The sequence below is a fragment of the Brachypodium distachyon genome, chromosome 1 (genome assembly GCF_000005505.3).
Source record: "Brachypodium distachyon strain Bd21 chromosome 1, Brachypodium_distachyon_v3.0, whole genome shotgun sequence".
In the NCBI taxonomy this organism is placed as follows: Eukaryota; Viridiplantae; Streptophyta; class Magnoliopsida; order Poales; family Poaceae; genus Brachypodium; species Brachypodium distachyon.
Window position 1 is genome coordinate 38,792,474 of NC_016131.3, and position 128,054 is coordinate 38,920,527.

A 128,054-nucleotide genomic window follows, 5' to 3' on the forward strand; every position below is an offset into this window, starting at 1 on the left:
TGAGGCAAATGCACCGCTGGTATATTAACTTGGTACGGATGTGCAGATTAGTTACCATACATGCAAAATGACAAATTATGGTGTTCGAACTTGGCACGGATGAGCGCACGTGGTCAAAAATACGAATCGCCGCTACCTGAGCCGACATGGCATGCCAGCTTGGACAGTGTGGGCTCTTTTCTTGGGAAAAATGTTTGGCGGAGGGTAAATTGCAAAATCGTATGTTATAAATACTGAATCCCCACCCAAATCCCTAAATCCTCACCAAAATCCCCCTAAATCCACACCCAAATTCTTCCCATGGCTCTCATGGCGGCTCGACGATTCTTCCCGAAGGAGATTTTCCAGCGCGGCGAGCCTGACCTGCGGCCAGCTCATGGGCATGTCCTGATGTCTTGGACCCCGGGCATGGCTAGGTCGGAGGCCAGCTTCTACGGCCGCGCGTGTACTGAACCTGGCCAGCTCCTACAGCCAGCTTCTACCTTTTGAATGTTCTATGTGACAAGAAATGACTGAAATGTTGACAGATTGCATAAATCAGCCAGATGTAGAGATGAGAGATGACAGTAGCATGGAACCATGTTGACAGATTGCATAAACATCCCATAGAGCATATATAGTTTTGCATCACATCCCAATGGCATATATAGTTTTTTGCCAGCAAAATAAACATCCCACAAAGCATCTACGTTGTTTAGTTTAACAACACCAAAACAAACATGATAGCAGCATAGTAGACATTACAGCATACATAAATCAGTCAATGGAGAGATCATCAAGACTGAGATCATGCAGAGGTGCCCCTTGGGTGTTGTTCACTTCGTCAGCTTCAGCTTCTGCTCCCTCTTGCTGTACACCTAGATTACACGGGCCTGCAGCGCCATTTTCACTAAACAGAAGCCACTCTGCTCTTCCTATTTGTCTTGGTGCCCCATTCTGAATGTCTCCAGCTCTTCCTCTGCCTCTGCTTCTGCCTCTGGTTCCTCTACCTGTAGATGTTGCTCTTCCTCTGCCCCTGGTCCCTGTCCCCCCTCTCCCTGCAGCTGTCCCTCTAGGTCTACCCCTAGATCTTGTTCTCCCTCTTAGTGCATCCATGCCTTCAGTGGTTGCAGTGGTTACTCTTGCAGGTGGGATTGAATCTCTATACTCTCCAACAAATGAAGACTCTTCTGGTATTGGTTCAAACTGTTGAGGCATTCTTCGTGGTACCTTGTATGATGAAATTTGTGTCACCTAATGACAGAGAACATTAAAAAAGAAATTTGGCATATATAATTAGGAGACACTAACCTCATTAATCAAATCTGATACAACAGTTCCTTGCACATTAATTGGGTCCAGTGTCAGGTCAATCACTGTTGGATTGATATGCTGTAACAATAAAACAAATGAATTACTGACACAATCATGGATAGTAAAAATGAAAATGAACTCCAGGCCTTACATCAAGTATTGATGGCTCATCTTCATCACCATGCTCATCTATAATGAACTCTCTTGTCACCCTTGGCACATCTTGCATGATTACTTCCTTTGTCGGGAGGATGACCCCGGGTAGTCAAGACGACACATATTAGCCGGGATAGCAAAAGCAAAGCCGGTGTAAGCAAGTACGCCGGCATCTTTGAGCCGACTTAACGACCAGCCAGCCTACCAAAAGTGTGCCGGCATATCTATCGTGTCTTATGTGATTGCAGGACAAGCACAAGCTATCTGATCTCGGCTAAGACCAGGATGCGCCAACGGTCCTATCCTGATCACATGGCGCAAAGTAAAGCAGCGCCCCCTTTATGACGGAAAAGCTGTTGTTGCTCACATCGTTGTGCCAGGCGACTACACAGTGACGCGCCGTAGAAGGACAGATGACGAAGGCCGGGGCATGGCTACGGTGCGTGCTGCCTGGCGGTACGAAAAGCACAAAGCGGCATCGTCCCCTCCCAGACAATCCGGAGGGGACCATGGGGCGTTCCCGATGGGCCTGATTGTAGCTAGGGTTTGCTTTTGGTCCACATGTCAGTGTGACACCATTGGCCTATAAATAGGAGCACCACCCCTCCTGTGAGAGGGGTTCCTCACTTAGCGATCTAGGGCTTTTCCTTCTTCTTCCTCCTCAAGAAACAGCTCAAGGAGCACCATTGTAGCCCTCGATATCTCGGGTAATACAACAAAGCAGGAGCAGGAGCTTTACCTCATCAACTTTGGTACGCACGAGGTCTACGTCGCCACTAACACTGCATGCAGGTATCCCGAGCGGGTGGTGGTGGCCGAAGATCCCCTCGCTGTCTGCACGGTTCGCGGCCGGCATGTCGACTGTCCCGCTGACTGTGCGGAAGTCAAGGTGACCGCTCATGGCGGCGATGCTGGCAAGGGCGCGGCAGAGAGCGCCGGACTCGCAAGCAAGTCCGGCAGAACGGCGAAGTTTCCGATGGAGAAGCCGGAGAACATCGCTGCTCAAGCCGGCACGTCCGCTGTGCCGGCAAAGCCGACTCCGCTCCAGGCCACCATCGAAAGGCAAACCTTGCCGGTAGCACCAAACGCCAATTCGGCCCAGCTACAGGCTGAGCTGGAGTTGGAACGCCAGAAACTGTTGCAGGAAGCTGTCGACGTGGCTCGCGCTCGGCAAGAGCGCGAGATTTCGCTCCGTGAGTATAACAAAGCTCATGGCCTCAATTCTACTGCAATGCATAACCCTAGCCGAGTTGCGGAAGTGCATAATCGTGGCAGAAACCTGAACGCCGAGATAGCTAGGGATGGCGGGGCAATACTCGTTGTGTCGGCAAGTTTTGCATCGGCACTGAAGCCGAAATATAGCATCCCTGTTAAGAACCTCAGGGCAGCCGAGGCTGCAGCAGAAGAGTTGCCGAATCTCACGGGAGAGGCGCTCCGCCTGCAGCAGCTGCGTGTGAAGGAGTTGCTTCGCACGGCTAATGAGCAGAACGAGGCATACATGAGGTTGCACGGCAAGCCCGATGCATCTCAGATCATTCACTCGGTCGCGGGCGCTGACGGCCGGGCCGACAAGCAAGCGTCTTCACCTGGAGGCAGACGGGACAAGAGTATCAATTCAGGGCGAGACAAGCGGCTAGAGCGTTATAATCCGGCATTGGCTGAGAAGCAAATGGTTAGGAGAGTCGATGACGGCCAAAGTGGTCTGCATCTCGGCAACAATCGCCGAGACCCACAAGAGTGTCACTCGGCTGGTCATGGTCTCATGGACGCCAACCTCGGGGTCCGGCACCCAATACTGCTGCGGGTCAGCAGGGTGCCGGGCGCAACCCCCTGTATCGAGGTGAAGATCGCCGGCAAGACCGTTACGATGACGGATACTCGTCCATGGGAGATGAAGGCTATCGCAGGCGAGAACGTGACAATGTCGGCCCACTTGGAGCCCGAGTGGGAAACAGGCAAGTGTCGCCGCTAGATGCCTGACATCGGCTCGACAGAATCTATCTATCGGAACTTCTGGAAGAGCAAGGCCCTCCGGGACCTCGTTGTTTCGCTCACCAGATCATGAGAGAGACACCAACCTAGGGTTTCCAGCTACCCAGAGGTACGAGAACATATGACGGCAGCACAAAGCCGGAAGATTGGTTGGAAGATTATGTCACTGCAGTGCATGTGGCAGGCGGCAATCACATATGGGCTGTATGTTATGTACCCCAGATGCTGGTACGGCCAGCCAGGATCTGGCTAAGTAACCTATTGGAAGGCAGCATAATTTGCTGGATAGACTTTGAAGAAGATTTTCTCAGCAATTTCACCAGCACTACAAGAGGCCTAACCTCCCTCAGCAGCTGTCCATGTGCAAGCAAAGGGACAATGAGACCAACCGAGATTACCTCACAAGATGGAACAATCTTCGCAATTCTTGTGAAGGGATAGTGGAGTCGCAGGCAATAGCATTGTTTGCCCAAGGGTGCCGACATGACAGCATGTTGTGGCAAAAGCTGCAAAGGAAAATGTTAGCCACTTTGTCCGAGATGATCAAGATTGCCGACATGTATGCGTTGGGTGATTCGACTCAGCCATCGCTGATGCCAGCAGAGCCACAAAGAGAGCAGCCAACATACAATCGTGCCGGGGCATTCCGCAGAAATGATCATCAAGATCATCGGAACAAGAGAAGGGATGACAGGCCGGATTATCGGTATGGACCGGCCCATGTCGCGGCTATCCAAGATCAACCTGATGCCGGTCCTAGCCAGCGTCAGAAGACTGGAAATCAGCAGTGGGCCAAGAAAGGAGAGCAGAAGAAGCCCTGGCAAGATAAGCAGAAGTATACGTTCGAGATGATGTTGGATCAACCTTGTCGTTTCCACACGACCAATCCGAGCAAACCAGCGAATCACAAAACCCGGCAATGCAGCTGGATGCAGCGGGCCGAGAAGGGTGAAGCAAGTCGGCTGCCACCTCCTTCGCCACTCACAGGCGCCAATGCACAGATTCAGGGACCCCCTCCGGCGAACAATGCTGTCAATCAGGTGGAAGACCAAGGCATCCCGGAGTATGCCGGAAGAAACGAGTACAGGGAACATCACCAGAGCTACATGATTTTTTTCATGGAGCCGACCGACAAGCAGAGCCAGCGCATGCGTGATATGGAAGTCAACGCTGTCATGCCTGCAGTGTTGAAATTCATGTACTGGTCGAAACAGGAGCTCTATTGGAACCGGGCAGATCATCCTAAGGTGATGCCGAATCCTGGTGGTTATGCTCTGGTGGTCGACCCGACACTTATTGGGCCTGACATCAATGTCAAGTTTACTCGGTTTCTCGTTGATAATGGGAGCAGCATAAACATAATGTACCGAGACACGATGCTCAAGCTCGGCATTACTGATAACATGCTTGAGACTAGCCGGACTACCTTTCATGGTATTGTGCCGGACAAGTTGGCTAACCCGGTCATGGTCAAGAAGAAGAAAGATGACCCAACTGCTGCCAAGGTGTGGCGCATGTGTATCAACTACACAAGCCTGAATAAGGCATGCCCTAAGGATCCTTTTCCGTTACCTCGGATCGATCAAGTGATCGACTCCACTGCTGAGTGCGAGATGTTGTCTTTTGTAGACGCGTACTCTGGTTTTCACCAGATACCGATGAACCCTAATGATCAAATAAAGACATCATTTATCACCCCATTCGGAGCTTATTGCTATCGCACTATGCCGTTTGGTTTGAGAAATGCAGGGGCTATTTATCAAAGGTGCATGCAAAAATGCTTGCACGATCAACTCGGCAAAAACGTGCACGTCTTAAAAACCAAAGAAAGCGTCACGCTGCTGGATGATATCCGGGAGACATTTGCAAACTTAAGGAGATTCCGAATGAAGCTAAACCCGGCCAAGTGCACATTCGGTGTGCCGGCAGGAAAGCTACTCGGATTCCTGGTGTCAAGCCGAGGTATAGAAACGAATCATGTGAAAATTGTCGCCATAGAAAGAATGAAACCGCCACAATGTCTCAAAGACGTGCAGAAATTCACTGGGTGAAAAGGCTATGCCCTTATACCAGCTGATGAAGAAAATTGACAAGTTTGTGTGGACACAACAAGCAGAGGTAGCTTTTCAAGAACTAAAGAAGATGATCGCTACGACGGCGATATTAGCCTCGTCAATGGTGCAAGAACCGATGTTGTTATATATAGCAGCAACAAACTGAGTCGTCAGCGCCGTCATAGTGGTGGAGAGAGATGAAGACGGCAAGTTGGTACAGATGCCTGTATATTACCTGAGTGAGGTGTTATCGTCATCGAAACAGAATTATCCTCACTGCCAGAAGATGGCATACGGCGTTTATATGGCGGCAAAGAAGCTGAAGCATTATTTTGATGCACACCAGATCCGGGTCATATGTGAAGCACCCATCTCGGAAATCATGAGCAATAAAGATGCAAGCGGCCGGATAGCTAAGTGGGCTATTGAGTTAGCACCCTACACGCTGCAGTATGACAAACAAGATGCTGTGAAGTCTCAGGCCTGGCGGATTTCTTGGTGGATTGGGCCGAAATGGAATATGAACCACCACCACCTGAAACGAGCTACTGGAAGATGCATTTTGACGGCTCCAAAATGAAAAGTGGGCTTGGTGCCGGCATAGTTCTCACCTCGCCCAAGCGCGATCAATTAAAGTATGTATTGCAAACTCATTTTGCAGTGTCCAACAACGTCGCTGAGTATGAGGCACTTGTTCACGGACTGAAGATGGCAAAAGAGATCGGTGTTCACCGGATCCAGTGCTTCGCGATTCCGATTTGGTGGTCCAGCAAGCCTCTGGCAATTGGGATGCATTGGATGCCAATATGGCGCTATATCGCTTTCATGTGCAGAAGATTAGTGGCCACTTTGAAGGGTGCGAGTTTCACCATATACCGCGGGCGGAGAATGAGGCATCCGACACTCTGTCGAAGCTCAGATCAACGCGACAGGCCATCCCGGCCGGTGTTGCATTGGAACATCTATGCAAACCACCAATCAAGCCGTCACCAGAATCGGAATCAATATTTATTCCGGCAAGCTCAGAAGTTGATGTCACTCCAATGGACACTGACAGTGGCAGCGGTTCCGGTAACCCGGGGACTGAGCGCCCTAACTCGGCTGAGGCAATGGCGGTTGAACCAATGGAGATAGACGCACCAGCTTTTGTAACTCGTCCTGTGCCGGCTTGGGCACAACCAATATTGTCCTACCTCAAGGATGGAAATCTACCGGAAGAGGAAGTGTCGGCAAGACAAATTTAGAGAAGAGCAAAGGCATATACCATTATCAATGGCGAGGTATACAAGAGAAGTGTCACTAACGTATTGCAACGCTGCTTGAGCCGGAAGAAGGACAAGAAATACTCCGGGATATTCACCAGGGGGAGTGTGGTCATCATGCATCCTCAAGAACATTGGTGGCCAAGGCATTCCGGCACGGTTTCTACTGGCCGAGTGCGCTACAAGAGGCGGAAGACATGGTCAGGAAATGCAACGGTTGCCAGAGGTATGCTAGCAAGATTCATATGCCGGCATCTCAGCTCAAGACCATCCCAATCACTTGGCCGTTTGCCGTTTGGTGTTTGGATATGGTGGGACCCTTCAAGCAGGCGCGAGGAGGCATGACGCATATCTTGGTCATGGTTGACAAGTTCACCAAATGGATTGAAGTGAAGCCGATATGGAAGTGTGACGGCAAGACCGCGGTGTCATTTTTGAAAGATGTTATCTTGAGATACGGTTACCCGCACAACATCATCACGGATAATGGAACAAACTTCGTAGAGGGGCCTTTTGCACGATTTTGTGCGGAAAAGAAAATCCGGCTGGATATCGCCTCAGTGGCACATCCTCAGTCCAACGAACAAGTTGAGAGAGCAAACGGCATGGTTTTAGCCGGCATAAAACCTCGGCTAATTAAGCCACTGGAACGCACTCCAGGATGCTGGCTAGATGAGCTCCCAGCCGTGCTATGGAGTCTCGGGACTACTCCAAATCGTTCCACGAGCTATACGCCATTTTTCCTCGTATACGGGGCGGAAGCAGTCTTACCAGCCGACATTGAATATGACTCTCCGCAAGTGACCATGTATACGAAGGCCGAGGTAAAAGAAGCCCGAGAAAATGATGTCGATCTGCTCGAAAAAGCACGGGAAATGGCTTTATCTCGGTCAGCCATCTATCAACAACACCTTAGACGTTATCACAGCCGGAAGGTAAACCCGTGGGTGTTCCGGGAAGGAGATCTCGTGCTCCGGCTTGTGCAGCGCACAGCCGGCATGCATATATTGTCGCCCCCATGGGAAGGACCCTTCATTGTGAGCAAAGCGCTGCACAATGATTCCTACTATCTTATAGATGTGTAGGATCCCAACGCGACAGGATGGACCGGTCTGGCGAGGAAACCAAGAGGCCATGGGATGTAGCTTTGCTTCGTCCGTTCTATACTTGAGAGATGAGTATTTGTATCATTTTTTCCTTATGTTGAATATTTTGAGACAATGAATTATCCGTCGGGTTCTTAAAAGGAACTCGGGGACTTCCATGCTATATGAGTGTTGTATTATATTTATCTATTTGTATGTCGGCATGGCTTGATTGTGTAATCTTATGTCGGTTTAGTAGTGTGTCGGTACTGAAAACTCCCTCTATGGCTTAGCTGTTGTCCGCAACCCGGCTTCATGGCAAGCTAGAGTACGGGTGCGAAATTACTGAACACATGAAAAACGATTGCGGAAACAAACAAACGAGCGAGCTGAGATACGCGTTATTTTACCTAACCCAGCATTCCTTTCCTATATCGGGCATTTCCAGGCGAGTTTGTTGAGTTTAAGATTTTTTGAAAAGTCTATTCTATGACTTCATGATTCATACGTCGAACGCCGACAAAGTAGACAAAGAACCGAGGTCATATAATTTTACCAACAGAAAGAATAAACTCGGAGACTCGGTTGGGAACTCGATAACTTGCAGCATAAGCCAATTAAAAAATATTGTGTATCACAACTAAAAGTACTTTAAAGTATTTACATTTGCACCCGGCATCCCGGGGATCTAACATTCTTAAAAAGCTTTTGCTGACATCACTAGGCATGACTTCATGCAGCAGGATCATTGGTGCCGGCACTCGGAGCATCTGTTGCGGCGGGAGGCGACTCGGCCATGATTTCTTCATCCATCTCCTCTTCTTCTTCCTCGGCCGCCTCCTCGTCTGCGTCCGATCTCGGACCTTCCACAAAAGTGTGCACGTCGGCATACTGGATGAAGGAGTAGGCCCGTTCTTGGCGTTTCGCGATCAGCTCTGGGTCCGAGAGGAAGGGAGAGCCGACGCGCATGGACTGCAGCACATCGAGGTTAATGCCGTCATACCAGGAAAGTACGAATGACAATGCCTCGTCGGCGCCGACACGAGCGGCCGACTCCCGCCACTCGCTTAGCCAGTCCTCCACCTCCAGGAGACGCTTGGCTAACTCCAGGATGCCACTCGACGCTTCCTCTCCCGACCAAAGAGCTCGGAAGGCGTGGATGCCGGCATTGAGCATGTCAACCCCGAAGGCCTTCGAAGGCTTGACGCGGGTCCAGATGCTGATTAGATAATCATCCACATAGTACTCCGAGGGCAATGCCTTGGACGAATCCCTCTTCCCGCGAGCTTTGATCATGGCGGCCTGAGCAGCTTCGGTAGAATGCGGGAAGATTTCTGACGAGGATAGAGAAGAGGTAATAACTCCCGGCACACTATTCTCGTCGGCCAAATGATAAAAGGAAAAGATTCGGGTTAGGGCAACTTACTGGCCAGCAGTCCATCTATCTTGCCGAGATCCCGTGTGCACACGCTGAGCATAGGGGCGCTCTCGGTCTTCTCCTCTTCAGAAGCAGTGGCTTGGGTCTCGGCCTTGGCGAGAAGATCCTTGTGTTTTTGGACTTCGCCTTCCAGGCGGATCTTCTCGTCGGCTTGCGCAGAAAGCACCGAGGCAAGTTGGACTACCTCGGCCTGCGCTTCGAGTTGCGCCCTCAGCCAGGCCACCTCATCTCGGTGCTGCTCTACAAGCTGAGTCTTCTCCCCTATTTGGAAGACATGGATTACAAGAGTTCGAGACAAAAAATGAATGCAATCTGAGATAAAGAATAAGTCATACCTTGCACTTCCGCGACGAGCTTCATAAGCTCCGACACTTGTGCATCATTCCCGGATGTGTAGGAACGCATATATCAGTTTTCACAGTACATAGATAGCTCGACATAGCTTTTATGTCGGTGGAAGTATAGTCACTCTTGTTCTGCTGTTCGGCCACCAAAGCCTTGTGCTTCGCTGCCAACTTCCGATGCGATGCGAGCAAAAGTTTGAAGGTTGTGTTGCGCTTGTTCATACAGCTCTGCAAGAAGGTGATCCACAATTAATTCTATAGCAGTGGCAAGTCAGCAACTGTCAGCTTCAAGCCGACTATTCTAAACCCGGCCTGAATCTCAGGGAATAATGTTTGAAGTTTTTAAACTTCAGGCCGACTATTCTAACCCGGCCTGAATCTCGGGGAATAGTGTTTGAAGTTTTTAAGCTTCAGGACGACTATTCTAAACCAGGCCTGAATCTCGGGGAATAGTGTGAAGTTTCAAAGCTTCAGGCCGACTATTCTAAACGCGACCTGAATCTCGGGGAATAGTGTTTGAAGTTTTTAAGCTTCAGGCCGACTATTCTAAACCCGGACTAAATCTGGAGGAATAGTGTTTGAAGTTTTTAAGCTTCAGGCCGACTATTCTAAACCCGGCCTGAATCTCGAGCAATAGTGTTTGAAGTTTTTAAGCTTCAGGCCGACTATTCTAAACTCGGCCTGAATCTTGGGGAATAGTGTTTGAAGTTTTTAAGCTTCAGGCCGACTGTTCTAAACTCGACCTGAATCTGGGGAATAGTGTTTGAAGTTTTGTGAGGTAAGCTTCAGGCCGACTAATTCTTACTCGCCCTAAACCTCGGGGACTAGGAGTATATATACTAAAGATAGAATAAAAAACTTCAAAGGATTTTTGTACCTCGGCAGCTCGGCTGGACTCGAAAAGCGCAACCCTCGCCTGGAACATCCGGGCCACCACCGACTCTGGAGTTGCCGCCATAGGTGCTGGCCCCACCAGAGCGTTCTACTGCGCTTTCTAGATTGTGCCGGAGTTGACCTCATAGCTGCCGGCGCTGTTCCAATCCATGACATATTGGCCGAGAGACCCCCAGATGTGCCCGCTAGTTGTCCTGAGAGGAACTCCCTGAGTATCCCGGATGGATGGCAAGCCGGAAGAACTTAGAGGCTGTTGTCCCGTCGGGATGCAAGCTCCGAATCATGTGCCGTTTGATTTGTTGGAAAGTAGACTTGATAGGCTTCACTTTGAATCTCCCTTTGCAGGCTATAACACTTCATCTTCACTTTGGACTTGTAAAGTTCAATAAGATGCCTACATAATAAGATTACACAAGATAGTAGCTCCGCCTCTTTGCAAGTAACATATTGAAAACATTTTGTAATTGAATTCACCTGATTATAATTATTAGAGACACCAACAATTAGGGTTCTAATGGTCGTATCCATGGTTAGCATGTCCATATCAGCGGCAGCGTCATGGGAAGAAGAAGCCATGGCGAAGGAATAGATCTGGGTCGGCTCTGGTAAGAAGGTGGCAGCGCGAGGCGCGGGTGAGCAGAGGAAGAGCGGCGGAAGCGCAAATGGGTGCGCGCAAGAACGCAGGGGCGAGCTTGGCTGCAGGAGGTAAGAAAGCGCGGCGGCAAAGGGGTCCAAGCTTGCGACAATGGCGAATGCACAAGAGAAGTGAGAAAGCTAGGGTTTCGGGGGGGAAGTAAAAGACTTTCACCCCGTCCCCCTATTTATAGCCGGGGCGCAATCATGGGGCGCGGATCTTTCACGCCCACGGTCCCCGTGGCCAACGGTAAAACCGCGCATGATCATGGGGGCGATTAACCCCATCAACGGCGCACGCCCGCGGTTACTGCGCAACGTGGCGCAGTAAATCCCACCGAATCCGGCGGAGATAAGGCGATGGGTGGAAACCGAAATACCCCCTCTTAATGGTCTGACGGTTTTTATGTCCGATGGGACGACACATTCGCCTCAAAAGACACGCGGGCAGTACTTCTGGTCTTATCTTCCCGTTGTTAAAGCAAAGCGTAGAATACACGCGACAGGTGGCATTAATGTCGGCAGAAAAAGGTTTTCTATTGCCGGCTGCGGCAAAAAGAGGAATCTCGGCTCAAAGCTGGAAATGCCACGCCGATTAAAAAATGTCGGTGTTGTCAGATCCCGGCTAAGAAAGTTTGGGATTGTTTCGGCATTTTCCTGGGTCTAGTCCTCCTAAGCTCTGAGTTGTTAAAGTTTTGGAAAACTGTCGTGGCCCGACATAGTTTCCTGTCGGACCGCAACAGCTTCGGGGACTAGTGTCGGGAGGATGACCCCGGGTAGGGTCAAGACGACACATATTAGCCGGGATAGCAAGAGCAAAGCCGGTGTAAGCAAGTACGCCGGCATCTTTGAGCCGACTTAACGACCAACCGGCATACCAAAAGTGTGCCGGCATATCTATCGTGTCTTATGTGATTGCAGGACAAGCACAAGCTATCTGATCTCGGCTAAGGCTGGGATGCGCCAACGGTCCTATCCTGATCACATGGCGCAAAGTAAAGCAGCGCCCCCTTTATGACGGAAAAGCAGTCCTTGCTCACGTCGCTGTGCCGGGCGACTGCACAGTGACGCGCCGTAGAAGGACAGATGACGAAAGGCCGGGGCATGGTTACAGTGCACGCCGTCTGGCAGTACGAAAAGCACAAAGCTGCATTGTCCCCTCCCAGACAATCCGGAGGGGACCATGGGGCGTACCCGGCGGGCCTGGTGGTAGTTAGGGTTTGCTTTTGGTCCACATGTTAGTGTGACATCATTGGCCTATAAATAGGAGCACCACCCTTCCTGTGAGAGGGGTTCCTCACTTAGCCATCTAGGGCTTTTCCTTCTTCTTCCTCCTCAAGAAACAGCTCAAGGAGCACCATTGTAGCCCTCGATATCTCGGGTAATACAACAAAGCAGGAGTAGGAGCTTTACCTCATCAAGAGGGCTCCGAACCTGGGTAAACACCGTGTGTTCTAGTACTATGCGTGGTTCACATCACGCCCTCCCTCCTCCGATTCCTCCTTCGTCCATCGGCCCCATCTTAAGCCATCCTATGGCATCTGCCGTGACACCTCCACGACATCCTCATTACATCTTCTCCTCCTCCTCTTGGGTGTAGGTTCAACAGGATCTAGCACCCTTCCTTCTTGGGCAGCCTTTGACTCTTCTTCTCTTCTCACATCCTCTTTGAAAGCAGCACAACCCTTGTTGTTGTGACCAGTTTTCCTGCAATAGCTGCACCTCGTCTGCACACCATGCTTGCTAAGTCTAGTCCCTTCTTCTAATTCTTCAGGCTGTTTTCTTCTGTTCCTTCTCGGTCTGCCAATCTGTTTTGCATAGTAGGGAGGGTTCACATCCACACCATTTGTCCTTGTCCACTCTTCTCTATCTCTCACTGGAAATATGTGGCATCCATATGCCTGCATGTATGTCTTGAGTGTGTAGCAACTAGCAACCATCTCATCAGGTCTTATTCTTTCATGCCTAAAGCAAGCTATGGCATGGTGACATGGGATGCCTATGAGCTGCCATCTTCTGCATGTGCATGACCTATGAGTCAGCTCAACAATGTATCTGTTATCCCTATGGGTCACCTCAAACACACCCATACCAGCAGGACTCACAAAACAATTAGCTGCCCAATCAGAAAACTTCCTAAGCTTCTCTCTGACCTTGGGACAAAGAGTCCCTTTCCATTCTTCTAAACACTCTTTCTGCTTGGTGTACATCCCGTTCATAAGCTGACATCTAATTTTCTCCAGCATTGACAGAATGGGAAGCTCTCTAGCTTCTAAGATGTATCTGTTGAAGACCTCAGAATGGTTGTTAAGCAGTACATCACACTTAGGAAACTCTGAGAAATAGGCCCTAACCCAAGTGTTTGGAGCATGTTGTTGAAGCCAATCATGTGCACCAGGGCACTCTAACTGCATATTTGTCATATTTTTCTCAAATAATGGAATGTTGCTAGATTTGGCACATGTAAATACATGATGCTTCACTGTCTCCCCCTTGTGGACCATGTTAAGATTTTGCCATAGATGTCTAACACAGAATCTATGCTCAGAATGGGGCCAGACTTCCTTCATAGCATTAATTAGTCCCTTTTCCCTATCACTCATGATTGTGTAAGGAGATGTGTTGGTCACATGTAGATCATTTTTTAGAGTGTTGAGGAACCAAACCCAGCTACTGGTACACTCAATCTCCACTACACCCATTGCAATTGGGAATATACATTCATTAGGGTCAATGCCCACTGCACTCAATAATACACCCCCAAACTTTGTTTTGATATGTGTACCATCAAGAAAGATAAGTGGCCTGCACCCTTTGATGAAGCCTCTCTTGCATGCATCCAAACAGAAGTACAAAGTGCTAAATGTGTTGAGCTTTAGCTAAAGATAGAAGGTGTTGCATGGGTTGGTTGTCCTCAACTCTTGACCATAATCCCATAAAAGCTTATACTGTTTAAGTTCATCACCATATATCTCTTTCAGGGCTGCTCTTCTTGCCCTTCCTAGCTTGAACCTGTTTGGTACCATGTTATACTCCCTCTGAACTTTGCTTGCAAATGCTTTTAGCATCATCTTTTCATCATCCCTGAATGCATCAATGTACTTCCTAGTTAGGAATGGTGTTGTCATTTCCTTCACCTGCGAGACCCTTTCACATGTATGCAGGGACACAATTTTTTTTACTTGGAAACAGTTAGATCTGCTGTCCTTAGATGCACTAAGCTCCCATGAGCAACATCTGCACATTGCACATCAACCCTTGTCTTATTGTTTCTTGTCTTCCTCAAAGGGACCCTATTCTTAACAGCATAAGAGCCAGTTGCTTTTCTCAGCTCCTCCACAGATGAGAAAACCATGCCCAGCTTGAACCTTGGATTTGCCATGTCTGTCATAGCATTGAATGTACTAAAATTGAATACTGGTTCATCATTTTCTGCCTTAGGTAAATCTATGTCTTCATCATTCACTTCATCATCCCTTTGTGGCCCTTCTTCTTGGTTCTCCACTTCCAATTCATCCACCACCTCCATGTCACATTATCAGCAAACAAGTCATCATCTCCTTCCCTAGCATCATACTCACTGTCCACAAAATCAGGATCAGTTTTAGAATCTGAACCATGCATTTCTTCTTCTTCTTCTTCTTCTTCTTCTTCTTCTTCTTCTTCTTCTTCTTCTTCTTCTTCTTCTTCTACAACCACATCTTCTTTTACCATTCCAACATTGTTGCTTCTCTTCTTCTTAACAGGTAGCCTTTTCTTCTCTTTGCATGGGCTTATGGAAAGGTCCTCATAAAAGCTAGGTAATTTGTTCATATCATTTGCTACAGGCTGGTGCTTCGTGGGACTAAATACTTTAGGGAGCTCTGCTGTTACTTCAATAAGGACATCGTCCCACTTCTGGTTCTCTAACAGATTCACATGGTCAACATAGATAACCAAATTCTTGCATTTTGCTGCAGCAGCTACCATCAAGCTAGCATCCTTGTCAGCCTTCAAACTGACTAAAGCATCACTCAAACGTGCACTAGGTTGTAACCAATAGGATCTAATAGACTTACTTGTCAGATCATACCCTAGCTCGGCAAGAAAACCCTCTACCCACAAGACCATATATCTACATCGCAGTAATCAAACCAATCTACTTTAGCATCTAGATATGTTCTGTTCAATCCAACTCCACAAAAGAAACCATCATGTCGCATCTCCACACTAAATTTTTCATCGCAATCACCTGTATTGCAGTGCAAGCAAGTCAAATTTCAAGGGGAAAACCCTAATTTTGAAAACCCCAAATTCCCCCAAATCGGAACCCTAGAACCTCGAACTCCAGAGCGACCGCGCAAATCAGCTTCTACATTGCGTCTACTACACAAATCGTCGCAAAACACACACAAATCATTACCTACATATGTCCGATCAAGAACTATGCCATCGTCCCCAAAACAACCCCCAATTTTGCGACGGGAACAAAAGATTCTCACCGTAATCTGGAGCCACACCGCGGGGTTCATGACGACGAGGCTCCATGGCCGCCTCGGCCCGCCGGACGGCAGCTCAAGCTCCGATGGACCCCGCACAGCTCCTCCGATGCCGACGTCGCCTCCCCTATCACCACTTCGTTTCTTCGGGATTTGGTGGTCGATTGTGAAGAGCGTCTGAGAAGCAGGGGGTTTCTGCAAATATACAATGCCCTTCCTGCGCCGCACTGTCCACGCTGGCATGCCACGTCGGCTCAGGTAGCGGCGATTCGTATTTTTGACCGCGCGCCCTCATCCGTGCTAAGTTGTAACACCATAATTTGGCATTTTGCATGTATGGTGACTAATCTGCACATCCGTGCCAAATTGATATACCAGCGGTGCATTTACCTCTCTAAACATTAATCGTAAGATAAGATACTAAGAGATAAATTTTCATACAATATGTTTTGTTGTCTTTTCTAAATGACATGGATCACATAAGAGAATGTTTATGACCTTATATTATAAAAATAAAATGGAAGAAGTGTTCTTATAAGAAAAAGGCACAAAATGTTATCAGGTTTTTTTGAAGCCCATGTTGGAGGCAGTGGAGCAGACCCCCCCCTCCCCACGTTGTAGGCAGTGGAGAACCCCCCCCCCCCTACTTGGGTTTAGATATTTTCATGTATGACCAAATCTATAATCTTATAAAGTTAATCCACATTAAAAGTTATTTAATGTTTGCAAGCTCAACATGCAAAGTGTCCATATCATCAAGTTGATCCCCACTAAGCACACAAGCAAAGTTTCCACATCAGGTTGTTTCTCACTAATCCACATCATGTGCATGCAAAGTGTCAACATCACCATCCATGGTGCAGACTACTAACAATTTATTTTGGTGGCCCCTTGAATAATTCAACATTTTAGCTCTTGGAATTTTTCACATTCACGTTGTATATGAATATTTCACCAAATGCTATATTTTTCATGGTATGTATGCCGATCTTTCTAAGGACTGCGAATATTCAGAATCTTTATAAGCACGAAACACATATGAGAGAAAACATTTTTTTCCTACTTTGCATGCACTAAGGGCATGCACAATTGGATTATGTTAGAATTATCTTAAAAGTGCCATATAGAATAATTGTTGATGTGTAAAAAAGAGAAGTGAAAATGCATTAGATTTAATATTGGCAACGTATCCAGTCAAACCTTCATTGGATGCAAACTATTCTCGTAGATCATTGGATAAAAAAAGGGACGGTTCAAATCAAAGGTGGAAATCACACGAGCCACTTAAGTAAACTTTTGCACATAATCCCCTATAGTTGAGTTTAAGGCTCGTTTTGGCATTGCTATGGATTTCATAATCTCACACGAGCCACTTAAGTAAACTTTTGCACATAATCCCCTATAGTTGAGTTTAAGGCTCGTTTTGGCATTGCTATGGATTTCATAATCCCGTTTTTTCCACCAAGTTTTCACTATTTTCGTGTTTGGCTAACCAACTTTTTTCTACTACTCCGTGTGTATTTTTTTGTAGCAGATTATAAAATATGTTCAGCGCAACACAATTCAACAATGCAAAACTAAACCTAAGTGGTTGGTGGATTTCCATCTTCAACATGAGCCGTGTGGTTTTGTTCTAATGGGCCACGATGATAGTTTGCACTAATGAGAGCTTTCATTGGATACGCCACATTTAACTTTTATTCACATTTATTTAATTAGTTTTATTTATTTATTTGACTATTAATTGCAAGATATGACCCTGGAGATAACAACATATTTGCTTCTCTAGATGACGTGTCACGTGTAAAAAGATAAAGTCTTTGTACCGTTGTAAATGTCCCAAGCCCTAAACGAGTCGGCCCGTTAGGCCGTTACGGCGTGGTTCTGCAATCTGGTCCTGAATAACTGTTCGCCAGATGCAATTTACGCCCAACTCAAAACACCCCTCTCTGCCTCACCTCCGTCTTCCCCTATTCCCCCAGGCGCCGCCGACCAGGAGGACCGAACTGGCCGGCGCATCCCGTGCGGGCTCGTCTCGCCACGGCGGCACGGCGGCCTCGGATAGCAGACATCCACTGCCCGTTTCCTCGCCCTCAAACCTTCGGGAAAGCTAGGGTTTTAGCTCCCTGCTTTCGATTTCGATAGCGCAGGCGAACCGGATTCGAGGTAAAAGGTCCCGCGGCGATGGGTCGCCCCGAGCCGGTCGTGCTGTTCGCCCAAACTATCCTCCACTCCCAGCTGGACGAGTACGTCGACGAGGTGCGCTTTCCGTTCTTTTTTCTGTTACTCCCCTCTGCAATCTGTGCTCAAATCTTGCTACTGGCTGGCGAGCAGACGTTAAAATTGTGGTCTTCGACGGCTTTTCTTATTCCATGAGTTCAGTTGATGCACCAAACTGACACATGATTAGATTGGGGGAGTGAGGATTAGGGCTAATTGGTGCATATTTATCTGATGGTCGATTTCTTTTTCCATGAGATAAGTAATATGACCTACCGCCTGAATTTTGGTACATAGTTTCAGGGTTCATAAATCACAGGGCTTTCAAGCATATTTGGGAGAATCCCTGCTCTATATCAGAAGTCTATGTCTATGCTCCCTAAAATCCCTAACAATTCCGCCTCACTTGTCTGGACCATGTAGTGAAGTTGCTCTGCATCGTGAAGCATATTGTTAGCATACTGTAGACAGTACAAGGAACAGACAGATTCTATGAATTTTAGACCACCAAGATAGGATATACCTTTTTCTTGTGTTCTTTTGAATCCAGTTTAATAAAAAAAATTGTAACTGTCTCATTTGGGACAACAAAGCATGTCCAAACAAAGGTAACAAAGTGTCTGGTAAACTAGCAGTAAATTTTTGCTAATATGCTGCTAAACACTTATCTCAGCCTTTTATACTATAAAAAACTCTCTTAGAGTCATAATATAGGCCGTGTTAGAATCTGTGTTAGTCAAACCATATTTAAGCCTTATGAACATCGACACCACCAATCGATATTGCTAGATCCATGGTTGTCAAGGCGTCGCCTAGTCGACGCTTAGGCGTCGAAGCGCCCAGCGACGTCAAGGCGTTGATCTCGCCTTAGATTTCGAACTAAAGCGTCCAGGGGCGTCGCCTAGGCGCTGAAATCGCCGCTTCGCTCATTTCTGGACGCTCTCAATAGAAGGTCAAGCGGGAAACAGAAATCGGCGGGAGAAACAGAGAAATTGGGGAGAAATTGGGGGGAAAACAGAGTGGGGAGAGAGAGGGGAACACAGCAGTGGTATAAATCGAGGGAAAAGAGAGAGAGGAGCTCCCGCCAGATCCCATCCTCCTCCGCCGCCAGGAAGCTTCCTGCCAGATCCCATCCTCCTCCGCCGGCCTCTCCCTCTCCGGCCAAGCTCCTCCTCCGCCGGCCCTTCCCCTCTCCGGCCAACATCTTCCTCCGCCGGCCCTCCCTAGGGCTGAGTGCTCATGGATTTGGTGGTCTGTGGTGTGGTGGCTGCAGTTCGTGGGGAGCACGGGAGAGGGTGAAGGAAGAAAACCCTTCGTTCAGTCCACTTAATGGGCATTGGGTCAGCATGGGCCAACTATATTCAACAGTTCCCCTAGTGCTTTGCAAAAATGACTAAGGCGTCGCCTTGCTTCGCGCTTTGAGCGCCTAGGCGTTGAGGCGCCCCCCCAACGCCTTAGAGCGCCTGGACGCTTTAAAAACCATGGCTAGATCCATTATGAAATGTACCTTTATAACATGTTTTTATTTTATTTCAAGTAACATGTTTTCATTTAATCTGATGGTTAAAGTCTGACTTTGAAGCCCTTGTCGGTGTCCTATCCTAGATGACCTATATTATGACTCAGAGGTAGTATTAATAAAACTTTTTTAATACGTGGTATGATGCAGATCTAGTACTCAAACATCCAAATGTATATCCTTGTACACTTTAGTACTACTCAAGATAAGTGCCAGGTGTGTGCTAATGAGTACAGGTCATAACTGTCTGGAGAAAGGGCATGTTGGAAACTCATTTATCTAATGAAATTCATGTTTTATTTCTTCTCCTTGAGTTCACTTTGTTCTGTTCCATCACACAGGTGTTATTTTCTGAACCTGTTGTGATTACTGCCTGCGAGTTTCTTGAGCAAAATGCCTCTCCTTCTACACCAAACATATCACTTGTCGGGTAAGAAAATTTCATCTGAGTAATTTTTGAGCTTCCTCTATAATCCGAAGAACATGCTTTTTTCCATGTACATACCTTGTAAACGTGAGTTCTGATAGTGATGCTGTTCCTACTAAAGAGTATCACTGAACTTGTATGCTGTTGTAGTTTACTAGTTTATGAAAAAAAACTGAGCTTATGCCAGGTATTCAAGGTAAAATTGTTAGTTTGTTACAGGATAGTTTGTCCATGGTCGTTCTCCTCCCTTTTTGCGATTTAAGCTTTGCCTTTTCTTTTTCTTTGCCTCTTGCGAAATAATTAGCTTTTTAGCAGGGGTTCATGGTCAGAGTGATAATTTTGTCACAAGGGACATGAGAGGAGATATACATTTCCTTGTGCAAGCCTTAATATAGACAGCTTGAACTGTCAGTATCATGAGACTAAGGTCATCTCCTTCCCTTTGAAGGCTAGAAATTCCTACATTACTCCTTAGAATCAAAACTTTAAATTCTCTCTTTAATCTTGAGAAAAGAAAAAAAATAGCGTATATTTGGTTTGTCCTGAATGTACCTTGCCAATTATGAACATTTGGCCCTCTTTTGGATGCACATGCTGTTTTGGCATCGCCGTGCTCATTTGGCACATTTTTGTGCCCATTGGCAAAATCATAGGCAAGTGAATAAATTTGGTTGGGTAGTCTTGTGCTCAAATCAGACACCCCCAGTCTATTTATTTTTCTAGGGCCATATTCTGACTTTGTGGATTGATCAAGAGTTAAGGAATCTTTATGATATGTATTTATCTAATGTACATATTATATAAAGTAAAACCATATTTACTTAGGGATTGAAAAAAGTTTATGTTTTACTATAATTTCCTAACAAATACTCCATTGTTTGTAAATAGATGATAATATACACATTTGCATGGTCTCCAACATGTATCTTTGATCGTTACTCTTTATATGCATATGTTACTGAAAATTATATGATATTTTATTGTATGGAAATATTTTTCACCTAACCAATCTAAATACTTTTTTTAATTAGCGATCAAAGTTTGAGAAGTGTAATCGCACACTTTCTCAGAAGTCACTTATTTACTTCAATTTTCATCTGACGACTCTTCCCCAGCTATGGACTCAGACCTCTCACAACAAAAAAGAAAAGAAAATAAAAATCAAACGAATCCGAATATAACCAATCTATCGCCTTTGATGACTCGTTGACAGCCATCGGCGCTTGTAACGGAGGGAGTATCATACAGTTGGTAGGAAATTCTAGCTGCGTTCTTTTCGGCATCTATCCCTGGCTTATCCGAGAAGCTGCCCTCCCCCAGTTTCCGGGAGAAGCCGCATCCCAAATTCTGCTAGGCTTTCAAAGTAGTTTAGGCGAAACTAGTTTGGAAGCCTAATCAAATTTAGGTGGTGGCTTCTCCAAGAAGCTGGGGGAGAGCAACTTCTCTGAGAAACCGGTCCAGGAAGCCGAAAAGAACCGGGCAACTATATCACATGATAGTTAAATAATGTAATGCGGATCTTAAAGTAACAAAGTATAGGAGGATAAGGTAAACAAATCTGCTTGCTGAGCTTACAACCCTGAAAATCTGAAGACATGACAACGGCTCCTGAGATAGACCCTAGAAGACCAAGATGAACTAAAGATGACAGACGGGTCATACCAGATGAGCAAGACGATGATGCCATTGCTAGAAGGAGCCAGTAGATGAGGTGGTTGAAGTGGAGAGGCAGGCAGCGCTGGCACCGGAAGGAAGGTGAAGCAATTGAGCTTCCAAAGAGTCTGTGAGTCATGCTGCCATGGCCAGAACGGCCACAGCTTTCGTATGGCGATCCTGAACACAACACGAGTTGAGGTCGTGAATGACCTGGCAACCAAGGTCAGTAAGTTGATCAGCTGAAATGAGCTGTTTGGTCAGGCAAGGAAGGTGAGCAACATCAGGAACGTGAAAAGATAAAGTAGTAATAGTTCCTCGACTCGGGAATCATGTGAAAAGAAGCTCCAGAGTCAAGAATCCACGGGGGAGGTACCTGACGGTGTTGATCTCTCAGTGTCAGAAGAGTCAGTAGCATAACCTGTCGATGGAGGACAGGTAGGAGCAAGCAGATTGTGAACGCGCGAAATCTCCTTCTCAGTCAGGGACACGGTTGAAGAAGTCGATGAAAAAGCACTGATGCCCAGAGGAGCGGTGTGCAAGATGGTGCTTCTTCTTGAAGCCATGAACTCAAAGTGACCATCCTTGTCGTGGTAGGTGTAATGAGGATGACCACCAGGGGAAGGGCAGCTAACCTCACCTATGGGAGCCGCCAGAGGAGGCGATGCAATTAGGCGGGGAGCTGTGAGCACAGAGGGAAGCGCTATAGACCAAAATCATGCTGACAAGTCTCCTCTGCGCTTATCTCCATAAGTGCTTCCAGAAGAGTGACCTGTAGATGACGAAGGTGAGTCCACATCTCATATCTCGGAAGAAAACTGGGGCAGAACATGTGGGACGAGAACATCAACAACATGTGCATGATCATCAAACTACCGAGTGTAGACAGATAGCAGATCCCGGCACGAGTCTAGAGCCTCCTGGTAGTCGGCGACAACCTGATCATGAGCAGCACAAACAGTATGAACAGCAGCCTTATTAACAGTAGCCGGAGCAGTTGAGGGCGGTGGAGGCTCCACTGGGGCATCAGGGGAGGATGAACAAGAGGCCTCAATGGAGAGAGGACACTCCAAAGTCAAAGGCTGCACGTGTGAGAGATGAAGTCTGTGTAGCTGACACCATTTAACAACACCAGGCAGTGAGGGTAACAGTGCCCGGCGACGATGACATTGTACCTGTTGTCACGAGGGGTCAGCTGGGCGAAAGACCAGCAAGGCCAAGCAGCAGAGGTTCCTGATCAATAATCAACACCTGCAGCAAGGACGTGAAGCATGTCCTGATGCAATCACAAGCAATAATCAACACGTGCAAAAAGGACATGCAAGACATAGGGCTTGGACAGCAAACATCTAACCCCGTGTGGGGAATTGAATCAGATAGTGGGGAGGGGATCGATCTTTTGAACAGCAGGCAGCAAGCCAGTGGTTGACAGCGGGCAGAAGCAGCCGGCAGCAGCAGCTGCATGCTGAGTGACCGAGCGTTCGGTGGAGACCGATTCTTTGAAGGTATCAACCGTGAGAATCAATTGTTCAGGATGGAATCGACAAGTTACAGTGTCGATTTTTTTTTGCTAGGGACAGACGAAACCCTAAGCTCTTATACCATGTGAGGAAATATGCAACTTGTATTTCCATGAGGCCACATACACTAACAGTTATATTAAATACGCGGAAAGCCCCTCATGCAACAAGGATATTACACAGGAAACACATATGACCATACACCTCCAACAGATCTCAGCTTGTGATGCTTCTGATAAAATTAATTCTAGATGAGGGGCAACTTGGGCTCATAGATTGCAAGTTAATTCATTATGTTGAAACTTCAGCATTATCAATGTGACTTGTGAAAAAGGTTCTTTTTTTGTTTTGACATAGGAACATGCCCAGTGAATGTAGTTTGTTGGTCTCCATTCTACTTCTAAAAATGTCCCTTCTATTCATCCTAGATTCCAGTTCCCTTTAATCTGACAGCCCTGAGTTAAGTTAGTTACATTAATCAGCAGTTATGTAAAAAGCATGCACTCACATTATTCAATGTATTAACATTGTTGAATAAATCTGATAAGTTATTTTCCTTGAATAATTTTGTTTATGTTATATCAGTGCTACATCCCCACCATCATTTGCTTTGGAAGTCTTTGTTCACTGCGATGGGGAGTCCCGTTTTAGGCGCCTTTGTGTACCGTTCTTGTATTCACATTCTTCATCCAATGTGCTAGAAGTTGAGGTATGATACTACCTGATTCCAAGTTTGACCAATATTCTTATCTTTTACCTATATGCGTTCTTTCTTTTTCTGTGTGCATGTCGTATCTGTTTTTTCCAACTCTACTGCCAAATGTGTGAATGTTAAGCTTGCTCTGGGTACATCCATACATGTCGATTTGTCAACTTGGTGGACTTGACAATTTACAGATATTAGTTTAACGGATCCTGCTCCATTTCTGAAGCAAGGGGTCTCCGTGGTAGCTGCTAGGTTTGGACTATTTTATTAAGTGCACCGTAGATTGGCTAATTCCGAGTTGAGCTCAGACTCTTACAATCCTGGGTAAAAAGCATTTTCAGATTTAGAAAATGTGGAAAAAACAAATATGTGCGTTGCATAAAGGTGTGTATAAAAAATCATGTTTCTGTGACCTGGAGGGTTGTAGTGTTTTTTGGGCAATGGTGGTACATGAGCTCACTAAATCTAAAAAGTTGCTTTATAATAGTTATGTATACCATCAATATTTTAGCTTAAATAGGTTGTAATGTCTAATCATCAGTCATCACCAGTTGCTTACGTGATACAATTCATGCTTAATGACCTATGCTGCAGTTCACTCTATTTAACCTTTCTTCCTTTTTCCGGTATCTGTACACTGTGCGGTAGTCTTTTAATTGATAATATTGGCCACATGTCGGTCTTGTTCTTCCATGCCTGATATAGATGAGTTTGTTATGCTGCTTCAGATGTTTTTCTTTGCCTTTTTCTATAATTTTCAGGCTATTGTTACAAATCATTTAGTGCTGCGGGGTACTTATCGCAGCCTCACTCTTGTAATTTATGGGAATACCGCTGAAGACCTTGGCCAATTCAACATAGAACTAGATCTGGATCATTCTCTTGCCAATGTGGTTAGCTCTCCATCAGAGGGAAAATTTGAAGACCTTCCACCAGCACTACATTCATCCAAATTTAAATTTGAAGAATCATTATCTTCACTCAAACCATTGAGTTTTCAGTCCACAGATTTGGACCTATCACTTGAAGCGAAGAAAATTCTACATTTAGCTCTTAAAATGTGCCAAATACCCATTGTGGAAAAGCTGATTCCTGATCTAGGAAGTGCAGTTATCTCAGCTGTATCAAAATATGTAACTACCACCAACAGAATGCCACATAGTTGTAATCAAGAGATGGCACATGGCTCCAGCAAGATTAATCTTGATCTTCAGGAAACTAACAATATTCACACTGAAGCTAGTGACATGCTCCTCCAAATTTTGAAAAATGTCCATTCTGCTGCTGCTGATCATACTCATGTTGATGATAATGGCTTTGACTTTGAACTGGAGGAGTTGCCCACGACAAAAATCCTATTTGAGTTGTTTAACAAAATTTTCCCATATTACAGAGACTCTGTAATTCTTGATCTACAGTGCCCTTCCCAGGTAATTGATCGGATGCCATTTGTTGTTATCAATATGGATTGTAAGGTGTCAGACGATTTATTTGTCTTGTGCCATTTTATTTCAGAATAGCTGGTTGATGATGTCTTTGAGTTTGGTTCTCCTGATATGCTCCTCAAAGGAGAGTTGCTTTTCTTTTGTTAACGCTGGCGGGATGGAGCAAATCAATAACCTGCTTTGTTCAAAGACCCCCAAAACTGCTGCTACTACATTGCTTCTCTTAAGTATTGTTGAGAATGCTACTCGACATGTTGTTGGATGTGAAGCTTTCTTGGGATGGTGGCCACGATGTGATCATAGCAGTATACCCACTGGCAGCAGTAGTGGCTACTGTTCTTTATTGAAGCTTCTAATGGAAAAAGAAAGACATGATATCGCCTCTCTTGCTACATATATCTTGCAACGTTTGCGTTTTTATGAGATACTATCTAGATATGAGGTTTGAATTTTCATACCTGCCTAACCTTGCACTATGTCTATTTTTAGTATACTCTCCAGATTGTTTGAAGCTTATGATTCATTTGCAGTCTGCGGTGGTCAAGGTGGTTTCTGATCTACCTTCCGATGAACTTTCCACTGATGGAGTTTCACTTCTTATTTATGCAAGTAGTGAACTTGCTGAAATGTTGGTAAGCTTCTTCTGGAATTGCCCTTTCATAGGGAAACACAAATTCCATACAGCTGAATGCACACTTTGTTATCCTCCTTGCCTCCTTGGAAGTGAAGCAGGTTATCTGTTATTTTACGATTATATTTCGTGATGCAGAAATTGATAAATATGTGTGGCCCTATTGAAGATCCTTTGCCAGTCACTGCGGCTAGGAAAATATCCAAGTCTGCTCACATGGAAGATTCACTGTCATTCAAAGCGACAATTGAACTTATAACTTCTTCAAAATACAGTTTCTTGCAGTTTCATACTGATTCATATTTGTTATCCCTTATCCAGGTAAACGGAACATGCACTTTTGTATCTCTCTATGTATCCTATCCCACTATGGATATAGGAATTGACAAAACTTGAATTAATGCTTGTTCACAATGCGCAATCTTTGCTTTAGTCGAAAGTTTATTCTGTTTCCCTTGTAATCTTTGCTCCTAATGTACATTTGATATTGGTTACAAAAGCATGGTAACATTGAGAAGGGCATATTGAATATGAAATAAGTGAAGTGCCTCACAATGGTTTTTCATATACAAATGGTCAACTTTTCGCTTTATTTATCACACCAGTATTACGTCCTCAACTTGGAAATTCTCATTGTGGAATGTCATGGCTTCATGGGGGAGTGGGGCTGGGTTTATGACCACTGTAACAAGGGTAAAGACAGGCAACTGGTGGCAGCTTTATTTTCCTGTCAGCCAAGGATTTTCCATAACGATCTGTTTGGTTAGTTTCCAAGTTTGTTAAGTACTTGTTTTATCTCTTAGATTGGTTTAGTCTTTCCTTTTATGTCCATATAAAGAGATCTAGCATTGTAACATGATCAACTATCAATATAGAATGAAAATGACATTAGACTCCTACCCTTAGATTGGATACGGACATGACGATACGAATACGGGTACAAGGGATACAGCATTTTCCAAAAACAGTCATACGGGGGACATGGTGAATATACATTAAATTTTTAAAATGCCATATATGTAAGAATAAATTTAAGACACGACAAAAAAAAAGCAAATTACAAAAAAACAGCACCTAGCTAGCAGCAACACATAGCAGTAAAACATAAAAAGTAGCAACTGCAGCCATACCCGCTAACGCTTGCCTAATCGATACAACAAAAAAGAACAGCGCCGCCTGCAGGTCACAACTCGCAACAGAAAAGAAAAACAGAGGGAGAAGGTATTCGGTGACGACAGTGAGGGAGAATGGGAGAGAGCAGTAGCTGACTAGTTGGAGAGGTGAGGGCAAAGCTCGTCCAGGATTATCTGCTGGAGGCCGAAAGTCGGAGGATATTGGTGGCGCGGACGAAGAGGCGACGCGGCAAAGAGCTGGGAGTGGAGTCCAGCGCTGGCGGCTGGCGAGTCCGCTGGCCGGCGAGTCCAGGGGTGGCGGCTGGTGGCGCCTCGAAGCAGCACGTGTGAGGATGCCTGCAGATCGACCGAACTGCCCTATTCCGTGCGTGCAGGTTAGTGTTTTGGACCGCTCGTTGGGCCATCCCAGATGTTTCCGTATGGCCTGTATTCACCACGTGTCAACCCTTCTCTCCTTTTTCTTTAATTTGAAATTAGTGGGATATACTGTGGGACGCACATATCCCGGCGCATCGGGGCGTATCCCTGTATCCCAGCATGTCAGCACGCGGATATGGAGGTCCTCGACGCATCGGTGCTTTGGAGGTGCTGTAGCACTCTAGCCATCGACAATACCTGGAAGGCTGGAAGAATAGCACACTCCAAAAGACCTATAAAGTCTGGAAAAATCAATAAGTTTTGGCAAAGTCTCCTTATTTTTATGGACATCCAGGCAGTTCATAACTTATAACACAAGATATATCTGCAAAGTATTCCCTCCGTTTCAGATTAGTTGTACATGCAGCTGTTTAGAGACAAAATAAGCCAAAGGCACAAATTACCACTTGGTCTTGCTTTTCATATTCCTATGCACTTAATTGCACAACATATTTAAGCTTTATCCAATCTCCGCTTAGACCCACCTCCCTTCATCCAATAAGACGATAGCATTAAAATTGTTTGTCTGGATAAAGTAAGAGCACAATGGTATTTTGAGAAAACTCGCAAGATCTACATGTACTACTAAGAAAAAATGGAGGGAGTTCATCAAGTCAATGGCTCCATGATGATATGTTCTGCAGACTGAAGTGATCAATGGCTCATACTAAGGAAAAGAAATCTTAACTGAGAAATATGGAATAAACAACCAATAGTGTATGTCTAGCAAGTATTTGAGGGAAGTCTTTCGGTATTGATTCTGCGAGGCCAGGTGGAGAGAAGTCCGATGTGGGTGGATTATCTTTTTGAGACTTGCCAGTGTATCTTAAGTCTGTGTAACTCTTCCGTAGCCTAAGTAGCTTACCCACTGTCGTAATAACTGTCTGTCAATCTGGCAGCTTTGCCTATTGACACTGCTGTTGCTGACTAAGTATTATGTGAAAGGTATGTCAAGTGTTAGTATGATGTAGACGTGGTTTAGATTGAGATACTATTGCTTGTTTGACACTCTGCTGGTTATCACTTTTGGCACCTCGCATGACATTATATAGAACAGAAGTCACGCCTTTTAAGGTTTTGGAGATGTAACTTTGTTTTGTTTTCTTTGTAGAACAGGAAAGAGGTTTTTTCCCTCTGTCAGCAGCCTTATTGTCATCACCAATAATGCATTTGGCAAGTGCTGCTGAAATTTCGATGGAGATGGCATCATCAATTGAATTAATTGTCCTATCCCTTCTCTTTTGCCGTTCAGGTTTGTTTGGCACATTTTAAAACTGACATATTTTGAACTCATTCTTTTATGTTTTCATTATGACATGAACTCATTCTTTTCTGTTTTCAGGGCTATCCTTCTTGCTCAGTCAACCTGAAGCAACCGAGCTTATAGTTCTCTCTCTTCAAGATGATAAAGATATGAATAAAACGGAATGCATAACTCTGCGACATGCATTTGTTCTATTGTCGAAAGGATTCTTTTGTCGTCCACAGGAAGTTGGAATGATCACAGAGCTACATCTGAAAGTGGTTTGTGCAAGCTCAATTCATGATAATTATTCACTTTTTATTGTTTAGAATCTTTTTAACATGTGGATATGAATATTCCATCACTAGGATGGGAACTTGGAACATAGATTAATTGGGAATGAGGCATTGTGCTTTACTGAAGGAAGTCTCCTGTCATTTTGCTTGAACAATGAACCATATTTAAGTTCGCCCACATAATGTACACCACCATTTCTAAACATGTTGTACTACATAAATCATTCCTTTCATTATGCTATTCGTCATTCCATCCACATCATTCGTGCTGTTATTACTCCTTGTAGTAATAGTTTCGAACTTGGCAGTATTTGTCTAATTGCATTTATTGGTTTCTTTTTAGAGAAATTTGTATAACTTCTGTTAATAAAAAAACATAATTCATTTTTAGCTAACTTACATAATTTAACTCTGTAATTTCTTGTGTTTGTTAATGATTGAATTGATGTGCCATGTAGGGAAGTGCCGCCAATAGGCTACTTGCTGTTCCTCCAAATTCTGATGAGCTTTTGTGGGTTCTTTGGGAACTTTGTGCTATTTCGAGGTCAGTATTGAAGTCAGTCTTTGGTGGATACTCGTTGTGATGTGAAGTTAAGTTGTGTAAAATTATGACGAATTGATGGAGGGCTGCCAACTATTTAGATTTTCTCAATACAAATGGTCTTGCTCTGTAATTTTTCTTGTTTCCTTTGCAATTCTGTCGTCCTTCAGTGCTCTGCTAAAATATCCATGTCTTTATATCCTAAGTCACACTTCTATGAATTCTGAAATGCTAAAGACAAGTTATGAGCGTACACAAACGGTGCATAAGCTATTTTTTGTACTAGCACAACACCTCTGTGTTGCACCAATTCTCCTTGCTGCAATACGTGTTTAGAAAAAATGTTTTACTATCATTAGCTGTTGCACCAATTCTCCTTGTTGCAATACCTGCTCACATTTTAATGTTTGTGTCTAATCAAATGGTGGTACGGTCCAAAGATGATGGACCGCCACCAATGATTGAGATCTTTCTAGGAGCAAAGATGTCTTGTTTTATATATTTCTCTGGATGAACTTCAGTGCATACGTTTACGGATTCTGAGTATGTGATGCAGGTCTGATTCAGGTCGCCAAGCATTATTAGCTCTCTGTTACTTTCCTGAGGTGCGCGTTGTTATATCAACTGTAATTATTTATGCAACTTGATCTCTGAGTGATGTCAATATTTCTGTTGTAGGCAATTTCAGTTCTATTGAGTTCCCTCTCTTCGTACACGGATCTTGATTCAACCGTGACTAAAACTGGTGAGCAGAATAATTACGTCTGGGTATTTCATTTCTGAGGTTTTCATATAAGCTTTACATTTCTTTGTAATTGTCTGCGTCTCAGGAGGGTCTCCATTGGGTCTTGCAATCTTCCATTCGGCTGCAGAAATCCTTGAAGTATTGGTTGCAGATTCGACTGGTTCATCGCTCAAATCATGGATTGGATTTGCTGTGGATCTGCACAAGGCTTTGCATTCTTCTTCTCCAGGTTCAAACAGGAAAGATGCTCCAACAAGGTTGCTTGAATGGATTGATGCTGGTGTTGTATATCAGAGAAATGGGGCTGTTGGGCTTCTTCGTTATTCTGCTATTTTAGCTTCTGGTGAAGATGCTCATCTTTCTTCTGGAAATGTGCTCGTGTCAGAATCAATGGATGTTGAGAATGTTGTTGCAGATTCGAATAATACTTCAGATGGTCAAGTCATTGATAATCTTCTTGGTAAGCTTGTTGCGAACAAGTACTTCGATGGAGTTGCTTTGTGCAGCACTTCTGTAGTTCAGTTAACGACAGCTTTCCGCATTTTAGCATTTATTTCTGAAGATACGGTAAGTTCCTTTTCATATCGATATTATTGAAGACCTCGATTTTTCAATGAGATCCATGTCATCATTTTTGCTGTCTATGTAGGCCGCAGCTTCGTCCCTTTTTGAAGAAGGTGCAATTGCTGTTATATACATAGTCCTGATGAACTGCAAGTCTATGCTTGAACGCTTGTCCAATAGTTATGGTGAGAACCTCGTGCTTATATTTTTGGATTATTATTCAAAATATGATATCAGTATGTCATTAGTTCAAGAACTATTTTGAACTTATATGCTATTTTTGGGCTAAACCTCCTTGCTCTGTTATTCCACCTTCAGATTACCTTGTTGATGAAGGGGCTGAACTAAGTTCCACAACGGAATTACTTTTAGACCGAACTCATGAACAAGCCCTTGTTGATCTCATGACTCCCTCTCTTGTCTTGCTGATAAACCTCCTCCATATAATACATGTAATATGCTCTGCTCTATTCTTTGTGTTGTCAATTCTAGTATGGCATCAATGTAAGCATGTAGTTGCCTCAAATTGATTATATGTGTAATCTTCGATTCGTCCACCTTTCCAGGGAACAAAGGAACAATATCGCAACAAAAAACTTCTTACTGCTCTTCTGCGGTTGCACCGAGAAGTCAGGTATTCCGATAGCCCTCTGTGCATAGCAATAATGATCCCTCTCCCCCTCTGACACAATATCTGCGATTGTATTATTTCAGCCCAAGACTAGCAGCTTGTGCCTCTGATCTGTCTTTCATGTTTCCTAGTTTCGCTGTCAGCTTTGGTGTTGTTTGCCAGCTTATTACTTCAGCACTTGCTTGTTGGCCATTGTATAATTGGACACCTGGTCTGTTTCATTGCCTTCTTGAAAATGTTGAGCCTACTAATGCATCAGTACCATTAGGTCCGAAGGATGCCTGTAGTCTGCTTTGTCTTCTGGTAAGTCTTTTAGTTACAGTTATATCCTTTGAATTATTAAGATGTCTACTTGATTCCCTAATATGCACAGATGCCAGACTTGTAAATGTAGTATTTCTTATTCTTATATGATTTCTCTGTGCTGGAAGGGTGACCTTTTCCCAGATGAAGGTGTATGGCTGTGGACTGTTGAAGTTCCTTCGCTGAGTGCTATTAGATTGTTGAGTATCGGAACGGTTCTTGGGCCTCAAGTTGAGAAACAAGTGAACTGGTACCTGCATCCTGAACATGTGGCCTTATTACTTGTAAGGTTGATGCCACAGCTTGATAGACTCTCGCGTGTTATTGACAACTTTGCTACATCGGTATGTCCTGGCTTTGTTTGCTTCTGCTGCTTTTTCACTTCGAAGCATATGACTTTTTTCAAATACTTATAAAGATAACTGTATCAGGCCTTGATGGTGATACAAGACATGCTTCGGATCTTCATTGTTCGTGTTGCCTCTGAAAAGATTGAGTGTGCGGTGGTTCTTTTGCGGCCAATTTTTACTTGGTTGAATAGTAAAGTTGATGAAACTTCCCTGTCAGAGAGAGAGGTCTTTAAGGTATGATAATGCAAAGTGACTATGGCTGCATAATTGGTGTCTTTTAAGTTTATCCATTTGTTGTGTGCATGGAACTGTTCAAATTTCTGGTGACAACTAGGAAGTTTCGTTATGAGAAACGCCATCCCATAATGACCAGTTTCTAGTAACTGGATATCCTCTCTTTTTGTCAGCATTTTAGAACCATATTGTTTGGTAAACAGCAAGTCAATATTTGGTCCAAAATTCTTTATCTGCTGATCCTAGCAGGGTTTTTTGTGTGCCAAAAAACTGTGGAAATACTGTATGTAAATATTGAAATGTACAAAGCTTTGTGAGTTTCCACTTCGCACCATCAGAAACTGGTTGGTTAGTGTGCAGGTTCCTGGAACCGTAGTTACTCCCAGATCTGGTTTACTATGGAAGACCAGTATGTTTTATGTTTTTTCCATTTATTTCTTCTCAAGGTTTGTATGTGTCAAACATATTAAGTATTGAACTCCTTCCGAGTAGCAACACAAAGCGACCTCAGCATTGTTCACATGCAAACCAGAGACTGGTTTGCTTCTCAAAAACTTGCTAGTTTCTTGCAGGACCTGGTTCGTTGCTGGTTCCTGCCTATGTTTGTCTTGGGTGATTTCTTTCGTTGCTTGTGGTGCCCCCCTTTTCTACTATTGTTGTTGACTAACAGTAATCAATCTTTACTCCTATAAAAGAGGCAATTGGTGGCTGTGCTCCGTCATCTCCCCATCTCCTTTTTGTAAGAAAGAAAAAAAACTTATCACCACCTTCCAATACAAACAATTAAAACCATTAAATGTTTGAGATAGTAATGATGTTTGCTACCAAATTTGAGATAAAGTTACTAGCAACTGCTACTAATATACTCCCTTTGATCCTAAATTCTTGACTCAAATTTTGTCCAAATATGGATGTATCTATTCTTAAAAAGCGTCTAGATACATGTAATATTTCGACAACAATTTAGGATCGGAGGGAGTATAATATTGTTTTTTATTTAATTTATTTTCATTGAGCAGTCTAAAAAGTATTAACCGTAGTATCGCATGGGTATTTAGCTAGTCAAATAAAAAGTTTAGAACAGTGATCCTACTTGTGTGCTAGTTGTCATAACGAACTCATAACATTTAGCAATTGGGTACTATGTTTGATTGAAGGAGGTCCTCTTTTCCCCCAATTCAGTTATGTACTATCTTAATTTATATGAGCCCTCAGCAGCACCAATCTGAAGTTGTTTGATGCATTGTTTCCAGGTGCATCAGTTACTTAAGTTCATTGCAAAATTGGCAGAACATCCAAATGGCAAGGTTAGAGGTTATTTGTAATTCATAACTCATGTAAATTGTTTTTCTCTTGCTCCTATCTTATTTTTTTCTTTACTCAGGAATTGCTATGGAAGATGGGAGTTGTGAGTGTTCTTAGGAAGTTATTACAGAACTGCAGCAACGCGTCTTATTTGGAGGATAAGATGATCTCTGATAGAGGAGCCTACAGAAATGACCTACTTGTGCTCAAGTGGAGGATTCCCTTATTCAGATGTCTTGCATCTATCTTTAGTTCCCAGGCATCTAATGAAAGGCAGACTGCCGTTGAAGAGTAAACACCCAACCATTAAATTATTTACTTTATTATAAATACTTCATTATTTACATATAAACTATATATTTTAACTCATAGTAGGTCCCCAAATGGGAACACCACCGCTGAGGAGTGCTCTTCTATCATGCATCAACTCTTGGTGTTATGCCAGGTACAATTTCACTTGTGCTGTTTATGATATGATTTGCAAATATTTTTACTTCAAAAGTAGTCATAGAAAAACCTTTTGCTAAATGTTAGTTCCATCTGTTATTGACCAAAATTTTACAATGGAAGTTAATAATGTCGGGTTCAAATGGTGGTAATGAAATTCCGTGAGTATTACATGCAAGATCTGTGGATCTGTACAGCGCATCCACTAGATGTGGAAAACCAAGAGGAATATCTGAAGTTATCAAATGATTCCCATATATATGAGAGGGCAAAGCTGAGGATGTGGACTTGGAATGGGGATAATATTTCTTTTCTATTGCTTTTCTGTTCTTCTTTTAGACAGAATCGTGTTGTTGCATTTTAATATTTAATGTATGTGCAACTATTTTAAAGTGCCCCAATGCCCCCCAAGGATACAAGATATATACTTTAGTAGCACACACTATGGCAATTTCTGAATTTGATATTCTCTTGCTGCGGTGCATGCTGCTCTTAGTGCTGAAGTTACATTTTATTCATAATTGAGTACTAGGTGTCTTTTGGTTGGCTAGTGGCAGACGTGCTCGCCAAGCCACCTGGGTTCAAGGCTTGGTCTCCCTAGTGCTCATTGTAGCTTCTTCTTGATATAAAAAAGAAATACAGGAGGTGCTAGGGCTGTTGGTCGAGTTTTTCTTTCTGTTATATTTTTATTAATTTTTTACATGTTTTCCTATGGTTCAATGCTAGACTTATCATGCTATAAGATTTTATGTCAGGTTTTGCCAGTTGGACGGGAAATGTTAGCTTGTTCTATGGCTTTCAAGGAAGTGGCTTCTTCCTCTATATGTAGAAGTGCAGTACCTTTGATATTCTCACAAATCAAAACTGCTAATCAAGATGACAAGGAGATTAATGAGAGTGACACTTATCATGGCTCATCAAATACGGATGACTGGCGTTGTTTTTCCCCTTTGTTGAAGTGCTTGAAGAGACTCTTAAAATGTATTGGTGCTAATGATCCAATGGATTATTATGTAGAAACTGTTTATTCATTGATGCTTGGGGCTATTGCCCTCAGCCAGTATGGTGACAGGTTAACATCACTTCCTGTTCCTTCTTTTCAATATCTCGATAATACACGTGAAAATTCCTTTGCAGTTTCCTCGTTCCCATGCAAATTTGTCAGATGTTCACATATTTCTGTTTGCATGAATAAGCAGTTAGCACCAGGTTTCGTACACTTACATTCGATTAAGTTTTCTCATTGGCACTGATGTTTGCTTGTGGTCTATGTTTTTCAAGAAAGGAAGAAGTGATAAAAGGAAGCTATTTGATTGTTGCTCTTCTGAGATCTTTAAATTTCTTGACTCCATCAAATTCACAGTTGATCATAAAACATGCTTGGCGGTTAAGTTGATCATCTACATAAGTGATTCGGATTATCTCCCATGTTGGAAAGCTAACTAACATCAATGTAATTCTATATTTGTCCAGGGCTTCAGGCTAATCTGGTTAATTGGTTGGCTGCTGACTTTGTTATTCGTTTGTTTGTTTAGTTTTTGTATCTGAGCTGATCGTTATTGACTAGCAATTAGTTTGTCATGTTTTGTATTGTGCTCAGGAGCATATATCTGAATGTTGATATCAGTTAAGGTTGCATTTATTTCAAACAGACCAATATCTGCAATTATAGATGCATTTATTAACTTAAGCATTCTTGCGTTTTTAGTGCAGCTTTTTTTTTGTGTTTCGATAAAATAGTGAGATACTTATATTGTTTCTTTGGTTACAGTCTTGAGGGTATCATCGTATTGAGGTGTCTATTTGGATACCGCTTTGATGGCGGTACATTGGAATCCTCTGGCGATAACTTGAATGAGATTACAGTTTTATTGAAGACATTTGAAGAGAAGATACACCAGGGCCACGAGAATTTCTTGAGTTCTGTTGGAAAGTCTCTTCTAAATCAGGTATATCATTATCGTCAAGATTTTGCTACTCTCCTGTTTCTTATATTGACCGCAATTAACAGGTGCAGAGTTACATCACATTGCTGTGCTCTATTCTCAAGAATTCTGTCCTATCAGAAGATTCAGTGCAGATGGTTCTTGAAGGCACTTACATGCCATTTGGAGTTGTTCGCTCTGTTGTCATGACCTCTTGTCTGATGCCATCCCTAGCCTCTGAGTCTGTAAATCATGAATCTATTCTCTTCTTTTCCAATGCCTGGAAGGTTATTGCTGATTCAGAAGAACCTACTGAATGCCTCGAGGATGAATTTTCAAAGAGGTTGGTATGGGAGTTGCCTGATTCTTCTCTTGAAAGACGAATGATTCCTGGTCAATCTGCTAGTAGGAAACTGTCATTAGGAGATAACACAACTAGACGTATAAAAGAAAATCAAGCACCTGAACCCACTGGACAGTTTACTCGAGGCTTAAGTACAACCAATGCATCTACAGGTCACACACGTAGAGACACTTTCCGCCATCGGAAACCAAACACAAGTAGACCACCTTCAATGCATGTCGATGATTATGTTGCAAGAGAGAGGAACATAGATGGTGCAAGTAGTGCATCAAATATTGTAAATTCTATTCCACGTGGAACACTGAGTGGAAGGCCTCCATCCATTCATGTAGATGAATTTATGGCAAGGCAGAAGGAGCGCCAAAACCCTGTGCCAGCCCCATCCGGGGATGCACCTCAATTAAAAAGTCAGACAAGTTTGGATGACAATGTCCATGCTAAGTCAGAGAAACCGCGACAACCCAAGGCTGAACTTGATGATGATCAAGAAATTGATATAATATTTGACGAGGAATCAGAGTCAGATGACAAACTTCCTTTTCCTCAACCAGATGATAGTCTGCAATCACCACCTGTCATTGTTGGGGAAAATTCTCCTGGTCCAGTTGTTGAGGAGACAGAGAATCAACAGAATGAAGAAAGTCCCTTTTCTCATAGGGGCACGCCTGTCTCAAAGGACAATGGGAGTCTTGGTGCTGGCATGTCTTCTCGCACTGTAATGCTCCCAGAAGCTATTGTTCCTTCGGAGCGGAAACTTCCACTCTCTAGCCCAGAGAAGACTGTGTTCAATGATCAACCTGATGAACCTGCATATGTTTCTTCTGGTAGCAAACGTTCCGCAGAGGCAATTGTGCTGCAATCACATCCTAATATCTCTCAGAAGAGAAGTGCGCAGAAGTTGTCCGAGAGTTCTCTGTCATCTGGATCTCATGGACATGATCATAGGCTGTCAAAAAACCAGCCACCTCTGCCACCAATGCCACTACCAAGTTCTTCCATGCCTGTACAAAATGCTGATTCAAGTCAAAGGCGTTCATCATCTTACGGTGTCAGGGATGGGCCACCATCTTTTCCTTCTAGTTATCCTGGACAAGCTTTTGAAGCCAATATGCCTAGTGATTTTGTGGGGCTTCAGGTAACGTAATGCATGTTTTTTTCAAGTTTATGCTTTTGCTGCTTTATTTTTACTTGCTCTTGCAATTAGATTCTTCAATGTGAACTTCCATTTGCAGGCTCAAACTGAACATGTCTTAGCAAGCAATGGTGGTTCATCATCAAATGCTCCTAATGCAGATTTCAATTTCTTGTGGAACACTTTTCCAGTGAATAGACTCCCTATGGAGCATTTCAGCTCTGGTTCTTCTGCCCGACTGATGCCACCCCTTCCTCCACCTTATTCAGTTCCTGCAACCCAAATTGCTGCAATGAACTCTGGTTCTACCGCATCACCGTATAATCAACGCAGTAGTGTTGTCCAGCCTTCCCCATCTTCATCTCTTATGAGCGATGCAACTTTAGGCATGAATTCTGCATCTGGCGGCGCAATCTTGTCCAATTCATTACCATCATTTGCATCGCAATTTCTAATTGGCAGGCCATCAACGTGTACTTCATTTTTTGGAACATCTCCTCGACAAGTTCAATTCTCATCTGGTCTTTCACAGAATTTGTCCAATCCCCAGCCTGCTGTTTCCTCAACGCATGCACGGCCACCTCCTCCACCACCCCTACCTCAGCAGCCGCATCCTTCCCAGACTCTCCAACAGCTTGGTTCTTTTCAATGGCAATACCAAGAGCAGCCTTTATCATATCCACAAAGTAGTATCCAGGCTCAGATGCCATTGCAGTTTCCAAACCAACTTTCTGTTCCTCAGATGCAATATTACCAGAGCCAGCACGAGTCAGCACAGCAGACATTGAGGCAAGGGGGCGAACAATCACAACTTGCGAACCAGAGTATACAAGCTGATAGTTTATCTCAGCAGCAGAGAGACTCGGAAATCAATCTAAACCAATTTTTCTCATCTCCAGAAGCTATTCAGGTTATTTAGGCTTTTGCAGAAGCTACATACTAGAAAATAGTCATTACCAAGGGTGACTGATACCAACACATTTTGCTTGTTGCAGAGTCTACTAAGTGACCGTGATAAGCTTTGCCAACTTTTGGAGCAGAATCCAAAATTGATGCAGATGCTTCAGGTAAATGCAGCGCATTATCTCAGTAGTAATTAGTTCCAACGGATCTGCTTTTGTCGAAGCCAACTGCATGTTGATTTGAATTTGTCTACTCTGCGTTTGAACAGGATCGTATTGGCCAGCTATAGTCGCAGCAGGAGGCTTCAGTGGGAGGCGGCGCGTATATTTTTGGGTCTATGGCCATGCTGCTAGCGGAGCCTCTTGCCTTCTGCTATAATCTATAGTAACTGTAGCTTTGTCAGCCATGTGGATTTATGCCATGTACATTATTTTCTCGCTGTATGTAATGTTTCGTCTCTATACCGTGACATAGGTTTTGAATTTTGTCCGAGGCTCCATCGTATGCTAATTCTTTTAACCTTGGGAAAAAGCAAAAGGTGCTATTGCAGAAGGGTGTCGCCTTGAATACGAGGGGTATCACAAAACCCTGGAGCATGGGCCACGGCCCCACCCCCTCACAGTAACGGTCTCTGGGGAGGGGGTATGCCCGGGAATAGTCATCGAGGGAATGCTTTCGCGGAAACTCAATGACCTTCCATCCTTTCCCGGATCTGGGGCTCTAAACCTCCGCAGGGGCATCTGACTAATGTCCGGGGAGAGAATGAGTCATTGCTTACCTCAGCAGGCCACGGGTGTTACTTTGAGGTCCACTGCCTGCTGAAGACGTCATCAGGACTGCGCGATTACCGATCGACATGAAGGGCTACAGGCTTGGCACAACGGGCCTGCCTTTTAACTTTTAGCCGGCCAGCGTCCATCATGTGCCAAGATTATCACCGGTTTGAGCTGTAGTGCAGGTGGATAGCTTCATATTTATCTTGTAGCGAGGATGTTCTTCTTGTAGCAACATGCTCGGTGCGTGATCTTGTCTGCCACTGTGGTGTCCCCTTACACTATAAACGGAGGCACATAGCTTCCTCGGCAGAAGGTTGGCATCAAGGATATATCAAGTATAGGAGTTTCGAAGTAGGAGAAGGTTAGGGTTTCGACAGTCGGAGACGAGTAGCATCTCTCCTCCCTCCTACTCTGGCCACCACAAAGACGGCTTCAAGTTGTCCGCTCAAGTGTGACATTGTAATATCCTTGATCCAACCACCCCATCAATACAACTCAAAGCAGTACACATGGTATTACACCTCCGGGTGGTCCGAATTTGGGTAAAACGAACGGAGTCGAGGTCCTCACCGGTGAAATTCGAAATGCTCTCGCGCCACACTACCTAAACTAAAAGGGGGTGTCTTCACTCTCGGTGTCCGTGCTCTCACACACGACAAGGGGCTTTGGGGAGGTGCCGCAGGCAAGGTGCTACCAAATTGAGAAGGTAACTCCTTGGTAGGAGAGTTTGGCAAGTCACTAGAGCTAGACTTGCTGCAAGAAAGGGCAGTCGACGAGTTAGTGTTGCATGGTTTCGGGTCGCTAGAGCTAGACTTGCTTGGTGTAAGAAAGCACACAACGAGGTCCGTGTGGCATGCCACGGTGAGCGAGGTGGTTTTGCGGTCCAGAACCTTCCATGCCGTGAAAGTCTTCTAGGTGACCTTCCATGAGCCACTGCGGCCTTGAAGGTGGTGAGGTAGCAAGAGCAAGTCGGGTATGCTTCGGCCATAGTCTAGTGCCAGACAAGGGTACGTTGAGATATGTGTCGAATATGCATACGAGCAGAGCTGCAATTGGACTTGGAATTTGATGAGGGCATCCCTAGTCCTTTGTCATCTTTGCCTAATGATGATCTTGCTGTTCAAGATAAACCCAATGATCTACGCATTGGACCAATTACACGAGCACGTGCCAAGTTATTAGAACAACAGGTGAACTCACTCCTAACTGCACCTAATGTTTATATTGATGAATTTTATACTGCCTAAGTCTTTGTATCTTTGTGTAATCAGATTTGAGGCTGAGACAACCGTGGAGCATGGAGGAGAGAAGGCTGCATGCGAGGATCATCATGTGCTGTTATTCAACATCAAGATATGCACGAGGGAGGAGAGGGAAGCAGGCGCACCACAAATGAAGATGGAGGATACAAATAGCTAGAAGAACAACTTGTGTGCAAGTGGCAGCCAACGACAAGAATGATCTGTCCACCACAAGTTGAGTACGAGTATGAGGCGCACCAGGACAGCCTACGACGAGCCCGACACGTCTAAGGGACGCCCGGACCTGCGAGTCCTTGTTTATGCCAAGTCCTATTCTGATTGGTTGTATGACTTTGAGTCAAACCTAATTTGAGTCTGAGTCTGAGTACGTTTGTGTGTTTGGGCTGCCCCTCGCCTATATATACAAGGGGTACGCCCAGTGTTAGGGTTAGACCACGTTTTAGCTATTTTCGAGACTCTTGTTGATTGCGAGAAGCATTCATCTGGAATCATATACACCATATTCGTTTCGATAGGGTGTTTGTTATCTACTGAAATTTCGAGCGTAATCTGTCATTCCGTTGGGAATTGGGAGATTGCGAAACCGCTTGTGGTCGGCGGACTACTGCGCAAGTGTGTGGTGTTGCGAATTTCATTGGGTTGCAAGTTCGTCGTGCGGCGACGGGTGAACAACTGGAAGATTTGTAGAATCATACAAGTTATCCGCGTTGCTCTCTGAGAAGATCGGGCCACCCCTTATCAGAATTAGCAGAGGTTAGGTGTTGAAGCCGAACACATGTAACTCGGGCCTAATATATAAAGCCACCACGGGGTAGCCCAAGGAGGCCATGACAAGATAATATCAATATAGGTTTGCATGGAAAGCCGGCGGCTTGTGTCGGTGCCCAGGGTGGCCGGTATTGCAGTATTATGGGGGGAGGAGCGCCCTAGTCATGCCCGTGATGTAGGCTTCGGCCTAACCTTGTTAACAAATATCGTGCCTCTGATGTCATCCTTAATCATGCATCCGCCAGATTTCGTAACAAGTGGTATCAGAGCGAGGTAAGAGAATGCGGAAGATCTTGTTGGAGGTATGAGAATCATGCTCGACGAGCGCCGAGAACGGTGCAAGGTCGAGCATAGCGGCGATCGGAAATACGATCGGTGGTGTAGGACACTTTAGGCAGGCGCTTGAACCGTTCGATGGGTTCCTGTTGGCAAGGATCAACCAGGCGTGGTGATCAGGCCGACATAGGGGCTGTTGAAGACGTCATGGATCAGGCGGCGGCTTTGGTGTTGTGCATAGAATTTGCACAAGGGTGCGACTGTTACAAAGTGTTGGAGGCGGCGTGCTCGTGCGGCAGGTAGCTAGGAGATCAAGTTTTTGTTTTTTAGCAAACAAGTGGAGATCAAGTTCATCTGTTGCAGATCATATTTTTTCAAGGTCAGATGTTTTGCGGGGAGAAAAAAAGGGTGATTGCGTACGAAGGTGAAGGGATCTCAGGAGTTTCTCTAGAGAGCAGGCTAGTGTTGGTTTGTCAGGAGCTTTGGCAAGACGGGTGCAGCGTTATTTCAGGCGAAGAGACGACGCGCGTATAAGGCTTGGAGTAGCCTGGAGCGAGTCGTGAGGGTCATGTATGATGTATCTACAACGCGTTAAGCAATACAGTTGGTGTTAGGCTGATACGACACAAGGTGGAGCATGGTTGCAGTCGAACAAGTTCGGCTGGGCCGGACTAGACACTCTGGCGGATCGACGGGGATGTCGGTCAGAACAGAAGACGGTGAAGATCGGCGACAATGACGTAGGAGCGTGAGGCCTGATGGTGACCGAATTCTGTGGCGTGGCAACACATGGCGCATGCCTGAGAGGTGCGTGCTTCGACATGCAATGGCGCGGAGTTGATTCAAGACGGTGTACACACGCGAACTTGATCATCTAGCAAGGAGTCATGTTGATCGAAGGTTGAGCTGGAGTCTGAAGGAAGAATCCACTCGGCTGATGAGGAGCTACGGCGTAAGCGAGCAGAGAGTCGAAACTTATATCAGCGGGGAAGGCGAGAAGCACGTGGATCTAGGTTGGAGCTCAGTGGTCTAAAGGATGCGTGGAACTCGGCATCGGTCGGTTAGCTACCCGGTAGATCTTGCGCGGTCAGACAATGGTTTGACATGTGTGTAGGGGTGCTGAAGCAGTGTTGGCGTGTACCAGATTCAAGTTGGTGACTGGGTCTAAAGGGACGGCTTGGCCTGACATGATGGACAAGGGTCGGCCACATGGTGAATCTGAGAAAGTGTTTTTTGTAAAGTCTGAATTGTCAAAGGGCCTATATTCTTTGATGTTCGATGCACATGCAAAGTGCAGGTGACGGGATTTAGAAGGAGGCGGAGTATTGTACCTGTGGGACATGGAGAAGACTATTCGGAAAAGGATGAGACATGTGAATTTGACTCGAGGTGATTTAAGGGCAACGACGAAATTCCTTCGAGTTTCATGTGGGCAATCAACGATAGCGAGGATGATGAGTTCAGGTATCTCTTATATGTGGCACCTAACATGTGAGTTGTTCACTTTTACATAGATCAAGGAAGAGGTTACTAGCGTGACGATACATCGGTGTTGCCGGATATGGTGACTTTATGATCGGTGTGTGATGGTCTTGAACAGATACTTCTGGGAAGTTGTGAACACAGGGTAAGGGTGTGGAAGAACTTATTTTTCGTGGGAGCATTGACTGTTAATGAATAAGAGTAGGGACTACGGTTGCAGGTGAAGTCATGAGATGTCAAGGAAGTAGCGATTGAGCTCATGATTAATGGTTCATGTCCAAGGTACATGGAGATTCGTGCATGATGGCTTCAAGGTGGTGAAGGACATATTCGCCAAGGTGGAGTTTGTTGACGAATATGTGTACGAGTAGAGCAACAATTGGATTTGAAATTAGCGGAGGGTTAGGTGTTGGAGTCAAACACGTGTAACCCGGGCCTAATATATAAAGGCAATGCGGGGTAACCCAAGGAGACCATGACAACACAATAGCAATATAGGTTTACAAGCGGAGCCGGCGGTTTGTGCCGGCGCCCAAGGTGGCCAATATTGCAGTATCATGGAGGAGGAGGACCCGTAGTCATGCCCTAAGGATGTAGCCTTCGGCCGAACCTCGTTAACAAATATCGTGCCTCTGGTGTCATCCTTGATCGTGCACCCGCCAGATTTCGTAACAGGGTACTCGAGCAACCCTTGGCCATGCAAGTCACCCTGCATGTGGGAGGTCCAACCGTGGCTTAGAGCATCTCCAGCCGCCCCCCCCCCCCCCCCCAATTGGCATCCGGCGCGGCCGATTTTTTCGGCCTTTTGGGGGTCGCTGACGCAAAATTAATTTTGGGGATCCACCGTTTTCCAGGCGCGCCCCAATACCAAATTCCCCAAAAAAATTAAACTTGGCGACATTTGATTAATCTTGTTAATATTTATACAAAATAATAATAAAAACCTAGCCGCCGCCGCCTACTCGCCATCGTCGGTGAGGTGTCGCGGCGTCGTCTTCCTCTTCGTTGGTGCTGTCGAGGACGAACACGTTGTCACGGCAGATCGCCTTCTCGTTCTCGACCTCCTCCTTCGCGGCCTTAGCCTCACTCCAGGCCATGATCTCGGCCTCCGTCATGGTGAGGCCGAGGCGGCGCGCGCGGTCGGTTTGCTCCTCACTGGCGCGCTCTGCCGCGCGCAGGCCCGAGATCTCCCCCAGGTCGTCGTCGCGGCGGAACTCGAGCGCGTGGAGATTGTACTCCGACTCCGGCTTTGGCCTGACAAGCCAGAGGTGGCTGAACGGCGGCGCCCACGGGAGGAGCAGGGCTCGTCCTTGATGAGGCGCAACGTCAGCCCGCGTGCGCGCCACGGAGGAAGTGCGGGGGGAGGAGCCGGAGGAGGATCCAGCGGAGGTGGCCAGGGCGGCGCCATCCATCTTTTTGGTGGCGAGAGAGGAGAGGGGGGGGGTCGAGAGAGAAGAACGATGAGAGGGAAGAATGGCAAACAACGCCGGGGAGGCGCTACTTTTATAGCCGAGGAATGCGGACCGGTGGGCGGTGTGAACACGGCGAAAATGACGTTGGGAATGCGCGGAGGGAGCGCCGCGTGGCGTCCGACCGACTTTGACCCGCCAGACCTCCATTAATCGCGTTGGGAGCCGAAGAGAAGCCAGTGAGGGCATTAAACAGACGCTGACATGGTAGGCCCGCCGCAATAAGCTTACAGCCGGTGCCCCAGCTCGCCTCCCCGTGGGTTGGGTTCGGCCTAGGGCGCTGTCTATTTTATTGGGCCGCGCCGGCGCGAAAAATCAATTGGAGAGGCCTGTTCGGTCGGATTTTTTGTGCCTGCACCTCCCAAACCTGTTTGGAGGCCCTTTAGGGGCCATGACTGGAGATGCACCTAGGGAGCCTGCACCGATAGTCCTCAATCTATGCCGGTGATTTCAAACCAACGCATGGACAGCGGGCGCGAGCTCGGAGAAGGAGCGACTGCTAATCCATTTGTCGGCCTTGAACTTAGTTTTTGCACTATTCCTGATCATTGTGACTGTACATTCAAAGAATAGGGATTGCTCCTGAGCGCTGAAGTTGAGGTCAAGGTCGTGCAGGGCTTAGATGGGTCCGTATTAGCAAGACAGGGCCAACCCATCTGAAGTGTCAGGATCGTACGCGTTGAGGTCCTGAATGCCTAGGCTACCAAGGTGGAGCGGTCGGTAGACGCAACTCCATTTCACGAGGCAGGTGCCATCGTGAGCGGCGTTGCTTGTGTCAGATCTTGTCAATCGCTTTGAGATATTCTTCATCGAGGGCTTGAGCACGATCAACGCGTGAATTGGGAAGGCTGAGAGGACAAACATGATCATCGTGAGGCGATAGGCCATGGACATCATTCGCGCTTTCCACATGGGTAGCCTGTTGGCCACCTTGTCTAACAAGGGGTGTAGTTGAGGCGGTGTGCTGCCGGGGGTGCCAAGATAAGAGGCTGGAAGCAGTGATATCTGGCAGTCGAAGTGGCGGGTCAACTCTAGCACCTCAACGTTATAGTTGATTGCGATTGCATAACTCTTTGAGCAGTTGGTGACCAGGCCCGAGAAGGTTCGACCAAATAGTGTGAGGATCTCCTTTGTGGCGTGCAGGTCATACTGCAATTGGTGGAAGGACATGACCAATTGAAAAGTTTAAGAACAATTGTTAGCCAAAAATCATCTTGCTTAAATGTGTCTTGAATGCACGTTTAACCTTTATTAATCATTTAACCTCGGTTAACCTTAATTAATTTAGGGTTGGTACAAACATAAATGTGTTTGTGATTTGGGAATTCAACCGGATATGTACACGTACTTGTTTTTGAGGAAACACACTTGAGATACTTGTTTGATCCTAGGAGAGTCCGTGAAGCATATGCTGATCCTAGATACTCAACCGGATATGTACACGTACTTGTTTTTGAGAAAACAGTACGGACGCAAATGCCGAGAAACATGCACGTACACTTGAGATGCTTGTTTGATCCTAGGAGAGTCCGTGAAGCATATGCTGATCCTAGATACTTGTCTATATTAGCTTGGAATGGATCGTGTCTTTGCCAGTTCAGAGGACAGTTATAGAGTTTGACTTGGATAATCCAAGCCACAGATCGAAAAAACAGTAATCTGGTTCCATCACAACACTGACGCTGCGTCTAGCACAAGTCGGCATCGTTTCCAACAGCTAACAAATTCGGGTAACTTCTCAACCCTTTCATGTCGCAGTAAGATCTTTATTGCCGTAACTAGGATCTGATATGGGACCGCTATGTATACACAATGTACAATGCCAACGATCATGAATCTAACGTGACAAAGTTCTGTACTTTAGTGATGTCAACAAACTCGTTTACTCCACTTGTCAACAAAAACCTGCAATTTGGGAAGTAAACAAAGTTACCCAATGTATGAAAACAATGAATATTGGGATCAGCTGTGTGGATTATGCACCTGTGAAAAAGATCAGTTGCCATCGATTTGCAGCCACCAGGAATACAAGACTGCATGTTTAGCGCTATATTGGGGTTATGGACACTTTGTCGGATGTGAACCCAGCCCACTTGCCCCAGAGACTCGTCATAAAATTTTGCCCTGTTGCCACAATGTAATGATGAATATTACTTCAACATGTGCACAAATTCATATGTTCCACAGAAGACATTATTATTATTAACCCAAATAAAACTGAGGATCAGAAAAAGAAAGTATATTCAACATGAAACAGAAGTCCAAAGAGATAGTAATGCGCAAGCAAGCAGGTAGGATGATACCTGTACATGTAGGCGTCGACATCAATTGGATGGTCGTTGCTGTCGACGAGGCATCCCTGATCGACCGAGCAATCCCCACAATCATCAAGCACCCAACCCTCAAGCTTCCCTTCCTGGATGTACTCCTTGAAAGTCTCGACCGCCTGAATCCCCCTTTGTTTAGCGTACTTGGGTTCACCGCCGATGTCCATCCTCAGCAGCACGGCCTCCGCCGGCTCCTCCAGATCCTCAATCAAGCTCCCGACTCCTCCCTCGGACCCCGCCAGCCTCATCCGGACCATCTCGATGACGATCTTGACCACCATGTAGGCGCCGTCGTCGAGGAAGTGGTTCTCCTTGAGCGCGCCGTGGCCCGTGGTCTCCATCATGACGTGCGTCTCCACGCCGTCCTCGTTGAGCTGCGCGCCCTTGTCGATGACGTTGCGGTAGCCGACGCGGTACAGGCAGTGCCGCCCGCCCCTGGCCTCGATGAACCGCGTGAGCCCGTCGCCGGCGCGCGCGTCCGTGACGACCGTCGTGCCCGGGTGCTCGCGGAGGACGATGGCGGAGATGAGCGCGATTAGCCTGTCGCCGTTGATTGCGGCGCCGGTTGAATCGACGACGCCGCTGCGGTCCACGTCGGTGTCGAACACCACGCCCAGGTCGGCGCCGTGCGCCAGGACGGCGCCGCGGGTGAGCGACATGGCCGTGGCGTCCTCCGGGTTGGGCATGTGGTTCGGGAACGTGCCGTCCGGGTCCAGGTGGAGGCTGCCGCTCGTGTCGGCGCCGAGTTTCGCCAGGACGTCGGTCGCGAAGAAGCCGCCGCAGCCGTTGCCAGCGTTGACGGTGACTTTGAAGCCCTCGAGCGGGGTGTCGTAGCTGGTCGGGTGGGCCACGCGCTCCTTGATGATGTCGCGGAGGTGCTCCGCGTACGCGCTCATCAGGTCCACCTGCGGCACGGCCGGCGGCATGTTGTTGTTGTTGCCGCCGGCCATCTTCTTCCTGGCCGCGTACTTGCGTGCTGCCAGGTCGCAGATGCGTTCCACCTCGTTGGATGTCAGCCCGCCGCGCTTGGTGAAGAACTTGAGGCCGTTGCGGGTGTAGGGGAGATGCGACGCTGTCATCTGCATGCAGGCAACATCTTTAATTTGGGAATTTGGTCAAATCGTGAACTGGGTCGGACCAAAATAGTGTGCAATTGACTGCTGAATTGAACACTTCATTTACCATGATAGAGGCGTCATAGCTGAACTGGGGCAGGATGGTGCTCATGAAGCAGGCCGGCGTGGTGGCGAGGCCCATGTCGAAGACGGCGCACCCGGCGCTGGCGAGCCCGGCGAAGAGCGCCGCGGATAGCCGCGGCCCTGACAGCCGTGGGTCCCGGCCCACCGACACCCGCACCTGCTGCTCCTGGGCCTCCCGCTGGTCGTGCAGCCACTCCCCGAAGCTCTCGCCGATGAGCTCGACGGCCAGCGGCGTGAGGTCCACGGGCCGGCCCTTCTCCCCTTCCAGCGCCACGCCGCGCACGTCCGGCCCGTTCTGCAGCCTCCGGATCACGTCGCCGGCATCCTCGCCGATGCCATCGCCTCCTACTACGGCCACCCGGCTGCTGCTGCCCGTCGACGCCTCTGCTCTTATTCTTATCGCCCGGGCCCGGCGGCATCTGATCCTACTCCTGCTCCAAGGGGAACAGAGCGCGCGGCCGCCCCTCGCCGCGTGCTCGCATGGCTGCAGAGTGGCCGGAGGAGTGGTGAGAGTGGCCATTGGAATGTGCGGCACCACAATGGTGCATGCAAAGATGTGTAGAAATATCTGCAGGAGAGCGTGCGGCAGGCCCTGGTTGCCTGCCGGAGCCGGAAGGATATTTTCAGCATGCATGGCTGGACGTCGGTACGACGACTGCCCGGCCTGGGCGGGCGTGATAGGCCGTGTGCGGTGGAGGCGCTGCCGTGCTACTTCTGTGATGCTGCGAGCATGCAAGATGCATTATAAATCGGCATGTGTGTGACAAATGGCAGCTAGGCAGTCCAAAACTGAAAACGACTTTGGGGGTGATTTCAAAATAGACAGGTGAGCAAGGATCTCTTGCACTACTTGGGGACATATGATTTGGAGCATCTGCAAGGCATCCCTTGTATCTCCCCTACATGTCCATTTATCCCCAGCTTGTCTAAAACCCATCCGAGAGCATCCTTTTTTGTCCACGATATGTTTCCATCTTTGATTGCTCCCCTAAATCTGGGGAAGAAATGTGGGCATATATGATGTGGCCTTATGACCGAAGTTAGTCATATACTCCCTCGTTTCTAAATATTTGTCGCTGTTTTAGTGCAAACTTGTACTAAAATAGCGACAAGTATTTAGGAACGGGAGGAATACTTCACAAAACTGACACGATGATGTGTTTTGAATAGGAACGGACACCTTGTGGGGCGTGATCTAGTCCCATGTTAGAAGAAGAGTCGAGGAGAATGTTTACCTCACAGTCAAATGAATATGCTGAAGCAATTTTATACTCTCTCCGTTCCATAATTCTTGTCGAAATATTACATGTATCTAGACGCATTTTAGAAATAGATACATCCATTTTTGGGCTTTGAGACAAAAATTATGAAACGGAGGTAGTAGATTTGAGGATTGTCTTGCATGGCATTTCAGTAAAAGGGGAAATTTAAAAAGTACAATTATCATGATTAACATGTTATTTCTATCTATTTACCAGCTTATTTGAATCTATTTATCAGATTATCTAGACGTATTTACTACTCCCTCCGATCCACAATAAGTGTCGTTGGTTTAGTACAAAATTATAGTAAATTATAGTAAATCAACGACACTTATTATGAATCGGACGGAGTATGATAATTGTGGCAATCAATGTTGAATCAAGCCGACCTCACTAATTCTCTTTCAATTATGTGTAATCTGGTAGACATGAGCAATAATTGAGAGAGAAAATAGTTTCATAGGGCGAAAGCCGTTTACATTCACGTTCAAAGCGCAAACAACACATAAAAGTAAGCATTCTGCTATTTAAACATCCTGCGACATGGCGAGAGGCGCATGGTCTCAGAAAATTAGAGCGCGAGAACAAGCTTCGGTTGGTGGATTGTAGGCATGTAAAGCAGCGAGCCTGGTGTTGATGGTGGTCACGGCAAACACTCTGGGTCTTGGGAAGTCACCGCCCCGAGGGAGAAGGAGATGTTTGGGGTGTCGTCGGTGGTGGCGGTGGCGGTGGAGGACGGGTTGTAAGACGAGCCTTAGTTCCGGCAGCCTCGCATCCCTCCCGTTTGACTACTCTCCTTCCTCCTTCTTGCTCCGTCTCCTCATATGGCGACAACGTTGGAGCTCATGGTGATGGTATGTGGCCGAGGATGAGGCCTCGGTTGCTGGTGGCAACGGCGTTAGCGGGAGAGAGAGAGAGAGAGGGACATTGATGGAGACAGGAGTTGTTGAATGTTTCTGGAACGCTTCCGGTCCCATTTGGCCATGTCTGTGGCTTGCCTATTTGGGGCCGAGTCTTTCTCTCTCCTCTCCCCGCAGAACGTGAGGCTCCTCTCAGCAGCCGTCACTACAAGCTCCAAGCTCCCAGGTCTCTCCCTTCTCTGTAACCTCATGTATCCCTCTTCTCAGCTCACAGGAGTCGGCGGTGCGTTGGCTTGAGGAAGAGTGGGAGAGAGTAGATTGAGGAAGAGAAAAGAGATCGCATAGGGATTGGGAGAATTAGAACGAAGTGGCCCCCGTGTGAAACAACGATTTTGTTATATCTAATTTTTAGTTAGAGATAATTTTTTTTGAATAGAGACAATTTGATTGTTCAACCATTAGATCTGAAAATCGTGCTTTAAAATTTGAAAATTTGGGACGACGACATGAGCACATTCCGTTATCTGAAAAAAGAAAGCCTTTGACCTTTGTCTATTTGCTGCCAAGCCCCGAGAGTCCCAAGCTTATCCCTCCCCAAAACCCCACGCTCAGTTCCGGCTCGCCGTCTCCTCTTCCCCGCTCCTCTCGGGCCGGCGGGGCACTTCCTTGTTCGCCATCACTTCGCGACCCCGAAATGGCGTCTTGCCCTCTGTTCCTCCTTGTCCCGCACCCCCCTCCCCCGCTCGTCGCCATCCCGCGCCGTCACTCGCCCCTCCCACACATCCTAACCAGCTGCCGCAGCCCCCTTCTCAGCCGCCAGCAGAGCTTCCGCTGCCGCTGCTCCTCCTCATCCTCGTCTTCCTCCTCCTCCGGCCCTCGTGAGCGTTCGCCTAGGCCTCAGCAGCAGCAGGGGTGTACGCAGCAGCGGCCCGGCCGCGGCAGCGCTGTGGACCCCGTGGGCTTCCTTGCCAAGATTGGCGTCTCCGACCGCGCATTCGCCCAGTTCCTTCGCGACCGGTACGTTCACAGACCGTATGTTTTTATGGGATATTGTTTGCCTACCGGGTGGTTTGGTAAGGGGTATCTCCAATGGATTGTGCGTTGAAATGGGCATCCGAATTGTGTTCGTGCAAACTCCCGGCCTAGCCTCATTACCAAACTTGTTTGAATTGATCCATCATTGTAATTTTAGTATTCATCTCCAACGAGTTCCTCATTATTAAACACTGGAGGTGGGAATCGGTTGAGATTTTGGACGGAAATGATATGCAAACTGGTTTTGGCTTTAAAGTGTTTGATAGTACGTAAGGTAGAACCACTTGTTTGCTTATTGAAACGTTTATTGCTAGGCACAAGGCTTTCAAGGACCGCAAATGGGAGATGCACTCTCGGTTTATTGATTTGAAGGAGGCGTCCTCTGGGTACCTCTGCTGCCATCTTGCTGATCCGGTCTTTTTGTTCAGCTCAGATTTTTTGGTGGGGTAATACTCGTTTGTTTGTGTGTTTTTCCTGGTAGATTTGATTTACTGGGCCTGCACCGACATCGGCAGCACCGTGTGGATTTCATGGATTGGGCACCAGGTATTGATAATTTTTGGGTACAAAGTTTATATTAGTAGGTTCTTTATGTGTTCCAGTGTGATAACCTAAAATCAAATCTTGATCATAAGTTTGGGAGATGGGTAAGTTCAGTGGTTATGTCAGTTTGTGTTTGCTGAACTGTTTTGTGCTGAACTTACTTTATACTCTGTTACGAGCAAGCAGGCGATCGACCACTTCATTTAAGAATAGTAGAAATCATAAATATTATCCATCCAGCCTAAGCAGCACCTGGGCAAAGAGAACAGAACAGACCTAAGGAGCTATACATATTAACAAAAATGCGATCTTGCAAGATTATTTTTTCGCTGAACAACTTACTCATTTAGTGTGTACCTGTAATTCTGAGCTGCTGTAATTCAATTATTTCTAAACAGCAGGTTTTCTTTTGTATGTACACGACCACAATCTTTTTGTTTCTGCACCTTCTTTTCTGTTCAGCCTTAACATGTTATGTCAGTTACTTTGAACTTGTCATCTTACTGTTGAGGTGCTGCTTAGGATTTGTAATCACTTTAGTTTTTGGTTGTACTGCATCCTCTTTGATATATTGTTTTTGTGTTTAAGCATGAAACTGAGCATTTGTTACATTTAATAACTGAAGGAGCTTTGTCATGTAGGTGCTCGGTATTGTTCTCTGGTTGGTGATTTCAATCAGTGGTCAGCAACTGAAAACTGTGCAAGAGAAGGTCATTTGGGACATGATGATTTTGGATATTGGTTTGTCATACTTGAAGATAAGCTCCGAGAAGGGCAAGAAGCAGATGAATATTTTTTCCAAGAGTACAATTATGTGGATGATTATGATAAAGGAGACAATGGTGTCAATGCTGAAGATTTAATCCGTAGAATGAATGAAGAGTATTGGGAACCCGGAGAAGTTAAGTCACGGAGGTCTCGGTTGGAGACGGTCGCAAAGCTGTACGAGCAGATGTTTGGCCCAAATGGTCCGCAGACAGAAGAGGAACTAGGTGAAATTCCTGATGCAGAGACAAGATATAAGAACTGGAAAGCCACACAAAAGGATGATTTGTCAAGTTCGTCGCCTTCCTACGATATCATTGACACTGGACAGGATTTTGACATTTTTAATGTTGTAACTGACCGAGCATCATTTGAGAAGTTTCAAGCAAAGGCAACCCCCCTTGCCTACTGGGTTGAAATGAGGAAAGGAAGAAAAGCCTGGATAGAGAAATATGTTCCCGCGATTTCTCATAAAGACAAGTACAGGGTTTATTTTAATACTCCTGATGGTGCATTAGAACGTGTACCTGCTTGGGCAACTTACGTACTTCCAGGTTCATCCCCAATTATCTCCATAATGACGTGCCTCCATTATTATTAGTTCTCATAAACTTTGAAAGATTTACGGATCTATTATGAATATTATATACTCCCTCCGTCCCATATTAAGTGACTCAAATTTGCCCAAATATGGATGTATCTATGCCTAAAAAGCGTCTAGATACATGTAATAGAAAGTCACTTAATATGAGATGGAGGGGTTCTTGATTGGTTGTTGGGTCATATCCTTTATTTTGTTCAGAGTGTGCAATAAAAGAGTGCCAACCAGAAAGAAGTATTCTGTTTTATATTCAGAGAAAGGAGTGAATCTAGACTATTATTTGTTAAGGACATGAGATATGGATTGAGTGAAAAATTGGACAACTATGTCGGGATTGGCGGAGGTTGAGACCACAGTGAATTGGATTTATTCGTTATCACTTTCACGGGACTCTCGAAGGGTATTATGACATGCTGACATTATAGTGGAGCTGTCTATTTCCTTAGTTTTTAATTTGTTCAATGTGTAATGTTCATGAATCCACTTTACACAGCTGTTGTACTTCTGTGTCCGCATTCATTCTTTTTTCGCAATAAATATAAATGTTTTTTTTTGTAATATGATCTTACTTGGCTATCACTGCTCTGGTTCTTTTATGCATAACTATCCATCGATGATTATGTTTTCAAACCTGTTATTTTAGATGCAGAAGGGATGCAATCCTATGCAGTACATTGGGAGCCTCCTCCGGAAGAAATTTACAAATGGAGATTTCAACGACCGAAAATCAAAGGTTCACTTAGGATATATGAATGTCATGTTGGAATAAGTGGATCTGAGCAAAAAATATCATCGTTTCAGGAGTTCATGTCCAGTGTATGTCCCAGCCCTTATTTTTTGTCTGCTTTTGTGGTAACTTCTCTAACTTTTCTTCCGTTAGGTCCTACCTCATATAAAAGAAGCTGGATATAATGCTATTCAATTAATTGGAGTCCCAGAGCACAAGGATTACTCCTCTGTTGGCTATAAGGTGAAATTTTGCTGACATAAATAGTACACTATATTACTTAAAAAAGTTGATGTTCAAATGTTAAGCCGAGGTACAGAACAGTACATAATAATTTTTAGCAGTTTAAATTTGTTGAAACTAAAAGATTATCTAATGGGCCGTACCCGAGAATTTTGAGGCCCTGTACGGAATCTAATATTAAACCACGTGTACAAAAAAAGTTACTATGAAAACGAAATAATATGACCTATCTATCAACAATGTAAGTTTTGCAAAATTACATTACGTCTTGCTAAAATAAATGATTTAGTTACTAACATATGTTTCAGTTAAAACATAAAGTCCATCTATTATTCACTAGAAAAATACATCTTCAACTGAAAGTTAATAAGAAAATTTCTCTCCCCTCAAAAAATAAGAAAATTTCTCCTGCACGTGATTTTCAAAGGTTTTATAGCCTATTAGGATGTATTTCCTGTGGCACACATAGACTCTGCAGGCAGGTATCCATTAATTCTATTTAGAAAAACTATTTTCAATTCCCTATAAATATAATCAGACGCTAGAATTAATGGAAACTGGGAAGAAGTCTGAATTGATTTCATAAAATTCTGTTGAAGTGCACCGGCGTGTGTTACACGTAAATATTTTAACTGGAGTATGAACCAAGTTAATCATTGTATAATTTGGACTCAAGTGTGGTCTTAATTACAACAAGACTATACCCAATTAGTCTTTGCGGAATGCACCCTTGACTGCAATGCGCAGAGGGAGAGAATGGGTCATGGGAGGCATGCCTGGGCATGACTGCATGGGCCTCAGGGAGTGGCTTAAATGGCTGCAGGCTGGAGCGGTAGAGCTCTGTATTGATTTTTTTTTGAGGGGAGAGCTCTGTATTGATTAGTACCGTACAGACTAATACTTAAACTGTTCGTGTTTATCTCTTAATTAATACAATTATTAAATTATGCTTGAGTAGGTTTGGGGGCCCTACGTATTTGGGGGCCTTGTGCCAATGCACATCCTGCACATGTGTGTGATACTGGCCTGGCTAGCTCTCCTCTGCGTTTGAAAATATATGCAATAATGAATACTCAATCCTTGCTGGAGTAATTTGTATTACTAATCTAATTGCAACTGAGGAATTTGTCATTTGCGGAGTTATTAGATGATGCTATAAACTACGTGATTACTCTGTGTGTTTAGGCAATATTAATATTTGCTTTATATTTCTTTATAGTTGTATGAGATCAAGTGCATTGTAACTGCAGGTCACAAATTATTTTGCAGTCAGTAGCAGATTTGGGACCCCAGATGACTTCAAGAAATTAGTGGATGAGGCACACGGTCTGTTTCTCAAGATCATTATTTTTCTCTTTACCCTCATGAACATCGAAAGCTATCATGCGCACATGCACACCTAAAATAAAAGAATCATGCAATACCACGTTTGTTACCGAACCGGCGGATGCACGATCAAGGATGACACCAAGGCACGATATTTGTTAACGAGGTTCGGCCGAAGTCTACATCCCCGGGGCATGACTACGGGTGCTCCTCCCCCATAATACCGCAATACCGGGCACCCTGGGCGTCGGCACAAAGCCTCCGGCTCCCCCTGCGAGCCTATTGCTATTATGTTGTCATGGTTACATTGTGTGGTTGTTCCCTGATTATATAGGACCCGGGTACCTGGAGTCTGACAAGGACTCCACCCTATACCACAATTACAACACCAAGTCCACGTAACCTACCTAGTACAATTATTATTCGACACAAACTCAACAAACTCCACCTTGGCGAATAATCTCCACCACCTTGAAGTCGTCCATGCGCCGAACCTCCTTATACACCGGACTTGGGTTGTCTTCTTCGTACTTAGAGCTACCCGACGGATCTGACTTGGCCTCAGATCCGCCGCCATCCTGGCACCACACCGCTAAACCTGCAACTCCATCCTTCATGACTCCACCTGCAACAGTGCTCCCTTGCAACTTGAAAAGATGTGAAGCCGTCCTCTCTCCGATCATCACGGTCACCTCTCCTTTCATGATCTTCATGGTCTTCTCCCCCTCTGAACGGAAAGACATGCCATCATGTTGTAGGAGACCAAGCGAAATTAGATTCCTCCTTAGCCCTGGCACATGCATCACCCCCTGAAGCACCCGCTCAACTCCATCATGCATCTTGAACTTGATGTCGCCTACGCCAACAACACGGTAGCCCGTGTCATCTCCCAAGTAGACTAAACCATGATCACCAGATTCATACGAAGAGAACCACTCCTTATTGGGTGTCACATGAAAGCGGCTAGCTGAATCCAACATCCACGCTTCTTCTTTAATTGACCGCTTATTTGATACTAAGAGAACATCACCGTCGTCATCTGAGCCATACTTTTGAGTTGTTACATTAGCAGATGCCCCACCTTTCAATTCCGGACAGTCCCTCTTCCTTGCACTTGAAACACGGCATCTTTTTCTTCTTCTTGTTCTTGGACGTACTCCCTGCCCCTTGTCCTTTCCCGAGCTCACTCCTGACAACCAAACCTTCACAATGAGAATTTCCAACTGCATCGGCTTTCCTATTTTTCTTTTTCAAATCATGTGCAAGTAACGCCGCAGTAATATCCTCAACCTTGATGGTTTCTTTGCCATACGTCAAAGTGGTAGATAAATGCTCATAGGACTCTGGTAGTGAACATAAAAGAACTATTGCCTTGTCTTCATCATCAACCTTGACATCTAGACGCGTTAGATTAGCCACAATTTGATTGAAGACATTCACGTGCTCTGCAAGATCTGACCCCTTTGCCATCTTTAGTTTGTAAAACTTCTGCTTCACAAACAACTTGTTGGTGAGAGTCTTGGACATATAAAGACTGGCCAATTTATCCCAAATTTCCTTAGGCGAAGTTTCCTCCATGATGTGATACATGACATCATCTGACAAGCACAACCGTATGGTAGCGGCTGCCCGTGCTTGCATCTCTTCCCATTGATCATCATCAAGCTTGGCTGGCTTCTCCTCCTTCAAACCCTTCAAAGTACCTTGTTGCGTCAACAAATCTTTGACTCTGGCTTGCCACAATCCGAAGTTGCCACTGCCATCAAACTTCGTCACCTCCAACCTGGGATTGGTCGCCATCTCAGACAACCACAGCGATCTGACCGGTGGTGGAGACTGATCTGATTGCTGCGAGTCACCCGCCTCTGCTGCTTCCTCGAATGCTTCTTCTTCCGGATCAACCTCCGCGATGACCTCACCCTCGACCGTTGCTAGATCGGTCTCTACGAAATCCTCGCCCTCGTTTCCGGCCCTGCTGTCGTCACTTGGAAGATCGCTTGTGCAGTACTCGTCGCCCGAACTCACCACCTCTTCCGAGCTCGCGCCTGGACTTTCCGTGGTGATGCCTTCTGCAGCCGCCTGCTGCGCCGATCCGATCGCCCGAGCACGACGATCTGACCTCTCGGCTGAAAATCCTCAGCCCCGACAACACCTTCTCAGAACTGCCTCACACCGCTGTTCTGAACTTGTGTTCTCAGCTTTTTGTTTGTGTGATTGCTTTGCCACCGGACGCTGCCTTTAATATGCCTTGGATTAGCCTGTCTTCGAGTCCATCTGCCCTTCTTTGTTTCGTGTCCTACTCGGACTGCTGTTCTGTGCCGCTTCTGCCGTGTTGCGCTGTCCCTCGACCGCTCGCTGTAACGCGCCTGCCTGCACATGCCTTTCCTTCTTTTACTTGGAAACCGAACAGAGCAGCAGCTAATCAACTCCGGACGTGACAGGACCTGGCCGCATCTGCATACGAATATCCCAATTTTTAAATCGAAGTTGATTAGTACTCCGGCTGCCCAGCCGGCTCTGCTTGTAATTTTCCTTTCCCCTTTTTTCTTAATCGGATCGGTAACTCCCACGTGAACGTGAGGCTGCAGGCCTTCTGCAGCGTTGCGTCGGTCCGACACGTACACAGGACAACTTCCTCAGATTCATAATCCATCAACCGCAGCCCAGCAAATTCCACGCACAAACCCGTGTTGCACCCTGGCCACCTACATCGTCGACACAACTCGCCCACCGTGTCACAATGTCGCCTTGTGCTACACCGATCCACCGCTATACCGCGATGCATCCCGTTCCGATCTATCCGGTCACCCCTGCGTCTGGTTGCCGGTCTTATCGCGAGCCGAAGCCGTCGTCCGGTCCGCGACGTCTTCCCGGCCACTGTGTCGGCCCGATCACCACGCCTGGTCAATCCTTGCCAACTGCAGCCCATCGAACGGTTCAGGCCGCCTGAAGTGTCTGACTCCACCGATCGGAATTCCGATCGCCGCCATGCTCCACCTTGCGCCGTATTAGGCGTTCCCCGGTGCCCGTCGAGCATGATCCTCGCACCTCAAACAAGATCTCCCGCATCCCTCCACCTCGCTCTGATACCACTTGTTACGAAACCGGCGGATGCACGATCAAGGATGACACCGAGGCACAATATTTGTTAACGAGGTTCGGCCGAAGCCTACATCCCCGGGGCATGACTACGGGCGCTCCTCCCCCATAATACCGCAATACCGGGCACCCTGGGCGCCGGCACAAAGCCGCCGGCTCCCCCTGCGAGCCTATTGCTATTATGTTGTCATGGTTACATTGTGTGGTTGTCCCCTGATTATATAGGACCAGGGTACCTGGAGTCTGACAAGGACTCCACCCTATACCACAATTACAACACCAAGTCCACGTAACCTACCTAGTACAATTATTATTCGACACAAACTCAACACGTTTATTAGTAATCATTTGTTTAATTATGATGTGGGAAGTGAGAAAAGTGGGAAGTGCAGGTTGATCACACAATTATAGAAGAGGCATGGATGCCTGATCTGCACATTAGCTCTAAGTATAGTACTACTTTTATTTGGGACACACACTACAACCCTGCAAAATTTGGCAGTATTTAATCTAAGAGGCAAGTGCTGATAATACATAAATCTGAGTATGAAACTGCAATATATTAGTTACTTTTCTTATAGCACATTCTCTTCTCTTTTTCTTTGTATAATGGGGTACCGCTGCCGCCGGCACGGGCTAGGGTTTCAAACTGGGGAAATTAGAGGAGAGAGAGAGAGCTTCGGGCGTGGGAGGGGACATAAGAGCTCACACGCCAGTGTGGTGGTCAACATGGTCAAACCGCCGAAACCAGGGGAAACAGGCACGGGGGGTCGGGTTGCCCGGTATGGATAGTTCAGGGGGGTTTTATGCCTGGTTTTAGAGTTCAGGGTGTTTTTTGGACTTTGTGATAAGTTCAGGGGGGTAAAATGGAGTTACTTCTTTACAATATAAAGTTATGAAAGAGTGTAACACGGATTAACATATCATATTTTCCTTTTTGTCATCCCTGGTTTGTTCAGGTCTTGGGTTACTGGTGCTTCTTGATATTGTCCACTCCTATGCATCGGCAGACGAATTGGTTGGCCTATCCCTTTACGATGGATCTAACGATTGCTACTTCCACAGCGGTAATGTATAACTTAAGCTTTTTTTTCTGAAACTTCTTAAAGTTCTGTTGTTTTCTTGAGGAATCATGGAGAGAATAGATTCGGAAGATATTAGTACAATATCTTAGTAAATATTCTCACATGTGCACCTTGATTTTCTTTGCATACTCTATTAAATTTGTTTTTCTGTGGTTCTTGTATGCTTCTTTACTACTTCAACGTGGTGGTTGTAACGTATCCTTTTCAGGAAAAAGAGGGCATCACAAATACTGGGGCACCAGAATGTTCAAATATGATGATGTTGATGTTCTGCACTTCTTATTGTCTAATTTAAATTGGTAAAACCATTTCTGTTCTACTGCATTCTTTGTTAGACATCTACCTAGGTAAGAGTACTTACAGATTGCTTACTTATCTTATTAGGTGGGTCACTGAATACCAGATTGATGGATTCCAGTTTCACTCACTCTCATCAATGTTATATACTCACAATGGTTTTTCTACCTTTACTGGTGCCATAGAAGAGTAAGGGTTATCTACTCCTTATCCTTAACATCATCTAACCGTCTTCTATTAGATTTTACTGAGCTATTCTCTGTTGGATGGAAGTGGGACTAGTTCATCTATACATCTAACAGGAATTTGGCCCAGGGAGGATCTATAGTCCGTACAAGCATGTTGTGTGGACCAGTAACACTGCCAACTAACAACGATTTCTGTTCTCACCTGCTATATCTCTCCATTCTATTCATATTTGCATTCATTTCCAAATCTATTGCAATGTTGCAATAGTTTTGGAATGAAGAAGCAATTATCTGGGAGTAGTACTCTACGTCAGTGATCAATACATGAATTACTCATACACTCAAATCAACCGCACTAAAGTTTAGCCAATTACCTGGTCCCGTTGGTTGCTCTTCAACTGCACACTGGAAAGTTGGGACCTGATGCGCCAGTGCCACTGTGATTCCTGCTTTCACTGCCTTGGTGTGCCAGGAACTGTCATAGATCGGTGGGCATCTGCTGGGCCACGAATGCCATACCACAAGGCCCAGGTGCCTGGATGGTGACGTTTGATGTCTGTACGCGTCATTCTCTTGTTTCCTGCTGAACACGAACGAAAAAGCTCCCATCCATAGCTGAGCAGCCCTGCATATAAACTTGACATTTTCTTGACAACAATGGAGGGTAGGCTAGAGCCTTACGAAGTCTAATCAATAAACTATCCCCTGGTTATAAGACAATGTTATCAGGACATTGATGTGTAACATAGGAGCCTACAATCACATAGGGTGGTTTCCTAGTCCTACATAGGATCAACATTAAGTACTCCCTCCGTCCCATAATATGAGGCGCGCACGTATTTCTAGATCATCAATTTGATTAATTAAATATGCATGTTTCTTAACAGAAAGTACACCATTAGATTTGTTATCGAAAGAACTTTCTAATGATATAATTTTTAATTATTTAATTTATATTTAGTTAGCTAAATTGACGATCTAGGAATGCGTGTATGTCTCATATTATGGGACGGAGGGAGTAGAACACTCTAAAACAAGGTTCTAGATATTATAACATTTCAAAGCATGGATAACTATGAGTATCTAAGTATATTTTCTTTAAAGAAGAATAAAGGGGCCGAAATTCAAGGACTCGAACATGGTGATAGGGGGGACAGTCACACCTCCCACCAACTGAGCTAGGCTCAGTTCCTCAGAATTCTCATTTGATGATCTTAGAATAACCCTATGACCTAGGTCCTGTCCACACGAAGACAATCTTGCTAAGCCAAGGATCCGTTCTTGGCAACTTTGGGATAATATATGGTTGGTCAAGAAATATGGAGAGGTTAAATAAGGAAATGGCGTCACACACGATGTTTTGATGTATGACTTCACAGTCCTCACTTCAGTGTGATGCCCCATCTCTACATGTGATTGCTCTGCCATATGTTCCCTGCTTTACTTTTTCATGGGATACTGGAAATGAGATAATCTTCTCCAGCGAAGTGAGGACCCAATGAGTTTAAATGGCAGAGCCACCACCTATGCCGTGCACCTGCCCGTCATGCCTCTTTCCTGACACCATCTCACAGGACCGCTGTCATGCCGCCTGCTGCTGGAAGCGTGTTATAGCTGTCGTGAGCATCCAGCCATTCTATGTCCGCGGTGCACATGCCCGCTTAACCATACTTGGTAGTCGCTGCTGCTTCATACTAGTCGTTGTCTCAATTGAATTGAACCTTGTTTGCTTTCGGGCACTTGTCTGCGACTTATTGCAAAGTTCAGCCAAGAAGAAATTTGAATGGGTGTATTGTACATATAGCAGGACTCTAAAACATGTATGGGATAGCCGGAGCCAACATGTATCAGTTGTATCCCTTCGTCATTGACCTTTTCCTTCCAGGAGTTGCGGTTATTTTATGTCTATGGTTAAACGTTCAGAACAAATCAATCCACATATCAATGTTGTATTGATTTCACAACGTGGATTGATTTCAAACGGAAGGTGCACTGTTTGTTCTGGAATGCATATCATTATGATCAGTCAGAAGTCATTTCTAATTCTTTGTAAAGTGAGAAACTGTCAGTGCCATTCAATGCTCTCATTTGCATGCTCTTTTGACTTGTCTTCAGACAATGCTCACTATGGTTTATGTAGCATACTTGTCTCTGCTATCTCTTAATTCCTTGCTCTGTCTTTTCCTGCTCTCCAGCTTGTAATAATATTCCTTGCTATCAATACAACGAGGTGCAACACTTATTGAATTTACTTGAGAAAAAACTTTGCCCAAACTCTTTATGCTCACCAGAATGTTAAATGTAGGTATTGCAATCAATACGTGGACAAGGATGCGCTGATATATCTAATTCTAGCAAATGAGATGTTACATGAGCTCCATCCAGATATTATAACAATAGCAGAGGATGTAAGTCACTGCTGTACTGCCTTTTTTTTGTCTTTGTTGTATGTTGATGTGAATAGTTACTGGTTTTAGGCATGTAATTTGGTATAATATACTACCTCCGTTCCATAATTCTTATCTCAAGTTTGCTCAAAAATGGATGTATCTATTCCTAAAAAACGTCTAGATACATGTAATATTTTGACAAGAATTATGGAACGGAGGGAGTAGTTATCAAAGACATTGAACTTGGTGTTAACCTATTCCGAGGTAGTAACTGATTAATGAGTCATGTCCAACAGAGCTAAACAGAATAATAGGCATATGTACTTTTCTTAATGTCTGTGAGTTATTGTTCTTACCAACTATTGGATTGGATAATATTCTTGAAGTCAACAAACTGAGATTTTGTTGACCCAATCAAGCTTTTAAGTTATACTGTATACTTTTTATATCGTTCTGTTTATGTAGGCAACATATTATCCTGGGTTATGTGAGCCAACCACTCAAGGTGGATTAGGATTCGACTACTGGACCAATCTGTCTATTCCAGACATGTGGCTGTGGCATCTTGAAAATGTTCCAGAGCGGGAATGGAGCATGAGCAAGGTTTGCATGCCCTCTAAACTTTCGCATGCTAATATGATTCAAGACTATGCTCCTTTTGCACTTCTATTGTTGTTGATGTACCAAATTTCTTGTATAACGACTATACTGGATCATTTTGCAGATTATGAAAGTATTAATAAGCAGCAACCACAATATGCTGTCTTATGTTGAGAATCATAACCAGGTTTGCATGTATTTCTTGAACAACCTTGCTTATGCTCCATTCCCGGTCCAAAGCAACTAATTCTATTTCACAATGTAGATCAAATCTTGGTTTGCAGTCATTCTATCAGAAACTTGGCCCATAACCAACTTTTAGTAATTCTGTTCTTGTATATATTGCAGTTTACCCTATTTCCATTCAGACGTCTGTTCAAGTTCTCTGTTGTGTATTTTTATTTTTCAGAACCTTCCATACACGACATCGGTAGTTATTAGGGGCTTAGGATTTAGTCTCTCCAATCAGTAGCTGGGAGGAGCTTGAACTTTGATCTGGCCATCTACATTCCACGAGCTTGAGAGGCCACGATGCTGGGGTGTCTGCTGAGCTGCTCACGTGGTAATACAGGGATGCAAAAGAGAATAGAGTATAATCCTGGTTTCCCCTTTGTTGATAATTCAATCCCCTTGCAACCAAAGATAGGACCCATGTCCGTTCCTTTCCTAACTTATTATACGGAGGCCTAGTCCTGAGCAATCAGAAATGGTCCATGGAGCTGGGGCGATGACGAGGCTTCAGATGACATTTCTCCCCTCCTTCAGACACAGGTTATTTCAGGATGGAACAAGGGATAACAATGCTTGGGCTCCGCAACATCCCCCAAGTAGCTAGGAGACCTCCAGTGCATGAGCGCCTACCATATTCTCAGGCGTGACTTCTGCAAACCACTCAAAAAGGAGTTGGCAAACATGCAAGCATGACTGGAAATGTTGGTGTTGCATCCAGAAACGTGACGTTGAACTTCTGGTGTTGGATGTTGTACTGAAGGCACATGTTGGCCAGTTGGAAGTTACAACTTGTATGCCACTGCGCCCATACGGGTCAGCATTTTGAAAGGGCCATAAGACTGTGACATTAACTTTGTTTTTATGGAAACTGTAAAATATGACAATAGCGAGAAGAAGTGCTAGTAAATGAATGGTAGGTTGAGCTCTTGTCCTACTTACGTGTAAATGAATGGTAGCCTTGAAAATGACATAAGCCAATAGACCCTGCAAATGGGTCTTGCCTGTTGGATTACTTGACATTTACTGGAAACATGATGACGCGGAGTTTTGGAATGGCATGCTAATCTTTATCTTTACAGTTGGTGGTGATGGTACGTCCTTTCCGCATAAAAATTAGCCGCCAAAATCTAATCAAATTTTCTAGATTCCAAAAGTTAAGGACCCCTAAATCTAATACAAATATTCTTTGCGTATATACAATAAGCACCAATTTTTCTACTACTTAGGACCCAATAAAGAAAAAAAATCACATTTAAAACACTTGTTAGGTTAAAAACAAAAATAGTATACGAAACTACGCCCGTGCACTTGGCTAATATTTGTAGTTTGTGAAATGCAGCTGCAATGCACAGTATCTTTTTTATTCTTGTCGAATCTTCACTGACTTTGATGGAATTCTCACATCTGGTATTTTCAACAGTCAATATCAGGACGGAAGTCTTTTGCTGAGATAGTTCTTAATACAGGAATGAGCTCTAGTGGTTCGGTGGATGATGATTTGATTTTCAGAGCGTCCTCGTTGCTCAAAGTATGCATCTGTTCCTAGCTTGTACTATGTACATCCATTCATGATTGCGTCATCATTTTAATTTCATATTTATGGCCTCAGTTAGCTACCTATACAGTGAATTTCTGTGAATCCAAGGTTGCATTCATTTCCATGACATTTTCTTTGTGTCCAATTTGGCTTACATGAGCTGATGGATCGCTATGTTGGTATTTTTACATGTACTTTTGTGACAACCTTTACTGATAAATTGTTAAGCACTTCAATTACTTTCTGCCACTTCCAATCTTCTTCATTGTGTTTCAGATAATCAAACTAATTACTTTTACAACAAGTGGAGGCGCATATCTTAACTTCATGGGTAATGAATTTGCACATCCAAAGGTGAGCTCGTTACATGGTTTTAAAATTTGACAGCCTTGATTTCTTCCCAAATTTCTTAACTTGTTCCAGTTTACACTCAATTTTGCACCATAGCGTTAAAGTTCTTTTCTTTCTTGATTTCAGAGAGTTGAGTTTCCTATGTCAAGCAATGATTATTCCTTCCACCTAGCTTATCGGCAGTGGGAACTATTGGACAAGGGTGTTCATAAAAATGTATTCAATTTTGACAAGGTTTGTATGCAACTGTTTTACCCAAATGCCTTTCAAATCTAGGGTGTTAGTTTACATGCAAACACAACCAATATCTGTTTACTTTTAACTAAAATTTTGTGTGTATCATGGAGTGTTAATTCTCTTAGCTATACAGTGCATATTTTTTGACATTTGTTCCACAAAATATGCCAGTCAGATTCAGCTTTCATTTAATTGCAGTCGGTTTTCCTATTGTCCTGTCTTTCTGGCTATACAGTGCATATTTTTTGACATTTGTACTAACTCAGCAATTTTGTCCCAGGATATAATGACCTTGGATGAAAATGAAAGGATCATTTCAAGAGGTTCACTCAATATTCATCACTGTGATGATACAAACATGGTATGGAAATCTTTCCGTTAATTACAGCTCAAAACTACTTCAGGAATTATTAGGAAACAATGGTTTGTTTTATTCCGAAACTAATAACTTCATCCATGATACAGAAAAAAGATTTCTTGTACATTAACTTGTGATTTTTCCCTACCTATTTCAATTCATGATTACACATTTTGCTAATGAATTTACTTCACGGATACTTGTCATTCTTTCCCATCTTCATTACTAAGCAATATATTTTGATAGATCATAGATGATATTATGCAATTTCCCTCTTGGACCCCCATCCCTTGCGTCATCCATCTCGGGTGACATGGGTGGAACCCTAGCTGCCGGTGGTCGCCGCCGGGCAAAGCCGACATGGTTGACGGAGGCGGTGGGAGTCTCTATTTTCTTTGATTGGGGCAGCGCTCCTCATCGCACGCCGGCGTGCTTACGGGGGCTGGCATGGCCGTGGGTGGCGTCCCCAGCTGGTGGCTATGCGTGCTTTCTGATATTTTTTGAATAATGGAAGATTGGCATGCAAATAATCCAACAGAATAAAAATAAAAAAGGTTTGTCGAACTTAGCCAAACATCAGGGTCATACCAAATGGAAAGGAAAAAAACATAAAAAGAAGCTAACAAGATGAAGTGATGTTGATCCCTTCCCAGATCATGCCAAGATGGTTGCTAAATCCCCACCCATGTGATGTGGACTGAACCTTTCGGTGAGGTTAATCAATCGTTGGCCCGATTTTTCACAGCAGTTCCCTCCATGATAACTAGTCACATGGGGGCAACCTGTGATGATGTGCCTATGCTTATGTACATTTCACTCCTCCCACACGTGCTTTGCATTTACATCACAATCTCCTGTTGCTTCATTGTTCTGATATGATATCAGAATATTCGCATGTTAGAGCTTAGAACTGATAGATTAATATAGTAGTTTCTTAGTGTTTGCTCAAACAGAAGTCATAGAAGAGAGAACTTTTATATTATTAAACACTGATCATGCATGCGCTGCTAGTGAACTCAAAGAACTTCAGGTCTACATGAAATTTTATGCCAAGTTAGAAAGAGAAGATATATGAATTTATATGAAATTTTATGCCAAATTCAATGCTTCAACAGAAAGAAGTATATGAATTTATATCGATAATTTGTCTGTTCAAATTTGTAACTTTCATGCTGATCATAGTTACTCATTCTGGCAGGTCATATCTTTCACGAGAGGACCTTTCCTTTTTGTATTTAACTTCAATCCAGATGTCCCCTATCAACTGTATCGTATTGGTGTGGATGAAGCTGGGGAATATCAAGTAAGTTATTGATACCTTGCACGGAATATTCTTCTCTTTATGCAAATGACCTCTACATGTAGCAATGTTTGAGCAATATGGAACCTATGCGCAGGAGCTAAATACATATCACTATTGAAAGTTATATAAATTTGAGTAACTACCCAAATTGAAGAAGAAATCATATCTGCATTCAAATTTTCATTGAAGTCGCATAGTGCCAGTTTTGATGTTGACAGTGTGACCCCACAACAAAAGATGCCCCCACTTGGTCAAACTTGGTCAAACTTAAAGAACTTTGACTTAGGACAATGCTAGGACTTCTTATATTGAATGGAGGTAGTACAACATAAGATGATAGTATATACAAAATAACCACATGTGCTTAAGTAGTGCAACTGTTGATTTTCTTTGTTTTGTCTCCTACGTGTCTACAAAATAACCACATGATCTAGATAGTATATACAACATAAGAGATAGTCAGTCCATGATCTCGTCCCTTTTGGCACTAACACCTATACACTTGACATTACCTTTTGTCTATCCTATCTCCTTCCACACTCCTAATCTAATTATATGTTTAGAGAAAACTCCAGTACAGTGCAATTTTAGTTATCTCTTTCGCTTGCCTTTTTGTGCTCAAGCTATCTCTTTCATGGGGCGTTTCAATTCTCCATCTCTGTTTTTCCTCAATATAATTTAAAATCAAACACTGGAAACTACTTTCATTTCAAACATGCATTTTGAAGGAAATGCCAAGATGGCGATAACGTACAATAAAGGGTGCCTCCGCCCAAAAACCAAAATGAAAAATCAGGAACCAAAAGAGAGCGGACGGAAGGAAAACGAAATTGTACGGACAGGTGTGCTCCGAGGCTAAACCTGTCTCCGGGAGTAACGCCGAGGCCGTGCCACCCCAAGTATTTGCACCCATCGTCCTAGCCACATGTTTAGGTTTTCCTCCCCCTCTCACTTTTAGTTAATTTGTTATACTTTAAATTAGATGGGGGATTAATACTTTGACCACTGACAACTTTTGTTCTTCTCTTTCTCTCTCCCCCCTCCCCACTTTTAAGTACATCGTGGTACATGAAATGTTTTTAAGTACATATTTAGTACATTATGGTATATGAACTATACCGTACCAGTTTTTAAATATCTCGTGTACATGAACTTATGATACAAGTACATCGTATGGTACATCACATGTATCTTAACAGTTTTTAAGTACCTCATGCACATGATAGATACATTAAGGTATATGACAAGTACATGAAGGTACATCACAGATACATCAAGGTACATGATAGTTCCTCAACTCATACAATTAATAAGTACCTCATCAACGATAAATTACATCGTATAGTAAATCACATGTACATTGACAGTTCTTAAGTACCTCATGTACATGGACTTATGAGATGAGTACATCGTGTGGTACATAACATTTATCCAGAAAAAATCACACGTACCTTAGCAGTTTTTAAGTACCTCGTCGTATCAAGACTATGTACATCATGTACCGAGACAAAATTACTACACAAACATTCATAAATACCAGTACCTCGTCATGTACAATGGGTACCTGATGGTACTCGAAAATCACAGCACAAATATTCAAAGAAAAAACCACAAACTTTGAAAAATCACCTGGTACATGATGGTACTCCACAATCACAGCACAAACATTCAAAAATCACTATGGATTTGCCGCACGGGAGGAAAAGAGGAGGAGCCTGCACCGGAGGACCGCGGCGTGCATGGCGCCGAGCTCGGCCTGGAAGAAGGCGACGTCACCGCGGACACCGGAGAGCAGCTCAAACTCCTGCTGCAGCAGCTCGCCGAGCTTGCCTGGCAGCGCGTCCACCATGCCCGAGAGCGCGCCCACCGCGATCTCCATCTCGCCGCTGAGCACAGCCTTTCTGGATCTCGGATTCGTGGGTGTTGTCGGCCGGCGGCGGGGATCGATGGGCGTGGACTCGCACCCCAAGTCTTCGCTGGACTGCACTGCTCGTGGTGAGGTGCGCGTAGGGATGTGTAGAGAGAAACGGAGAGGGTCAATGCTAACCACAGCATGCAAGAGATTAAGAAAAGGTGGGGGTACACGTGTGTGGTAGAGACGGTGGGGGTAGATAGCTAGGGTGGCATCGTGTGGTTTGGCTGCCGGGAGGCCAGGTATGCAGCTGCAGACGCTGGAGAGCCTTCGCTCTGCAATCATTCACAGGTTGGCCTCGCAGAGGATTGAGTCGACCAGCTCCCTGCAGACCGGAGAGGCGCCGTTGACGATGCAGTTGTTATGAAACCGCCATAAGCGCCAAAGAGTCAAGGTGATCAAGGATCTGGTGTCGTAGAGCTTTTCTGCACCAGCATGATCCGCCGCACTCTTGAACCAGGGGACAAACTCATCGCAAGATTGCAGAGAGATGGACTGCATCGGTAAAGCCGACAACACCTGATGCCAAACCTGCAGGGAAGAGGAGCAGCCTGAGAGGAGGTGTGACATCATCTTGTCCTCCTGATCGCATAGAGGTCATGAACCCTGATTCGGTAGTCCATACCTCTCGAGGCGAGTGTACGACGTTGGTGCAGTTGGGCAAAGAGTTGTTCGTGTCGAAGCGGAAGCAAAGTCTGGCGAACTACTACGGCGACGGACTTCGACACGTGTCCTTGCGGCGGCTGGAATCTGCGGTGCCATGGCGGGCCTAGCCACTATGATATTTGCGCCTAGGCTGCTGCCAGTCATCCTGGTGCGTCTCCTCGACGCTGTTGACCCTGTGAATCTCGGAGTGCCCAAGGCGAGAAATAGCAGGGCGGCAAGTTCCCGAGGGCTTGGCGACTGCACAGGTGCGACCAAGCCATGAGTGACATCCGGTACGAAATGTGGCCGGAGGACTCATTGTCATGATTCTTACCACCAGCGTTCGCGGCCCATGCTGTGGTTGCCTGAGTCTCCGCTGGCAGACATGTCTCGCAAACGTAGTGGAGAGGAGTGGAGGGGCTGGGAGGGCTACCGCCGAGAACTAGATGGAGGCGGGGTTGGTGGAGGTGCTAGGTCAGAGAGGGGAAACCAGACCCAACTGTGCCCCAACACTATGAACATAACAATCATTATTTAACTTAATAAATTCTAACATATAATCATGATTTAACTTCATAAATTATAAAATAAAATTATAGAACAATTTCCATTTAGTACATTATATCATTAAATATACAACACTGAAGATTGTACATCCATGAATTTTCATAGATTTTGGACATGCAACTAGTTTCTTCAAAATATCATACATCATCGTATTTTAATTACATATAACTCTTTTATGACTTGAAATAAATTCTAAACACATACATCTACAACAATGTGAGGAAATAAATAAATATGGGAAACACTTTATGATGAACCATAGCGGGAGCTGTTACATATACAAGCTAGCTATAGCGCTAAGTTGTTTTATTCCACGGCCCTAGCTGAGTTAAATCTTTTGTTTGGGGCCGTGTTGCTTTTGTGGTCTGAAAATGCTATAACATGGATATAGTGGAGCTACCACTAGATAGAGTAAAATGCACCCGAGATCCCTATTCTTTCGCGAAGGTGTCAAGTAGGTTCCTAATCTTTGAAAATGCACGTTTAGGTCAAGTGGTTCATCCTAGGTCTCTCGCCTGTATGCGCAGCTCTGGCCGCATGACGTGGCTGCCACCTAGGCTTTGGGCCCACACGTCAGGCGACGACGTGGCGTTGCAATCTTATATGAAACCCCCCGCGTGTAAGTCTATTGCATTTCGTGGTCCACCCATCCGTTCTCTAGTTCTCCCCCGGATCCTCTTCTCTGCTTGTTACCACCGATGCCAACCCTAACCGCCTGTGCCAGGAGTTCATCGGCAGCAGGGGCATCTCACCAACGGCAACACACCATCTGGGATCTCCAGTGCAGCGACTGCTGCTGGTGGTGGCGCCACAGCTCCTGCCCTCCTTTCTCTTCATCGCCGATGAACTCCTGGCGTAGGCGGTTAGGGTTGGCGACGGTGGGCACGGGCAGAGGAGAGGATTGCGGGGGAGAACTGGAGAACGGATGGGGGACCACAAAATGCAATAGACTTACACGCGGTTTTTTTTTTGTAAGATTGCAACAACACGTCGTTGCTTGCTGTGTGGGCCCAAAGCCTAGGTGGCAGCCACGTCATGCGGCCGGAGCTGCGCATACAGGCGAGGGATCTGGGATGAACCACTTAACAAACAATGAGGACCTAAACGTGCATTTTCAAAGATTAGGGACCTACTTGACACATTCGTGAAAGAATAGGGATCTCAGGTGTATTTTACTCCACTAGATATTAGAATTTCTTTATTAGAATAACTATATCAACTAATGACATGCTCAGTTTGCTTTGCAGTTGAAATACCTAGAATGTACTGCTAGCTATTCGTCTATCACTACTCTTACATGTCTGGATAGGATGTTTACGGTGTCTCAATTTTTGCTGTCTAGAGTAAAAGGGCAATTCGTCAGTCTGGGAAGCACTTTATATCCCTAACATATGCTTGTAAATGTTTGAGTTTTAATTTGTATCGCCTTGTTTTTAACATTTGACCAGCTTATCTTAAACACGGATGAAACTAAATATGGTGGTTGCGGGGAGCTCAACAGTAGTCAGTATATGAAAAGGACCAATGACAAAAGGTGTTATTTTCAGGACTCAAATAATCTGTCTTTTTGGTTTGTTTTCTTGCTGGATATATCCGTATTGTGCACACCTAACATAAACAGTATTACTTTCTTGTAGGGTTGATGGTTGTCGAAACTCCTTGGAATTGACATTAGCATCTAGAAGTGCTCAGGTAGGTAGCTGAAAAGACTGCCCGCCCTTTACATCTGATTGCATTTTGTTTTAATCGAAAACACATATTTCCAGGTATACAAGTTGGTCCGAATTTTGAGAATTTAGTCTGTCAACAATAATTACTGTTGATAGACTAAGTAATCGTTGTCCTTAGAAGCTGGACCATCAATGCCAATGTCCATACTCACGCAAGTTGAAAATTTGAATGGTGAAACTGAGGTATGGCCGTATAGGCAGTCTGACCTTTTCGTCTAATGTACACTCTGAATGTTGCTTGGTATGCCCTAGGTTTGGGATAAGGGGGACTATCTAGTGCAAGCCCTTATTTGGTTGCAAACATTTAAAACAGTTGGGTTTGGTTTGCCCACTGGCCTCTTTGGATTGAACAATTTCCATATACGAATTTTGTATGGCTTTTAATCCACACAACATTTTGCTATAGAGTTCCTTTGGTTAAAAGGAATGAAACCTTTAAATTCCTGAGGATTGCTTTTGATACCCTAATTTCATAGGAATCCTAGTAAGATGTTAATCATTTTAGAAAATTTCCTTGGTATCTTTCTTTCAAGGTGAAACAAAAGCCAGACATGCATTTAATTCAAAGACCTATTTTGAAGCAGGTAAAGGAAAAGCTAGACTAGGATGTCATGGCACGTGGAATCTCAGCTACACTACACAGTGACCTCTCGTGATGCCTTGTCTGGATTATGAAATCATCTCGTTCCAGATAGAGGTGAACTCCCGGAGGTACAACACGTGCATGCAGGCTGCTCGATTGATGATTAGCGGTTCAGATCGAGCATAGCGGGATATAGCATAAATATATAGGATCCAAAACCCAACAAAATTAGGTTTCGGTTGACTAGGATTTGTTCGGATCCACAAAAGGCTAATGTTTATTCATTTGTGACTCTTCTTTACCATCGTCATGTATGTGACATCTACTGCTCCTCTGTTCCATATTAATTGGCTTGTATTAAGTGCCTGCTCGGTATGGCTTCTGCTCCTAAATTCTCATCGGGAGTTAGAGGAGCGGAGCCAAACACCTCTAACTCCAGAAAAACGGATCGACAGAGCAGGCGTGGAGCAGAGCCGAAAATGAAATAGCGACCCTCGCACGGATTCTCCTAGCGGTTCGTTCTTTTTTTTTTTCGTAACAGCCAAACGTTTTCTGCAGGCTGGTAGAACTAGAGGTTGGAACAACCCCTGACCCTGATCTCAGGTCGCAGGGGTGCTCGTTGGGAGGCTGGGGCTTTGAAATCCCAGAGCTAGGGATTTGTGGAACAAGGAAGGGACCGGGACGTAGATTTATTTAGGGTTTAATTTCTTGCTTGATTCTGAATAACCAATCCGCGCCATTATATAGCCTACGGATTACAATTGACTTGGAAAAGAAGAACACCTAATCTTGATTAACAGATATGGTAACAATAGAGAAACCTTTTAAGGGACAAAAACTCTAACACAACCAACTCTGATTTCCTAACATATATTTAAACTTTCTAACTTAACTCAATCCAGCGCCCTTGGAGGATCTTTGGACTTGGTGCGCCGTTGGTAAAATTTGTGCAAGCTTGTCCCACCTGACAGCGTGACAAGATAGAAACACTTCATCCTGCGGGGCTATTGCGTTTCCTTGGAAGTTCCTTCCGCTGTTTGGGCTGACATCCCTATGGATTTTGTGGAAGGACTTCCAAAGGTTGGTGGCAAATTGGTTCTCCAAGTATGCACACTTCATTGCCCTTGCTAGCTCATCCTTACTCCACCTCCTCAGTGGCACGTGCTTTCTTCACTGAGATCGTGTGTCTCCATGGCCTTCCGATCTCCGTATCAGATTGTGACCCAGTGTTCACTTCTAATTTTTGGAAGGATCTGTTCAGCATGTGTGGAACCAAGCTAAACATGAGTTCAACGTTCCATCCTCAATCTGATGGTCAGTCCGAGGTTGTTAACAAGACCATTGCCATGTACTTGCGCTGCATGACAGCTGATCATCCTCGCCAATGGGTGCGTTGGTTGCCATGGGCTGAGTACTGCTACAATACCTCTTATCATTCAGCTCTCAAGAGGACGCCATTCCAGGTGGTTTATGGGCGTGCACCTCCATCTCTTCTAGATTATTCACCAGCTTCAGTGCGGACATCCGCGGTGGACAGCGAGCTCCAAGATCGAGACATTTTCTTGCCGATGTTCGCTCCGGCCTCCTTCAAGCTCAGGAATATTCCAGGCGAATAGTTTTGGTTGCGTCTACATCATTGGACAGCTGCCTCTATGTCAGGTGCATCAAAGGGGAAGCTTGGTCCTCGCTATAGAATCTTCGGGGTGCTTTTCTTGAACTTGCTTGTGTCAATTTTGATGAACATCACCACTTGATGTTATCCACTCATGGCTTATATGAAATCTTCCTTTTGATGCCAACTCATGAGCAGAACCGTTGCTTTACTCTCCATCTTGTTATGCAATAATGAATTCTTCACTTGAAGTGCTTGTTCCATGACTTGGTCAACCATGGCTCAATTTATGAGCACGCCATAACCTTATCATGAAGCCATATCTTGAATCCTTCTCTTGTATTCATACTCTCAAGACCTTAATCCCTCATGGCTCAACTCATGAGCCCAAATATGACCACCTTCAAGTTCCACCTTAGAATCATATCTTGGTCGATTCTCAATCTTCATATGAACTTCATATATAGCTCAATGCTTTTATTCATAGGGATTGTCATCGGTTACCAAAAACCCCACCAATCCAATTGACAAATCTCATATATATCTTTATGTCCATGACATTTATCATTGAATTAACCAAGTGGTCTTCATGTATTTCCTATGGACATTCATTCAAATATATCTCAAATAAAACATTAGTCCATAGGGATTGTCTAATTACCAAAACCACACATGGGGCAACATGCACTTTCAACACGTCTCCACAACTCAATTGTAAGCTCCTTTCCGAATCCACAAGCACCACCACACCAAGGATGTCGCCTTGAGGAGACTATCCGGCTATGGGTCCCAAAATTCCAAGAGTAACAAAATCTACAAAGGAAACAAGGGGAATCAACCTTTTGCTTTGGTGAAACCCTAGATCTTGGTCTTCTCCTCCAATCGTCAAAGAATCACCAGGAGGCGAACTCTATGGAGGGAGATCTAGCACTTTGAAGCTTTAGAAATGTTGTGGAGAGAGTTGGGCTTCGGATAAGTTCATCCCGAGGTAGGGGATGACTATTTATGGGGGTCCCAAAATCTAATCATTATGTTGAGTCTGCGAGGGGAGGAACTTCCGCGGATTTGGAGGAAGTTCTGGTACCCCAGAAGTTCCACCCTTATTCTGGTCCAACTTCCGCAATTTCCACAGGAAGTAAAAGAAACATCATGGAGGTAGGGCGGACGTTGGCCGGACGTTCCGATGTACCTGACGTAGGGCCGGAACTTCCGGGCTTGGAACAGACCTGGCAACACAATTAGACTTTGGGTGGCTCTCTCTCGCACGGCTAGGCTTTATGCGGATGCAAATATGGTAGATTTGTGTACGTGAAGTTGATTCACCCATTACTTTCCCATGTGGACTCACTCTTAATAGAATGAAGTTCCTACGACTCAATCAAATTGAAAAGCCGCTAAACACCGCTATGTTGCTTTCCTTTTTGAAGGCAACAAATCGTCTTGTGCCATTTGATCTCAAATCTAAAACACTTAGGCACACGATTAGTCCACGTGTCATGTTGTCACTAACACCAAAATACTTAGGAATGGAAATGCCTTTTCCACTGTTCTGTCTAGAACAGATGGATCAGGCCTCTATTGTGATGGGCTTCACTTAGCGGCCAGACGGAGTAGGCTATTTTGGCTTGAACAGGGTTTGTGGCGACTGTTAGTGTGGTGGTCTATGAGACTTTGGGTAACTAAAATTGCAAGTAAAACCAATCAGACGTGAGCGCATACCGTCATTTGGTTCTTTATCCCGTTTAGGTCAGTTAAGGACCGAGATTCGTGTGATGTTGATCCAAGCCACGAGCGTACAACCTCACGGTATTGTATGGGCGGTATCCTGATTCTTCCCCTGACTTGCTTTAGCTGGGAGTCCAGAAGTATTTAGTTGCGGTGTTTAGTTGAGATTGGTTTGATAGGCAGTCAACAGGATGGGTATCATTTGCGCGGCCTATAGCCCATGAGTTGGGTTGTGCAGCCTTGGATTCTGGAATGCCAACCTGACGTCGGGAGGGTTGGTATTGCCAGCGGAAACTCTAGGGGTGGCTCCCAAGTTTAGGTCAAGTCGGGCAGAAGTGTCATGTCATAGTCCCTGGTACACTCACTGTAGTGTGCGGCGAATCTGGTGCATCGGATGGCGCCTTGGGAATTATGTCATTAGGGTAAAGTTGTACATCCCTGTAGGGTTAAGTCTATTCGAATAGCCGTGACCACGGTTACCGTTAAGCTTGGTTATATGCTCGTATATAGTTATTCACAGAATGAGTTTCAGTCAGTAGTCTTGGCAACGGGGTGTTGCGACACTGGCTAGAGATTTGATTTGGAGATGGTGACTTGATGATGTGGATCTGAGATGGACATGAGTGGACTGGGATGTGACTTGTGAAGTGATCTGTGAGGTGATCTGCGAAGTGACTGGTGAGTCTGGTGTTGTTGTGCATGACGGCTAGACGTAGGGATGACAGGAGGTCTACCTGCGAGAGCCCAGTTATAACTGAGCAGTTCGAGAATGATTACAACTGAAACCTTAAAGGAATGACTAAAACTTGATTAGCAAACAATGTATGCTTAGAGATAGCTTATCTTCATGCTTTAGAGAATGATTATTGCAGTACAAACTGGGAGACGACCATTGTATTGTTATAGGTGATTGTCGTAGATGTACCTCAGCTGGAAGTACACCTATTTGACTATAACTCACCTTGGTCAAATCTCTCGTATTAACAAGTGTTGTTAATTAACTACTTTAACAATAAACTTTTAGACATAAGTCTTGCGGGTGCCCTAAGGACTCACATTTGCCCCATTGTTGTTCAGAGTATTACGACGAAGACTAGTAGGACTTCTACCACGTCGGCTATAAGCCATGTGATTAGATGGATGCCACCGATTATCTTCAGCCATCTTATGATGACTTGTATATTCTTCCGTTGTACTCCATTTATTCTTATGTTGCATTCTTATTGTATTCAACGGTTTGTACTTTGCATCGGCATTGTAATAATTAATTAACATGTTGTACTTTATGTACGTATCTGAGCTGTGATGTGATACTTAAATGGATATGTGTACATACTTGCTTTGTTTCCGAAAGGACGCGAGCATATCCCACGTCTCTTCCAAGTGGGATTTGATATACGTACCTACCATAGCTCTTTTACTATGAACTACAACTAACAAATAAGGAATTTGTCGCACCCGCACTGTGAGACTCCAAGACTAAATTTATGCAATTTAGTTCCAAATGCTAACTCGCGCATAAATCAAATCCCAGTGCCTCCCTACGATGAACACTTCACAACATACACGCAATGTGTTCACCGCAGGTTGGAACAACAATGATATCATTACATCACTCTAAGACACAAGCATCAAATCAAGCTCATACATGGAGCAAAATACCAAGTTATTACAACTTCTGGATACATGTCCACAATCATCATTACACCAGCGGAAGCAAATTAGGCCCGAGTACGGACAAATTAATTATTGCCTAAGAGGCTGAAACTGAAAAGGAGAGCCCGCCACAAGTTCACAGAACCCTGCTCTGAAATCTTCTGGCTAAACGTCGAAACTGTCGTCGTCGAACTCCACGAAGTAACCACTCACCTGTTCCTCCGGAAACTCTAGAGAAAACAACGTTGCAGAGCAACTGAGTACAAAGTACTCGCAAGACTTACGGGAGATCTAAACTAGATATGCAACAAGTCTCAAAGGATGGATAAAATGGTGGGTTATGCAGCTGCGATATATATGGAGAGACACACTAATGACATTGTCTAATTAGAGGATAAGAAGCGTCTACCAAGTGAGGTGATGAGCTAACAACTAACACCAAACAAACACAACCTCTTATCACCCCCTCAACCCCTTGTGAGAAAATGATCCAAAGGCACTCACTCTTGAGCAGTTTTAAGCATATCCATGATTAAGGCTAATTACTACTCAAGTTTAAGAGATTAAGTTAATTAATTGGTATGAGTTCTCTATGATCAAGTCGTCCATAACCGCGGACCAACCAAGTCGTCCATAACCACGGACACGGCTTTCCGAAATATTTATCCCTGCAGGGTGTTCCAATTTACCCGTACACGTTCATCCAACCCTTGATGCCACTAGCATGGAACACACGCAAAAGCATGTGCTAGCAGGATTGAGCGACACGACGTTTCCAAGCCCCACAACTAATCCAGGGAACCACTCAACTGAGTCTAATCCGAAACGAGAGCCCGGCCGAAGCGTCGTTCGGACTCAAGAGTTGCGGGAGCAGCCGGTAGTGGTTCAGTGTCCGCAGAATAACCACTCCAGACGTGTGCCGCAGTCATATATGTATGCAAAGTACCAACAAGTCTTCAAACACAACACCAGTGTATATGCGATATGCCAAATGAAACGCCGGAACTATGTGGCCCCTGGAAGAGCTACGAAATGAGTACTAAGCCAAGGGGGAACCCATATATTCTCCCACGAGCTGTTAGCGCGAAGTTTCTTGGGTCGGCGAAAACGAGAACTCGGTCCTTAGGTCGGCGCCAATGGAACAAAACACCAATGCGTTAGCACGGCCTTCCATCGTTGCCTTGTGCAGGTAATAACATGTCACAGATTAATAATTGCAATTAAATACAGAAAAGTGGCGTGTGGATGTAGCAAGTGTATAACCCCAAGTAAGGACACTAGACTAGCAATCTAAGCAAACTTTTAATGACCAACTAGGGCAATAACAAACATCTGACATGGTAATAGGATAAGGAACAAGACAACATGCATTTGAGTAGAGCTGACTAAAGCTATGCAATTCTAGAGGCATCGTGACAATAACCGAGAACGTAACTTAATGCAAGAATGATAGGGAGGCATTGGGTATAATCAACATGTTCAAGGAATGGCTGCTTGCCTGGATTCTCGGTCGTTGGGCACCGAGAGAGGGGATCCGAAGAAGTGTGGGAATAAGCATACATAGAGTGCAATGTGCAATCAAGGATGCATGGCATGTGATAGAATGATGCATTCGATTTAAACAAGAGTGCTAGGCATTTAGTGAAATAGATTAACCATTAGATGGTAACATGGATTATAACAGTGGATTCACCTTGCTCAAATATATTAAACAGTAACATGGTCATAAAGTACAGGTTCCAAAGAATACCTCACATTTTTACAGAAGGTTCAAATTCATTACCAAATTTAAACTAGGAGCTACACAAGTTCTTATGTATGAATTTCAAATCTGGGACAGATTTGAAATTTGAAACCTCAAAATGTAAATCTAATTGCACAGTTAAATTTCTTGCATTTTTCTGATTCCAAAACATATATGGTTTGCCCAAATTGGATTTAGCATGCATTTACTAGAAATTAAACAAGATTAAACACAATTTTCTGCAATTAAACAAAACAAAAAAGAAAGCCACACAGATCCGGCGCATGGACTCGGTCCATCGGGTGCAGCGCTGTACCAGGCAACTGACAGGTGGGTCCATGAGGGTCCATGGGGCCCACGTGTCAGTGGCCGGTGAAACTCCAAAAATTGGGGTTTTTATTCCGCACCGGAGAGGGATCGAACCCGGGACGCGCGGATCTGGGCGAACGAACAGAGCAAGTAACCAGTCGGGGTGTGAAACGAAGCTTAACATACAAAGGGCGCGAACTCCTTTAACCCGACGGAAACTGGCAACTTGCCGGCGCGCAGCGGCCACGGCAAGGGCTCGCCGGTGACGACCACACGGCACGGCGGAGGATCTAACCAATGCGGAAAGCTTTGCGCTGCAAAAAAAATATAGGTGGCGCGAAGACCACCACATCACCCTTAAGGAGAACGACGGTGCGGCGTGATGAGTAAACTCGCCGGCGGCAACCGAAGCGCGCGGCGGCGCTACGACGCTACGATGCACCAAAACGCGAACGGAAAGAAGCAGGAGGAAGAAGAGCTCACCCCAAATCCTCAGGAGGAAGCTGACGAGGATTTGGTTGACGGGCTCGCCGGAATTTGCCGGAGGAGAGGCGGCGGCCGGAGTTGGGGAAGACGAGCTAGGCGTCGACGTAGGCAATCCCGGCCAAATTCCTTGCACGCAGACGAAGAGGAAGAAGAGGCGGAGCTCGTGACGCGCTTGGTTCGGCTTGATGTGGTCGGAGACGACGGCGCAGTGCGGCGGCGTCCACGAGCCGAACGGAGCGGCGGCGGCACGAGATATGGGGGAGAGGAAACCCTTCTAGGGTTTGCCTTGTGCTGAGAGGAGAAGGAGACGCGGCGCTGCTTAAGTAGGCGAGGCGGAAGGCGGTCGCTGTCAAGGGCGAACGTGGCGCGGGGGGGCTCCATCGGCCAGGAGAACAAAAAGTAGAGGAGGAAGAACCCCCCGTGAGAGATGGCGCATTCTGGAAAAGACGTCTTCGACGCGGGGAGGCGGTAAACGGGGCGGCCCGCTAGGAGACGGCTGCGGCTGCTGGGCCGCTGGGCCGCGCGGGTGGCGCGCGAAGGGAAGGAGGGCCGAGGTGGCTGGGCCAGCTTGGGCCAAAAGGTAAGCAGGTAAGATTCTTTTTCTTTTTCCTTTTCTGTTTTCTCTCTTTGCAAATAACTTTGGATTCAAAATTCAAATACCAATTTGAAGAGTTGAGGAATAGGAGATTTAAATATAGTGCTAGTATTTGAAAATGTTCAAATGGATTTAAAGATTGAAAAATCCATTTGACTCTCTTTTACAAATTATGGAAAAGGAATTCAAACTCAAAGAAGGGAAAATTCATATTTGAATCTTCTAGCAAATTCAAACAACAAGAATTCAAACTACAAGTTGAGATGCAAATTTAAAACTCATGTGACACAAATAAATAGGCATGGCATGGCATGGATGCAAATGTAATTGTCACGCAACATTTAAATAAATTACAAACAAGTCCAACAAGGGCTGTTGTTGCTCTAGGGCTATTACACGCACCCTCAGGGGTCGCAACTGTCCTGGCGCGTGGGCCCAGCAGCACGCCTAGGCCGGGCTGGCACTCATGCTGCGTGTGGGAAGTCGGGTTTGACCACCCGAAGGGCTGGGCATTGTCGCGTGCCCCCGGCAGGTTGCATCGGTTGGCGAGGGTGCGAGCGCACCAAGGGCAGCCACGTGGCGTTACGGGCCTGCGGGCGCGTAAATGCGCATGGAAGCAGGGTCCTGGCGGACGCAGGCGTGGGTCAGGAATCTCTCTTGTTCATTGACGGGACGAGACCCTGCTCGTCCGTCGGGTGGGCAGCTCGTCAAGTCATATCGATGCAGGGGCAGGCTGGACGCGTGGAGAAAGGGCCCCGATGACTGCACCGCGCACCGTAGGGTCAGACACGTGTTTAGGTAGCATGCCCACAGTGTGGAAACCCCTTGCAGTATAAAAGGAAGACCATGGACACTAGGGAAGGGGATCGACCAGCTTAGAACGGGAAGAAGGGACTCAACACAGAAGGAATAGAACTAGGCAGGGAAGGAGAGACCCCGGGAGATGAGGGAGTACCCTCGGGACCCTTGTAGCCATCTTTGCTCATCAAGAATCTAGACAAGCAGGACGTAGGGTGTTACGCTCTGGCGGCCCGAACCTGGATAAATCTCGGTGGTTGCTTTGATTCATTGCTTGCACGACCCCCTCGCCTTGCATGACCCCCTCGCCCACCTCGAACAGAAAAGGGGGTGCACAGATCCCCTGATGTCGGAGCTCAGGTAACGACAGAATTGATCAATTAGGCAGTCATATGCCAGACTACTTTTCTGACCTATTGGACTTCGAGGTTATGCATCAAACAAATCCTAAAATTAGATATTTCAATGAACCATGACCCCGAAACTCAAATTAGGCAGAACGAAACCCGTAATTTGTGTGGTTTCTCCCAAATATTTTTGAAACCTGATAACTAAGCGAGTAGTTGTACAAATTAGTCATGGCATAGAAAATTAGTCAAGTGAGTTTGAAAATTAGGTCGGCTGGCTAGCAATATTAGCTAAGCCAAACAAAGAATCTGGCTGAGTCTTCCTCTACGGATAAGAAAGATAGGGGGAAGGGGCAGGGAGCCCAAACCTGCCCCGTCCGCACCCATCGCTCGGCAGCTCGCCGACCACGGCAACATTCTTTCTCCCCTCCTTGCTCGCTAGTTCTTCTTCATTGTCGACTGCAACAAAGGGCAAGCAAAGGCGTCTGGAGGATCTTTGGCGGGCCAGCTGCGTGAGAGAAGGGGGCGGCGTGTCCTAGGTGAAGGGGAATGTAGGCAGAAATTTAAAATTTTCCTACGAACGAACCAACCAAGATCACTATGCGGATGCGATAGATTGATCACGTACCAACAACCGTAGCGGAAGTAGATTGTCATTGAAGCCTGTAGCAGATTCCCGCAGCTAGGTTATACCTCCCAGCCACGAGAATATTCCTCGCACGATCTGCTGCGCCTGAAAGGTTGAAGTAGACGAACAACGATCCGCTCGCAAGATCGAAGTGGACGATCTCTCCACACGTATCCACACATCCCGAAGGAATAGTTCAGCAGCACTTCGACGTCCAATACGAAGAACCGCCGGAAGAAACTAGATCGGAAAGTAGACGATCTACTAATTAGACGTCTAAACTTTAGAGGAGAGAGCTCGGACTTGACGGGCAAAGGACAACTAGCGAGAGTGCTCCTATAGCCGGCCACCCCTCCCCTCCTTATATGGGAGGGTGGCCGGCCAAAGGGGGAAAGAAGTCCTCCAAAAGGAGTAGAACTCCTACCTCTAATAGGAATAGATATGGACTCCTAACAGGAGTCTTATATCCCCTTTTCCAAACCAAGATGGCCGGCCCCCATGGTCAACTTTTGACCACGTGGTCAACCTTTGACAAGGATTTAACCCACCTTTGACTTTTGACCTTTTGCTATTTGACCTTCCGGAATTTCCATCGGATCCTTCTAGAGGTTTCTAAAACCTTCCGGAAGCACTCGTGATTACTCCGAACATTTCTGTAACTCCTAAATCACATTTAGGACCTGTAGAAAATATTTCTCGTCATTCTGAACAACTTTGGTATTCAACTCTCGACCAAATTCCAAACTCTAGACTTTCAAATAACCATTCGTCGTTAAGCGTGTGACCGTGCCGGTTCGGAAATGTGTAGCTATGACCCAGTCAATAATTATTTAAAGAGCCTGGACACTCTCAATAATTACTACAGATCCACGAAGACTTTCGAGCGAACCATTTGTTACTAAAAACCATTTCCCTTTGTTTCGCGATACGTTTACAAAACCCGGAGTGAGACTTCCGATACGCCCGTGAACCAACCCTTGTTCCACTTGTACCTAGTTATCCCCGTTACTGGTTTTGTACTTTTAACTCATTCCGTACTCCGATATCTCAATGATCATATTCTTGTGTCTGGCCAGACGGTGATAGATATCGCCCTAAGTGTATCTCTCCACCGATAGAGGAGCAAATCCCAATCTTGAACTATCAAGTCAATTCATACTTTCCGGAGTACCCGGAAATCACCGTCATGATAACCCTATTACGGGAAACAATAGGTAACACCAAAGTATTTTTCCAATATAAATATCATACGATATTCTCATGGTCTAAGGATAATGATAATTACAACAATAACAATAATACCGATAACAAGTAATCAATGTGATCTCTCAGTATATTATTAGTTGGGTCAATGCAACACCATTGTTCAATCAACAATGTGCTCTCATATATAACCAGCATCATATGCTCATGATCAGGAAAACAGAATCATCAATTATATATAAGCTAGTCAAAGAGGCGTGACTAGGAACCTTTAAATTAGGGTTTATGTTTCCACACATGCAAATGAGTTTTCCTCTGAATCTCACATTCAAGAACCATTGCAATTATAGCATAGAAATATAAACATCAATTACAAACTTGGGAATATAATAATACAATATTATTGCCTCTAGGGCATATTCCCTTCACTGGGTTGGCAGGTAGGACGGAGGGGAGGCACAGTGAGCATGGACGGTCTCAGGATTTTGAGAATTGGTATTCAAATTTTGAAACAAAAAGAAAAAAATGTTTTTCAAGTTAAATTGACAAATTCTGAATTGGGTTCATTTAAGATTGGAAATTGTACCACTGGGCCAAGGGGAGGAGGTAGTTGAAGAGGTGCGCTTGATTGAATACATTCTTATTTTGATTTATTTTCTTACCATATATTATCTATATACATATCTAATCTGTTTCTTCGCAAAAATAATTTGTATTCAGCTGAATACCTTGGGATAAAAAGGCATGGCCGCCCCTGGCAGTGAGGGAGGCCGGCGAATACGCAGGGGAGGTGCTGGTTGGCGGCTAGGGCAGAGGGGAGGCGCGGTGTGGGGAAGGCCGGCAACTAAGCAGGGGAGGGGCGAGAATTGGGGATGGATGCGATTTGAATTCGTACTGGGAAGGCACGGAAGAGACATATACACTGGAATCAGGAGTCCTCGTTCGGGAGACAGGCGGTAGCATGTCTCACATGTAAGATCGGTGGGGAGGAGTGCACGTACGGCCACCACCATATAACTCTTTTATAGGACTTATTAAGATAAATAAACATACTAGAAAAAAACGTACCAATTTACTTTAGAAATTTTGAATTTGTCCTTAGTCAGATATTCCCCTTTAGTTACCTATCCCTAAAGCCAAACACTTGATAAAAAATAAAAAAAAATCACTACTGAGCCGAGACTTTTACCATGTCCTCGTTTGACTTGTTTGGCCTGTTTTCAAACCCGTTTAGGGAGTAACTTTCTGCAAAAAAGAACAACACAACTAATCTAAAAAGGCAGAATGTAACCGTTAATTTGACAAAGGAAATTGATCGATAATTCAGACAAGAGAAAACATTGCGACTGCAGTATACAGATATGTAAAAACCAAAGACTACATGTCAAAAATAACATATCTCAACACACTGAATTACTATTCTCCCTCTGCTTAAAAAGCACTTTAGCTGAAAATAAAAACACACACTATAACTTAGCTGCAAATTACAGGAGATACCCTGATTTAAGCACCATCGCACTCCGGAAACCCATTTTACTAAATTTTGAAATCTCTTTAATAACAATGAAACAATAGAGAATTAAAACAAAAAAACTTAGAATATTCTAAGTCCAAACAGATGAGCAACAAGAATAACCTGATACTAACAAAACACATGCTTAGACTGAAAAATCAATAACTTACAAGTCTCCGTAATAGTAATACTAACTGAAACAATATTGATGCATTGGCTGATAATGAATCATAAGAATATGACTTAAAAATGACAAAGGCAACAAAACTGAAAACTACTTCACTAAAGTCTAGGTGTCTTTGTTGACTTCCTCCAAGAAAAAAAGTGAGCACCTGAGATAAAATGAAATTTGTTTCACTGAAGGCTGAGAGACTTAAAATACAATACCACAAGACTCAACTCTAACCACGACTGATAAAAAATGATGACAAATACTTACAATATGGCTAGAACTCAAAATAGAACTATAAGAAAATGATAAAGAATGCAGTCTAAGACTTGACTCACGCTAAGATCACATCGAGAAAACACTAGAAACTAAACTCATTAACTGAACAATAACACAAAAATAAATGACTATCACTGAGAATTAAACTGAGATTGATTGAAGACAAAACAATACAGAAACTGTCATATAAAAAATAATCTGAGTCCAAGCAAATGAACAAAAAGGCAAAACTGATGCTGACAAAACACATGTTTAGACTGATACAAACATTGTAAAATGATAAAAAGACTAGAATGAGACAAATAACCACGGGTTTCCTTCCCTATAGCACAACCAACACCAGACAACATTAAAAGAGGTCTCAAACGAAATTAAAAGGCTCAAATAAGGCGGGTGAAATGATGTTTACTCTTTCTACTTACGAAATGTATATAACAATTCCCCTAGCTACTAAATCTCCCTAAATGCATGCAGCGTACAGAAAAGCATTACGCGAGTCACCAACCAATGCAAAGAGCAGTGTCCCATGCAATGCAGAAAACAGGAAAAGATCAGTATAACTACAATAAAAGGAAGAGATTACAGCAGCAATCCGGAGCACCTCCCCACCACCCTCTCCTATGCTTCTCAAGAACACCTCCTGACGACCACAACCTGCGGCAGAAAGAGAAAAAGAAAACAGACGCTAAAATCAACAAAACCCACTAATGACCCAGGAAAGGCCACTGCGTGACACAGACCACAGTGTGCGATAAACGATTGGATGGATGCAAAGTTGACTGACGCCAAATTGAAAATCAGCTAGCTCCAAAATAGAAAATCTGACAAGTTATCTTGTATGCTGAAAATGTTTTAATTCAAAACTTGCTTAAAATACTTTATACGATAACCAAGTTGTGTTGTGTGAACCTGCACGTTTACTTTCAACACCCATAGACAGATTATAATCTTATGATTTGCATATAAATATTTACATTGCAAACTTAAGATACATGTAAATTAATGAATCAAAAAAACAAACAAGCAGGAGCATTTGTTGCTCTAATATTGTTTAAAGATTTCATTATAACTCTACAGCTTCGGCTAGATCTAATCTATCCGATGACGATGATTCAATTTGAGATTGTAGCAATGTTTCTTTTAATTTATCCAAAGCAGCCTTTGCGGCACGGTTTTGAGCTATCTCCTTCTTTTGGGCATAAGTTGCAGTTCCAAGCAGCTCACCATCAACCAAAACATCAACCTTCAAATGCTTATCCCATCCGTCTTTCACGAACTGAAGGCCTCGCCGAGTCTTTTGACAAAATTCTAAAAGCTCGCTTACGGGATGCTTGCCTAAGGTCTCAAGGCTAATAAGTGGATCAGCCAAATTTCGAAAAACCTATCATCAGATAAGAAATACATTATATTTTGAACTAATTAAAGTCAAGAAAGAAAGATTGACGGTTCAGATAGACACTTACCCGCCAAACTACTTCTTGATTGAAGTTAGAGTCAAGGTATATGGCGCCAATTAGGGATTCCACAATGTCAGATAGCACTTTTGGAGCATCCAATAGTCCATTCGAATGATACTTGTACTTGCATAATTCTTTTATAAAATCATCAATCTGTAAATGTCAAAACACAGGGACAGCACATCATCAATAACATCAAAATTATTTAAAAATATTGTTTATTTGTTACACTTTTCTTGTTTAATTATCAAATGTTAGTGACAGACAAAAGACATAAGAAAAATTTGAAAAATATACACTGTATTGCAATAACTTAGAATGATGTCCTATTGCAAGTCACGTTCTTAGTGTACTAATCTAGTGCATAACAAACTTGACTAGCCATGATGTGGAAAAACGGAATTTTTAGGTCACCTAAAAAATTATCCTGACAAAGAAAGAGATATCTTGCTAGCTCAACTCGTAAACTTTAGTCTCTTCATGTTGAACAACAACACAAACAACACATATATTCCTCGTTGACTAGGGCAGCACATGAGAACATTCATTGTTGTCATTGCAATTGGCACCGTAAGCGTTGTGACGATACTAAAAAATAAAAAGATCTTCAGATATATAGTGTTATGTTGTCGTATGAAAGCAAAACAAAAAGATAATAAATCATTAAATCTTTCTATTCTCATACAAACTAATGCTAAGACAGATGTAACAGGCATAATGAGATGGCTTTATCTATGTGGAGTCCACATGGCACATTTGTGCTTCACTACATGCTCTCCTAACAACCACTAGAAAGTACTACCAAACAACCTGGATAGGTGTCTCTGTCGTTTAACTCGAAGTCCAAATGGCTCAAGTATACTTCAACTATATTCCTAAAAGAAAGACTATATGGAAACAAAAGAACAAAAGATGGCGGTGATGGATAAAGATCACCTGCAAAATAGAGAGATTTCATGGTACCCTGGCACTCCCCTAGGGTGGTGTGGAGTACCATCTAAATCCAACCATTGATATCAAAGGGTATTATGGAGATTTCACGGTACCCTGTCCGGGGTACCATAAAAGAGCTCGCAAAATATGAGGCTTTTGCCCGCCTTTGTACAAGCTAAAGCATACCAAATGAATAGTTGGTAAAGCTAGAATCATGCAAACAAATTGACTCGTAGGAGGAAATAGAATTTTGCTAAAAGTATCACCTTGTCACTTTGTCAGAACCTTTTCAAGGAAAACTGGTGTTTTCACTGCTTTGCTAAGAATAATGACTTGATCAGAAACCAAACAAGAGATGGCCCGGTCGGTGAAAACAAAGAATCAGTTGCACACTAAATTATTGGATGCCTGTGCAAAAGGTAAGGCGTAAATAACTCCAACTGCACAGTAGGCGGATGACTTGTGTGCGCCGGGGAATACAGACAACCTTTTGGAGAAACTTTTGCTGGAAGACAAAGATACCCTGGACTCTGGAGTAGTGCATCCTATATCCGCGAGGAGACAAGCATGAATAGTAAGGGGGGAAAAAACATTTGACCAAAAAGAGCGCAGTACGTCATTGCACGGGAAAGGTCCCAGCGGCCTCAGCCGGTTTTAAAGACCTCTTTTTATCTGTCCCTCTCATGGACAGTAAACATGGAGCAGCATTGCAGCAAACGTCATTGAACGGGAAAGGTCGTAGTAATGAATCAAGTAATAGTACTGTGAACTTATGAAAGCGAGGCAGAGTAAAATAACCTGTCCATCGAGCTGCGGCGCCTTGTGGCGGAGGAAGCGGTGGATGCCGTGCTCGACGGCGACGCGCGCGAGCTTCTCCTTGTCGACGTTGGCTGCGCGGAGGCGCGTGAGCGGGCCGGGCGGGAGGCTGCGGTAGGTGAGGAAGACCTCCCGGGACATGAGGCAGGTTAGCACGCCGTCGCCGAGGTACTCGAGCCGCTCGTAGGTGGAGTCGCCGGGCGGGTAAGGGTAGTAGTAGGAGCCGTGCGTGAGCGCCTCCCCCACCAGGGACTTGTCCCCGAACTCGTACCCGAGGAGGGTCTCCACGGCGGCCACGTCCTCCGGGCCCATCGGCGGCGCGAACCACGGCGGCGCCTCCTCGCGCTCCAGGCTCTCCTCCTCCCTAGGCATCTCGTTGTCGGCGGCTGGAGGAGACGGCGTGTCCATTGCTACTAGAGATAGGAGTAGATCGGGGGAACGGTGGAGGCGTTTGTTTAAAAAGCTGAGGAGCAGGCGCGCGGCGCCGGCGCGGTTTCTGGAAGACTCCGGAGGGCGGTCGGAAACGGAAAAGAGGGACACGAGATTGGTCGATGGAGGAAGGAGAGAGCCAAAGAGGGTTTCAGCTATCTTAACTGCGGCGTTGGTCGTTTGGGTCGACGACGACTTGGAGATGTGTTCTATGTGCACCACCCGCTTTCTTTTTTCCGTGAAGATGTGTGTATGGCTTGGCGTGCGGAGCACTTCCGGTTTGGTCGGGTGTGGGCTCGGATTGGGTCGATGATGGTTGAGAGGCGTGAGCTGGTGAGCACCGCAGGCAGCGCCGGGAGTGGAAAACGTCAAAGGAAGTTGCTACTCCGGTACGATGACGTAGTGACGCTAATGCAGAGGCTGTACCGATCCGGTACCTACCCATAGCATGCTGGCCACTAGATGAGGCGTGTGCTTGCTATGCTGGCCACTAGATGAGGCGTGTGCTGCATGACCAAGGTCCTGTTTGTTTGAATTTCTACATCAGCTTCTCGTGTTTTTAGCAATCTCAAAAACATTTTTCCTGTTTACACGTGAAACTGAGAATCACCTTCAGACGTGCTTTTGGTGCTTCTAGCTGAGAACCACGTCCGGAGGTGCTTCTCAGTTTCATGTGTAAACGGAAGAAGTGCTTTTGATATTGCTAGAAGCACCAAAACCTGAAGCAGAAGTTCAAACAAACAAGGCCTAATTCACCGTGCCTTAAATTAGAGATGGAAGATTAACAGGGTGAGTAGTACTTTTCTTGGTCTATTTTAATGTGACCATCTGACAACTTTTCTCCCTTTTCTTTGTCTCTCTCTTGTTGTTTGTCAGAGGCACATGTTTGTCAGAGACACAGACTCATTCCCTTTTCACAACCCGAGTACCTCAGAAATATTTAGTACCTCGGTAATACTTACTACTCCATGACTCGTTTTTAAGTACATTTGTGGTACATGAAATGTACCTTATCATTCTTAAGTACCTCGTAAAAATATTAAGATCGTGTACATCAACTTGTAACAACACGTCATGTACCACAAAAAAATTTAAGTACCTCGTCAATATCAAGACAGTGTACATCAACTCATGCCATGTACCTTGTCAGTTTTAAGTACTTCGTCAAAATATCAAAACTAAGTACATCAATCTCATGTACGAGCATTCGTTAAAACTTAGTACATTGTCATGTACCAATGGTAAACGTTAATCTTATTGTTGGGAATATGCCCTAGAGGCAATCATGTATGATGTAATTCCCAATGTATTCATAAATATTATTGAGTTGTCCTTGTTTGAACATCTGATATGTATCATTGAATATGTGATTTGATTGTGGAACTATGTATTCATGTTGTTCATACTAAATTGTCCTTAGTCATTGAGGTTGTGCTGGACACATAACCTAGACTAATGTGAAAGTTGGCTGATGACTCGGTTCCACTTGTCATGGGCATGGTGATGTCATTCCAGCTTACACGGACTCGGCTAAAGAGTTTAGCGAGTCGGACTGACCCATATTGAGATGCAACGAGTAGGTCGTCATTTGCATGTCTCAATCAATGTAATCCTTAGACCTGAGGTTATCGCACATTCCGAGTTGTGGATCACCAACTTAGGTTCTGTCAAACGTTGTTCCGTAACAGGGCAGTTATAAAGGCAGAGTTCGGGTTGACTGAGAATCAAGCTGTGTGATGTGGATAACCAAGATGGGATTTTGCCCCTCCGACTGGAGAGATATTCTCTGGGCCCTCTCGAGTGATATGATTCGGGAAGCATGGCCATGCGCGACTTGGTTAATTGTTAACCGGGTCGATCGACTAAGAGTTAGTCGGATGAATCGTATATCACAGATCGAGAAGAGAGTTGAACTATTAAAGGGATGACGATTAATCGCCTATAGTTCGACGGTATATCGTGAGGCAAAAAGGGACTAAGACGTATGTCACATTGGAAGGTACGTCGTCATGACTCGATGGTACTTGGGAGTCGGCACGTTCTGCTAGGAGCCGCTACCGATTGATCGATTGTGAGTCGGACTCCAATCGTGTCCAAGTCACCATGAGCCTGTGGGGTCACACACTTAAGAGCGGGAGCAAGTATTTGGTCGGGTTGGACCCGAACTGGAATTGGGCTGACAATGCGAGTTGGACTCGCAGGGTGGATGGGCCACAAGGCTTGGAGCCCACTTCCACTCGATATATAAGCAGGGGCGTGGGATGCCTAAAGGGCACGGTTTTTTCCACTCTCATGCGTTGAGAACCCTAGCCCGATTCAGTTCAACCGTCGCACCGGATCTAGCAGTCCGCCGCCGGAGCTCCTCCTCGCACGTGTGGATACCGGCAGAGGTGCTGTACGTTCAGCACTTCGACGATCGCGGGATTGGATCGGCTGGATCGGATCGAGGGACTGCACTGCATCAAGGCGCCGCATCAATAATCCGCAACTGCGCGTCTAGTGGTAATCCTCGTGGCCTTCTACCTCGGCTAGATCTTGGGAGTTCGCGTAGGAAAAGTTTTTGTTTATCTCTACGCGCCCCTTCACTTATCACGTACATTGACACATAGAATGTCACATTAATACGCATCAAACACAGACAAGGTACTAAGTTTTCTTCTTGCCCGTGCTCTTAATTCAAAGATTAACCAAGAAATCCAAAAGCAAAACAATAATATCTAGCCTCTTATGGTACAAAATATACACCAAACATGCACAACATGTACAATTGGTAAATGACAAGGTACTAAGTTTTCTTTTTGCCCGTGCTCTTGACTCAAAGAGGAAACAAAGAAATCCAAAAGCAAAACAAGATCTGGTCTCTTTATGGTACAACAAATACGAAGTACATAATCAGTACGAGATAGAAGCTCACCGTCGATGATGGATCTAGAAGAAAAAGAAGAACAGAAAAAAAAAATTGGAGTGCTTCGCGTGGCAGGAAGCGAAGGAGGGAGAGAGAGAGATACATCGTCTTCTTCAAGCTCCTCCTGAGCCACCGCCTCTAGTTGCTCGCTGCAGGTGGGAGGGGCCGGCGCCTGGTAGGTCGACATCACCGGCGGGGCTGCTGCACGAGAGATGGGAGAGAGAGACGGGATCTGCTTCACGAGAGACATGGGAGAGAGACGAGGGCAGGAGAGAAGGATTTGGGGATTGGGGGAGAGAGAGAAAGGTGGGAGATAAAAAGCTAATCCGTACCTAGACGGGGCAGAGGGATTAACTTTGGGTGGCAGAAAGATTAGGTAAAGTAGTGGACACGTGTTGAAAAAATACGATAAGGGTAACTACCGTTATCGGCACCGAGAGGTTTGGCGTAGTGACGCACTTGGTCAAGGCCAACTTGGGTACATGTATTTATGTGATTCCATATCTGAATTTTATTTGGGTTTTTTGTCCCCCTCTCGTGTGTGATGGAAAAGACACAAGTCAACAACATGTGTAGACTTGAACTTGAAACCTTTGACTCTAATACCATGACGAGTTTTATGTACTAGCCAACCCAACCAAAAGACCGATATGATGGAAATGTCTAGGCAGTTCACTTAAACACTTCAACGTGATCTCAGGATTTCCATGCATGTCTTATTCCTCCATAATGCATTTTTCTGGTTGTCTTGGAAAAGTCAATCTTAATCACCCTTAGTTTCTTATTGCCATTGTGAAATGCAAGGTTGCATAATAGGTTATTGAGTTCTCTTTGGACGACCTCCTGTTTATGAAATGGATGTTTGTTATACATGTGAAACGATAGCTAGATTTAGAGACCAAGTGCTTGGCTTAATTCACCGCCATTATATGTTTGAACTTATCCATGCAAAGTATCACTATTTTCACTTTGTGCCAACACTTTTAATTCTGTGACTATATTTCACTATTTTTTGGTGAAAACTAGAACCTGCTAAATTGTCTTCTAGTTTAACTGCATTTGGTTACTTGAACCGCAAACTCTCATAAACACTTGAGACTTTTCTTTGGATTAAAGCTTCAGCTGCTAAAGTCTTACTGTTACTATTTAGCTCTCCTTGTGTGTATGGTTATGTTGGGCCACGTTCAATGCATCTAACTCAAACTTTCATTATCAAAAAGGGGTTGAGGGCTAAAGGCCTCTTTGAATCGAAGAAATTAAGAGGGTTTTTGACGGATTCTAATCCATAGAATTTTTTCCTATTGAGACTCTTGTTTAGACGAATGGGTCCTCCAAAATTCATATGGATTGCTTTTCTAAAGCCTAAGGGCCTCTTTGATTCACAAGATTTTAATAACACGAAAAAGGAAAAAACACAGGATCAGATTGTCATGTACTATTGAGTCATACATGATTAAAAAAACTATATGAATTAGCATCAAGTGTGTTTGGCATGCCACATGAAAAATCAAAGGATTCTAGCAAGATGTTTGAGTGGATGGAAATTTTAATCCAAAAAAGGAGTGCAAAGGAATCCATAGGAAAAATTCATTAGGATTCTATATCATGTGAGAGCAATAGAAGAAATTTTCCTAATGATTCAAATCCTCTAAAATCGTATGAATTTCCTCTGAATCAAAGGAGACGTAATCACATATGAATTCTAGAAAGAGGTAGCCTCTTGGAGAATTCCTGTGTGTCTATGCAACTATCGCATACAACTGTGCAAAGTCATGTATTTTTTCTATGTTGCAACCAGACAACTTCTATTGATGATTCATGTGTTCTCCCCACAAGATTCAACATGCCATGGAATCATATTACTATGTTTTACGATTCTTTTGATCTAAAGAGGCCCTAAGATTGTGTAAATACCCATTACCCTCCCCTCGAGTTAGGGTTAGAACTTCATGTCATCATGGTGTTTAGTTGAGCTTTTGATCCTCATCGAAGACCTAGTCCAAATCTCATGGTGATGAACACTAAAGTTTGCCTTTAATTATATTTCCTACCTGTTGTGAGGATTGAGAAATTCCATTGACCCCTGCAGTCTATGGTTTCGTAGAGAGCATAACCACGCCCGCAAATGATGAAGAATTGTCCCTTCCACATTAGGTAATAGGTTTTGTGGAAATTTAGGTCTTCCTAGTTTTTTGTTGCATATCTTTCAGTTAGAAAAACTAAACGCAGATCAGGTATTTGGTTCCTTATGGCGGAACCAGTCCATCCATGTTTAAGTCTCCAACTTGACATTGGTACTTGCATTTCTCTAAATTTATTTCAGGACCTAACCGGCGTTGTGCTTTCAGTGGAGTGACGTACCCGTCAACTACGAAACACTTATGGTGACCTCGTCAATCTCAGGATGATGTGCCGGACCAGTCTCTCGGAGATGCTCAAAGGGGTAGGATGTGCGTGAAAATGAAATCGAACAAGATTATTTGATCTCAACATAATTGAATAAAGAACTATGCTAACACCTGAACATACGCGTGTTGGTTAGGATACACGTACTGTGAAGAGGAGCCAACTAAAAGGTTGACCTACTATTAATACATTTGCAAGAATAAAACTCCAAAATGTTTTAGCTCTCAACTTAACCTTATATTTAATATGTTTTCACGTTGGCTTTGTCTTGAGGAGATACTTTCCCCGTCACATATTAAGTGACTTTTTATTACATGTATCTAGACGTTGTTTAGGCATAAATACATTCATATTTGGATAATTTTGAGTCACTTAACATGGGACGGATTGAGTATTTGGACGTTCAAACCTATATTGGTATGTTTTGATTTAAAAAAATCCACCTTAAAAGTTACAACAAGATAATATATGAAACTAACACCCTCCTAGTAACACGTTACCACGTGGTAACTTCATACAAAACAAGACAGGACGTGGTAACTTCATACTCCGTTTCATAATTCTTGTCGAAATATTACATGTATCTAGACTCTTTGTAGAAATAGATACATTCATATTTGAGCAAATTTTAGACAAAAATTATAGGATGGAGGGAGTACAAAACAGGATGAGAACGACACAGGGTGCCACTGTCCTCTGATCCAGCAAGCCAAATCTTAGTTTTCACAAGATTAGACCATAAGACGTGGAGGTTGAGCAAGGCTTTCACCTGTAACGCCGCGATCAACACTCACAAACAATCTGCACATGCCGGTCCGACATAGAATCGCAGTGTCCTGCCACACGACAGGCGCACGGCGCTTGCCAGCCCGCACCGCCACAACGCCCCACCACCGACAACGGTTTATTACTAAGTGAAAAAAAAGGACGATCAGTTCACAAAATATTGTTACTAGTTTGATATTTAATCACGCAGAGTTAAATACATACATAAAGAAAAATCAAAACCGGCAAAGTGTGCAATGTCCCACGCTAGAACGATGATAATGTGCCAAGCTGGTAAACCCTAGACCAACAGTCGGCCTATAGGGTGCAGCTACAAAATCATTAATTAGGCTCTATACAAGGTACAGAGGCTGAATAATCATGTTTCATGAACAGTATTTCCTCCAAAAAGACATACGACAAAACCAAGGGAGCTTGCTTCGCTCTTCAACTTCACTGTAGCGAGCTGCAATATTCTGCGTGTAGCGAGGAATTCCGGATTATTGCGTCCGATATCTATTGCTGTGTTAACAACCCTATGTGATTCTACAAATACAGGCTATTAGTGATGTCCTAACCCATCATTCGAGAACAAATGGACATATAAAATGGAACAAAAATTTGTTTCCTCTGCCCTAGAAGAATCACTCTGGGCTCTTAGTGGCCTTGTGTGAATTTACAAGCTGCATCTGTACATCCTGCGAGACAGTGTTGTGCTCCATATACTCCATCGTAAATTCACCTTTTCCCTGCAGGATGAATTTAATGTTACATTTTTAACATGTGCACTATATCACATCCAGGACAAATCTTAGTTTTCTTCACAATTTTGGAACAAAACAGCATGTACTTTATTGAAAAGGAATCTACCCATATGTGCATAAATCACTATTTTCATCATATAATAGTAGATCGAACATAGCTGCTGCCGACTACTCCCTCCGTTCCATAATTCTTGTCTCAAATTTGCCCAAAAATGGATGTATCTATTCTAAAAATGTGTCTAGATACATGTAAGATTTCGACAAGAATTATGGAACGGAGGGAGTACTTTGCAAATATGCCGAGCAAAGCGCATCTAAAATGAAGATGCTTTCAAACAAATGTTCTGTATATACAAGTAGATAAAGATCATATAGATTTAGACACAAGAATAAAATTTGACCTGTGTCATTGAACGAAGTGCTGTTGAATATCCAAACATATTGTTTAGCGGAACCTGAAAGAGAGGACAAAGGCTTAGATCACGAATTCCACAAACAATACAGCGAGTAACTAGCCTAGAAGCGAAACTTGAATTACGCAATGTACCTACTCCTCGTATACAGTCTAACGGTGTGTCTATTGTAGTGTTTAATAGGAGTATACAAAAAAGATAAAAAGTTCAAAAGTGAAATTCACTTTGCTAAATGTAGCCCTAGTTGTCAATGTAGATTAAAACAGTCCCCAGACCTGTCACCCACTCACCAATCATCACTAGAAAAGTTACAGTAAAAGTTACGTGGGTGGTGTTTCAATGTGTTCTCCTATTCCTATTGCAGCTGTTCACTGAAAAATCTCTAGAAGTTATAGAAAATCAAAATCACCAGTCCCTAACTACAACCATTCCTAACCACTAACCACCTTCAAATCTGCCAATTTTATCACAAGCCAAATACAAGCAACACTAGTGCTTTCCATGCTATAAGAAGCAAGAAGAAACTGGAAGGAACAAGGCTTACATGGCATACTACAACTGTGTCATCGCCTTCCTGATCATTTCCAACAATAATACCTTTTCTCCTGTGTTTCCACATAATGCAAAAGAAAATGGAGTTAGTATGGATTGAACGATCAGTGTACAAAATGCAAATTCCATAACACCCAGACTCAATTTGCCAAAACATCACCAAGTTTGTCACTACCAGACCATGGTATTCTGCCAAACTATGGTTATCTTATAAAGTAAATTGATGCAAGTGTCTGTTTTTCTTGGGTAGGGAAAGTGCATTAGGCATGACATCATATATCATGTGCTAACCATACATTTCAGTACAACAACAGCTTGTTGAGATCAAACACTCACTTGTTCATGTCCCCAGTTACTGTGCCCTGAAACTCTGTTGGAACTTTTAGTTCCACCTTCATCACGGGTTCTAGTATTACAGGTTTAGCAGCAGTGTAACACTGAAACAAGGAAGAACAAATTCATGAACAACGCTTACATTCAAATTGTACTAGTGTGACCATTCACTAGAAATGCAATTTGTACCCTAAAGAAGGTGACTAGGCTCACCTGTCTAAAAGCATAGATAGCAGCTAGCTTAAAAGCAAGCTCACTGGAATCCACTGCATGTGAAGCCCCATCGGTCAGCGTAATCCGGATATTCTCAACTGGATGCCCTATCAATGAACCCCTAGAGTAGGTAGCATGGAAACATATGTTATCACTCTGCAAAAAAATGTGAAATAGCTTAACTACTGGGGAAGAGATGGACTCACGAATTGCAAGCTTCCTTAAAACCCTTCTCGATTGCTGGTATGAAGTTGGACGGAATCGCTTGTCCAATAATCATGTTATCAAATTCGAACTTACCGTCAGAACCTGATGGAAGAGGTTCAATATACCTGCATATTGATGCTTGTCACGATAACTCCAAACGAATTTATTCACATAACCAAATCTCCGGTATGGTAAACCGGGAGTATCACTTTTCAAATCAAATTTGGCAGATCTGAAACCAATTCGCACGTTTACAATATAATAAACCTTAAGAAGATAGATCAATTTTGCAATACATTTGTGGCAGCACGCGTAGGAAGTATCAGGCAAAGATAGAAGGTACAGCCACCAAGTTTACTTGTTCGTATGGCATGTGGTGGTCGTTTGCATTTTGGGAAGCACTTAAATTGTCCCATTTCAGGTGTATCAATGAGCTGAGACTTAAGAATGCCTTTTTTTTTGCCATAATACCAAAATCTTCAATCAGTAAAAAATCTCGTAACTAATTACATCCCAAAATACAGCATAACACAGTGCAACAAAAACAAACTAGCCCATGATGACCAGGACACAAGTGTTTGCATTTTGTGTACACGTGCCTGTAGCCAAGGCCATTCGCCCTGTCTTGACTGAATTGTCTCAACTGTTGTGATGAGTACATCATTTAGAAGACTAAAAATAGTAAACGTGGGTTCAAGAAATCCAAGAGTTCTAAACACAAGATCTGATATAATATACTCCCTCCGTCCCATATTAATTGTCTCAAATTTGTCCAAATATGGATGTATCTAGGCCTAAAAAGCGTCTAGATACATGCAATATTTCGACAATTAATATGGGACGGAGGGAGTAGTAAACAAGAACAAAGAGTTCAGTTGATATGTAAAACTGTACATGTGTGCTAGAAAACTAGAGGCTATGGCCTCTATTCATACTATATGAAGCCCTTCACAGCTGAGCTACAAATCATAACCATCCTTTAAATGTAGGATCATATTACATGGGGATTAAGCTTAAATTGATATTATACTGCTGAACGACTAAAGAAAACATGACATTATCAAACTGACAAGCTTAAAGGGTAAGTATTCTAGAACTGTGAGAGTAAAAGTAGCAAAACAAGAATTTGCTTCCACTCAACACTTGATATTTGGTGTTAAGTGTTCCTATATCTCCATTTGGGAAAGCATTAACTTTTCGGAAGTGAACAAACTGAGATAAAAGCAAGTAACAGATATTAATTTCCAATAAATAATCTAATATGTATGAACTTACCCACATACTCGTCCATATTGACCTTGACCGCCAGATTGCTTTTTGTGCAAGTAATCAAACTCAGCACGCTGAGTGATAGTTTCCCTGAAGTTCACACGAGGTTTCCCAACCTTTGCATCAACCTACATGAGAGACACACCTATTAGATTTATTGAAAAAATTAACAGCTTCAACTGTATGGCCAGTTAGTCAGACGTATGGTGCAGTTGATGAAAATGGTCGACAAGAATGCATATAACATAAGTAAGCTCAATCAGGCAGCCAGGCAGCAATATTTCTGAACTTTGAAATACTAAAATGTAGTGCTCAGTAGGACACGAGGACAATTATAGATGAACATGCAGGCTATCTGGGTTTAGTGTGATCAAACCAATATTACAGGAAATGTCAATGAGGCGCTGCACCATAGCAACCCATGACAGCAACCAACCATATTTCCTTCAGGACTCTGGCTTCACACCATATCTATGGACTGGACACCTCACTCAGGCGAGAGCAGACAGCAGACACAACACCCACTTGCAAGGGACACTCGTGTAGCGCAGTAGAGGCACTCCTACAGACACTGTAGTGCTTTTTTTTTCCTTTCGCTTTCTTCAGCACCTTTCTTTTCCTTTTAAATCAGAACACCAGAACAGTAGCGAAGAACTTCTAGTCTAGTTTTTTCTGCATCACTTACTGTTAGTACTATGTACTCTCTGAATCAAAATGGACCTAGTGGTGCACAGAATTTCGACAGATTTGAAGCCACCATTCTTGAGTTTACGAACCACTCTTCACTAGCCAGATTTAGAAGCAGTGATATTTAAAGATGATGATTTTCAGTGTCTTACCACGCAGCTAAGCCACCACCTAATCTCATGCCTGCTGCCGCAGTATTTCTATAGCATGGTCACGTACTTACATATATGCAATTCATTTATTTATTTTGCGTGTGTTACGAAGAATTAGAGATGGAGAACATTCATTGGATGTTGCTCTCTTGAAAATAAGGTTGCCTCAACTCTATCTGTTGAATTTGGTATCTCGATATTATAATTTTTGTTGAAATCTAATATCTGAACCATCTGTGACTGTTGATAGGAAGGCACCTTGCTGCAGCTCGCCCAATGGCAGTTAAAACATTGTGGTGATATGGTTTTCCCAGCAAAATGAACATTGCAGTGATAAGGGGGGGGAGGGGGGGGGGTAACTTTTAGTTTTAGAATCAATGAAATCAAAATCTGCTAACAAGACACTTACAATGACGTTTTAGGTCTTATATTTACGACACAGCACACAACAGCTAATTACAGCATGCAACCAGCAGGTGATTGGCCGCATGCAAGCCAGGTAATTATGGCATGCTCGCGGCAGATGATTCGCTGCATGGGGAAGAGACGCAGTAAAAAGCGCGACCTGCACGCATGACTCTTGAAGCGAAACGTTTCCAGCCAGGCTAGGTAGCTATTTACCGCCGCTTTTAATTCTTCCATGGTATTAGAGATTTCTCTAAAACGACACTTAAATTGGGAAGGAGGGAGTACAATAAAATTTTGAAACATCACCATATACAAAATGATCTAGACTGACAACATTCAAATTGAAAACGATGCTACAATCTTCACTGCTTTCAGAACAATACATGTTTACATTTTTCTAACATACTACAGCTATAGACATTCATGATCAATGTACCCCCTCAGAGAACTTTGTTGACCTAAAACATAACTTATGAACATGTACAATGATAAGAAAATATGTGAGGACAGAACTAGACATACCTTAATACGAGTGCAAAAACTGGACGTGAATGATCTTTCCACTGCCAAGAGCAAAACAGATTTGACTGTTTTACTCTACGAGGACAATACCCACGCTTTGCTATGGATTGCCAAACTAAACTACTATATATGTCCAAGATCTGTGTGCCGTCCATGCCAAATCAGAACAACCATATACCCTCACATTGCAACCGTTTGTGCCAAATCTAACATACATGTTGCGTAACCAAAGGTGGACGGACCACTGACATCTTTATAGGAGTAAGGATTATATTGTGGAAGATATGTACTTCTGAGTCAAATTTTGGATTATCTGGCTCACACAGAAAATAATACTCCCTCCGTCCCATATTAAGTGACTCAAATTTGTCCAAATATGGATGTATCTATACCAAAAAAGCGTCTAGATACATGTAATATTTCGTCACTTAATATGGGACGGAGGGAGTAGAAAGGTTTGGCTGGATGACAAGGGCATCGATTTCCTTAAAAATTATACTCTTTCCTTCCCAAAATATAAGGCATAGATATTTTTTCCTTGGTCAAACTTTTTTATGTTTGACCAAGTTTATAAAAAAATACCAACATCTATAATACCAAACCAGTATCGTAGATGTCAATATTTTTGCTATAAAATTGGTCAAACTTAGAAATGTTGACTTAGTACAACATCTATATGCCTTATACTTTGGGAAGGAGGGAGTAACAATTTATCTATCCTCACATAGCAAGTTTTTAGTAAAGTTAACAGAGATCCATGTATAGATGTGCTTTTGCCCAAATAGACAAGGAAACCAAGTATTTCCTTGAACTAATTGTTTTTGTACCTTGTACTCTCTCCTGATGCGTTCAACATAGATGTCCAAATGCAACTCACCCATACCAGAAATGATTGTCTGCAAACATGATTTATGCTTTAGAAACTTGACGAGGATAGAAATTAAACAACTTAATAGATAGCACAGCAAACCTGTCCACTCTCTGGATCCAGACCTACACGGAAAGTGGGATCTTCTCTCTGGAATCGATTCAGGGCTTTCGAAAACTGAAATATCAACGTAGTAAAATTAGACGAAGCATTTCAGATATCAAAATTAAATACAACACATGGACAAAAAAACAGATCCGTTACTTGTCCACCAGAATCTTTAGATATCGGGTTAACAGCCAAGGACATCACAGGTTCAGGGACATTCATTGAAGTCATAGTATATTTGACCGACCCGTCTGTAAATGTATCACCTGTTGATGCAAAAGGTGGGAAATCAGGCACTGAAGAAGTATGGCACATAAAAGACCTTGAATATTAAATTGCTAATCAATATACCTGATGCGCAATCAACACCAAACACAGCAACAATTTGTCCAGCATGCGCTTCTTGAATATCCTACATTGACCACCAAATATTGAGATACTGCCCCATAAATTGGTTTTGCGATCTTGATCCGATCAAACAGCTACTGCTAAAGAGATAATTTCAAATAAGAAGCATCTTACCTCCATCTCATTGGAGTGCATCCTTACCAAACGAGGAACCTACAAAAAGTTAACAACAGTTAGATCAGCGAAGGAAAACCTTTTAGCATTATCCAACACCAATCAAAAGTCAAGGCAGAAATCTAACAAATTGAAGGCATCTAATGTTTTCTAAATATAATTGATATAGTTTATACACACATTTCGACAAGAATTACAGCAGTTTCGCAGTGATGTAGCATAGTACTCCCTCCGATCCATAATAAGTGTCACATATTTTGTACCAAATTAGTACAAAGTTCTACTAAATCTGACACTAATTATGGATCGGAGGGAGCATACTATTTAAAGAGTGCAACTATACAGACTCATTTAATAGTTTAATACTTAGTTACTTACAATAGAAGCAAAAACTGCAATACGGAGTATTAGCAATTTAAAAGTAAAAGAATGCTAATATGCAACATTCTTTTTGGAAACAATTTTGGAAATTACGAACTTTCAATGAAAAAATAAAAACTTTGATAGTGAAATTTTAATTAAATATTATCCTTAAACTCTGTATTCAAATATTTCATAATTTAACTAAACAATATTGAAACTAATGACCCAATAAAAAGAAGTAGAAGTAGATGGCAAAATTTAGGAAGGAAGCTTCAAAATCATAATTATATGTTTGACAGAAAGCTTGAAAATCATCAAACATTAAATATTAAGAAGACCAAATATTTCAAATGTTGGACTAGAAGCTTGAAAACAAAATATTAAACATTAATAAGGAAAAACAAAAATATTCAAATTATAAATTTAAAGTAGATAATCCTCTACTTTCGATCTTTGGTTTGACTCTCAATATTTTAATTCCAAATTTTCAGTACTAGTTAAAATACAGTACAATTCAGAAATTTGTCACTTATAGTAGGAATTGATGATGTTCTGTAAAAATTCCAAATTTCAAACCAGGCACATGACATGCCATTTTGTGTTTCTGTCAAAAGATCTATTTTAATTTACCCAAAAAACAAATACTCCCTCCGTCCAACAAAAGATGTCTCAACTTTTACTAAATTTGAATGCATCTATACATTAAGTTATGTCTAGATGCATCCAAATTTTGACAAACTTGAGACATCCTTTATTGGACGGAGGGAGTATGCGATATTACACTTAACATACTGAAAAAATAGAAAAGGTAATATTTTACAAAAAATAGAAAGGGTAATAACCGGGCACACCATTATGTTTGATAGTGTGATCACAGCTGTGACAGCATGTGTTTGCTCAATCACATAGAATTTATAGCCCGCAATTAGAAGACTATCTTTTAGCCTTTTTCTCTCTGCCAGTTAAGTAAGCCCCTCTCTTTTCTTCACAGAATAATCAATCTATAGTAGTGTATGGACCCCCAACAGAGGAAATATTGGTATAGTCAATTTTTATGTTCTCGGCTCAAAGAACAATATGGAAACTACAACATAAATGGCCTTGCTGGGACTTGAGATTAAAAGCCTTCTTCCAAGAAAAAAGATCAAAAACCTTACTTTGATCTTTTTTCCTGTATTCACATTGTATATGAAATCACCTTTCCGTATCACACCATCGTAGATTCTATCCAGGCAGTAAGAATGATTAGTTAGGAAATAAAGTAAACACAGTAACAAATTATGATAATGCAACAAAATCAGTTTCTACAAGAGCCATAATCACCTTAGATATGTCAACTGACCAAAGCGGCCTTCCTCAAGCTTAAATGCTAATGCTACAAGAGGCCCAGCTGGCGTTCCACCCAATAAGACCTAGCCATCAAACCAGGTGGTAATTTATTACGAGGAAGCGTAGTATTAACAAAAAGAAGAACTTCGTTATTCAAAACAGCAAGCTATGGTACAATCATTCGTTAATCACAGAAACCTTCTCTCTACGTTACATATTGTTTTCCATCTCTCTTCACTTCCACTTTGTAAGATGAGTGGAGGAAGAGGAAAACTGGAGAAGTGACAAAAAAAGTGCATAAAGCAAAATGATTTCACAAGAGTTACTCTATCCAATAGACTGCGTTGATTTTATTCTACCTTCTCTTCTGATTTGTTTTGGTCGAGGGCGTAGTTTTCAACTTCCGCTGGACAAGGTAGATAGTCAAGCACACCATTAAGAAGAGGTTGAACACCCTATAAAACCAGTAAAAAGATAAAAATAAATGTTAGCTTGAAACATCCAACAATTAATTTGTTGAGTACTACACTGTTCGCAACTTAGTATTAAGGATATGGCTGCCAAATTGCAGGTGCTTGCACAAACGTTCTAACTCGAGAGCACTCATACTAACTGCAAACAATTTTATCCCCTCTCGTGTTAAGAGAGAATTACGGATAAACTTTCTCAAAATTGCTGACTCATTCGTGCAGTTTTAATTTCAGTTTACCATCTTTACTTTTGACTTAGTGTAGACTGTACGTGTATTCTACATTTGGCACTTCCACCCATATTTTGAAATAATTTGTAATCACTAGTACCAAATGTATAGTTGAAAACTTTGAAACGATATTAGGAATTAATATGCACACAGTACAACAGTAAAGGTAAATTGCGAAGAATTAAACTGAAACAAGAACTACAGGAAGAAAATTGTTGTTCTGTAGATAGAGAGGGTAATACACAATTTTGCAAGAATGAAATCCGTGAGGTAGTACAATTCCCTATTGTTCTTGTAAAACAGAACATGATTATAGTGACAAGAGAACTTTCAAAATTCTATCAAGTTTGGCACTTACTCTCATAAATATGTACGAACTTATTTTTGATAAAAGAAACTGCAACTAAATAAAAAGAACCAGATAATTAATAAAAAAATACATCCATGGACCTTATTTTTGAATGCACTTCCCATGTATACTGGTATGAACTTGCGTGCTACTGTTGCTCTTCGGATAGCAGCCTGGTCAAAAAGAAAAATTAAGATGCCAGAAGGCATGAAACCAATTAAGAACTAAAAGATGAAGTTTATTGATATTATTACTGTTCAAAGAAAACTAATACAGTTACAAAATCAGGAAAGATATGATCAAGTAGATTTTGACCATAAGATTATGTCAATCAATTTGCGATTGATGTCATATATATATAATAAAGTGCAAGTCTTATCACAATTTCAAACATATAAAGAAAATAGTCTCCATACTTTAAATATACAGACCTTATATGATTTCCTAATATGTTTCTAAGAAAATTGGAGAATTTATCCTTCGTCATTCTGAAATGGACTATCTGGGTATAATGAAAAACACTAGCAATGGACCACAGTATTACTTTTCAACCAACAAAATTTACAGACATCACATCCATCACCAATCATGTTTACAGCTTTGACAAAATGTATGCTGGTGGTAGTCTTAAACATGATCAGCAGGTAAATTTAAATCATATGGACCACGGATTATTTTTCAACAAACAAAGCCCTACAGATCACATCCATTCAATAATAATTTTTACAGCTTTGATAAAAAGTATAACCATTTTAAACATCAACAGCTCGTAAAATATCATTTTTCGTCTTTACTTATCATTGACGGCATGCTCTAACCACTGACTTAGAAAAGAAATGCCCACTATGTAAGCATCAGAATGCATTCAACATGCCTACTTCAATTAGCAATAAATACAGTTTACTGAATCAAATTTTGCAAGTTCACTTCACATTTGAAATACAAAATCAAGTATTAAAACCCCAAAGCAGGTCCATTTACACCCAGACGCAGTTTGGGACGTTGGTCCCATCAACATGGTGGCAAATTGTTACATCTGCAGTTAACATTACAAAAACAAAATTGCTACAGTAGTATGGTGGCACCGTAGTAAGTTAGCGTAAACAAAAATCTTCTCAATTGAACAAACTGATGAGCAATCAAAATCCTCAAAAAAATGAATTACTGCTATCATAGCATAGTTCGATGACATAAACAGCGCTGTTCATGGGGTGAAGTGTTCCTATTCTATTTCTATGATGTAGCTATCAGCTGAAACAGTTTCCGATGGACTTTATGCTTTTATAGAGTAATTTCATGAAATGTTATATCCACACAACAATGATAAAAACAACGGAAAATAACAAAAGAGGGTAAAAACTATCAGCCAAACAAATAGAATGATAGTGAGTTGAATGAACCTTAAGCTCATTAGCTGATATTGGCTCATCATTGAGAAAAGCTTCGGCAAGCTGATCATCGACTTCTGAAACAACTTCAATAAGTTCACGTCTCTTGTCCGTGACTAAATCTTGCATGTTGGATGGGACATCAGATGTAACGACATCCTGTCTGCACAATTAGAAATGATGTGTCATCAAAGATTCCAGGTAAGGTAAGCCCTCATGAGTCAAATGTTTGTAAAGAACAGGGACACACCCACTTCCACCCTCGAAATTATAAGCCTTCAACTCCACAAGATCCACAAGGCCCTCAAACTCCTCTTCTAATCCTATGGGCACTTGTAGAGCTGCACTGTGGTGCCGGAGTTTAGACCGAGCCTTGAATAGAACAAATAAAAGTTAACAAACAGCTAAGAAACCGATGACAACATATAACTGCAAGATGCCCTCGCCAGAACTAAAAAGAAATAACACATATCAGAGATAAATGGAAAGCCTACATAACACCAATACACTATATCCAAATAAAGCAACACTAGCATCAAAATGCAAGTCTGGTCCACATTAAGCACTACAGTGCAAAGTAAAGTAGCAAAAAGTTGACTGTTGCTTCTTCAGAATTCAAATGCAATTGAAAGAGAATTGATTGTGACATATCCTTTTCAGTATTTAACAAGATAAGCATAGGTTACCTAGCACTACTATATTAGCATGGTATAACGAAGTGTGTCCTTGCAGAAATATATATCTAATATACATGCCACATGGAATCAAATGACAAGACAGACTTTTATCCACTTCCACAGAGAGAAAAGGCTTGGGCAGCATGAAAAGAGATAAAAAAGCATTTTGCATAAGCCTCTCACTCTTCAGAGAATCCTCACAAAGCATCACAATGTATAACCACAAAACCCAGCCTCATGCTCACCTGGTTAAGAACTTTCCATGGATCGGCTCCCATACGGTCTAACTTGTTAATAAATGCAACCCTTGGGATCTCATATCTTTTCATCTGTCGATCGACAGTAATCGATTGACTTTGTACGCCACCGACACTACATAGCACAAGTATAGCACCATCAAGAACACGAAGGGCCCTTTCAACCTCAATGGTGAAATCCACGTGACCTGGGGTATCAATAATATTAACCTGCACCCAAATATAACACGGGAATAGTGTAAGGTAGGCCCAAACAAAAGCATTACTCGGATAGGAGAACAGCTGAGATAGTGATCAAAATGCTTGTGGACATCACAACAGAAACTCAACTCGACAGTAACCCTGAAAGATATGTGGATCAAACGTTGAAACCCACTCCTTCAACACAAAACCAGACACTTAAAGAAGCAGGTTGGTTTAGCGTGAGTTCGCGCAGGTAACTCATTCAATTCAAGTGCAATGGAAGATATGTTGAGCAAAAATTGAAAACCACTCCTTTAGTTCTTTCAAATAGCCCACAGCCATCGAGCACTTACCATCCCACTCATAACAGCAGAGGATGATTTAATAAATGGTAATCTATGAAAAGCAATGGTGGCTTCTTCAGCACCACTTGACCAAAAACGAAAGAATCTATGGTGGTGGCTGGTAACTTGTCCATGTTTCGCAGATTACATCCCTATCTTATGCAATTTGCCATCAGTCACAGGCATTCTCTGATCGTCCACTCATCATGGTGTTGATATAGTTAATGAGGCTTCTTCATTAGTGGCATCAACAATGATCGCTATTTTACAATGAAAAAACATTCTACAACAATATCACACTCCTCTTAGTAACAAGTCTTAGTAACAACTTGCTGGAGGGTTGCTACTATTGACAAGATATTCTCTCTCCTCTAAGTAATGACCTTAGTGACCACTTGTTGGGGATGCAAACGTACTACAGTTAAACATAATAGTTAAACACACCATATAGTAGTCAAACATGATATCCAGAAGAAATGAACTTTGCTAGTTTCTTACCAAATATTGTTCAACAGATATACTTTTTAGCCTATTATCAAACGCATTATGCCTTTCTTACACATCAACTAATTAAGCTTCCAACTGAGGAACCCTATGAGTTAAATTGTGAAAGAAGTTCATAGTAAAAATAATAAGTTATCTGTCTTGTAATGATTAACACAACGAGTTGAAAATTAACCCAAAATGAGGAACGGTGTGAGGTAACAGAGGACTATCTCACAGTTAAGCCATCGACTCAAGCCCGCTGCTTTTTCTTCTTTAACAAGCAACCAAATAACGGTGATCAAGGGATAAGATCAGAGAGATGTGAAGAAGTTAGAACATGAGAGATGAGGAGCGAAATGGACCTGATAGTCATTCCAGGTACAGTAGGTCGCGGCCGACTGGATGGTGATGCCCTTCTCGCGTTCGAGATCCATGGAGTCCATTTTTGCGCCGACGCCATCACGGCCACGCACCTCGTGGATCTCATGGATCCGGCCAGTGTAGTACAAGACCCGCTCCGTCAGTGTCGTCTTTCCGGAGTCGATGTGCGCGGATATCCCGATGTTCCGCATCCGATCCATGGACTCCCGCCACCGAGCCAACTCCTTGTCGTCTCCCCGTGCCCGCAGAGCCGACGCAGAGGACATTGCCCGTCGAGCCGATGCTGCTGCGGCCGCGGCTGCGGGCGTGGGCGCATCGGTCAGGGGCTGCAGGAGTAGAGAGAAAGGGCGGAAGGAGCAGAGGAGGTGGGAGGCGGAACGACGGGCCATGGCCATCGCCGCTAGGAAATTCTCGGCGGCGGCGGAGGCGGCGGGTTTTGATCTCGTTGCACTAAAGCCCTAGGAGCTCGTCCAATAAACTCCTACAGTCCTGGCCTCTTCTCGAAAGAAAAAGAAAAAAAAACTCATAAGTACCTGTTGGGTCGAAGCAATAGCTGGCAGAAGTTAAACGGCCCTGCTAGCCCGTCACACAGCCCGTTTAGCATTCCCGCGGGGTGCTTGGCCGATTTATGTGTGTTTGGTTGGTGAGTGCTGAAGGATGGATTGGCTCCAACCAGATTTTTTTAGTAGGCTCACTCAGTTTCACGTTTGGTTAAAAGAGGGGTCACTCGGTTTCACGTTTGGTTAGGAAGTTGGTTCAATAAAAAAAGAAAAAAGGTCGTCTTCTCCCTTCCCTTCTTCCACCGTGACTTCTCCTCTCCCAATCTCTGAAGTCCAGCAAGCTCGAGGCCGCCGCCGCTCGCCGTCGGGATCGAGGTTGCCGCTCGCGCTCGAATCCCGCCGCCGCCACCGTGCTCGAGGCCTGCCGCCGCCGCTCGCCGTCGGGATCGAGGCCCGCCGCCGCTCGCGCTCGCGGCCCCCCGCTCGCGGCCGCGCTCGTGCTCGGGGCCGCCGCGCCCCCGCTCGAGGCTGTGTCCCCTCGTCTCCATTGACCCAGCCGGCGGCGCAGTCCGCGAGATCGAGCTCCGGCGGCGGTTCTGTCGAGTGGGGACGAACTCCGGTGCCAAGGGCGACTAACTCCGACGGGCGGCTCCGGCGAGTGGGATGAGCCCCGCGTGAGCCGCATGAGCCGGCCAATTCCACCGGCTCACGCGGACCAGCGTTTTTTTTTTTCGGTCCAGCCCAACCAGGCTCACTAACCAGACATGCGCAAAAAACATTTTGGGCCGGTTCACACTGCGTGGGTTGGCCCCGACCCATGAACCAAACACATCCTTAGGCATGCATGCGGTACGGCATGGCCCGTTTATAAGCAGGCTAAGTCCAGCTAGCAGCAGAACGAGTCATGATGTCTACCTTTTAAAAACAACAACTTGTCGAAGGTTTGAAAACAAAGTCTCGTTCCTCTCAAAAAAAAAAAGTCTTGTTTCGGAAGCCAAAATTAGTAGTCCTTTATCTGCAAACCATCTCCCAAGCTCTTATCAAGCTAGTTCGGGAGAAGGTCCAAAACCTTTTGTAATTTGGCGTCCCTCTCCGGTTTATGCATGCATGTGGATTGGAGAAGCTGGTTTAGTTGGGTCAGCAGGTTCAGCCCTAGGACAGGGTAGCAGGTGCCATCGTCATGGGCCCCTAGAACTCAAGGGCCCAGTCTAGATACATATTTGTCTTCTTCTTTTGGAAGGAAAAAATTTATTTATTAAAAACACAATACTTCACACAACTGAACTTCAGGCAAGTTCAAGCATTGAAGAGTACACCGCACTGGGTAATAGTATTAAGTTGTTGTGGATCACATCCAACAAGGGTCGAAGAGACCAGAGTCCTGGGCTCCCAAGAATGCTTCTTCCATCAGCTGCTTGAGCAAGGATTGAGCTATATGTTAAAAAGGTAGTTGTCTCAAATTGAAACTGCCTGCTGAAGATAACTGCAAGGAGGAGAGCCCAAGATTCAGTTTGGAAAGGGGAGCTGCAATCTGGTGATGTAGCAAAGATCTGGACTTTTATCCTGTTTGAGGGGGCGTAATGCTCGGTGTAAACTACGAGACCTGCTTTTGCTTGAGTTGCTCCTGGTTGGCTTCGAAGGAGCTTGCAGGCCGCATCCAAGTAGATATGTGTACCCAGAGAGAACAAACTCAAAGTTAAATCAAGGAAAAAAATTATTGTTTGTGACATACGCAATATGATTGGCTATGTTCCTTCCTAGCTCACACGCGAGCGCGCACAGACAAGGCCAATCAATACTATACTTTAACTAGTTGAGTGTCCGTGTCGTTGCTACGGTGACAAATTAATGCTATAGCAGATCATGCATGAGACAGCCTTGGCTTTTTGAAAAGTTGAATTCATGACAAATTTATGTCATAGGAGCCTAATAAAATACTAAACATATATCATTTAGAACGTGTGTGCATGAGACGACTATTCCTTTATTCCTTTAGTAAAACAGCCGTGACGGTTGATTCTAAATTCAATAATCCACTTTTTTTTTTCTTTCACCGAGACTTCTTTCTCCAGCCATTGCCGATCTAAGCTCACCAACTTTCCTAACCACTGCTGGTCTATTAATTGCAACTCATAAGGGTGTAATGCATGATTTGTACTTTTCTGTTTTTCAGCAAACAAAGAATTGGTATTTCTAAACTTAGCATACCACTGAAATAATTGAAGGGTCAAATATTGCAAACTATTTCTTCAAGTCAACCATTCCAGAAACTGATCAATACAAATCGTTTTGCTATTTTAGACAATGGGATCTGTTCAATTTTTTCAAAACAAATATTGCCTGACCAGAGACACTCAGGAGATACCCAGGTATATATCAAATGTTGCCCTGTAGAGGGAAAGAAAATGCAATTCCCTGCGAAACTTCCTCCTCAAGTGTTGCTATCTCTCAGACCAAGTCTGTGACAGGCTACATATGCCACAACATACATAGAAAGTGTGCACACCTGACTTACTATTTTTTTTTACTTTGCACTATCTGAAGTTTATAAAGCTGAAACACGTACTGTTCCTGAGTACAGCAGATAATCAGTTTAAGAAAAAAGAGGAGCATAATCATAGCCCATGGCCTTAGTTACAACTCCCGACATATGTAAAACATCATTTTGTTGACAGAAGATAAAATTGATCTCGTGATAAAAAAGATGATGAGAGTATTATAAAGTATGGAACCATGACCTGCATTGAACAGCTTTACTTCAGCCTTTGGAAACAAACAGGCAATTGATATCATAAAATAATTCTAGGATCTGGGACAAACCTTTGAAATAGCCTTTTCATCTTGTTTTGTAGAAGCAATCATGTGATGGTCAAGCAAATGCTCTGGTAGGTTATCCTGATTGGTTGTCTGCACAATCATGAATAGAAGGGCAATAAAAAAACTCAGTAAGAAAGTAGAACATGATAGAAAATGTATTATTAGTAAGAGCAAAAACAAACTGGAAATTTAGATTACTCACAGGTTCGTGATAAGAAAATCATGGTGGTATCTCCAATGCACTTCCATATGTTCATATAACACTGAAAATACAAGGAATGAGTTTAGAACACTGCTTAATTAATCAGATATTCATGAATGTTGTTATGTTAGGCTCAAGACAAATTGATTGTTAGACATACTGTTTGGTACTTGGGCTTGCTATAAGAAATAATTGTTTCCTCTCCACTGGAAAGAGTTACAATCTGCCGAGCACACTTGGCCTCACTATTAAGGACTTTGTGGTATCAATGCATAATAATCATATTAGACGGAATCCCACGCTAGCTAGTAGATGAATAGCAGGAATCCCATTAGCCATACAATCAGTATGCTGGCATCCATGGGCTTTTTTCTGCTCTAAGGCATCCTACATATTCGGGACAGGTACAAGTGCCACCAAGAAAGTCGGGCATGGCCACTTACCCAGCATCAATTATTTCAAGCAGGTTACTTTGATATTTATTCCCAAGTATCTGAAGAAACAGAAGAGTGCCTTGTACCTGAAGCAAGTGCAGCCAGCGGCGATGGGGATTACCAAGTGGTAGGGTCGTGGCTGCATCTGCCCGTCTCCTTCTCCATCACCCAGCACGCTTCTCTTCGTTCCGGTCATCATGGTGGCGCAGCTCCTGCTGTTGTCCTCGTCGCCATGCTGCCGGGGTAGAGGAGGGGGAGGGAGGTAGGCGGCGCACTGCTCTCGCCGCGGTGGGCGCATACGAGATCGGGAGAGGAGAGATGAGGCCGGGATTGGGATGGCGGTGCAGCGATGAACTCCAATACAATCAAGATTCGGGTGCGGCAATGTCGATCTCGTGTTCTGAAGTTTAAGGGGATCGAATACCTTTTGTAGAACGGGCGAAGGATTCCATGGCACCCCATTGCTCGAGTTCGTCTCGGATTTGGGATTGTGCCGTGTGGGAAGTGGAGACGGCTTTTGTAGAACGGGCGAAGGATTCCATGACACTCCATTGCTCGAGTTCGTCTCGGATTTGGGATTGTGCCGTGTGGGAAGAGGAGACGGGTTGTGGGGGAGTGCAGTGAGGGCGGCGGCGAGCGCTTGGAAAGGAGAGTCCGCGTCCACGGCTAGGAAGAGAGAGGGCCACGTGACGGGGGAGAGCAGCGGCGGCGGTGGCATGGAGAGCGAGCGAGGCTGGCGATGAAGGGGAGGAGTTGGATCGGGAATTCGCGGAGGATGCGGATCGAGCGGGGCGAGGAAGAAGAGTTAGGGGAGGAAGGATCGATAGGCGATATGTGCGAGACAGCGAGAGGGAGAGGGGATAGGGTCGGGCCGCGTGCGAAAGTTTCGTGTAACATCCCAATTTTTAAAACCCTTCATATGCATTGCATTGCATAAGCATCATGTCACCTTTGCATTTAATCACATTTAAAACCCTAAAGGTTAACTCAGAAAAACCCATTAACAAAATGTGCTTTTATTTGAATCTGTCTTTTCACTCTTCTTTTGTCAATTGCATTTTAACTCATGAGGGTTTTGGCATAAAAAGGGGTTTAATGCAATGTTAATGCTACCCCATATCTTGGTTTTTGAATTGGATTTGAAACACTAAATATTTTAATAGCTAAAAAGCTTTAAAGGCTAGTTTATAGGCAAAAGTATTTTTAAACATTTTATCTTGAGGGAATTCTTGTCCCAGAGGTTAAATCATATGAAGATATGCTTTTACAAATTTTGTTGCATTTTATTTGGTTTGATTTGGAGCTTTGAATCAAAAGTTGTATTCAAAAACAGGAAATAGAAAAGAAAATGAACAAAAAAACAGAAACGGCCGGCCCGGCCAAATGGGCCGAACCGGCCCACTTACCCCCGCACTCCGAGCCAGGCCGCAGCCCGCGCGCGCGCCCGAGCCACTGACGGGCGGGCCCCACCCGTCAGAACCATCTTCTTCCCCAACTGCCGGCCGAGAATCCCGGCCACAAACCCGAATCCACACCCACGATTCCACCCCGATTCCTCCGCACACACGACCCCATCTCCGAAGCCGTTCGCGTCATGTTAAAGCCCTCGATCTCCTCTAGTTTTCCCCCCCTCCTCTCTCGCGCGATTCGCCCCCAGGCTGCTCTAATTGCACGCCGCCTTTTCGCCACTGCCGCCGCCGTCTTGAGCTTGCCGCCGACGAACCCCTAAGAGGTAGCCGACGACGCCTACCCCTTCCTCCTCCTCTTCCTCTTGCGCAGTTTTTGACGCGATCACTTTTTATTTTGGAGCACCGAAGGCCGTCGCCACCAAGCTCGCCCGAAGCTCACCGTCGGTGCCACCATTTCTGTCATCCTAGGCCTCGTCTCCGTCCATCCCGGGCAAAAGCGCGGCCACCATCGAGTTCGCAACGTCAAGCCGCACCCTTCCATTCCTTTCCCAAAGCCTGAGGCTCGCCGGAACGCCCACACCGCCGTACCCGAGCCACCGCCGCCGCCTCGCCTCGCCAGAGAAGAAAGCCACCACCGGCGGTAAGCCCTAGATCCGTTCCGTCCGTCCGATCTAGATCCCACGTCCAGGAATAGATCACTTACCGAAGGGGTATGGGCCAATATGGACTGCCCGATCTTCTTTAAATCCGACGGCCTTGTTTTAATCCCTACCCGAACCGGTACCGGCTAATGAGAAAGTGCCATGTGTCACCCTTTTTAATAAAACCTTTTCTCGGCCGAAAATTAAATGGTAACTTTGCAGAAAAGCCTCCGAAACTTCAAATGCTCATATCTTTTAAACCGTTTGGCCAAAAATTATGATCCGTAGCTTTCTGGAATCCTCACAACTTGTAGATTCTTTTGGCACTGTCCAAATTTGAATTTGAATAACTTTAACAGAAGCAAATTACAGAATGGTTAACTATGGTTTGTAATACATATGAATTGTTTCAAAAAGATTTTGAACCTGCTAGCATGTTGTAAAATGTCTAAAGGTTACCCTCTGTCCATTAGGATCAAAGAGGAAAATATTTTTGTAAATAATCTTGCCAGACCAAATTAATCTTGCTCTATGCCTTATAAAAATCAAATAAGCTTTTAATTAAAACTCACCTTTGTTTCGTACAAGAAAATATTTTCTTATTAGTGTATAATCTGTCCAAACCTTTTGTAAAGCTCCTTAAAACAGAAGTTAAACTTGTTAAGTTTAAAACCAACCTAAGTATGCATCATCATAACTATTGCATCATGGCATGTTTTTGTATTGAATGGCATGTTTATGTGTGTGTATTCTTTTATTTTAGATTGTTTGGAGTGTGAACCTTGTTGTTGTGAAGAGTGCGAGAACTACCACAACTTTGGACAAGGCAAGTTCATTTTGATCATCTCTCAAATATTTTTACTATGCACTAGTTGCTTTATTAGTTGCATTAGAAATATTATTTGTATCTCTACGCTAGTTACAAATCCTAGGTAGTATAGTTTTACCCTTGCCATTACCATGCTACCAATTTGCCATCGATTGTAGTTCAATGCTAAGCTATGGTAGTATCGTGGGGGAATTATTACATTATGATAATGTTATGTTTATGGGAAATGAGATGTTTTATTAGAGTAAGGCAAAACAATTAATTTAATGAACCATCCTGGGTGGACGGCTTTGAGGTTTTAGATGTTATGCGACGTCAGGTTCATTTCTATGGGACCATTTCTATGAGTCGTCTCTCCGTGGATTCGGGAGCGCCTGCGTCGCAAATGTGGAATGCCACATAGGGTAACCGAGACTGGACTAGTTTCCTATTTAGTAGTTTCCAGTACAACCACATGCTAAATGGGCTCTGGCGGGATTGAGTAAGTTCTTAAATTAAAATGAATGGTTTGAACTTGGGTTTATGAGCATTGATATGTCTACTCAATGTCCTTAGTTTAATAGGAGTATGGGTGTGTGTACCCCATGTCCAATAGTGACAAAACTATCTTGTTTAAAATGATAGGATGAAACAAAGATGCTTTTATGCAAATAGCCTGACTCCACCTTGCCAGATTATGCATGTACTTGGTAGGTTCTGATATAACTCCTAGTGATCTTACCAATACATTCAATGTATTGACCCTAGTGGCTGCATCGTTTGATGATGCAGGAAGCTCTGACGAAGAGTGAGGGTACGTTTTTGCCTTGGGGTTACGGGCTTACATTCCAACATGCTCTCACCGTGGTGTTGATGTAGCCCTTGTATCTTTCGCTTTCTGCTGTTGAACTTTTGTTTTAATTCGGGCTAACCCAAGTGGTTATGCCAGTTTGTAAGTATTCTTAAATTCCGGATACTGCGTTGTAAAACTTGAGACATTTGTTTTACGATATTACATCTTGAAACTGTGTGTGCTAGTGAGTCGATCCAGGGACTAGCACTAAAAGCACAGAGATCCAACCCTTGTACGGGGGCAGTCGCTTCAGATGGTATCCGAGCATTGTGTTGCCTGTAGGAACGTGACCCTAGCATGGACTAGACCAAAAGAGACCCTAGGATTCTTCTATGCATTGCATACCCCTTTGAGTTTGCATATTGAATTTCATTCATGTTCATCTACACTTGCAAATCATATCATTGTTTAATACATACATATTGCATGTGTTTTACTTCATATTACACTTGCAATATTATCCCTTCACATGCATTTTCAGACTTTGTATGCATTTATATCAATTTCATACTACACTGTCATGTTTCCACCGTTGCATTTAATCTTCATGTTTGCATAACATACACACCACCTTGTCATTGTTATCTTTATGCATTTATCTACTTGAGCATATAACTGATTCTCTCCTTCCACCAAAAATCTTGTAGATGAAACAACCCACCGAATTTTGGCGACGAACCTCCCTTCACTCACGTCAACTACCCGACGACCGAGGACGACATCCCCTTCGAAAGGCAGTTGGCGGTGTTGTGCACGACGCTGCACCTGGCAGCACCTTGCTTCCGAGGACACGCCGAGCCGGTGGGATCTCAGGGAGGAGCACGCCGCTGGGAGATTGAGACCGAGATCAAGGGACGGGCAGTTGTTCCAATGACGCCCGACATCATCTACTCCGTGCGCTACCCCGACTTCATGCTAGGACTGCAGTTCGCTATGCAGCACGCGATAGCGCGTGTGTGCGAGGCGTACCACGACGGCCTGCCACAGGACTCCGTCTTCCATAGCTTCGGGAGGCGAGTTGTTGGCGGGGATTCCGTGGGTCCGTACGTCCTAGGAGAGGACCCACACATGGAGGATGTCTAGTTTGAAGCATTGGAGCGGAACACGATGGATATGGGGAAGTGCCTCTACAATGAGATGACCCGAGCGGACATCGCTGAGGAACAGGTGGGAGTACTCAAGGGACAACTGGCACAGCAAGCGACTGAGCTGACTCGCAGGGGGACCGCCATCCTGAACATGCACGAATTCATGGAGCACATCCTGTACGAGAAGGACCTTCTGCAGTTCAACTTCGATCAGCTCCAAGCTCAAGTCAACGCCGCAGCCCCTGCACCTGCACCTACACCAGCACAATCTCCGCCACCCCCTCAGGATGAGGAGATGGAGTCACAGGAGGAGCCTCAGGAGGCGCAGGAGATGGACACTCCCGCCACCAACACCCATTCCAGGGTGAGGACCGCCAGAGCCATCAACTTCGTCGCCCTTCCTTAGACTCAGTTCGGAGCCCGCCAAACTATTTATCTTATTATATTTTGTTAATCGTGATAGTCATTGACCATGCCGTCTTTGTGGTATGGCAATGTAGAAACTCGTGTGTTTCTTTGCTTGCAACTATTTGCTTACATCTTAGGCTTGAATGACTTGTGAACTACTTGCTTTTGGATTTAATGCTTAGTGGTTGTGTTACTCGTTTGTGTTTAAATTGCTATGCTTGTGATATGCTTGCTTTATATGATTGTTATTTATATGCTTGTGTTGTGGGGTTTAGTATTTCTTCCTTAGATCCTGTCTATTTGTTATCCTCATCTATGCTGTCCCAAAACAGATGCCGCCAAGACGTGAACCTCGCAGTAATGCTGCCGACAACAATGAGGGGCAAGACAACAATGCCGCCACCATGCAACAACTGTTAGCAGCCCAAACCCAGATACTGCAAGCACTCACCCAGCAGATGAACAACAATCAGAACAACAACCAGCACCACAACCCACCACCTCAAGTCGACATGTTAACCCGTCTTCTGAGGTTGCGTCCACCTACTTTCACTAGCTCTTCTGAACCAATAGTGGCTGATGATTGGCTTCGTTCTGTGAGCAAGTGCCTAGTAACTGTGGGCTGCACCGAGGCAGAAAAAGTGAGGTTTGCCGCTCACTTACTCGAAGGATCCGCCGCAACTTGGTGGGAGACTTATCAAATCACCGCCCCCTTGGAAGAGGTCACATGGGAGATGTTCCAGAACGCTTTCCGCACCGCCCATATCTCTACGGGCGTGCTGAGCCTGAAGAAGAGAGAGTTCCACAAGCTGAGGCAAGGGAACCGCACAGTGTCGGAATACATCGAGACATTCAACAAACTGTCTCGCTACGCTCCTAATGATGTCAACACTGACGCCAAGCGTCATGAGAGGTTTTTGGATGGATTGAACGACGAGCTGGCCGTTCAGTTGGCTGTTGTCTACATACCTACTTACCAGTCTCTGATGGAAAAGGCTATCATCCTAGAGAATAAGCAGAACCAGATGGAGAACCACAGGAAGAGGCCTCACCAGGGAAATAACCACACTGGTTCACACCAGAAGCCGCGCACCTCTTATGAGGGTAGTGGCAGCTCCTCGATGGTCAAGCATGGAAACCACAACCAGAATCACCATGGAGGAAGTGGACATCACCGCGCCATGGAGGACAAGGACACAACCACCAGGAAAACAATGGCAACAGGCACCACCAGCATCACCAGCACCAACACTCACATCCGAGGAACAACAATGGGAATGTCAATGGCCGAAACAATGGAGGCAACCCAGGACAAAACCGCAACACCAACAAGGACCTGAGACAGGTGGAATGCTTCAAGTGTCACAAGATGGGACACTACTCCAATGACTGTCCCGAAAAGTTCAACGAGGCGAGAAACAAGCCCAACCCGTTCCAGAAGGGCAATGTGAACCACATCAACGTAGAAGAAATCACGGAGGAGCAAGGTATCGTAATCGGCACATTCCGCCTTAATACTTTTGAAGCACTCGTACTGTTGATACTGGTTCATCGCATTCTTTCATCTCAAAGAGATTTGTGCATAGAAATGGGTTACCAACTAGTACCTTAGTGAACCCTATGAAGGTGAAATCACCTGGGGGAGAGATGATAACGGATTATAAATGCCGACTATTGGCACTAGAAATTGGGAAACACAGCTTCCCCACAGACCTGATAGTGCTAGGATCGAAAGGCTTGGATGTAATCCTAGGAATGGATTGGTTAGCCAAGTATGAAGGACTCATAGATTGTGTCAGGAGGACAATTACACTCACGACCCCAGAGAAGAAGCGAATCCGCTTCAAGTCAACCTATGAACTTGAGAAACCCAAGGTAAATTCTCTTAAGGGGGTTAGCCTAGAGGATGTGCCGATAGTGAAAGAATACCCGGATGTGTTTTCAGAGGAATTACCAGGCATGCCACCTGACCGTGATGTGGAATTCCTTATCGAGTTACTGCTTGGAAGCGGACCTATAGCCAAGAGACCGTATAAGATGGTTGTGGATGAGTTTAAGGAACTGAAGAAGCAACTCGCAGAGCAGTTGGCAAAATGATTTATTCGCCCTAGTTCATCACCCTGGGGAGCGCTTGTTCTATTTGTGAAAAAGAAGGACAAGAGCTAACGGATGTGCATAGATTATCATTCACTAAATTAGGTGACGATAAAGAACAAATACCCCTTACCTATAATCAATGATCTATTCGATCAATTGAAAAGAGCCTGTGTATTCTCAAAGATCGATTTTCGATCGGGTTATTTTCAGTTAAAGATCCAAGAAGCGGATATATCCAAGACAACCTTTACCACTAGATATGGCCTGTTTGAGTATACGGTGATGCCTTTTGGATTGACCAATGCACCGGCATACTTTATGAATATGATGAATAAAGTGTTCATGGAATATTAGGACAAGTTTGTCGTAGTGTTCATCGACGACATTTTGATTTAGACCTGAGAAGAACAAAGCTATCGACATAACAGAGGAGAGTATGATACAACCCCTCTATGTGAAGATGTACAACTCACAAATTGATGTAAGGCAGGTTGGCGACATGCCTTAATGTGTTCATTGCGGCTATGAGTAGTGAAAGATGCTGTCCTTGTAAGACCTCGGGACCGAAATTATGCAATTTAGCCCCAAATTGCTAACCTTTGCATAATTCAAGCCTCAGGTTCTTAACCTATATGATAAACACTTCAATACATACATGCACTAATGTGCTCATCGTAGGGTTTTGCAACATGAATATCATTACCAAAACTCTACAGAAGAGAGTAATTGCAAAGCTCATACAAGGAGCAGAATAACAACTATTACAAACAGAGGACACATGTCCCAACATTACATCATTAGCGGAAGTTGAATTATGTCCGAGTACGGACAAGAATACAGCACGGCCTGAAGAGAATGGAAACTGGAAGGAAACCCGGCACAAGTCTCAGAACTCTGATCTGGATCTCATGGCTAAACATTGAATCCAACGTCGTGCTCCACGAATAACGACTCACCTGCTCTACTGGAACCTCTGAAGAAAACAACGTTGCAATGCAACTGAGTACAAAGTACTCGCAAGACTTACGGAGAGATCTAAACTAGTTATGCAACAAGTCTCAAGGAATGGATATGGTGGGGTTATGCAGCAACAAGGACGATATCTGAAGAGACACTCTAATAACAACGTCTACTTAGAGGAAGAGAAGCGTCTACCAAGCGCAAGCGATCTTCTAATGACTAACACCAAGCAAACACCACCTCTTATCACCCCCTCAACCCCTTGTGAGTAAACGATCCAAAGGCACGCACACGTTGACATCTTGAAAGAACACACCTATATGAGTTCGACTATCTAACGCCGCAGTCTATGAGATGTGGGTGATCTCCAGTAACTCATGAATAGACCACGGAGTACGACGCATATGCTCCACCCGCGGGGTAGACTACTGATAGCCCAGTACTAGTTGACTTTGAGTGAAATCTATTTCACGCCAGCTTGCAATTTAAGGTTTAGTCCATTGTGAGTGTGGATGGATATAACTTAAAGTTCTAGGCAGAAGTTTAACTTAACAGTATCTACTGAAACACTAGTATATAAACAAGTAGCGAGATCAGACAAATCTCTAAATGGGTATTTGAGGGATTGTTAGAATTTGGTGGGCCTGATCAGCCCAAGCCCAAGTTTTAATAAATTCTGAAAATCTCAAAAGCCCATTCATGAAGTGGGATGTGGGGAGTGGGAATAGTCCCACCTTGCTAGTTTAGAGTGACTGAGACCAACATATAAGGGATGTTGCTTCTCACCTAGTAAGCAAGTGAGCAAGAGAAATCCCCACGCGCGCTCCTCCTCCTCCTCCGCTCGCCTCGCCTCGCCTCGTCACACGACGCCTCGCGTCGCGTGGATCGAGTTCGAGGCCGAGGCCGTGACGTGTCGGTGCGGGGCTTCCTATCTTTTTGTCACGCGCGTGAGGTATTTTTGGAATCTGTTACGGACGCGTGCATATTTTGTGGAGTCGGTTTAGGTTTTCTAAACCTAACCGACCTATACCCGTGTAACAGCCCGAGAGCAACTTTTACATTTAAGCCCTTGTTTGGACCTGTTTGTAATTTATTCAAATGCTGCATGACAATTACATTTGCATCCATGCCATGCCTTGTCTGTTATTTGTGTCACATGAGTTTTAAATTTGCATCTCAAATTGTGGTTTGAATTCTTGTTGTGTGATTTTTGTTAGAAGATTCAAATATGAATCACCCTCCTTTGAGTTTGAATTCTTTTCCTCTATTTTTCAAATGAGATTCAAATGGGTTTTGTTTTAAACCTTTACCCCATTTGAATATTTCCAAATAATAGTGCCATATTTGAATTCTTCTACTTCTCAACCTTTCAAAATGGTATTTGAAATTTGGATCCAAAAGCATTTGCAAAAACAGACAATAGAAAAAGGAAAAGGGAAAAACAAAAACAAAACCTTATCTGCTTGTTTGGCCCGAGCCGGCCCAGCCGCCTCAGCCCGCCTTCCCCGCGCGCCGCGCAGCCCCGCCGCGCGGCCCAGCCTTTCTCCTCGCGCGCGCGGCCCGCCAGCGCTCGCTGCCCAGCTTCCTTCGCGCAGCGCCCGCGTGCCGCTTTCCCGCAGCGAAAGCGCATTCTCCAAAATACGCCTTGTCTCACAGCTCTCTCTTCTACCTCTGCTTTTCTTCCTTCCGACCGGTGAGCCCCCCCGGCCACGTCCTCTTCGACAGCGACAGCCACGCCTCCGCCTCGCCTACATAAGCTGCGCCGCACCTCCTCCTGCCCGCGCGGCCTCTAGGAAACCCTAGTTAGGGTTTCTCCTTCCCCTTCTGCGCAGCGCCGTCGCCCCGCTCCTTCGGCCGTGGATGCCACTACGTCACGCCACCGCCTCCGGCCGAACGGTGGCAAGCCGACCGTGTCACCCGAACCGCGTCGTCGCCTGATTCGTCTGCGTGCGAGGAATTGGACGGAGGGCACCTACATCGACGCGTAGGTCGTCTTCCCCATCTCCGGCCACCGCCTCTTCTCCGACAAATTTCGGCGAGGTCGTCGACTCTTTCCTCGTCAGCTTCCTCCTGAAGATCCGGGGTGAGATGCTCTTCCTCCTGCCTCTTTTCGCGCCGCTTTTCATGCACCGTAGCATCGTAGCCGCGAGCGCGCACTCCGCCGTGCGCCGGCGAGCTTAGGCTCGTCGCCGCGCCGTCGCCTCCTTGAGCATGTTGAGGTGGCCTTCGCGCCACTTAGGGTAGATCCGCGCGCCGCTCTCGTTTTTGCCGCTAGTTGGTGCACCGCCATGCCGTGTGGTCGTCGCCGGCGACGCGCCCCGCGGTGGCCTCCGTGCGTGGCCAAGCAGCCGTCTTGGCTTTGTTCAAAAGGGCTTGCGCCCTGGACCTTGTAAGATCCGAACCGCAGCCCGCCTGGTTACCTTGCTCGTCCGTTCGCTTCACACCGACCCGACCCGGGTTTGATCCCCCGCGCCGCGCGGAATAAAAACCCCCCCTTTTTAGCCTCTGTCCGAGACTGACAGGTGGGCCCGGTCAGTCAGCGAACGCGGGCTCCCATCCGCGTCAGCGCCACGTCAGCTAGGTTCCGGCCCCGCTTGTCAGTGATCGTGGCTAGCTCCCCTTCGATGTAAATTGTTTTGCCTGTTTGTTTTCTTTTATAAAATCTCAGAAAATGCTTTGATCTTGTTTTATTTGTATAATATTCATTCTAGGTCCAAATAATACAAAGTCTATGTGTTTTAGAATCAGAAAAATGCAAGGAATTTAACTGTGCAATTGGAATTACATTTTGAGGAACAGATTTGAAATTCAAACGTATGAACTTGTTTAGTCTCTAGTTTAAAATTGGTAACTCTTCTGTAATTAGTGTAAACATCATAGTTGATCACTGTAACTTGTAGAACACAGTAGCATACCTGGCTAAGCTATTTGTGTATTTCAAAGCTACCGTTTACCATGTTCTAATCACCTAATGGTTAACTTTGTTGCTAAATGAAATCATTTCACTTGCATCTTGTTGCATCATGTTGTCACATGCCATCTCATGTTGTATTGTGCATTGCACCTATGAATTGTTACTTATTTGCGTATTGTGTGATTTGGATCTTTACGTTAGTGACTCCGACTTACTCCGTCGACGATCTGGGTTCCCACACTTCTTCGGATCCCCTCTCTCGGTGCCCAGCGACCGAGAATCCAGGCAAGCAGCCATTCCTTGAACATGTTGATTATACCAACGCCTCTCTCTCATTCTTGCATTAAGTTACGTTCTCGGTTCTTGTCACGATGCCTCTAGGACTGCATAGCTTTAGTCAGCTCTACTAAAATGCCTGTTGTCTTGTTCCTTATCCTATTACCATGTCACATGTTTGTTATTGTCCTAGTTGGTCATTAGAAGTCTGCTTAGATTGCTAGTCTAGTGTCCTTACTTGGGGTTACACAATTGCTACATCCACATGCTACTTTTCTGTATTTAATTGCAATTATTAAACTGTGACCTGTTATTACCTGCTCAAGGCAACGATGGGAGGCCGTGCTAACGCATTGGTGTTTTGTTCCATTGGAGCCGACCTAAGGACTGAGTTCTCGTTTTCGCCGACCCAAGAAACTTCGCGCTAACCGCTCGTGGGAGAATATATGGTTTCTCCCTCGGCTTAGTACTTGTTTCATAGCTCTTCCAGGGGCCACATAGTTCGGGCGTTCCATTTGGCATATCGCATATACACTGGTGTTGTGTCTGGAGACTTGTTGTCACTTTGCATACATATAGGACTGCGGCACACGTCTGGAGTGGTTATTCTGCAGACACTGAACCACTACCAGCTGTTCCCACAACTCTTGAGTCCGTACGACGCTTCGGCCGGGTTCTCGTTTCGGATTAGACTCAGTTGGGTGGTTCCCTGGATTAGTTGTGGGGTTTGGAAACGTCGTGCCGCTCAATCCTGCCGGCACATGTTTTTGCGTGTGTTCCATGCTAGTGGCATCAAGGGTTGGACGAACGTGTACGGGTAAATTGGCACACCCTGCAGGGATAAATCTTTCGGAAAGCCATGTCCGCGGTCATGGACGACTTGGTTGGTCATTACTTGATCATAGAGAACTCATACCAATTAATTAACTTAACCTCTTAAACTTGAGTAGTAATTAGCCTTAATCATGGATATGCCTAAAACTGCTTCAGTGTGAGTGCCTTTGGATTATTTCCTCACAAGGGGTTGAAGGGGTGATAAGAGGTTGTGTTTGTTTGGTGTTAGTTGTTAGTTCATCACCTCACTTGGTAGACGCTCCTTATCCTCTATCTAGACGATGTCTTTTAGCGAGTCTCTCCAGATATATCGCTGCTGCATAACCCACATTTTATCCATCCTTTGAGACTTGTTGCATATCTAGTTTAGATCTCCCGTAAGCCTTGCGAGTACTTTGTACTCAGTTGCGTTGCAACGTTGTTTTCTCCAGAGTTTCCAGAGGAACAGATGAGTGGTTTCTTCGTGGAGTTTGATGACGACAGCTTCGACGTTTAGCCAGAAGATTCCAGAGCAGGGTTCTGAGAACTTGTGGTGGCTCTCCTTTTCCAGTTTCAGTCTCTTAGGCAATAATTGTAACTTGTCCGTACTCGGGCCTATTTTACTTCCGCTGATGTAATGATGATTGTGGACATGTGTCTGTGAGTTGTAATAACTGGGTATTTTGCTCTATGTATGAGCTTGACTTAATTCTTGTGTCTTAGAGTGATGTAATGATATCATTGTTGTTCCTACCTGTGGTGAACACATTGCGTGTATGTTGTGAAGTGTTCATCGTAGGGAGGCACTGGGGCTTGATTTACGCGCTAGTTAGCATTTGGGGCTAAATTGCATAAATCCAGTCTCGGGGTCTCACAACCTGCGTGACTATATATACAGCGGCCCCATCCCTCCGATCGGCACGCAACACAACCAGGTTAGGGTTTCGCCTCCATCTCGCTCTTGCGCCGTTTTCGTAGTCTACTCCATTTTGAGCGCCGGCGTGCACCGGCGAACGGGAGAGCAGGTCTCCGGAACCTTTCGCCTTTGCGATCCTATACTAGAGAGGGAGAATAAGGTTTTTGGGAAGCGCTCCGCGCGACTGCTCGCTTCCGTCACCACCGGTCGTCTACCGTCCAAGTCGCGCAGTGCTACGTGCCGCCGTCTTCGTCGCCAGGAACGTCGTCAACTCAACTCGATCGCCATCACGGGTTCTTCTTCTTCATAGAAACAGTACGTAATCCGTGATCCGATCTATAATTTAGCTATGATCTACGAGTTCATATTGTTGTTCGTTGGGCTATTAAATACTTCTAGTATTTTTTAGATGCATGTTTTAGTAGCTTCTGTCGTCATGATCTATATTCTCGAATTACTCATTCAATTGTTATTCTCGAAATTGTTTAATTTTCCAACATACGCTCTTAAAGATAAGAACTTATCTTAATGATTTATTCTTCCATTCGGTTCTGATGTGCCACAAACAGAATTGGAGTTCAACCTCAATTGGAAAAGGCTACATGCGTAAAACTTGTCACAAAATCTTGGGAGCAGCTGATCACTTGTAGTTCTGCCCCCACCAACCTCGGATCCACACTGTACATGATCCTCCACTCTCTTTTTTTAGAACACAGTACAAACGCAGACGCTCACAACACGCGCATACACTCACCCCTATGAACGCACACACGCACATCTTATGAACACCTCCGAAAGACTGAGCCGACAGTTCTTGAGAGATTGATGAAGTCACCGTTGGCGTCTTGTTGTTGACGGGTCCGCCACTCTTTTTTGTTATGTTATGAATGAAATCTTTTTTTGTTATGTGATGGATTCTCTTAGTTCTTCTTATCCCTATTCGTTGTCTTAAAAAGAAAGCCTAAAAGTTGGTATTCAGACTTTCTACAAAAGCATTGTTGTGTTTATTTCCCAAAACCGGCTTCCTGTGCTTCACCAACATAAAAACTGCAGCAATTTTCATTAAAATCACCTCTGTTCTGCGCATAGTGATAGCATGATCCAAATTTAATGTATTTTTGTACTTTGTGTAAGCAATTTATTCTGATATATTCAAGTACTACCTATTTCCTGCTTATGTTTGGTTTATGATACCACATCATTACCATACATGGTAACCGGAAATGACATAATTATTTCTATTTGCAGGAAACTGCAAGGAGGCATTGGATCGAACATATTAGGCTGCAGTTATTCTGTCATAAAAGTACAATGGAAGTTTAAATATTTCCCCTGGCACACCTGTTTGCTTTCTTACATTGATTGTTAACTTGAACTTTTTGTGAAGAAGTGTTAGTTCAGCCCTGTATCAAGCTGATAATCCTCTTTTTTTATACACATCGTTCCTACTAATCCATCTGTCTTGCCTGTGGCAGTTGAAAGCTTCTCGCTGGGTACTGCTCTTCCCGGAGGCTAATACTTTCTTTGCTATCCATTTATCATACATGTTTACTAACTGTGAATACTGGAAAAGCCACATTTCTGTAGATTGCTCTTGCCACACTGCTCAGGTTAACTATGCATTTTATCTGTTAGCAGTTCCATTTCTTCTCCTTTCTGTTAGTATTTTCAATAGAAGTAATTACTTATTGGAAAAATATATGAGTTTTTGTAATGGCTAGAAAACTGAAAAAACAGTGAAGTTTTAAGAGTTGGAATGCAAGAATTGTGCATTGATTTTGTGTCGGGTAGAGATGGAAAGGACACAAGCAATAGGATGGAATTGAACAAGTTCAGTCCCTTTCAACGCTCGGGCACTCCACTAGTCAATTAAAATACATGGCTCACAAACACACGTAGCCTGCCCTTTGACCTATTCGCGGCTAGATTGCCAGGCAATTTTCATTGTTTCCTAAATTGTTGCTCCAAAAGTCCGAATAAATCTTGCTCCCCGTCAAATTCTCCCTAACTGAAGAAATAAATGTTCCTTTAAAAAGTAAAATCAATATTTTCTTGAACTAAATTATAACCCGTGTTATAGACCTTTAGTCATGTACCTCAGATTAGTGCCAACCGTTTCTATAACCTTAACATTTGAGAAATGGAGTAGTACCTTAGATGTTTCTGTGTTGGTTGGGTTGTAGAGTTTTTGACCACATCAAGGTTTAAATCATGTACGCTGGCATTTATATAGACTTCAGCAGTGCCCTAGAGTTTTTTTTTATCTATTTACAATTTTGCACACCAATTTAGAGGTGTGTGCGCTTCTGGGATGGTGTACATGATGAAAAAAACAATTTTGTTTATTTATG

General features: G+C 44.1%; 5 protein-coding genes and 1 long non-coding RNA gene across 15 annotated transcripts; 2 read left to right on the forward strand and 4 right to left on the reverse strand.

The window, feature by feature from the left end:
- Positions 1-17,549: 17,549 nt before the first annotated feature.
- LOC100827734 lies at positions 17,550-38,832 on the forward strand. 5 transcript variants are annotated; one of them, XM_024460298.1, is made up of 28 exons: positions 17,550-17,888; positions 19,710-19,798; positions 23,554-23,677; positions 24,436-25,104; positions 25,190-25,561; positions 25,650-25,751; positions 25,889-26,071; positions 28,417-28,552; positions 28,643-28,824; positions 29,298-29,383; positions 29,937-29,985; positions 30,059-30,125; positions 30,211-30,692; positions 30,775-30,874; positions 31,008-31,141; positions 31,256-31,323; positions 31,404-31,623; positions 31,752-31,967; positions 32,055-32,207; positions 33,461-33,514; positions 33,592-33,803; positions 33,885-33,957; positions 34,703-35,031; positions 35,731-35,908; positions 35,971-37,383; positions 37,481-38,290; positions 38,376-38,447; positions 38,552-38,832. In XM_024460298.1, the coding sequence occupies exons 1-28, from the start codon at positions 17,814-17,816 to the stop codon at positions 38,570-38,572; spliced, it is 6,669 nt and encodes a 2,222-aa protein (XP_024316066.1). In that variant the 5' UTR covers positions 17,550-17,813; the 3' UTR covers positions 38,573-38,832. The 5 variants fall into 5 exon arrangements, with proteins under 5 accessions (XP_024316066.1, XP_024316067.1, XP_014752395.1 ...); XM_024460299.1 differs by having other exon boundaries at positions 33,888-33,957; XM_014896909.2 differs by having other exon boundaries at positions 17,551-17,888; positions 34,715-35,031.
- A 7,072-nt stretch (positions 38,833-45,904) lies between these two features.
- On the reverse strand, positions 45,905-48,564 carry LOC100828045 (phosphomannomutase/phosphoglucomutase). Its single transcript, XM_003560703.4, has 4 exons — positions 47,826-48,564; positions 46,620-47,722; positions 46,300-46,440; positions 45,905-46,221 (listed from the first exon to the last, which is right to left on the reverse strand). Exons 1-4 carry the CDS (start codon positions 48,474-48,476, stop codon positions 46,146-46,148), a joined length of 1,971 nt encoding a protein of 656 aa, XP_003560751.2. The 5' UTR covers positions 48,477-48,564; the 3' UTR covers positions 45,905-46,145.
- Positions 48,565-50,527: 1,963 nt separating this feature from the next.
- LOC100826523 (1,4-alpha-glucan-branching enzyme 3, chloroplastic/amyloplastic) lies at positions 50,528-72,692 on the forward strand. Of its 3 annotated transcripts, none has more exons than XR_001405659.2 (22): positions 50,528-50,981; positions 51,314-51,385; positions 51,481-51,545; positions 52,184-52,861; positions 53,558-53,724; positions 53,789-53,878; positions 55,129-55,204; positions 59,263-59,370; positions 59,597-59,687; positions 59,773-59,874; positions 62,179-62,281; positions 62,729-62,866; positions 62,988-63,050; positions 64,515-64,622; positions 64,908-64,985; positions 65,109-65,216; positions 65,500-65,580; positions 66,776-66,880; positions 71,453-71,538; positions 71,642-71,696; positions 71,771-71,917; positions 72,319-72,692. XR_001405659.2 is itself a non-coding variant. In XM_014897891.2 (21 exons), exons 1-21 carry the CDS (start codon positions 50,659-50,661, stop codon positions 71,801-71,803), a joined length of 2,736 nt encoding a protein of 911 aa, XP_014753377.1. In that variant the 5' UTR covers positions 50,529-50,658; the 3' UTR covers positions 71,804-71,920. The 3 variants fall into 3 exon arrangements, 1 of the variants encoding a protein (XP_014753377.1); XR_001405658.2 differs by having other exon boundaries at positions 50,529-50,981; positions 53,552-53,724; XM_014897891.2 differs by lacking the exon at positions 72,319-72,692 and having other exon boundaries at positions 50,529-50,981; positions 53,552-53,724; positions 71,771-71,920.
- Positions 72,693-77,175: 4,483 nt separating this feature from the next.
- LOC100828347 lies at positions 77,176-80,156 on the reverse strand. The gene is made up of 2 exons (XR_729576.3): positions 79,847-80,156; positions 77,176-77,540 (listed from the first exon to the last, which is right to left on the reverse strand). It is a non-coding gene; the product is annotated as an uncharacterized LOC100828347 (long non-coding RNA).
- A 4,278-nt stretch (positions 80,157-84,434) lies between these two features.
- LOC100828651 (ribonuclease 3-like protein 3) lies at positions 84,435-89,278 on the reverse strand. Of its 4 annotated transcripts, none has more exons than XM_010229386.3 (5): positions 88,570-89,272; positions 86,845-86,991; positions 86,606-86,762; positions 85,965-86,035; positions 84,435-84,665 (listed from the first exon to the last, which is right to left on the reverse strand). In XM_010229386.3, exons 1-5 carry the CDS (start codon positions 88,993-88,995, stop codon positions 84,651-84,653), a joined length of 816 nt encoding a protein of 271 aa, XP_010227688.1. In that variant the 5' UTR covers positions 88,996-89,272; the 3' UTR covers positions 84,435-84,650. The 4 variants fall into 4 exon arrangements, with proteins under 4 accessions (XP_010227688.1, XP_010227687.1, XP_014752727.1 ...); XM_010229385.3 differs by having other exon boundaries at positions 84,471-85,265; positions 88,570-89,278; XM_014897241.2 differs by lacking the exon at positions 84,435-84,665 and having other exon boundaries at positions 85,676-86,035; positions 88,570-89,273.
- A 6,050-nt stretch (positions 89,279-95,328) lies between these two features.
- Positions 95,329-109,078, reverse strand: LOC100826834 (elongation factor G, mitochondrial). Its single transcript, XM_003563814.4, has 20 exons — positions 108,549-109,078; positions 107,162-107,383; positions 106,490-106,611; positions 106,252-106,402; positions 104,953-105,024; positions 104,162-104,257; positions 103,797-103,885; positions 103,631-103,697; positions 102,111-102,149; positions 101,940-102,000; positions 101,745-101,854; positions 101,583-101,657; positions 101,440-101,508; positions 98,850-98,971; positions 97,574-97,699; positions 97,368-97,488; positions 97,158-97,258; positions 96,814-96,874; positions 96,258-96,311; positions 95,329-95,841 (listed from the first exon to the last, which is right to left on the reverse strand). Exons 1-20 carry the CDS (start codon positions 108,960-108,962, stop codon positions 95,737-95,739), a joined length of 2,277 nt encoding a protein of 758 aa, XP_003563862.1. The 5' UTR covers positions 108,963-109,078; the 3' UTR covers positions 95,329-95,736.
- Between the last annotated feature and the right edge of the window lie 18,976 nt (positions 109,079-128,054).

Coding starts and splice junctions, on each gene's coding strand:
- LOC100827734 (XM_024460298.1), top strand. CDS start 17,814: ATGGGTCGCCCCGAGCCGGTCGTGCTGTTCGCCCAAACTATCCTCCAC. Junction 33,958..34,702: donor AACTCTTGGTGTTATGCCAG/GTACAATTTCAC, acceptor TCATGCTATAAG/ATTTTATGTCAGGTTTTGCC. Junction 38,291..38,375: donor CATCTCCAGAAGCTATTCAG/GTTATTTAGGCT, acceptor TGCTTGTTGCAG/AGTCTACTAAGTGACCGTGA.
- LOC100828045 (XM_003560703.4), bottom strand. CDS start 48,476: ATGCATGCTGAAAATATCCTTCCGGCTCCGGCAGGCAACCAGGGCCTG. Junction 47,723..47,825: donor GCTATGACGCCTCTATCATG/GTAAATGAAGTG, acceptor GCCTGCATGCAG/ATGACAGCGTCGCATCTCCC. Junction 46,441..46,619: donor GTCGACGCCTACATGTACAG/GTATCATCCTAC, acceptor TTGTGGCAACAG/GGCAAAATTTTATGACGAGT.
- LOC100826523 (XM_014897891.2), top strand. CDS start 50,659: ATGGCGTCTTGCCCTCTGTTCCTCCTTGTCCCGCACCCCCCTCCCCCG. Junction 59,688..59,772: donor TTATTGTCTAATTTAAATTG/GTAAAACCATTT, acceptor TTATCTTATTAG/GTGGGTCACTGAATACCAGA. Junction 71,697..71,770: donor TAGCATCTAGAAGTGCTCAG/GTAGGTAGCTGA, acceptor ACATATTTCCAG/GTATACAAGTTGGTCCGAAT.
- LOC100828651 (XM_010229385.3), bottom strand. CDS start 88,995: ATGGACACGCCGTCTCCTCCAGCCGCCGACAACGAGATGCCTAGGGAG. Junction 86,992..88,569: donor CGCCGCAGCTCGATGGACAG/GTTATTTTACTC, acceptor TGACATTTACAG/ATTGATGATTTTATAAAAGA. Junction 86,763..86,844: donor ATCAAGAAGTAGTTTGGCGG/GTAAGTGTCTAT, acceptor ATCTGATGATAG/GTTTTTCGAAATTTGGCTGA.
- LOC100826834 (XM_003563814.4), bottom strand. CDS start 108,962: ATGGCCATGGCCCGTCGTTCCGCCTCCCACCTCCTCTGCTCCTTCCGC. Junction 101,855..101,939: donor TGGTGTTGATTGCGCATCAG/GTATATTGATTA, acceptor TTGCATCAACAG/GTGATACATTTACAGACGGG. Junction 97,489..97,573: donor TTTAAGGAAGCTTGCAATTC/GTGAGTCCATCT, acceptor TACCTACTCTAG/GGGTTCATTGATAGGGCATC.